The sequence below is a fragment of the Pecten maximus genome, chromosome 16 (genome assembly GCF_902652985.1).
Source record: "Pecten maximus chromosome 16, xPecMax1.1, whole genome shotgun sequence".
NCBI lineage: Eukaryota > Metazoa > Mollusca > Bivalvia > Pectinida > Pectinidae > Pecten > Pecten maximus.
The window spans coordinates 27,980,854-28,125,032 of NC_047030.1; positions in this window are offsets into that span (position 1 = coordinate 27,980,854).

The following is a 144,179-nucleotide window of genomic DNA, read 5'->3' on the forward strand; positions in this document are numbered from 1 at the left end:
CAGTATCAGCTACTGACATCAACAGATCCCCCGTAGTATGTACGGCTACATACAGTATCAGCTACTGACATCAACAGATCCCCCGTAGTATGTACGGCTACATACAGTATCAGACAACTACTTACATCAACAGATCCCCCGTAGTATGTACGGCTACATACAGTATCAGCTGCTGACATCAACAGATCCCCCGTAGTATGTACGGCTACATACAGTATCAGCTACTGACATCAACAGATCCTCCGTAGTATGTACGTCTACATACAGTATCAGACAGCTACTGACATCAACAGATCCCCCGTAGTATGTACGGCTACATACAGTATCAGCTACTGACATCAACAGATCCCCCGTAGTATGTACGGCTACATAAAGTATCAGCTACTGACATCAACAGATCCCCCGTAGTATGTACGGCTACATACAGTATCAGCTACTGACATCAACAGATACTCCGTAGTATGTACGGCCACATACAGTATCAGCTACTGACATCAACAGATCCCCCGTAGTATATACGGCTTCAAACAGTATCAGACAGCTACTGACATCAACAGATCCCCCGTAGTATGTACGGCCACATACAATATCAGCTACTGACATCAACAGATTCCCCGTAGTATGTACGGCTACATACAGTATCAGCTACTGACATCAACAGATCCCCCGTAGTATGTACGGCTACATACAGTATCAGCTAATGACATCAACAGATCCCCCGTAGTATGTACGGCTACATACAGTATCAGACAACTACTGACAAAGAACCTCCGTAGTATATACAGCTACATACAGTATCAGCTACTGACATCAACAGATCCCCCGTAGTATGTACGGCTACATACAGTATCAGCTACTGACATCAACAGATCCCCCGTAGTATGTACGGCTACATACAGTATCAGCTACTGGCATCAACAGATCCCCCGTAGTATGTACGGCTACATACAGTATCAGCTACTGACATCAACAGATCCCCCGTAGTATGTACGGCTACATACAGTATCAGCTACTGGCATCAACAGATCCCCCGTAGTATGTACGGCTACATACAGTATCAGCTACTGACATCAACAGATCCCCCGTAGTATGTACGGCAACATACAGTATCAGCTACTGACATCAACAGATCCCCCGTAGTATGTACGGCTACATACATTATCAGCTACTGACATCAACAGATCCCCCGTAATATGTACGGCTACATACAGTATCAGACAACTACTGACATCAACAGATCCCCCGTAGTATGTACGGCTACATACAGTATCAGACAGCTACTGACTTCAACAGATCCCCCGTAGTATGTACGACTACATACAGTATCAGCTACTGACATCAACAGATACTCCGTAGTATGTACGGCTACATACAGTATCAGACAGCTACTGACATCAACAGATCCCCCGTAGTATGTACGGCTACATACAGTATCAGACAACTACTTACATCAACAGATCCCCCGTAGTATGTACGGCTACATACAGTATCACACAGCTACTGACATCAACAGATCCCCCGTAGTATGTACGGCTACATACAGTATCAGCTACTGACATCAACAGATCCCCCGTAGTATGTACGGCTACATACAGTATCAGCTACTGACATCAACAGATACTCCGTAGTATGTACGGCTACATACAGTATCAGACAGCTACTGACTTCAACAGATCCCCCGTAGTATGTACGACTACATACAGTATCAGCTACTGACATCAACAGATACTCCGTAGTATGTACGGCCACATACAGTATCAGCTACTGACATCAACAGATCCTCCGTAGTATGTACGGCCACATACAGTATCAGCTACTGACATCAACAGATCCCCCGTAGTATGTACGGCTACATACAGTATCAGACAACTACTGACTTCAACAGATCCCCCGTAGTATGTACGACTACATACAGTATCAGCTACTGACATCAACAGATACTCCGTAGTATGTACGGCTACATACAGTATCAGCTACTGACATCAACAGATCCTCCGTAGTATGTACGGCTACATACAGTATCAGCTACTGACATCAACAGATACTCCGTAGTATGTACGACTACATACAGTATCAGCTACTGACATCAACAGATACTCCGTAGTATGTACGGCTACATACAGTATCAGCTACTGACATCAACAGATCCTCCGTAGTATGTACGGCTACATACAGTATCAGCTACTGACATCAACAGATCCCCCGTAGTATGTACGGCTACATACAGTATCAGCTACTGACATCAACAGATCCTCCGTAGTATGTACGGCTACATACAGTATCAACTACTGACATCAACAGATCCCCCGTAGTATGTACGGCTACATACAGTATCAGCTACTGACATCAACAGATCCCCCGTAGTATGTACGGCTACATACAGTATCAGCTACTGACATCAACAGATCCCCCGTAGTATATACGGCTACAAATAGTATCAGACAGCTACTGACATCAACAGATCCCCCGTAGTATGTACGGCTACATACAGTATCAGCTACTGTCATCAACAGATTCCCCGTAGTATGTACGGCTACATACAGTATCAGCTACTGACATCAACAGATCCCCCGTAGTATGTACGGCTACATACAGTATCAGACAGCTACTGACATCAACAGATCCCCCGTAGTATGTACGGCTACATACAGTATCAGCTACTGACATCAACAGATCCCCCGTAGTATGTACGACTATATACAGTATCAGCTACTGACATCAACAGATCCCCCGTAGTATGTACGGCTACATACAGTATCAGCTACTGACATCAACAGATCCCCCGTAGTATGTACGGCTACATACAGTATCAGACAGCTACTGACATCAACAGATCCCCCGTAGTATGTACGGCTACATACAGTATCAGCTACTGACATCAACAGATCCTCCGTAGTATGTACGTCTACATACAGTATCAGACAGCTACTGACATCAACAGATCCCCCGTAGTATGTACGGCTACATACAGTATCAGCTACTGACATCAACAGATCCCCCGTAGTATGTACGGCTACATACAGTATCAGCTACTGACATCAACAGATCCCCCGTAGTATGTACGGCCACATACAGTATCAGCTACTGACATCAACAGATACTCCGTAGTATGTACGGCCACATACAGTATCAGCTACTGACATCAACAGATCCCCCGTAGTATATACGGCTACAAACAGTATCAGACAGCTACTGACATCAACAGATCCCCCGTAGTATGTACGGCCACATACAATATCAGCTACTGACATCAACAGATTCCCCGTAGTATGTACGGCTACATACAGTATCAGCTACTGACATCAACAGATCCCCCGTAGTATGTACGGCTACATACAGTATCAGCTACTGACATCAACAGATCCCCCGTAGTATGTACGGCTACATACAGTATCAGACAACTACTGACATCAACAGGTCCTCCGTAGTATATACAGCTACATACAGTATCAGCTACTGACATCAACAGATCCCCCGTAGTATGTACGGCTACATACAGTATCAGCTACTGACATCAACAGATCCCCCGTAGTATGTACGGCTACATACAGTATCAACTACTGGCATCAACAGATCCCCCGTAGTATGTACGGCTACATACAGTATCAGCTACTGACATCAACAGATCCCCCGTAGTATGTACGGCAACATACAGTATCAGCTACTGACATCAACAGATCCCCCGTAGTATATACGGCTACAAACAGTATCAGACAGCTACTGACATCAACAGATCCCCCGTAGTATGTACGGCTACATACAGTATCAGCTACTGACATCAACAGATTCCCCGTAGTATGTACGGCTACATACAGTATCAGCTACTGACATCAACAGATCCCCCGTAGTATGTACGGCTACATACAGTATCAGACAGCTACTGACATCAACAGATCCCCCGTAGTATGTACGGCTACATACAGTATCAGCTACTGACATCAACAGATCCTCCGTAGTATGTACGTCTACATACGGTATCAGACAGCTACTGACATCAACAGATCCCCCGTAGTATGTACGGCTACATACAGTATCAGCTACTGACATCAACAGATCCCCCGTAGTATGTACGGCTACATACAGTATCAGCTACTGACATCAACAGATCCCCCGTAGTATGTACGGCCACATACAGTATCAGCTACTGACATCAACAGATACTCCGTAGTATGTACGGCCACATACAGTATCAGCTACTGACATCAACAGATCCCCCGTAGTATATACGGCTACAAACAGTATCAGACAGCTACTGACATCAACAGATCCCCCGTAGTATGTACGGCCACATACAATATCAGCTACTGACATCAACAGATTCCCCGTAGTATGTACGGCTATATACAGTATCAGCTACTGACATCAACAGATCCCCCGTAGTATGTACGGCTACATACAGTATCAGCTACTGACATCAACAGATCCCCCGTAGTATGTACGGCTACATACAGTATCAGACAACTACTGACATCAACAGATCCTCCGTAGTATATACAGCTACATACAGTATCAGCTACTGACATCAACAGATCCCCCGTAGTATGTACGGCTACATACAGTATCAGCTACTGACATCAACAGATCCCCCGTAGTATGTACGGCTACATAAAGTATCAGCTACTGGCATCAACAGATCCCCCGTAGTATGTACGGCTACATACAGTATCAGCTACTGACATCAACAGATCCCCCGTAGTATGTACGGCAACATACAGTATCAGCTACTGACATCAACAGATCCCCCGTAGTATATACGGCTACAAACAGTATCAGACAGCTACTGACATCAACACATCCCCCGTAGTATGTACGGCTACATACAGTATCAGCTACTGACATCAACAGATTCCCCGTAGTATGTACGGCTACATACAGTATCAGCTACTGACATCAACAGATCCCCCGTAGTATGTACGGCTACATACAGTATCAGACAGCTACTGACATCAACAGATCCCCCGTAGTATGTACGGCTACATACAGTATCAGCTACTGACATCAACAGATCCTCCGTAGTATGTACGTCTACATACGGTATCAGACAGCTACTGACATCAACAGATCCCCCGTAGTATGTACGGCTACATACAGTATCAGCTACTGACATCAACAGATCCCCCGTAGCATGTACGGCTACATACAGTATCAGCTACTGACATCAACAGATCCCCCGTAGTATGTACGGCCACATACAGTATCAGCTACTGACATCAACAGATACTCCGTAGTATGTACGGCCACATACAGTATCAGCTACTGACATCAACAGATCCCCCGTAGTATATACGGCTACAAACAGTATCAGACAGCTACTGACATCAACAGATCCCCCGTAGTATGTACGGCCACATACAATATCAGCTACTGACATCAACAGATTCCCCGTAGTATGTACGGCTACATACAGTATCAGCTACTGACATCAACAGATCCCCCGTAGTATGTACGGCTACATACAGTATCAGCTACTGACATCAACAGATCCCCCGTAGTATGTACGGCTACATACAGTATCAGACAACTACTGACATCAACAGATCCTCCGTAGTATATACAGCTACATACAGTATCAGCTACTGACATCAACAGATCCCCCGTAGTATGTACGGCTACATACAGTATCAGCTACTGACATCAACAGATCCCCCGTAGTATGTACGGCTACATAAAGTATCAGCTACTGGCATCAACAGATCCCCCGTAGTATGTACGGCTACATACAGTATCAGCTACTGACATCAACAGATCCCCCGTAGTATGTACGGCAACATACAGTATCAGCTACTGACATCAACAGATCCCCCGTAGTATATACGGCTACAAACAGTATCAGACAGCTACTGACATCAACACATCCCCCGTAGTATGTACGGCTACATACAGTATCAGCTACTGACATCAACAGATTCCCCGTAGTATGTACGGCTACATACAGTATCAGCTACTGACATCAACAGATCCCCCGTAGTATGTACGGCTACATACAGTATCAGACAGCTACTGACATCAACAGATCCCCCGTAGTATGTACGGCTACATACAGTATCAGACAACTACCGATAGATGACTGGTATAACGAAAAGTACTATAATTAATATGTGACCGATATTCTCTGCATGACTAGTATCCGTTGGTCTGATACATTCGGAACTACTGAAATCCTGTAAAATGCTGTAAAATTACTGACGACAGCCATGTCCCATAATATATCACAAGTATGCTATAGGGGCATTATGTCATTGACTTTAATTACAGATAACAGAAGTACATACTGTACTTTGTGTCAAGGCTTCGTTTAATGTACCGACCTCTTATTGAGTGTAGTTGGCAACAACAAATTGATTAAAGAAATTAAATGATTAATATTCTTTTAAGTTTAATTTATTTCTTAATTCCATGAATAAGTTCTTTTCACATTTATTCAGTTTCAATAAGTGGAAACAATGTCAATAAAACACTATCAATGAGTGTAAACGATGTCAACAAAACACTATCAATGGGTGTAAACAATGTCAACAAAACACTATTAACGAGTGTAAACAATGTCAACAAAACACTATCGATGGGTGTAAACGATGTCAACAAAACAATATCAATGAGTGTAAACAATGTCAACAAAACACTATCAATGGGTGTAAACAATGACAACAAAACACTATCAATGAGTGCAAACAATATTAACAAAACACTATCAATGGGTGTTAACAATGTCAACAAAACACTATCAATGGGTGTAAACAATGTCAACAAAACACTATCAATGGGTGTAAACAATGTCAACAAAACACTATCAATGAGTGTAAACAATGACAACAAAACACTATCAATGGGTGTAAACAATGTCAACAAAACACTATCAATGAGTGTAAACAATGTCAACAAAACACTATTAACGAGTGTAAACAATGTCAACAAAACACTATCAATGAGTGTAAACAATGTCAACAAAACACTATTAACGAGTGTAAACAATGTCAACAAAACACTATCAATTGGTGTAAACAATGTCAATAAAACACTATTAACGAGTGTAAACAATGTCAACAAAACACTATCAATGAGTGTAAACAATGTCAATAAAACGCTATCAATGAGTGTAAACAATGACAACAAAACACTATCAATGAGTGTAAACAATGTCAACAAAACACTATCAATGAGTGTAAACAATGTCAATAAAACACTATCAATGGGGGTAAACAATGTCAACAAAACACTATCAATGAGTGTAAACAATGTCAACAAAACACTATCAATGGGTGTAAACAATGTCAACAAAACACTATCAATGAGTGTAAACAATGTCAACAAAACACTATCAATGAGTGTAAACAATGTCAACAAAACACTATCAATGAGTGTAAACAATGTCAATAAAACGCTATTAACGAGTGTAAACAATGTCAACAAAACACTATCAATGAGTGTAAACAATGTCAACAAAACACTATCAATGGGTGTAAACAATGTCAACAAAACAATATCAATGGGTGTTAACAATGTCAACAAAACAATATCAATTGTTGTAAACAATGTCAACAAAACACTATCAATTGTTGTAAACAATGTCAACAAAACAAAATCAATTGTTGTAAACAATGTCAACAAAACACTATCAATGAGTGTAAACAATGTCAACAAAACACTATCAATGAGTGTAAACAATGTCAACAAAACACTATCAATGAGTGTAAACAATGTCAATAAAACGCTATTAACGAGTGTAAACAATGTCAACAAAACACTATCAATGAGTGTAAACAATGTCAACAAAACACTATCAATGGGTGTAAACAATGTCAACAAAACACTATCAATGAGTGTAAACAATGTCAACAAAACACTATCAATGGGTGTAAACAATGTCAACAAAACAATATCAATGGGTGTAAACAATGTCAACAAAACAATATCAATGGGTGTAAACAATGTCAACAAAACAATATCAATGGGTGTAAACAATGTCAACAAAACACTATCAATGAGTGTAAACAATGTCAACAAAACACTATCAATGGGTGTAAACAATGTCAACAAAACAATATCAATTGTTGTAAACAATGTCAACAAAACACTATCAACGAGTGTAAACAATGTCAACAAAACACTATCAATGGGTGTAAACAATGTCAATAAAACACTATTAACGAGTGTAAACAATGTCAACAAAACACTATCAAAGAGTGTAAACAATGTCAACAAAACACTATCAATGAGTGTAAACAATGACAACAAAACAATATCAATGGGTGTAAACAATGTCAACAAAACAATATCAATGAGTGTAAACAATGTCAACAAAACACTATCAATGAGTGTAAAGAATGACAACAAAACAATATCAATGGGTGTAAACAATGTCAACGAAACACTATCAATGAGTGTAAACAATGTCAACAAAACAATATCAATGGGTGTAAACAATATCAACAAAACACCATCAATGAGTGTAACAATGTCAACAAAACACTATCAATGAGTGTAAACAATGTCAACAAAACACTATCAATGGGTGTAAAGAATGTCAACAAAACACTATCAATGAGTGTAAACAATATCAACAAAACACTATCAATGAGTGCAAACAATATCAATAAAGCACCATCAATGAGTGTAACAATGTCAATAAAACACTATCAATGGGTGTAAACAATGTCAACAAAACACTATCAATTGTTGTAAACAATGTCAACAAAACACTATCAATGAGTGTAAACAATGTCAACAAAACACTATCAATGAGTGTAAACAATGTCAACAAAACACTATCAATGAGTGTAAACAATGACAACAAAACAATATCAATTGTTGTAAACAATGTCAACAAAACACTATCAATGAGTGTAAACAATGTCAACAAAACAATATCAATTGTTGTAAACAATGTCAACAAAACACTATCAATGAGTGTAAACAATGTCAACAAAACACTATCAATGAGTGTAAACAATGTCAACAAAACACTATCAATGAGTGTAAACAATGTCAATAAAACGCTATTAACGAGTGTAAACAATGTCAACAAAACACTATCAATGAGTGTAAACAATGTCAGCAAAACACTATCAATGGGTGTAAACAATGTCAACAAAACACTATCAATGAGTGTAAACAATGTCAACAAAACACTATCAATGAGTGTAAACAATGACAACAAAACAATATCAATGATTGTAAACAATGACAAAAAAGCACTATCAATGAGTGTAAACAATGTCAACAAAACAATATCAATGATTGTAAACAATGTCAACAAAACACTATCAATGAGTGTAAACAATGTCAACAAAACAATATCAATGAGTGTAAACAATGTCAACAAAACACTATTAACGAGTGTAAACAATGTCAACAAAACACTATCAATGGGTGTAAACAATGTCAATAAAACGCTATTAACGAGTGTAAACAATGTCAACAAAACACTATCAATGGGTGTAAACAATGTCAACAAAACAATATCAATGGGTGTAAAGAATGTCAACAAAACAATATCAATTGTTGTAAACAATGTCAACAAAACACTATCAATGAGTGTAAACAATGTCAACAAAACAATATCAATTGTTGTAAACAATGTCAACAAAACACTATCAATGAGTGTAAACAATGTCAATAAAACACTATCAATGGGTGTAAACAATGTCAACAAAACACTATCAATGGGTGTAAACAATGTCAATAAAACACTATCAATGAGTGTAAACAATGTCAACAAAACACTATCAATGAGTGTAAACAATGTCAACAAAACAATATCAATGGGTGTAAACAATGTCAACAAAACACTATCAATGAGTGTAAACAATGTCAACAAAACACTATCAATGGGTGTAAACAATGTCAACAAAACAATATCAATGAGTGTAAACAATGTTAAACAAGCACTATCAATACGTGTAAACAATGTCAACAAAACACTATTAATGAGTGTAAACAATGTCAACAAAACAATATCAATGGGTGTAAACAATGTCAACAAAACAATATCAATTGTTGTAAACAATGTCAACAAAACACTATCAATGAGTGTAAACAATGTCAACAAAACACTATCAATGAGTGTAAACAATGACAACAAAACAATATCAATGGGTGTAAACAATGTCAACAAAACAATATCAATGAGTGTAAACAATGTCAACAAAACACTTTCAGTGAGTGTAAACAATGACAACAAAACAATATCAATGGGTGTAAACAATGTCAACGAAACACTATCAATGAGTGTAAACAATGTCAACAAAACAATATCAATGGGTGTAAACATTGTCAACAAAACACTATCAATGAGTGTAAACAATGTCAACAAAACACTATCAATGAGTGTAAACAATGTCAACAAAACACTATCAATGAGTGTAAACAATGACAACAAAACAATATCAATGGGTGTAAACAATGTCAACAAAACAATATCAATGAGTGTAAACAATGTCAACAAAACACTTTCAGTGAGTGTAAACAATGACAACAAAACAATATCAATGGGTGTAAACAATGTCAACGAAACACTATCAATGAGTGTAAACGATGTCAACAAAACACTATCAATGGGTGTAAACAATGTCAACAAAACACTATTAACGAGTGTAAACAATGTCAACAAAACACTATCAATGGGTGTAAACGATGTCAACAAAACAATATCAATGAGTGTAAACAATGTCAACAAAACACTATCAATGGGTGTAAACAATGACAACAAAACACTATCAATGGGTGTAAACAATTTCAACAAAACACTATCAATGAGTGTAAACAATGACAACAAAACAATATCAATGAGTGTAAACAATGTCAACAAAACACTATCAATGAGTGTAAACAATGTCAACAAAACAATATCAATGAGTGTAAACAATGTCAACAAAACACTATCAATGAGTGTAAACAATGTCAACAAAACACTATCAATGAGTGTAAACAATGTCAATAAAACAATATCAATCAGTGTAAACAATGTCAACAAAATACCATCAATGAGTGTAACAATGTCAACAAAACACTATCAATGAGTGTAAATAATGTGAACAAAACAATATCAATGAGTGTAAACAATATCAACAAAACACTATCAATGAGTGTAAATAATGTGAACAAAACAATATCAATGAGTGTAAACAATGTCAACAAAACACTATCAATGAGTGTAAACAATGTCAATAAAACACTATCAATGAGTGTAAACAATGTCAACAAAACACTATCAATGAGTGTAAACAATGTTAAACAAGCACTATCAATACGTGTAAACAATGTCAACAAAACACTATTAATGAGTGTAAACAATGTCAACAAAACACTATCAATAATTGTAAACTATGTCAACAAAACACTATCAATGGGTGTGAACAATGTCACAAAACACTATCAATGGGTGTAAACAATGTCAACAAAACACTATCAATTATTGTAAACAATGTCAACAAAAGAATATCAATGGGAGTAAACAATGACAACAAAACACTATCAATGAGTGTAAACAATGTCAACAAAACACTATCAATGAGTGTAAACAATGTCAACAAAACACTATCAATAGGTGTAAACAATGTCAACAAAACACTATCAATGAGTGTAAACAATGTCAATAAAACGCTATTAACGAGTGTAAACAATGTCAACAAAACAATATCAATGAGTGTAAACAATGTCAACAAAACACTATCAATGAGTGTAAACAATGACAACAAAACAATATCAATGATTGTAAACAATGACAAAAAAGCACTATCAATGAGTGTAAACAATGTCAACAAAACAATATCAATGATTGTAAACAATGTCAACAAAACACTATCAATGAGTGTAAACAATGTCAACAAAACACTATCAATGAGTGTAAACAATGTCAACAAAACAATATCAATGAGTGTAAACAATGTCAACAAAACACTATTAACGGGTGTAAACAATGTCAACAAAACACTATCAATGGGTGTAAACAATGTCAATAAAACGCTATTAACGAGTGTAAACAATGTCAACAAAACACTATCAATGAGTGTAAACAATGTCAACAAAACACTATCAATGAGTGTAAACAATGACAACAAAACAATATCAATGGGTGTAAACAATGTCAACAAAACAATATCAATGAGTGTAAACAATATCAACAAAACACCATCAATGAGTGTAACAATGTCAACAAAACACTATCAATGGGTGTAAACAATGTCAACAAAACACTATCAATGAGTGTAAACAATGTCAACAAAACACTATCAATGAGTGTAAACAATGACAACAAAACACTATCAATGAGTGTAAACAATGTCAATAAAACACTATCAATGAGTGTAAACAATGTCAACAAAACACTATCAATGGGTGTAAACAATGTCAACAAAACACTATGAACGAGTGTAAACAATGTCAACAAAACACTATGAATGAGTGTAAACAATGTCAATAAAACACTATCAATGAGTGTAAACAATGTCAACAAAACACTATCAATGAGTGTAAACAATGTCAACAAAACACTATCAATGAGTGTAAACAATGTCAATAAAACACTATTAACGAGTGTAAACAATGTCAACAAAACACTATCAATGAGTGTAAACAATGTCAACAAAACACTATCAATGAGTGTAAACAATGACAACAAAACAATATCAATGGGTGTAAACAATGTCAACAAAACAATATCAATGAGTGTAAACAATGTCAACAAAACACTATCAATGAGTGTAAACAATGTCAACAAAACAATATCAATGGGTGTAAACAATATCAACAAAACACCATCAATGAGTGTAACAATGTCAACAAAACACTATCAATGGGTGTAAACAATGTCAACAAAACACTATCAATGAGTGTAAACAATGTCAACAAAACACTATGAACGAGTTAAACAATGTCAACAAAACACTATCAATGAGTGTAAACAATGTCAACAAAACACTATGAACGAGTGTAAACAATGTCAACAAAACACTATGAACGAGTGTAAACAATGTCAACAAAACAATATCAATGAGTGTAAACAATGTCAACAAAACACTATCAATGAGTGCAAACAATATCAATAAAGCACCATCAATGGGTGTAAACAATGTCAACAAAACAATATCAATGGGTGTAAACAATATCAACAAAACACCATCAATGAGTGTAACAATGTCAACAAAACACTATCAATGGGTGTAAACAATGTCAACAAAACACTATCAATGAGTGTAAACAATGTCAACAAAACACTATGAACGAGTTAAACAATGTCAACAAAACACTATCAATGAGTGTAAACAATGTCAACAAAACACTATGAACGAGTGTAAACAATGTCAACAAAACACTATCAATGAGTGTAAACAATGTCAACAAAACAATATCAATGGGTGTAAACAATATCAACAAAACACCATCAATGAGTGTAACAATGTCAACAAAACACTATCAATGGGTGTAAACAATGTCAACAAAACACTATCAATGAGTGTAAACAATGTCAACAAAACACTATGAACGAGTGTAAACAATGTCAACAAAACACTATCAATGAGTGTAAACAATGTCAACAAAACACTATCAATGAGTGTAAACAATGTCAACAAAACACTATCAATGGGTGTAAACAATGTCAACAAAACACTATCAATGAGTGTAAACAATGTCAACAAAACACTATGAACGAGTGTAAACAATGTCAACAAAACACTATCAATGAGTGTAAACAATATCAACAAAACACCATCAATGAGTGTAAACAATGTCAACAAAACACTATCAATGAGTGTAAACAATATCAACAAAACACCATCAATGAGTGTAACAATGTCAACAAAACACTATCAATGGGTGTAAACAATGTCAACAAAACACTATCAATGAGTGTAAACAATGTCAACAAAACACTATGAACGAGTGTAAACAATGTCAACAAAACACTATCAATGAGTGTAAACAATGTCAACAAAACACTATCAATGAGTGTAAACAATGTCAACAAAACACTATCAATGGGTGTAAACAATGTCAACAAAACACTATCAATGAGTGTAAACAATGTCAACAAAACACTATGAACGAGTGTAAACAATGTCAACAAAACACTATCAATGAGTGTAAACAATATCAACAAAACACCATCAATGAGTGTAACAATGTCAACAAAACACTATCAATGGGTGTAAACAATGTCAACAAAACACTATCAATGAGTGTAAACAATGTCAACAAAACACTATGAACGAGTGTAAACAATGTCAACAAAACACTATCAATGAGTGTAAACAATGTCAACAAAACACTATCAATGAGTGTAAACAATGTCAACAAAACACTATCAATGAGTGTAAACAATGTCAACAAAACACTATCAATGGGTGTAAACAATGTCAACAAAACACTATCAATGAGTGCAAACAATATCAATAAAGCACCATCAATGAGTGTAACAATGTCAATAAAACACTATGAATGAGTGTAAACAATGTCAACAAAACACTATCAATGAGTGCAAACAATATCAATAAAGCACCATCAATGAGTGTAAACAATGTCAACAAAACACTATCAATGAGTGCAAACAATATCAATACAGCACCATCAATGAGTGTAAACAATGTCAATAAAACACTATGAATGAGTGTAAACAATGTCAATAAAGCACCATCAATGAGTTTAAACAATGTCAATAAAACACTATCAATGAGTGTAAACAATGTCAATAAAGCACCATCAATGAGTGTAAACAATGTCAATAAAACACTATGAATGAGTGTAAACAATGTCAATAAAGCACTATCAATGAGTGTAAACAATGTCAATAAAACACTATGAATGAGTGTAAACAATGTCAATAAAACACTATGAATGAGTGTAAACAATGTCAATAAAACACTATGAATGAGTGTAAACAATGTCAATAAAACACTATCAATGAGTGTAACAATGTCAACAAAACACTATCAATGGGTGTAAACAATGTCAACAAAACACTATCAATGAGTGTAAACAATATCAACAAAACACTATGAATGAGTGTAAACAATGTCAATAAAACACTATGAATGAGTGTAAACAATGTCAATAAAACACTATCAATGAGTGTAACAATGTCAACAAAACACTATCAATGGGTGTAAACAATGTCAACAAAACACTATCAATGAGTGTAAACAATATCAACAAAACACTATGAATGAGTGTAAACAATGTCAATAAAACACTATGAATGAGTGTAAACAATGTCAATAAAACACTATGAATGAGTGTAAACAATGTCAATAAAACACTATGAATGAGTGTAAACAATGTCAATAAAACACTATCAATGAGTGTAAACAATGTCAATAAAACACTATCAATGAGTGTAAACAATGTCAATAAAACACTATCAATGAGTGTAACAATGTCAATAAAACACTATGAATGAGTGTAAACAATGTCAATAAAACACTATGAATGAGTGTAAACAATGTCAATAAAACACTATGAATGAGTGTAAACAATGTCAATAAAACACTATCAATGAGTGTAAACAATGTCAATAAAACACTATGAATGAGTGTAAACAATGTCAACAAAACACTATGAATGAGTGTAAACAATGTCAATAAAACACTATGAATGAGTGTAAACAATGTCAATAAAACACTATGAATGAGTGTAAACAATGTCAATAAAACACTATCAATGAGTGTAAACAATGTCAATAAAACACTATCAATGAGTGTAAACAATGTCAATAAAACACTATCAATGAGTGTAAACAATGTCAATAAAACACTATCAATGAGTGTAAACAATGTCAATAAAACACTATCAATGAGTGTAACAATGTCAATAAAACACTATGAATGAGTGTAAACAATGTCAATAAAACACTATGAATGAGTGTAAACAATGTCAATAAAACACTATGAATGAGTGTAAACAATGTCAATAAAACACTATGAATGAGTGTAAACAATGTCAATAAAACACTATGAATGAGTGTAAACAATGTCAATAAAACACTATGAATGAGTGTAAACAATGTCAATAAAACACTATGAATGAGTGTAAACAATGTCAATAAAACACTATCAATGAGTGTAACAATGTCAATAAAACACTATGAATGAGTGTAAACAATGTCAATAAAACACTATGAATGAGTGTAAACAATGTCAATAAAACACTATCAATGAGTGTAAACAATGTCAATAAAACACTATCAATGAGTGTAAACAATGTCAATAAAACACTATCAATGAGTGTAAACAATGTCAATAAAACACTATCAATGAGTGTAACAATGTCAATAAAACACTATGAATGAGTGTAAACAATGTCAATAAAACACTATGAATGAGTGTAAACAATGTCAATAAAACACTATGAATGAGTGTAAACAATGTCAATAAAACACTATGAATGAGTGTAAACAATGTCAATAAAACACTATCAATGAGTGTAAACAATGTCAATAAAACACTATCAATGAGTGTAAACAATGTCAATAAAACACTATCAATGAGTGTAAACAATGTCAATAAAACACTATCAATGAGTGTAAACAATGTCAATAAAACACTATCAATGAGTGTAAACAATGTCAATAAAACACTATCAATGAGTGTAACAATGTCAATAAAACACTATGAATGAGTGTAAACAATGTCAATAAAACACTATGAATGAGTGTAAACAATGTCAATAAAACACTATCAATGAGTGTAACAATGTCAATAAAACACTATGAATGAGTGTAAACAATGTCAATAAAACACTATGAATGAGTGTAAACAATGTCAATAAAACACTATGAATGAGTGTAAACAATGTCAATAAAACACTATGAATGAGTGTAAACAATGTCAATAAAACACTATGAATGAGTGTAAACAATGTCAATAAAACACTATCAATGAGTGTAAACAATGTCAATAAAACACTATCAATGAGTGTAACAATGTCAATAAAACACTATCAATGAGTGTAAACAATGTCAATAAAACACTATCAATGAGTGTAAACAATGTCAATAAAACACTATCAATGAGTGTAACAATGTCAATAAAACACTATGAATGAGTGTAAACAATGTCAATAAAACACTATCAATGAGTGTAAACAATGTCAATAAAACACTATCAATGAGTGTAAACAATGTCAATAAAACACTATCAATGAGTGTAAACAATGTCAATAAAACACTATCAATGAGTGTAAACAATGTCAATAAAACACTATCAATGAGTGTAAACAATGTCAATAAAACACTATCAATGAGTGTAACAATGTCAATAAAACACTATGAATGAGTGTAAACAATGTCAATAAAACACTATGAATGAGTGTAAACAATGTCAATAAAACACTATGAATGAGTGTAAACAATGTCAATAAAACACTATGAATGAGTGTAAACAATGTCAATAAAACACTATCAATGAGTGTAAACAATGTCAATAAAACACTATCAATGAGTGTAAACAATGTCAATAAAACACTATCAATGAGTGTAAACAATGTCAATAAAACACTATCAATGAGTGTAACAATGTCAATAAAACACTATGAATGAGTGTAAACAATGTCAATAAAACACTATGAATGAGTGTAAACAATGTCAATAAAACACTATGAATGAGTGTAAACAATGTCAATAAAACACTATCAATGAGTGTAACAATGTCAACAAAACACTATCAATGGGTGTAAACAATATCAATAAAACGCTATTAACGAGTGTAAACAATGTCAACAAAACACTATCAATGAGTGTAAACAATGTCAACAAAACACTATCAATGAGTGTAAACAATATCAACAAAACACTATCAATGAGTGTAAACAATGTCAATAAAACACTATGAATGAGTGTAAACAATGTCAATAAAACACTATCAATGAGTGTAAACAATGTCAATAAAACACTATCAATGAGTGTAAACAATGTCAATAAAGCACCATCAATGAGTGTAACAATGTCAATAAAACACTATGAATGAGTGTAACAATGTCAATAAAACACTATCAATGAGTGTAAACAATGTTAACAGAGTATCTAAAGACTGCATTCCGAGCATTTTCATACATTGACCTGGTGTTTCTAGAAACTGATGAATTAATTAGAGAATTGAATTCAGTTCTAAAATTCGTCAAAACTCCTGTGGAATTATGTAATAATATGTCTACATGTGGCGCCGAAACCGTGATAAGGCATCAGAAATAGAATTATGTAATCCTTGAACATGCATAGATTTAAACTGAATATTTGTTTCTTAAAGGATGTTAAAAAATAATGTACGAATTATTGTCATCACCTGAACCGACTACTGATGCTTGATTATCACCCTCAAATGTCTAAACTGTTCCCCCGAATAGCCATTGCCAGTGCAATTGGCACGAGCTCTAAAAAGGAAATATCCAAAATCAAATCTAGTTTCCTCCATACAAAATGCCACGGTAAACAAACCCGCTGATTATGAAACATCAACACACAACCAAGTCTGGGTTATCTGAGCTATCAGTATACAACTCTTATGGTGTATTAGTTGCATGTCCAGTGTTTATAAAGCATGAAGAAGACCGGATTAAATGTAGAGAAAAACTACAATAAAACATCTTAGTCATATTTGAAAGTCTTTGTAAGCCTAATAAAGTAAAATGGCTCGGATGCAGATGATATGTCCACATACAGCCACCTACAGAGAGCTGGATCACCTGGAATTGGTCTCTTTCAAAATGCCACTTTTCCTGTCAAAAACTGCAACTCTTTAACGTAACTTTGGACTTCTCAAAATTCCAGTGATTAGATGGACTACTTTTCCCAATGGTACCTTGATTTATATTCCCACTGTATCCATCCCCAAGCCTACAACTGTTAAACAAGTTGTAGGGCCCTCACATGTTTCTGTTGGTAATGGAAGACCTAAGTAGATAAACACTTGATTCATTATTGCCGAACAATCTGTTGTGTCCATTTTCTTAGCAAACAAAAAATAATCTAGATGGTGTTCTATACATTTTGAATTCCCTTTTTCAAGCACTTACCATTCCATAAATGACGAACACTTTTCGAATAGGGAGCAAGATATGTTTCAACCCATAGGCAAGCATTTATCTACATGATATTGCTCAGTAAAACCGAACACCGAAAAGATCAAAATCTACTGGGTGAATTGGCAGCAACCTAAATGCAGACTAGCTTTGTCCGAATCTATGAAGTCATATACATACTCTTTTGCTCTAGAAAAGAAAACCGGGTTATGCCTCGCTTGATAAAATTTTCTGTTTGTGGTAAAGTTAAAGAAAGTACACACTGCCAGAAATGGGTCGTAATAAATACCATGATATACCCCCTCCCTCCACCACCACGTTTACAATAACAATGACACCCCTAACAACATGAGTGTGTCACTTTAATAAATGGTACAATAGATCTTATTATACCATACAAATAAAGTAAACGGGAACTTCCTATTTTTTTCTTAAATCTTAAAAGTTATCATCTTACCCTAACTACGACGCTCCAAGTCCATTTTCCCCCTTTGTTTCGAAAATGTTACTTCGATACGACGTACGAAAATTATTCGCTGCCAAGGATTATCAATACGAACATTCGCAGACGCTGTTCAAGAATAGAAAAACAACTACGTCGATCATCGTGTTAAGTGATCAAGTAAAGGATCACTGGAAACAGCGAGAAAATGGGCACATGACAAGACAGTGAACGGCATAAAAGATATACATATTGGCAACCAGATGGCAAGATAGTGGAGAGCGAAAGAAGACGCCTTGGTCGAGTCAAACGAGGAGTGCGCCTTGCTCAACATTTAACAATCTGACAGGTTTGTAATGATCTTTTGTGCAAAGCTACACTTACTTGCATGCTGATTTTAAAACTAAATTTTACCTCATCGAACCGAAAGAAATTATTCCTACGAGTATATTGTGTATTTGTCTTATCTTGATATCAAAGGAGATATTTCAATTTGGGAAATTCTGGAGCCCCACAGTGATAAGCACACTTTTTTCGTAAGAAGATACTTAAAGGTAAGCTGCATGTGGTATGCTATTCGAAACATCTGCGCTCCTGAGAAATGACAGGCGCCTATTGTCACATTGTAAATTTTGCTGTCCGAGCTGAGAAATGTGTCTACGATCACCTAGGAATAAAAACCAGTTTTAATCGACCATGGTCATCACAGTTGAGTCGTATCCTTGCAATAAAACGAAAATGATACACGTCGGTTGGTATCTAGGAAATGACTGTAAACTATGATTTAATCAAATACGATTATTTTAGGATTACATGACAAGCTAAATATTTCCTTTACTAGCGCCTGATCTTTATTGGAGCCATTATTACAATTATTTAGAAAATGTACATATCGATTCTATGGCTAAACTTGGAAGCTACATACTTTAAAGGCCTTACCCTATTTCATTTGACACATTTCATATAACATATATTTCATGATGATGACGGAATATCGGTAGTTATTTCAACTATTAAAAAGAAAACTAAAATACTGAAAACTCGCGGGAATCAGTAGCGTTGTGACGTCGTGTTTTTCGCAACAATCAGAAAAAGCTGCGTTCTGCATACCACGAAGTGAATTTAATTATAAGGATCTTAACCGAAAAATCGAGGATTTCAGTGTGGTGAAGAGGAAGCACTATTTTGATTTGTCAAAAACAAAATGTTCCATGGGGTAACGGGATGAGCTAATTCTCACAAAAGAAATAATTTATATTATATATGATTTATATACGTAACACAAAGTATGTACAAACCGATAATTAGAATAAATATAATTTTACATAGTGCATTATTTACAATATTGCACTATTTAAGCATGACCAAACACAATTGCATCAGTAAGGTAGGACTTTACTTCACCATTGTTAGTTATTTAAGTAAACATTCTACCCAAACATATTACAATAACCAAAGTCAATGTGTATTCACTACGATACTAACTATCACACCATGAACCGACTACATCGCCTACCATATAGACCAGGCCATCATTAGTCCTTCGGTGGCCTGGTGAAGGTACCCAACCTTCAGCATGGCAAAATTTTTGGACCAATTTTGGAGTGACGTCACAGGACAAACACTATTATATCTTTGTCAAGATATTATATGGATATGATCTGAATATAGAGGTAATTATTCCTGCATTAAGAATACACTAAGCTAAGTTATACTAAGGCTCACCATGGACAATATACGTGTCCGTCTCTGCCATACATAAAAGCAAGGACACCATCTTATGTGTAAGTTTAGTTTGAGTTGAGCGCGCGAAATACGAACGACTTTAAAATTTCTCTAGTGATATTGATACTAATAAAAATATAATAAAACTTATCACGTAGCCATCAATGGGAATTCGGGAAAATTAATAAGATATTCTTTTTTATTTCATAATAAAAGTATTCAATGCTCACATACTGTTATAGTAGAACATTCTGAGGTCTTATATGTAACCAAATATGGCAACCAAAAGAGCTTCAGACGAAAACCTCTAAACAACAGTGTTTTTTTTTAAGAAAGTTTACTTAAACAGACTAAAATTAAATGCCACTTCTCATGATAAAAAAGAAAAAAGAAATCACAGTGTAAACAGGCACAGTAAGTGTCTGTTGTGTGATATACAATCTCCATATGTATATAGATACTTAATATGTCTTCGTGCGATGACTAGGAATATTCGTTCATTTGGTAACAATGACAGCCGTTCTACACAATTATATTGTACAGTGATATAAACAAATATTATAGATAGATATATTGTTAAGATAAGACGTCCAGCCAGAGTAGCATTAGCAGGTATTTCAATTTCAAAACACACTCATATTTACCCTCGAATGTTGTATGTGTTGCAGCGAATGCCAAAATGTCATCCTTTTAAATCTAGCTTTCAAACCCTATGTCTGGGAGAGAAAATGAGTTATATGTACTAGACTTAGTCCACTGAATGTCAAAGATAAAGATAAAACTAAATTTTAACTCAAGGTTATTGAAAGAAAAAAAGTTTTCAAATCCATTCCCTGATATATTATCAAAGCCGTCAAAATAAACTAATATGAATGGGCCTTACGATCACGGTATAGGAAATGTGATTATGATCAATAGGATGTTGCCGCAGTTACATGTCTCTATAACGTCTAGCCATCAGGTCATCTCTACCTGATTTATGAGATATAAACACAGATTCTCAGGATTACACTAGCCACCAGCCACTATCTTTTATGGAATTGATCAGCTAAATTGTAGTCCTAGATTATCTCCCTTAGTTTGAAAATCTAGAATCAGACATATCCTAGAGACCAGAATCACAGTTCAATTTTATTTATCATTTTGATATTCTAGAGAGAGATGAGAAGGTGCTAGTTTACTATATATGGCTACATAGCAGCTGATTTACTTATTATTATAGCGTTATTTAAAATATTCCAGGAAACAGGGCTTAATGTAAGGATACTAAGCCGACTCTTCTGTTTTAGCCATACTAACACCTGCAAGATGCTTGTCCGTTGCTAGACAACACAATGACAGAATTAAATTGTTCGCTTAACATTTTCCATAAAAGCCATATGAAGAAATGCCAAGGTAGAGTTCATAATGCACTTTTTCCTTTCTTGTTTAAATAGCATAAGAATGATATTGTTTTCAGGTCCCGTGTTGTAAAATTAAAAACTTTTCATTAAATATCATTAAGATAAATCCTGAAACTATTTTGAACCTGGTTCTGGTAATAAAACGATGTATCAAAAACCGATAAGGTTGTTAAATTCAAATCCGACCATGACAGCGTTCGTATCGATGGACACCTAATTGAAGTGCATATTACTCCAAGTACAAGATAGGACCCAATACGACACAGAAAGCAGAAAATGTATTTGTACTACGATGTAAATGGAACAACTCTACACCATCTACCATTAATGTATTATTGGTACTACGATATAAATGGAACAGCTCTATAACATTTACCATTAATGTATTTGTACTACGATATAAATGGAACAGCTGTATAACATTTACCATTAATGTATTTGTACTACGATATAAAAGGAACAGCTCTATAACATTTACCATTAATCTATTATTGGTATAACGATATAAAAGGAAGAGCTCTATAACATTTACCATTAATGTATTTGTACTACCATATAAATGGAACAGCTCTTACATTTACCATTAATATATTTGGACTACAATATAAATGGAACAGCTCTAATATTTGCCATTAATGTATTTGTAGAACGATATAAATGGGAACAGCTCTATTACATTTAACATTAATCTATTATTGGTAAAGGTTGAGAGGTAGCACAGTTAGTGCTGAGGTATCATTTCTAATCATACACCTGTGTGATCTGCCATGCTGTCTCAGCATAACACTGTCTAGACATGACGTCAAAGTCCACCTGACTAGCCGCTCAAGTGACCTCGACCTCTTTACCCACGAGTGCTAAATAACCACGTTTTAGTTCCCTTCAAACTGTTTTGGAAACTGTCGTGATAAGACTTAAAGCCTTTCCTGCTGAGTACCCCCTCCCTACAATTAATGTTGTTAAATCAATTGCTTCTCAATTACTCCTCTGTTGTCTGTTTCAGTTATTACAAATATTTCAATGTCGTTCGACTAAATGTTCAACATGTCTGTAGGGGAGGACCTGTATTTATTGGTAGGTGTCCTTTAGCAAGTCAAATACTCGAGGTTAGATTGATATTTCAATTCTTGGTAGAAATCAGTACCTATCATAGATTATACACCATAAGTACCTATCATAGATTATACACCATCAGTACCTATCATAGATTATACACCATCAGTACCTATCATAGATTATACACCATCAGTACCTATCATAGATTATACACCGTCAGTACCTATCATAGATTATACACCATCAGTATCTATCATAGATTATACACCGTCAGTATTTATCATAGATTATACACCATCAGTACCTATCATAGATTATACACCATCAGTACCTATCATAGATTATACACCATCAGTATCTATCATAGATTATACACCATCAGTACCTATCATAGATTATACACCATCAGTACCTATCATAGATTATACACCATCAGTACCTATCATAGATTATACACCATCAGTACCTATCATAGATTATACACCATCAGTACCTATCATAGATTATACACCATCAGTACCTATCATAGATTATACACCATCAGTACCTATCATAGATTATACACCATCAGTACCTATCATAGATTATACACCATCAGTATCTATCATAGATTATACACCATCAGTACCTATCATAGATTATACACCATCAGTACCTATCATAGATTATACACCATCAGTACCTATCATAGTGGTATTTACACAGCTTGCCATACAAAAATAACATTGTATAAGAATCACCCCGTAAACAGATTCAATAGATAATGCTTGATAACCACTTTTATATGCATGTACATGCTTTTGGGATTTCAGCTAAAATTACAAGATACAAATTATACCTAAAGTTCAAATTCATATAATGAATACAATTGAGTAGCTCCCTTGCTGCTCATACTTATGCCACCAGTTACTTTGTTAGGAAGAAATAATTATGTATGAAAATGAATAAACATTTGACCAATAACCTTACAGCATTTACACATCTATTATGACGAAAGATAAACATTTGATCAATAACCTTACAGCATTTACACATCTATAATGATAAAAGATAAATATTTGACCGATAACCTAACACCATATACAGATCTTTAATGGCAAAAGATAAATGTTTGACCGATAACACATTTTCACATCTTTAATGGCATAAGATAAACATTGAACAGATATCTAACCGAACACCATGTATAAGTCTTTGATAAAGAACATGACCAGTTACACGTAACGATAAGATCTATTGAAGTCATTCAACAGCAACAACTATAAAACAGAGAAGGCAGATTTTGGTTTTATCTGAAGTTTAATCTGATTGGGTTTTATCTGAAGTTTAATCTGGACTTATGATAATGCTAAACTGCTTTATATAGTTACAAAATGTAACAACATTGACTGGTATGTTGACGGGTATGGAATAGAGGATGAATGGTGTATAAGGGAAAATCCAATAAGGTTTATAATCAAAATCAGATCTTGGTCTGTCGGTCATCACATTTATCCCCAACACCGTTAGTATCTCCAGCTAATATGTGAGGTGTTCATAGTGAACCTTGTTTTATAGCATTAGCGATGGTTATCGCATTCTGTTGAAGGAAACAAGATCAAGTGGAATAGTATATAAAAAAATCCATCTTTATCCTTTCCTGAAACGATCAATATTAAAATCGGCTTTTCCATCACTACATATATATGTACTTTCGATTTACTGTGCTAATGTTATGAAAGAGACCTTGGAAAATCAAAATAATACCGACATCTCAGCGAAACACGGCGACTCAAACCTGAAATCGATAAAAACAAAAGAAAAAAAAAAGAAAAAAAGAAAAACAAACAAATTAAAAATCAAAATAATACCGACATCTCAACAAAACAGGGCAACTGAAATAGAAATAAAAACAAATTAAAATCAAAGGCACCAAATGCAAATTTACAAAAAACAAATAAACTGTGGTAATAGCACCAGGGGCAGCAGTCTCGTCGATAATGTCATGTCAATAGAATGAGAACAATGGTGGCGACAAAAGTTCCGCCAGATAAATCACCAAACATCAAACACCTTTAACTTCGTACTGCAGTAGAGAATAGTACTTTACGACATTTGCGGTAAATGTGTTAAGTAATTGTAAACAGCTATATGAATGTGTTTTCGGTATCCTAACTGTTGATTCGTGAACACTGTAAGGTGAGTGCCGTCTAAGAGTGGGGCCTAACCCCACTTAACACAGCTTTCTGTTGTTTAGATATGAATACTGCTTTATTACAATGACTGATTTTTTTACTTGCTAACTAAGAATAGAGTCGAGACCACGAATTTTACTAACAATTTTGTGTACATATATTTTGGCAGCATGACTCGTGTGTTACCAGACAGGGACACAGTAAATTAATGGTAATCTAACCTATTAATGATCTGGTATTGGTATACATGAGGCTGCCGATCTATAGCATAATACCCAAACCTTCGAAAACAAAACAACGTCAACTAATACTGTTCCAGGTCGTTATAATACTGACAAAACTGTGTCCTCACCGTTGACATAACAACTGATCCCGACTAAGATCACAAACATATATACAGATGGGTTTTTGAAAAGTTGTATACGTAGTTTGCCGTTTTTTTAAACATAAATCCATAACATTAATTGCTCGATGCTGTTTTTTACCAAATCTCATCCATTTAAACGAAAAAAAAAATTAACAAAAATCACTAAAAGGACAATGATGCCATCCTATTGTGTGAGGCAGTGCATAACACAATGAACGACACGTAAACAATGAAGTGCAAATGTAGATATTCATACACGGACCGTCATGTGTTGTGTATATATGTTTGAGAACCTTTCTAAACTGATACATAGTCTATAGAACGGCCCACACCTTTTATGCTGTCTATTAACACAGGAATTTGAGCAATCGTATTCGTCCGTGCGGCTCCAAAATGCATGTAACCTACAGCTTCTATCGAAAAATATATATCACAATATATTTTCTTCTATGACATTATTAAGTTTTTAAAATCAGCAAACATGCCTCTGCAGGGTGACGTATTCCTGGCGTGTTTTACAACACTTTCATAAAGAAAAGTGAGAAAAAGAAAAAAATTAACAAGTAAAATGATCCACGGACAGGCTCCGTTCCAGGATGAAGCGTGTAAAATATATCGCGGAAACGGGGACACATGCTACAGGCTGTTCCGCAAATTCAATATTTGAGAGACACTTGGGGAAATGCTTTTCAATTTCTTGTTGTAATTACTTTTTTGTATATGAATAGGGGTAAAAATTTTAATATAAGTATTAGATTCAATTTCATTTCGGGATAAGCTTATGAATACTGCATTACAGGGAATAACATGAACCGCGATGTATGTTTTATTATCCTGTTATACGGTTAAATACAGCTTAAAGCTTCAGCTTCCTCACAGCTAGATATGTCACTAACTAAGACAAATCAACAATGCATGTTAACAAGAACAGGTCTATTAAGAGATCGACCTTCTTTGTTACTGGCATGCAACAGTTTTATGGAAGACCTTGTCACCAAAATCTACAAAGATGTCAACCAGAAATTCGATCATTTCTTCTTTTTCTTTTTCTTTTCTTTTTATCCTCGGTATATTTCATTTTGGACTAAATGGTGTTTTTCACGAAATATGCACAACTGCAGTCCACAAATATGTACCGATATCGCAGTTCGGCTTTTATTTGAACTGGATTCTGTCCTTCACTTAAACCGAAATTGGTCAGCAGGAGACAACTCAAATGTTTTAAGAGAAGAGACATTTCTCAATAGCAGGTCAAAATTCACATCTCATTTATTTTACTTCATAACTAGAAAAAATCACGATACCACTGCAGCCTTTGTTATGATACTATGAACTATAAACTATGTAAATGGTAGGGAGTGTTCTTAGCAAATAGCCAGCTAGCAATAAAACACGAATATGATAGGAATACGAGGTCATATCAAACAATAAGTTGTAGACAGGGAGAGTAGGCAGGATCAGAACGGGTATGGAGATCATAAACATCTGAAGATGAGATAGAGTGAGCAAATGGCATCATTGATCATGAGCAATGAAATTACAGGTGGGATGGGGATAAATTCTCAGATAAATATACATGTATATATGAGTGTTTTATGAATGGGACAGAGCTCTATGAAATGTCACAACCACGTTCTGATACCATTGATTACCTGTGTATTCGGATAATCCTGTGCAAACTCATAGTAGTATACAACACATAAACGTCACACTCATATTAGTATACAACACATAAACGTCACACTCCTATTAGTATACAACACATAAACGTCACACTCCTATTAGTGTACAACACATAAACGTCACACTCCTATTAGTATACAACACACAAACGTCACACTCATATTAGTATACAACACATAAACGTCACACTCCTATTAGTATACAACACATAAACGTCACACTCCTATTAGTATACAACACACAAACGTCACACTCATATTAGTATACAACACACAAACGTCACACTCCTATTTGTATACAACACACAAACGTCGCACAAATCGCATTGGCACAATATTCACAATATCATGTGGCCTCGCAAATAATTAAACTGATATTGATGCATCGAATATGTATCAATTTTCAACGTTGAATTTCTTATAGCAATATATCAAAATAAACACATTCACTAAAACTGTAGTAAATCATTATTGATGCCATTGCACTCTTTCACGTTGTCCCGTTCAGCATATTTTGTTTCGCTATTGTCTTTGCCAATCGTTCTTGACCGTTCTCGTCTCTGCTTGACTCATAGCTGTCATCTCTGTTGTCCTCCGAATGAACCTCCAGGGGTATAATTTGACAATTGGTCGATTTGTGACACCGGAACTTGCGTGCATTACTGTTCGTCGCACAAAATGTTTCCATCGTATACTTAATCCTCCACCACAGCAATTGTCCACGACGTCTTTGAAGAATCATTGTGAACCAGAGCAATATTGGTCAATAATAAAATGTACATTACTGCCCGAAAGAAAGAAAAAAAGGTAAGAAAGATGGGTACCCCTGGCCTCATCATTCCTAAAATTAATCTCTTAGCTGGAAAATTGTGCCGATCTCCTTATTTAGAGTTTTGTGGGTAGACATATCGTGATGGTCGTTGTGGTCCTTCTCCGTATTATCAGCGGGCAGTCGTTAAGTATAGTTTCGATAACCGTTATTACTGTCACTAGCAAATCTTTATTCACATATGCACGTCCGATGACATTTCGCTAACAACTTTTATTCAGGCTATACCAAAATCTGTTGTACCACAATGTTTTTGTTTTTAATGAATGTTCGTGTTGTTCATTACTAGTGTGTGTTCGACTTAACACTTTCGAAAATGTAGCGATAGTTTGCTTTGTACGATTCTACTCCAAATGATCGACGCTTCGTCCAATTTATCTAGAGATAAAACCCCGGTTTTTCTCCTACAGTTCGCTAGAAATCTCTAGTCGTAGACAGTAAGACATAAGCGCTTTGAGTAGAAGTTGAAGCAGCTATATCGATAACACTTAAACCGGTGTTTGTACAGTCTGTTGGGATATCGTCAATGTTGTTTCTTATGGAGACATTAGAATCCACCTTAGCGATGACGACGGATTCGTTCCCGTTCCAACTCAAGTTCAAGTTCTTTATTTACCAAAAGCCCTAAGGCCTATAGGTATACAATATATATAACATTAAACAATTACAGGAGAGTGTTTCATACATGTACATGACAATTGTTCAATATAAAATTATCTACACTAATCAATTTTGTCTTTTGGTAGCCAAGTATAGATATTTACCTAAATTTGACAACTCTCTAACATTATTAATAGATAATAGTTGGATTAATTTAAAAACAGATGGTCTTTTGTAGTAATACTGTTTTATATATTTTACCCTCAGATCTGTATATAATGGACATATCAAAATAAAATGAAACTCATCCTCGATGTCACCCAAATCACAATTGTTACAGCTTCTATTTCTTCCAGTAATATTACTATGTCTACCTATTTCTATATTTAATTTGTGTGAGGATGTTCTAAACTTAGTTAACATACATTTATATTTAGTTTCTATAGGTTTACGTAGATAAAACTGTACACGGTGGCTATCTATCAGATATCGATATAATCTACCTTTCGACGAACCAGATATGTACAGATGTTAACATGTTTTGTTTTGTAACATCGGTCAATCTCTGCTCTATGATTTTAAAAGCATAGTGTACTGGTAAATTAGAATCAAACATATACTCGATGCCTAAAGCGGCTAATTCATTCTTAATGTTACATATCCACACGTCATTCTCATTTACCATTTCATCAAGACATGTTTTCAATACCTTATCCGATTGTTTCAACTTTAACCAATATTTGAACACTCTTAATTTTCTAATAATAATTAATGGTAATCTACCCAATTCACAGTAAACAAAGTCATTGCAAGTTGATTTAGGCACCTTAAGTATTTTTTTACAGAATTTCAAATGTACGCTTTCGACATCCGGTGCTTTTTGAAATCCCCATATTTCCGATGCATAACATAAAATACTATCTACATACAAATCAAAAATAGAACAATAAGTTTCTACATTCAAGCAATGATTTCTAAGAGAAGTTGTCAGAGAAAATAAAGCTTTTCTGCCTTGTTCTGCAAAATGTTTTTGTGTTTTGTAAAACTTCCCATTGTAGTTGAACAACATACCCAAGTATTTAAAACTGTCAACAATTTCTATATTGTCATTATTATATTTCCATGACTCATTATTTCTTATTTGTCTTATTTTGCATTTCTAAACACCATGATTTTAGTTTTATCAACATTGACCTCCAGATTCCATTTTCTGGTATATTCATATAAAGAATCCAACATACTTTGTAAATCATCTGGGCGGTTAGCAAATAAAGCCATGTCGTCGGCATACATTAGCAAGAAAAGAGTAAGCATCTGTAATCAAATACTTGGACAATTGTCATTAATAAAGTTAATTTCAAAATCATTTACATACAAAGAAAATAAAACAGGTGATGATATTTCCCCCTGTAAGAGTCCGGTATAATTAGGGAAGCACTGACTTAATTGGCCATTGTATTTTACACATGATTTGACATTTTCGTATAAAGAAGATAGAATCTTTAGAAAATTTTCACGTATTCCCTGGTTTATCAATTTACCCCACAATTTGCTTCCATTTATAAAATCAAAAGCTTTTTTGAAATCTACAAAACAACAATAAAGTCTTTCCCTTTTCCGTAACTTATTAATGAGGGTTTGTAAAACAAATATGGCATCAATAGTTGAACTGCCTTTTCTAAAACCAAATTGCGTATCAGTTAGAATACTATTTTCTTTTTCCCATTCCATAATTCTACTATTAAAAACGGATGTAAACAGTTTACAAAAACAACTCACAAGTGATATACCCCGATAATTATTTGTATCGTTGACACAGCCTTTCTTAAATACTGGCACTATACATGCTTGTGACCAGGATTCAGGGGGAAACCCAGATCTAAAAATAGCATTGAACAGCTGTTCCAAATATGGCAATAAAATTTCCTTTCCTCGCACAAACACTTCGTTAATTATCAAGTCTTCACCACAGCTTTTATCAAATTTCAATGCATCTATTCCTTTACTTATTTCTTCTGCTGTGATATAGCTATCAAGATCGTCACACACAGGTTCTATATCAACATCAGGTACACCGGCAGCATACTCACTAGTATTATCCGTAAGATCACTAATTTATTCATAAAAGTCATCTATCTAACTTGGAGTGTCTTTGGGCAACTTTTTTTTTTTTTTTTTTATTCGGGAACAATGTAACACACGTTCTTGTACATTTTGCCCAATCACATGGAACGTGACCGGATCACAAGTATTGCGTCTGCAAATATAACTGGACAGTGTAAGTAAAACTCAATGCAATGACTATGTATGTCAATTGTCAATACTTATCTCTTATCGGCTAATCTTTGCAGACAAGGGTACCGTTTCAGAAAGCTTCGTAACTTACGAATTTTGCGTAAGTCAGATTTATGAATTACTAAGCGTTTCACAAAAACTTCGTAACTTACGAACGTTCGTAAATTACGCAAACAACTTGCGTAGCTTACGCCATATCCACCCTGTCGTAACTTACGAAAACAATTTTAATTGGAAGCAATCATTCCCTTTTGAATAGAAAATACTCATTGTCATGCAACCAATTGTACGTATATTCGCAAACTGTGTCAACAGTGTGTCTATTTTAAAAGTATTAGGTATATCTGTGAGCAGTGAGCAAAATCTGTGAAAATTGCGTTGTTACTGTTTGTATAACCGCATGATAAACAGTGTGATATTGGAATTTTTCAGAAAATTAGATCTTATCTCAAAAATACGGTTATTTTGATAGAGCAAATTAAAGTTTATAGTCTGTGTAAAGGACTCGGAAATAGGAGTGGCGTACAATTTGTACCTCAAAAGTGTCCTTCTATTTTACCTCCAAGTTAGAGAGTGATATATTTTTACCGGTAGAAAGTACGTTTATGACGTAAGATACGAAAACAGTTACGGTCACGATTGTGAAACGGACTTACGTACTCCGTAAGTTTTGCGTATTTTTTTTCATAAATATTTACGAAGCTTTACGTTCGTAAGTTACGAAGCTTTGAGAAACGATACCCAGATATCATTTATGATAACAGTATAAGAATTTCCCAAATCAACGATCTTTACAGAACACAATGTGAATCTTTTAATTGTTCAATTGATACAGCGCCACCATCTTTGTTCTTCCTGTCCTCACTGTGGAGGTGGTGTGTTATGTTCTATGTGCTTGTTGGACAATATCTGCAGGTATATCATCGCGTAAGGTCTTAATTTCCACAACTCTCTTTTCAATAAAAGGTTTCATATTATTCTATGTATCTCGCCAGTTAAAACCTATCTGACTGTAGCTCCATTAGAAAAATATGAACATTTGAGGTTTTTCTGAATATATTCTAGATCCCATCAATGGATGTTACACGTTTTTTTTCGATTTTTCTGCCATTACTAGTTGCGACTGATTCCCGTTGGAAGTGTACGCGCATTCCTGATTGTATCTACAAACACATGGAGCATGGTACCCAAATAGTATCTCGGGTATTTCAGTTCTGGAAACATTCCCCCATATCGCAAAGCAGTTCATCTTCTTTTTCAAACATGTAGATAAGATGATGTCAACGTGTATGTAATCTTTGATGATATTTGTAATGTCATTTGCGTGATCTTGTAAATGTCGTAAAACCATGGCGTCCAATTTGAATGGTGAGCAGGTCGGCCCAACCAATACAGCGTTAAACATGTAAGTATTAACGCCAATGTAAGATCAGTAGGATCTTAGAGACAGAATAATCTTGTTACGTATTTGTCTTCCTTCTCTACCCCTATATCTCTGTATCTACCGAAGTGCCTTAGCGTTGTCTGAGACTGCAAAGGTATTGTGTCGGAATCTCATTAGTATTGACGTAATGTCATTAAGAAATGGCGGGTCGTGCGGTAAACAATCACTAAATTTCTGGCGACTGTCGGAAATCGTTGACTTTCCGTATCGGTGTGGTGGATTAGTCCTTCTTAACAGGGTGAGGTATGCTATGCACCTTACCGCTTGATGTTTGTTCGTAATCTATCTTTTCCACGAAACCTCTCTGTCTTGTTCAGCTATGAGCGAAGTATTATGGTTCGGCATGGCCGAGTCTTTGGCCAATCGTTTTAGCACACTTTTCTTTCTCACGCGAGCACTCCTTTGTTACTAGGAAGTGGCGAAAGGTCATCCTCCAACGGTAATTTCGCAATGTATTTGTGTCTGAGTAGCTATAGACTGAACTGTTTATAGTTTATAGTCTGCAAACTAACTTTTTCATCTTCGGCTTTGTCACCGTTTACTATCATTCGACCTTCCAACGTCTCTCCAAGTCATATTTGTCTTGTCTGTGACTCTCTGACGGTTATCAGCCACGTCCAATCAGAAGTGACACCTCGAAATCAGCATCAGCTGACACGCGGTGCTCTAACCTCAAATATATCAGGTGTGGTAATTTAGCAAAGTGTTTCCTGTCAGAATCAGAGTTTTTGTGTTTTCAATTGAAACAGGCAAAGTTTATCTCAAGGGAAACAGGCGTTACATTTTTGACAAAAACGCATGAGTTGATTAATTATTTTTTTTTCATTTCCCTGTTCCAGTTCCGGTGAAACATCTTGGTGCACGATGGCGTGTCTGTGTAAGCTGTCCTTCCATTATACTGATCTCTCTAAACAAACTTTCTCTAGACTCCCTGAATCCCAAGTTACTCATACAATGCATGCCATGTTCGCGCGCGATATTTTTGTCTAATTTCACCTAGATCATGACACCGAAAATGTTATGGATGTGACAAAGCCTTATGGAACACAACAAACACTTTGGGATAACATTATTTAACCGTGTTTTTGAAGAATCTTTTCGGAACGCCACAGTCGATACAAAATCATCAGTATACAAAAAAGCAGTGCGCCAATTCCGCTATCGTTTATGTAGGCATTTGACATGTAAACAATAGCAATGAAGTAAAATATAAATTATACATTCACTATATGCACTACATATGAAAAAAAATATTATATTATATTTCATGGTCAATCACTAGCAGCGTTGTCCCTTTGTTGTGCACTTCAGGTCAGGTTAATTTTCATAGGAAAGCTTAATGACGTCATAAATGACGACACAATGTACAGGCGTTTATTTCACATACATGAGTTTTAATATTTTTATTGATTTCTCCTCTTTCTTTTTCTGGCAACACAATGTCTTATGAATGTAATTGATATATAGGTAGGAACTTCGTAAGAAAACAGTTCAATTTGTTGTCTATGTAAATTCATGCATATTCTAAAATCATTACTATTTTGACCAATACAAAATCCACTACATTTAGAACATATTATAACATATCTTACACACGTTCATTTATAATTCATATTTGCTTTTACTCTGAAATTTAAGTCATCATTAACACATATGTACTACATTCAATAATCATAGGACATACACCGCACCCGGGTGTCTTACGATGGACAACCCTGGGTAAACACCAGAATCCTCAAACTTAGAACATGTCAACATTTGTTTTATATCATAGTGTTGTTATCAAAAATGTTTCTCAGTCGGCTACTATTTTACTTCAACTCTTCACATTTGTTTTTTATCACGTAATACACATGGAAACATCGTAAGCCTCAAGGTAAGATTAAAGGAAATATTCACTTTAGTATGTTTATTATGATTTGAATAAAAGTTTAAATATTATGTATGTCGTTACCTTTGCAATACAGGTCGTTTGTGATACTTCCATATGCATTTCTAGCTGAATCAAAACTTCTAAACTAGGTATAGACGTCTCACTGCACCCCTTGGTATAAACAATTAATGTAAATAATTTAACATGTGTCAAAATTCTTCTAAATCCTTATAATGAGGCCATATAATAAAACAATCCTCAAGAAATTTTATAAGAAATTAATTGAAAGTTTGTCAAAAATTCTTTTCAAATTTAGAATTAAAAGTTTCCTCTAAGTATCCTTAAACTAGGGTAGAATATGTATCGGGACAACTTTACAATAATTTACTTTTGATCAGATGGGAATAATACCTGATCAAAATGAAATGAATTACGAGTATAAAATCATTACTAAAGTGGCAATAAATGTTTCCGACTTCTTGTTCATCTAATATTTGACAACCTTTATACCCAGATCATTTTGAATGTTAGTATATAGGCTAACGACACCAAAAGACACAAGTGTATAATTAGGTTACACAGGCTAAGGCAAACAGACAAGAAACAAATAAAATCATTTTTGATATAACTATTCACACTTTTGTATAATGGTTTCAGTATGAGGTCTAAAAATGACTTTACATTGTAGCGTTAAGTGGCATTATTTGGTCACATATATAGGATTAAGTAAGTAATAACGACGGTATGGTCAATTATATGTACTGGATCATAATAAACAGATGTTCGCTGGATGAGTATTACTTGAAATAGATAACTGGTCATATCGAGATAACGACAGTACAGAATATTCCTTATTGCCGACAATTTTAGAAAATCCGACTCTTTATCAAGACAAAAATAAATTTCAAACTATTAGATACAGACATAAAACAGGAAACAGCGACATAATTTTAGGTTGATAGACAAAGAAAAATATCGTTATGTTTGTGTTAATGACCCTTTCGGTCGATAATTCATTCGACAGAGGCATGTTGTTATAAGTTTGGTGGTGTAATGATGGATATAGGTAAATAGTCCAATAAAAAGTCTAATAAGTTACAGCGCAAGTTAAAAGGATCGGATGACAGCACGTGTTATGTAGCCACTATTTTTATCAGCCAAGTCTCAGTTTGTATTGAAAGGTCCTAATATCATTTGTGTTTTTGTACAATCCTTGAATCCTTAAATCTGGACTGGGTTTACGTAACAAGTAGATCATATGACTTTATGAATATATCACAGATCCTATGGCTTTATGAATATCACAGATCCTATGGCTTTATGAATATCACAGATCCTATGGCTTTAGGGTAAACCATAACCTTTCAAAAAGTATGGCTAACCATCACTTTTACCATATGGGTCAAGTTATGGTTTACCATCACTTTGTTAGAAGTTATGAATATCCATCTCTTTTAGCTTCCACACATCCAGGGAGCATTTATTATTCATACTTTTAAAGATAAAGTCATGGTTTTTCATAACTTTTCTTAAAAAAGTTACGGTTTTCCATGCCATCACACAAACGTTATGGTTTATAGTAACTTTCACACAAAATTCTGTTGTGCATTGTTCAGGTCAACAGATATGTCGTGTGCCTGCAAATTTATGTCGTGCATTTCGAATGTTGCTGAGGAATAATATAACTTTGTCCAAGAAATATCATGCTTTTACAAAGGAGAAATCAGAAAAAGTCTACATCCCAATGTTCAACAGCGGTACAGGAGAAGCCCAACAGGGGACATGACCAGGCGGGAGGTGGTGCAGATCTGGAATGCATATACTATGTCACCATTAGATCTGCATGTTTTGAGCAGGCTATGCATGTATTGGAGGAACAAATGTTCCACAAATTGAATTGGACACCAGATTATTTGCATAAAAATATGAGGAACTCTATACAGATCACAAGTTAAAACAGATTTATTTTCATACCAACAGTAAGAAGGATATCTATACTGAGATACAGTACCTTGGATATCGAAACAAAAATGTATCCAATTTGAAAGTATTCATACCTGCCAACTATCCAGTTTCTTTCAATAATTTTAGCAATTGCTTTCAGATTTGGTTTGGTTTATTTTGTTAAACGTCCTATTAACAGCTATTGTCATTTAAGGATGGCCTCCTGTGTGTGCGACGTGCATGCGTGTGGTGAGTGCATATGTGTGTTTTGGGAGGCTGCGGTATGTTTGTGTTAAGTCTCCTTGTTATAGGCCGGAACTTTTGCCGATTTAGAGTGCTACCTTAATGAAGCGAACTGCCGAAGACACCAAGCAGGACACCCCACTCGGTCACATTATACTGACAACGGGCGAACCAGTCGTCCCACTCCTTTTTCATTTTAACAAATTTTATTGACATGATGTTAATATCAATTGGATCGAATAAAAGGCAAGCCTATATAAATTCTTCACTCCTTGTATGCTGAGCGCTAAGCAGGAGCAGTAACTACCATTTTTAGAGACTCTGGTATGTCTCGGCCAGGGGACAGAACCCAAAGCCTTCCTCACAGCGGCGAACGCTCAACTAAAGGCCAAATAAGAGGCATTGTCAAGGGAGACATTAGGAAGAAGAAAGTTGTTAAGAAAGAAGAGAAAAAATAAGATCCCAAATTTAGTCTCTTACGATCATGCAATGGGGGCAGCAGGTACAATTCTTACGCCCTACATGCAGGGCAGAATTGAAATACTAAAGGACAGACAATTTTCTTTTTTACTTGTATTCATCTCCTGTTTTTGTTTTTTGTTTTCGTTTTTTGTGTTTTTTTTTTATTATTTTGACAATAAATGTACATGTTCATGTATTTGTTAAGTATAATTACCAAAAATTGTGTTTGTCAAAGACCTGAAAACTGGGGGATCATTTATTTTCAGTGTTAACAATTTACAATTATTTACATGGAAAGATTATTGGAATTGAAAGAAACATCAAGTATACTTATCACAAATTGAACAAAACTGCTATCAGATGAAACTAACACATACATTGTAGATATCATTAATTCGTGTTACTATCTGTATCTCTGAGAAGATCGAGGTTACGAGTCATTTTGATGTTACATAAATTTTACATAAATCTCGATGTTCTTTTCGATGCTGCTGAACAAGGTCAGCCCATTAAAGGCCCTTATTACATGACGAACACACCATGTATTCTTGAATTAGTCTAAACAACATTGTATATGGCAAACCGTCGTAGCAAATGATCAACCATTCACTAGAACTCCCGCCAGGCCTGCTGTTTTACCAATGTGTCGTAGTACAATGATCAACCGTTCATGAGAATTATGATTAACAAAAACAGGTTCCATCACCGACACAGGTATGGGCTTCTTTGGATGATTGCTTACTACATGGTCATATCTTGGAGATATAGTTGCCATATTGCCGCTCTTTGGATTGAATGAGGACATTGATGTACTGTCATTAGGAATGCTGATTTCATCGTCAATGTTGTTCTTAGACGACTCCTTTTTACATAGAGAACATTTGCGTTTTGATTTTGCAAGGAGAATGTTGCAATCAAGACAGATCTTGTAATCCCTAGATTGCTGAATCCTGGCAAGCAACTTATCAATCGTATCTGATGTACCGTCTTTCTCTTCTGTAAGCTGCTCAATGGTTGCAGTCACAAATAACTTAAATTGGTCCATATGGATTTTCTGTAAGTTGTCGTTCATTCTTCCTTCTCCCCCAACAAAACTTTCAACAAAGCTGTGGACGTTTTCCGTTGTGAACCATTTTGCAGGGTGATATATACGATTACATTCAAATTTCATTTCTGTTTCCAACTCCATTACTGCACCTGTATATAGTGATCACAGATGTTTTGATTTTGTTTTGTGGTTTGATACTCCAGGTTTTGCTAATCATTTGTTCATTATCAAAAACAAATAATGCATCTCCTGACGGTGTCAGTGGAATTTCTGATGTTGAAGAATCAAGCCATCTGCTAAGGGTTGAATATTTTCCTCCTGCCCTGGAACATCCAATTATGTCTAAAGCAGATTTTTTATTTTGTCAAGGAAAGTATCGTTAGATTCTGCAGCAAACTTACAGGGCCAATAAAATGGGAATTCCTCAATCTGTATAAAGTTTCCAGTAGGACTGCCTGGCAAAATATTTCATCCATCTCGGGTGTTGATGACCTGGAGATTGTGCATATAAATGTAACAAGTGTCTCATTTTGCTCATCTAAATACTTTGAAATATCCAAATGGGTAAGTTCTGAAATGCTTGAAAATTTCTTTTAATTGGATTCAATATCCTTCTAGATGTTAGTTAATTCATCTTTTATTATTGTTTCCATAACATGGATTTTTATTTTGTTTTGTGAGTCTTCGTATTACACAGTCTAGCTCATCTGTAGACAGGTTTACAAAGATTTCTATCATTGACTCTAAAGTACTTTTTCTTTGTGTATTTTCACAAGCTGGTGTTGGCAAAGTGAACAAATTTCCTCAATTTCCCCTCCCAAGTGCTTGCCATTTTCTTTTCCGGGACTGTTCCTGTGCATGAGTGGAATTTGTACCAGGTTGACAATATAAACAGTCATCTTGGGAGTGTGGCATCAATTCTGTAAGTTTCATTGATGTAGAAAAAGGTTCCTTTCGGTTGGTAGAAACACGGTATCTGTAAAATACTGCTGCATGAGCCCGGCATATATCTGAAGGGTGTTGAAAACCATTGTCAGCTTGCAAATCAACCCCATATATGTTTTTGATATCTGATATGAATTGCAGTTTTGGTACTGTCTTGACAGCAGTTCCTCCACAAATCCTACATAGTTTAGCTAATGCTTCTTTGTGACATTCCATTAAATCAGGTAAATTACATTCTTGACCCAAGACACGATTATCCACCCTGTCTATTAAAACACAAATACACATTATCAGAAAATTATGCCCCTTTAGTTTGGTTTGGTTTGGTTGATTTTGTTTAACGTCCTATTAACAGCTAAGGTCATTTAAGGACGGCCTCCCGTGCGTGCGATATGCATGTTTGTGTTGAGTGCGTATGCGTGTTTTGGGAGGCTGCGGTATGTTCGTGTTAAGTCTCCTTGAGATAGGCTGGAACTTTTGCCGATTTAAAGTGCTACCTCACTGAAGCATACTGCTGAAGACACCCAGCAGCACACCCCACCCGGTCACATTATACTGACAACGGGCGAACCAGTCGTCCCACTCCGTGTATGCTGAGCGCTAAGCAGGAGCAGCAACTACCATTTTTAAAGACTCTGGTATGTCTCGGCCAGGGAACAGAACCCAAAGCCTTCCTCACATGGGCGAACGCTCAACTAAAGGCCAAAAGTGAGGCAGTGTCAAGGAAGACGTTAGGAAAAAGAAAGTTGTTAAAGCTGACAATGCAAGTTAAAAAGCATCCAATTGAGATTAAAAAAATAAATAATACATGACCAGATTTCCAAAAATCGTTTCCGAGACATCCCCCAATTATGGTTGTGTCGTATCTAAGGACGGGCAGACATTTTTGTTTTTTGTTATGCGTAGATACGAGCCGCTATAAAAGCGCGTGCGTTCATTGAGACAAGTATCAGTCTATCGATACATGCGCATAGCGACACATCTCTCCATTATACATAGTATACGTTCTCAATACAAACGCAAATGAGTTTTTGTTCACATTACGGAACTTGAATATGGAATTTGAAGAGGTAACTTTATATATATACATATATATGTTATTTGGCAATAAAAGAAAGAAAAGAAAGTATTGACAACACAAACTATTTGGGCCCCAACAAAACATGTACCTAATGAAATTATAAACAGAGTAAATATGAGTACATAAATGTAAATTCCTACCCGAGTCTTTCCAGTGGGATGTGCAGCAAGAACAACTTTACAACTGTTACATCATTATATCCATAGTTTCCATCGAAATATTTTCCGTGTTTTCGTATTATTTGTGCACGTGCCATAACGCAATTAAAACGTGATAAAACCGCACAACAGCCCTAGTGTAGTGTAGACAATACGAAAACACCCGAGTAGTGCTAGTGTAGGATACGAGTAAAAATTGGAACTCCTCGGACTGTTTACTTGTTATGAAAATGGCTGCACCCACGAAAAACACGTGAGAAGATGGATAGAGTATTTGGGATTAATTCGTTATGCATTTTCAAGCATTTGTTTGGAGACTTTATTTTCAACAAGATTTGAAAGATAATTGAGAGACACTGACCATCTTTCTGCTCAAGTTACAGGTAAGTGCTTCTGTTTGGTGTCGTTCGCGAATACAGTTGTAGGTCAAGTGGTGTACAGATATAGTGTAGAAGATACAGGTGTGTCACCGTGAACACCTGAGGTTAGAGTGAATGCGAGTGTGACGAAGCATGTTCTTTTTATAGCAGCGGCGGCTTGGTTGTATCCACGCATAACAAAAAAGAAAAATGTCTGCCCGTCCTTAGATACGACACTACCATAACTGGGGATTGTCTCGGAAACGATTTTTGGAAATCTGTACATGTATTATTTTTTTTTTAATTTCAATTGGATGCTTTTTAACTTGCACTGTCTGCTTTAAGAAGAGAAACGATAAGATCCCAAATTTAGAAATGGAATGAAAGCTAACCATATATTTAACATCTATAAGACAACATAAGATACGTCATTATAACTGACCGGTAACATCATAAAAGTTATGATATAAACAAATTGGTGTTTATTCTATGGTTTAATTTTCCATTTTCTTATGCATTAACACTCCTGAATGAAGTTCGATATAACAGTAAAAACATTGAAAATAACAATATCATCAATAGATTTAAAAAGAATTCTACAATATTCCAAAATATTATTTATTTATCGAACAAAACTCTACACACATACAAAAAAAGGTGTAAAACAAATAGTTATATATTGACAACACAAACAAAACAGATATTTGTTCAAGCTAACTATACTTCGGCAGTGCATGACCAACTCACTACACACTTGTTAGTCAGAGTTGTTCAGGCTAAAGCCATTAGATTTTTTTTCTTTGTAGTAATGAGGAACAACAATTAATGCTCCCTGATAAGAAAAGTCACGGAAAGCCATAACTTACAAAAGTAAGGTAAAACCATAACTTTTCCAATTTAAAAGTTACGGTAAATCGTATCTTTTAGACAAAATGTAGTTGGATAAGTGAATTTATAAAAACGTACTTTCTCTTAATAAAAACGTAATCATGACATTAAGCACATTTATGGATACATTACAGCATTCTTTATCATCTGATACCAGATATAGACAGCAGACATGGCCTATGCTCATCACAGACAGTCTCAAACTGACCCTCTGAAATAGCACTTTTTCCACCTTCTGAAGCCATTTTCTCAGAGACAGAGGAAAAATCCCAATCATAGAGATGCTTAAATTAAGGGGAGGGGTCATTATTTTCAAATTATACGAAGGGATATGTCATTATTTGATTCAGACAGCAAGGAAACAGTAAAAAGTACCTGCTTACACTTAAATAAGAAAGTAATGGTCAGCCATCACTTTCAATGGTCATGGTTTACCATAAACTCCCAGACTAGATATATGGAGAACTGCCCTAGACTTATTCATATACATGAATGTTATTACGAGCACTTCCACCTTTCGAAAGGATGTAAGATGACATGTCACTCTGTCTGACAATACTGTACCTCAGGACATGTCACTCTGTCTGACAATACTGTACCTCAGGACATGTCACTCTGTCTGACAATACTGTACCTCAGGACATGTCAGTCTGTCCGACAATACTGTACCTCAGGACATGTCAGTATGTCCGACAATACTGTACCTCAGGACATGTCAGTCTGTCCGACAATACTGTACCTCATATGATAGAACGGGAATTATGTAGCATGACATGTCAGTCTGTCCGACAATACTGTACCTCAGGACATGTCAGTCTGTCCGACAATACTGTACCTCAGGACATGTCAGTCTGTCCGACAATACTGTACCTCAGGACATGTCAGTCTGTCCGACAATACTGTACCTCATATGATAGAACGGGAATTATGTAGCATGACATGTCAGTCTGTCCGACACTACTGTACCTCAGGACATGTCAGTCTGTCCGACAATACTGTACCTCAGGACATGTCAGTCTGTCCGACAATACTGTACCTAAGGACCTGTCAGTCTGTCCGACAATACTGTACCTCAGGACATGTCAGTCTGTCCGACAATACTGTACCTCAGGACATGCCAGTCTGTCCGATAATACTGTACCTCAGATGATAGAACGGAAATTATGTAAGAGAACATGTCAGTCTTTTCGTAGTACCTCGTAGCTTTTGGGGTACCCCTTTGACTAGACCTATCCACTCACTGGTATTGTCGCCGAGTCTCACACGCTGCTTCCTGTTCCCCAGATAGCTGCTCAGGAGACTTTCAGCCTCTTTTGTCACACCATATGATGAGAGATTTCTGAAGAACAGGTAATGTGGAAGACAGTCGAAGGAGACATCCATTAAGGTGGCCCCAACATGTCTGTGACGATCTGTCGCCAATCCTCCAACATGCGCAGTAAGGTGGTCTTGCACCATAAACCTGATATATAAGCTACAAAAAAAGAATTCAAAATATTTGTAAAATAAATCGACAACTGGTCATATAAAATTCCTTCAAAAGTCTTTGAAGTGCAAATATATCAACTAATTGACAAATTAGTAGATTCGTAAGAACTGGACTAATGTGTCAGAACTTGACCTCAAAATTCGAGGGGATATTCCGTCGACACATGTGGCTTTCTTTTTTGGAATTTTATTCCATTCTATAAAACAGTACATGTACCTTAGATGATAGAACGGAAATGATGTAGAATAAGATGTCAGTCTATTCTATAATACAGTACATGTACCTTAGATGATAGAACGGAAATGATGTAGGATAAGATGTCAGTCTATTCTATAAAACAGTACATGTACCTTAGATGATATAACGGAAATGATGTAGGATAAGATGTCAGTCTATTCTATAATACAGTATCTTAAATAAAAAAAACGAAATGATATACAGTAGGATAACATGTCCTCCCATTCGATAATACAATCCCTCAGATGATAAGCATGGGCTTGCTTTGTATTTCAGTGTGATATTAAAAGAGTATCCGGATGGAAGGATCAATATTTGCTTTATTAGAACAATAATGTTCTTTATCTGTAGAATTACTGTTTGGCTATAATATGACGTATTTGAGATAAATGATACAATCTAAGCTGATATATCATATATGTAAATGCGACAACACTTAATTACGATCTGTAAGTAAGGACATCTAGGAATGACTGAGTGTCTGGTACAACAGAGACTAGCGGTCCTAAGAACGAATATGTTTTTAAAATAAATAAGTGAAAAAGAAGTATCACACACATCAGAAAATATTCCATTTGAATAGTTACGGTTCTTCAACATGTTTTCCATAGAATTACCAGGAATCAACCTAAATTAGTGCTGTTGTCCCTCCTACTCTAACAGTCAGGGAAATCAGTATTTTATCTGAAAGTGACTGATTGACTTTTACAATCACTATTATATTTGGTATAAACTAATTACATCATATAAAGTTAGGCTAACTGGAAATCATTCCACTGATCAATTCACAATGAAGGCAACCAAATTTGTTTGTGTGTGTTCCTGGTGTATTAGACCATTAGTTTTACTGACAATACCAGGTCAATGGTTGTTTTTTGTCTGTGGCGTTTTTGTCCTGACGTCATTTCATACATATTGAGATACGCACATGAGTGTGTGAACAAACGAGGTTTTAGTATACTGAGTATCCCTGAAGCACAACACCAGACAATCGCCTATGTTTATAAACTACGTCTGATGACGTACAATGTATATCTTCATGTAATTCACTTCTGTGTGTACCATCGTTAGTATCAAATTATATGAAATCTACCCTTATCCAAATAATTGATATGTATATGCTACATTTTTATATATTATACGTTTTATTAGACGGTAATAAGTTCTGGTCAAAACGTCCGATAACAACATCCCGATGATCTGGTGGTACAAAATTTTTTTTAAAAAAAGGTGTGACACGGTAGATACAGATAAGGATTAATATTTATTTGTACTAAGTAAATGTGTACCACGTTACAGAAATAATGGGAAATCCGATCCATTTTGCCGGTTAATATTTGCTGTTGGTATGCATACATATACATTAAGGGTGTTTTTGTAATTTTTGTAATTTTGTGTTTTGATAATCTGTATTGCCATGATGAACTTTTCTGTAGTACTCAATTATGTGAATTTCCATATCTTTGTGTACCATGGTATGCATACGTTTTCATTATTTACATGTCAATATATCTGTTTTGTTGATGTTATAATTATCTGTGATTACAGCGTATCTCTACAGAGTTAGTCTAGAACGTTGTTACACAGCACAAAGCATACGACTTTCTGAAGCTGGCGTCTTTGTTGACTGAACGTTTTTAAGTGAAACGCAAATGCTAGAAAGACACTGGATAAACGGCGGGTACACATGTATAAAGAACCAAGTCCCCGTCGGAAATAATATGAATTCGGTATACGTGTATATATATTAATATGTATTGTTTCCGGCAGTAAATTGCCATACCCAGCATTCTTGTAGTAGCCTGATAGTGCCTTACTCTGGTTTCAGGATTCCTGTAAATTTTTACACTAATGCCTAAGGTTATTCAGAATTAAGTATACATTACGTGTATGTCTTTATATTGGTCCGACAGGGTCTTTATACATCAATATAGGAATTAGATAGATGGAAAACGGCTTCTCCGTATGTTCATAGATCTACTGGGACCTGCTGCGATAATTCCTTTGATGTTACAAATCGTTGACAGGATGATTTACGTTGCGTCTTAGAGAGTTTGAATATCTAAGACATAAACGAGTGATTTGTCTAAGTTTTAAGCAGCTTTAAGTATCATCTTTAAAACGTTTTAGGTGGTTTTTGAAAGCAAATAATCCTAAAATATCGTCTTAATAGTACACGACAACCTACGTCAAGTCAGCGAACAGGGGAGGTTTAACACAAGATCGATGTTTACAGTCCAGAGCATGTGACGGCGTTTCTAAAAGGTCAAATTTTCGAGCATTTTACACGCTTATTTAGAAAATTGATTGTGGTTAACCTGTTGCAATGATGTAATTGAATAGTTTAAACACATTAAAATTCCTCATCGGTTTACTTAATCATGACCGCGAGTCTAAATAGATGTAAGGGATAGGTCACCACAGGAACCAGTCTAAATAGATGTAAGGGATAGGTCACCACAGGAATCAGGCTAAATATATGTAAGGGATAGTTCACCACAGGAACCAGTCTAAATAGATGTAAGGGATAGCTCACCACAGGAACCAGTCTAAATAGATGTAAGGGATAGCTCACCACAGGAACCAGTCTAAATAGATGTAAGGGATAGTTCACCACAGGAACCAGTCTAAATAGATGTAAGGGATAGGTCACCACAGGAACCAGTCTAAATAGATGTAAGGGATAGCTCACCACAGGAACCAGTCTAAATAGATGTAAGGGATAGGTCACCACAGGAACCAGTCTAAATAGATGTAAGGGATAGCTCACCACAGGAACCAGTCTAAATAGATGTAAGGGATAGCTCACCACAGGAACCAGTCTAAATAGATGTAAGGGATAGCTCACCACAGGAACCAGTCTAAATAGATGTAAGGGATAGCTCACCACAGGAACCAGTCTAAATATATGTAAGGGATAGCTCACCACAGGAACCAGTCTAAATAGATGTAAGGGATAGTTCACCACAGGAATCAGGCTAAATCTAATAATACATTCGATACTATAGCTTATGGTGGTAATATAATCTGAAATATGTATTGTATTATCAATATAATCAACGCAATAATAGTCAACTGATTACATGTTACCTATCTACAGGACGATAAAAGTATTTAGGTTGAACAGTGTTATCTCATCAGCCACACCAACTTGTCTGAAGCCTATACCCTCGCGTACAATTGTATACGTATGTGTCCATTTATAACGATATTAGAATTATAGATATATATTAATCAGAACATTGTTTTACCTGTCCATCATGATTGGGTTATTGAGTGTCGCGTTGATGCACAGAATGGACGAAACGTTAGTATTGGCTAACACGATACATGACAAGGTGTAATAACATCTGGGGGAGCTTGAAACATACTTTATGTCTACCTTTTGTTTTATCTATATGACGAAGTGTAAAAACATACTTTATATCTACCTTTTTTATATGACAAGGTGTAATAACATACTTTATGTCTACCTTTTGTTTTTTTCTATATGACGAAGTGTTATAACATACTTTATATCTAACTTTTTTTTATATGACGAAGTGTTATAACATACTTAATATCTACCTTTTGTTTGTTCTATATGACGAAGTGTTATAACATACTTTATTTCTACCTTTTGTTTTTGCTATATGACAAACATACTTTATATCTACCTTTTGTTTTTCTTTATGACAAAGTGTTATAACATACTTTATGTCTACCTTTTGTTTTTATTATATGACGAGGTGTTACAACATACTTTATATCTACCTTTTGTTTGTTCTTTATGACGAAGTGTAATAACATACTTATGTCTACCTTTTGTTTTTTTAATCACATGTGCCAAAAGGATAATTAACACATAGACACATTATCAATCTGGTCCAAGGTGATGTTTCACACTCTAACTATTGCTGGCATAGCAACTAATTGATTAGCTTAGTATGGCATTACCGACAAATGCTGACAGGTTCACAGGGGGAACGTTAAGTGTTGAAGCTTGGAGTACTGTATTATTCACATTGAAATTAACAAATAAATTTGGAAGAAAGTGATGGATTTAAGAGGAATGAGGATAACAAATTAAAGTGATGTATTAATAAGGGCAGGTTAAGGCCACAGTAAATTATGTGAGAAAGTCTAGTTATGATAGTTGGGCTGATAGCATAGATAACACGCTGCGATAACGTATTGTAATGCATTGTTAATACAGACGCCTCCTTTTGTATGGCGATAGAGTGATTAACAGTATCCGCCAGTGATATCAAATTAACTTTGTTTGAACCTTTTGTTTTCCTAAAACATTAGATATTAGGACACACCTTGTACAGGTGGAGTCGACGAGCCGTCAGAATAGGATTATCTAGTATCCTTTATAAAACATTAGATAAAACACCACACCTGGTGGTACACGTGTAGTCGACGGGCCGTCAGAATAGGATTATCTAGTATCCCTAATAAAACATAACCAGGTGATGTACCTTCCTTCCTACATCTTTTTGTTTTTGTTTTTGTTTTGTTGGGGCAATCTCCCTCCATTTCATTTTCGTATTAATGCCTACATACATGTATATTACTATATTCTCATTTAAAAGAAAGTTTGTCCTTGGTTAGGTAAGCATAAAAGTCCTTTTTACAGTCAGTATAAAAGTGATTGGTGACGTCAGTATAAAATTACTTAGTAAGGTCAGTGTAACGGTCCTTGTTACAGTCAGTATAAAAGTGATTGGTGACGTCAGTATAAAATTCCTTAGTAAGGTCAGTGTAAAGGTCCTTGTTACAGTCAGTATAAAAGTGATTGGTGACGTCAGTATAAAATTCCTTAGTAAGGTCAGTATAAAAGTCATTGGTACAGTCAGTATATAAGTCATTTGTACACTCAGTATAAACGTCATTTTTCCAGTTTGTATAAAGGTCATTGGTGCAGTCAGTATAAAAGTCCTTGTTACAGTAAAAAAAAAAAGATTATCTGGTGAAATAAAGGAGTTATTCCTTAGTATGCCTCTAAATGCTATACAAAATGTAATTGTTTTATACAGTGTGAGGCGATGATCAGGTCAGTAAAGTATATAAGAATTTGTACTGGCAATACTCGTTGCGTGTCTAAGTATCTACATATATAGCTGATTTTTTGACGTTGTACGCTGTATGCCTAGAAGTGATTTTAATTGACATTGTACGCTGTATGTCTAGGATAGGAGTTTTATTGACATAGTACGCTGTTTGTCTAGAATGAGAGTTTTATTGATATTGTAAGCTGTTTGTCTAGAATGAGAGTTTTATTGACATTGTACGCTGTATGTCTACAATAAGAGTTTTATTGACATTGTACGCTGTATGTCTGGAAGTGATTTTAATTGACATTGTACGCTGTATGTCTAGAATGAGAGTTTTATTGACATTGTACGCTGTATGTCTAGAATGAGAGTTTTATTGACATTGTACGCTGTATGTCAAGAATATGAGTTTCATTGACATTGTACGCTGTATGTCTAGGATGAGATTGTTATTGACATTGTACGCTGTATGTCTAGAATAAGAGTTTTATTGACATTGTACGCTGTATGTCTAGAATGTGATTTTTATTGACATTTTACGCTGTATGTCTAGAATGAGTTTTATTGACATTGTACGCTGTATGTCTACAATAAGAGTTTTATTGACATTGTACACTGTATGTCTAGAATGTGATTGTTATTGACATTGTACGCTGTATGTCTAGAATGAGTTTTATTGACATTGTACGCTGTTTGTCTAGAATGAGAGTTTTATTGACATTGTACACTGTATGTCTAGAATGTGATTTTTATTGACATTGTACGCTGTATGTCTAGAATGAGTTTTATTGACATTGTACGCTGTTTGTCTAGAATGAGAGTTTTATTGACATTGTACGCTGTATGTCTGGAAGTGATTTTAATTGACATTGTACGCTGTATGTCTAGAATGAGAGTTTTATTGACATTGTACGCTGTATGTCAAGGATAGGAGTTTCATTGACATTGTACGCTGTATGTCTAGAATGAGTTTTATTGACATTGTACGCTGTATGTCTAGAATGTGATTTTTATTGACATTGTACGCTGTATGTCTAGAATGAGTTTTATTGACATTGTACGCTGTATGTCTAAAATGAGAGTTTTATTGACATTGTACGCTGTATGTCTGGAAGTGATTTTAATTGACATTGTACGCTGTATGTCTAGAATGAGAGTTTTATTGACATTGTACGCTGTATGTCTAGAATGAGTTTTATTGACATTGTACGCTGTATGCCTAGAAGTGATTTGTATTGACATTGTACGCTGTATGTCTAGGATAAGAGTTTTATTGACATTGAACGCAGTATGTCTAGAATAAGATTTGTATTGACATTGTACGCTGTATGTCTACAATGAGAGTTTTATTGACATTTTACGCTGTGTGCCTAAAAGTGATTTTTATTGACATTGTACGCTGTTTGTCTAGAATAAGAGTTTTATTGACATTGTACGCTGTATGTCTAGAGTTTTATTAACATTGTACGCTGTATGTCTAAAATGAGAGTTTTATTGACATTGTACGCTGTAAGTATAGAATGAGAGTTTTATTGACATTTTACGCTGTGTGCCTAGAAGTGATTTTTATTGACATTGTACGCTGTTTGTCTAGAATAAGAGTTTTATTGACATTGTACGCTGTATGTCTAGAGTTTTATTGACATTTTACGCTGTATGTCTAGAATGAGAGTTTTATTGACATTGTACGCTGTAAGTATAGAATGAGAGTTTTATTGACATTGTACGCTGTTTGTCTAGAATAAGAGTTTTATTGACATTGTACGCTGTATGTCTAGAGTTTTATTAACATTGTACGCTGTATGTCTAGAATGAGTTTTATTGACATTGTACGCTGTATGTCTAGGATGAGATTGTTATTGACATTGTACGCTGTATGTCTAGAATGTGATTTTTATTGACATTGTACGCTGTATGTCTAGAATGAGTTTTATTGACATTGTACGCTGTATGTCTAAAATGAGAGTTTTATTGACATTGTACGCTGTATGTCTGGAAGTGATTTTAATTGACATTGTACGCTGTATGTCTAGAATGAGTTTTATTGACATTGTACGCTGTATGTCTAGAATGAGTTTTATTGACATTGTACGCTGTATGTCTAGAATTAGAGTTTTATTGACATTGTACGCTGTATGTCTAGAATGAGTTTTATTAACATTTTACGCTGTATGTCTAGAATGAGTTTTATTGACATTGTACGCTGTATGTCTAGAATGAGAGTTTTATTGACATTGTACGCTGTATGTCTAGAATGAGTTTTATTGACATTGTACGCTGTATGCCTAGAAGTGATTTGTATTGACATTGTACGCTGTATGTCTAGAATAAGAGTTTTATTGACATTGTACCTGTAATGTCTAGGAATGTAGATTGTTATTGACATTGTACGCTGTATGTCTAGAATAGAGTTTTATTGACATTGTACGCTGTATGTCTAGAATGTGAGTTTTATTGACATTGTACGCTGTATGTCTAGAAGTGGAGTTTTATTGACATTGTACGCTGTATGTCTAGAATAGAGTTTATTGACATTGTACGCTGTATGTCTAGAATAAGAGTTTTATTGACATGTGTACGCTGTATGTCTAGGAATGAGATTGTTATTGACATTGTACGCTGTAATGTCTAGAATGAGTTTTATTGACATTGTAACGCTGTTATGTCTAGAATGAGAGTTTTATTGACATTGTACACTGTATGTCTAGAATGTGAGTTTATTGACATTGTACGCTGTAATGTCTAGAATGATGTTTATTGACATTGTTACGCTGTTGTCTAGATGAAGTTTTATTGACATTGTACGCTGTATGTCTGGAAGTGATTTTAATTGACATTGTACGCTGTATGTCTAGAATGAGTTTTATTGACATTGTACGCTGTATGTCTAGAATGAGAGTTTTATTGACATTGTACGCTGTATGTCTAGAATGAGATTTTATTGACATTGTACGCTGTATGTCTAGAAGTGAGTTTTATTGACATTGTACGCTGTATGTCTAGAATAGAGTTTTATTGACATTGTACGCTGTATGTCTAGAAGTGATTTTATTGACATTGTACGCTGTATGTCTAGAATGAGAGTTTTATTGACATTGTACGCTGTATGTCTAGAATGAGTTTTATTGACATTGTACGCTGTATGTCTAGAATAAGAGTTTTATTGACATTGTACGCTGTATGTCTAGAATAGAGTTTTAATTGAACATTGTACGCTGTATGTCCTAGAATGAGATTTTTATTGACATTGTACGCTGTATGTCTAGAATGAGTTTTATTGACATTGTACGCTGTATGTCTAGAGTTTTATTAACATTGTACGCTGTATGTCTAAAATGAGAGTTTTATTGACATTGTACGCTGTAAGTATAGAATGAGAGTTTTATTGACATTTTACGCTGTGTGCCTAGAAGTGATTTTTATTGACATTGTACGCTGTTTGTCTAGAATAAGAGTTTTATTGACATTGTACGCTGTATGTCTAGAGTTTTATTGACATTTTACGCTGTATGTCTAGAATGAGAGTTTTATTGACATTGTACGCTGTAAGTATAGAATGAGAGTTTTATTGACATTGTACGCTGTTTGTCTAGAATAAGAGTTTTATTGACATTGTACGCTGTATGTCTAGAGTTTTATTAACATTGTACGCTGTATGCCTAGAATGAGAGTTTTATTAATATTGTACGCTGTATGTCTAGAATGAGAGTTTTATTGACATTGTACGCTGTATGTCTAGAATGAGTTTTATTGGCATTGTACGCTGTATGTCTAGGATAGGAGTTTTATTAACATTGTACGCTGTATGTCTAGGATAGGAGTTTTATTGACATTTTACGCTGTATGTCTAGAATGAGAGTTTTATTGACATTGTACGCTGTATGTCTAGAATAAGAGTTATATTGACATTTTACGTTGTATGTCTAGAATGAGAGTTTTATTGACATTGAACGCTGTATGTCTACAATGAGATTTATATTGACGTTGTACACTGTATGTCAAGAATGAGAGTTTTATTGACATTTTTAACTGAATGTCTAGAAAGAGATTTTTATTGACATTGTACACTGTATAACTAGGATGGGAGTTTGATTGACAATTAAGACTTTAAGTTTGAAAGGAAGTTGTACTGATATTTTTTTATTTATTTATTATAGACCCTTTCTTTCTATGATACACATTTAATTGACAATAAGAAGTGTGCGTTTGGAATGAGAGTTTTATTGACAATGGAAGCTTTGTGTATAGAGATGGCTGGGTGTGTAGATTGAGCGTTTTATTGACAATGGAAGCTTTGTGTATAGAGATGGCTGGGTGTGTAGATTGAGCGTTTTATTGACAATGGAAGCTTTGTGTATAGAGATGGCTGGGTGTGTAGATTGAGTGTTTTATTGACAATGGAAGCTTTGTGTATAGAGATGGCTGGGTGTGTAGATTGAGAGTTTTATTGACAATGGAAGCTTTGTGTATAGAGATGGCTGGGTGTGTAGATTGAGAGTTTTATTGACAATGGAAGCTTTGTGTATAGAGATGGCTGGGTGTGTAGATTGAGAGTTTTATTGACAATGGAAGCTTTGTGTATAGAGATGGCTGGGTGTGTAGATTGAGAGTTTTATTGACAATGGAAGCTTTGTGTATAGAGATGGCTGGGTGTGTAGATTGAGAGTTTTATTGACAATGGAAGCTTTGTGTATAGAGATGGCTGGGTGTGTAGATTGAGCGTTTTATTGACAATGGAAGCTTTGTGTATAGAGATGACTGGGTGTGTAGATTGTGTGTTTTATTGACAATGGAAGCTTTGTGTATAGAGATGGCTGGGTGTGTAGATTGATAGTTTTATTGACAATGGAAGCTGTGTGTATAGAGATGGCTGGGTGTGTAGATTGAGAGTTTTATTGACAATGGAAGCTTTGTGTATAGAGATGGCTGGGTGTGTAGATTGAGAGTTTATTGACAATGGAAGCTTTGTGTATAGAGATGGCTGGGTGTGTAGATTGAGAGTTTTATTGACAATGGAAGCTTTGTGTATAGAGATGGCTGGGTGTGTAGATTGAGAGTTTTATTGACAATGGAAGCTTTGTGTATAGAGATGGCTGGGTGTGTAGATTGAGAGTTTTATTGACAATGGAAGCTTTGTGTATAGAGATGGCTGGGTGTGTAGATTGAGAGTTTTATTGACAATGGAAGCTTTGTGTATAGAGATGGCTGGGTGTGTAGATTGAGCGTTTTATTGACAATGGAAGCTTTGTGTATAGAGATGGCTGGGTGTGTAGATTGAGAGTTTTATTGACAATGGAAGCTTTGTGTATAGAGATGGCTGGGTGTGTAGATTGAGAGTTTTATTGACAATGGAAGCTTTGTGTATAGAGATGGCTGGGTGTGTAGATTGAGAGTTTTATTGACAATGGAAGCTTTGTGTATAGAGATGGCTGGGTGTGTAGATTGAGAGTTTTATTGACAATGGAAGCTTTGTGTATAGAGATGGCTGGGTGTGTAGATTGAGAGTTTTATTGACAATGGAAGCTTTGTGTATAGAGATAGCTGGGTGTGTAGATTGATAGTTTTATTGACAATGGAAGCTGTGTGTATAGAGATGGCTGGGTGTGTAGATTGAGAGTTTTATTGACAATGGAAGCTTTGTGTATAGAGATGGCTGGGTGTGTAGATTGAGAGTTTTATTGACAATGGAAGCTTTGTGTATAGAGATGGCTGGGTGTGTAGATTGAGCGTTTTATTGACAATGGAAGCTTTGTGTATAGAGATGGCTGGGTGTGTAGATTGAGAGTTTTATTGACAATGGAAGCTTTGTGTATAGAGATGGCTGGGTGTGTAGATTGAGAGTTTTATTGACAATGGAAGCTTTGTGTATAGAGATGGCTGGGTGTGTAGATTGAGAGTTTTATTGACAATGGAAGCTTTGTGTATAGAGATGGCTGGGTGTGTAGATTGAGCGTTTTATTGACAATGGAAGCTTTGTGTATAGAGATGGCTGGGTGTGTAGATTGAGAGTTTTATTGACAATGGAAGCTTTGTGTATAGAGATGGCTGGGTGTGTAGATTGAGCGTTTTATTGACAATGGAAGCTTTGTGTATAGAGATGGCTGGGTGTGTAGATTGAGAGTTTTATTGACAATGGAAGCTTTGTGTATAGAGATGGCTGGGTGTGTAGATTGAGAGTTTTATTGACAATGGAAGCTTTGTGTATAGAGATGGCTGGGTGTGTAGATTGAGAGTTTTATTGACAATGGAAGCTGTGTGTATAGAGATGGCTGGGTGTGTAGATTGAGAGTTTTATTGACAATGGAAGCTTTGTGTATAGAGATGGCTGGGTGTGTAGATTGAGAGTTTTATTGACAATGGAAGCTTTGTGTATAGAGATGGCTGGGTGTGTAGATTGAGAGTTTTATTGACAATGGAAGCTTTGTGTATAGAGATGGCTGGGTGTGTAGATTGAGCGTTTTATTGACAATGGAAGCTTTGTGTATAGAGATGGCTGGGTGTGTAGATTGAGAGTTTTATTGACAATGGAAGCTTTGTGTATAGAGATGGCTGGGTGTGTAGATTGAGAGTTTTATTGACAATGGAAGCTTTGTGTATAGAGATGGCTGGGTGTGTAGATTGAGAGTTTATTGACAATGGAAGCTTTGTGTATAGAGATGGCTGGGTGTGTAGATTGAGAGTTTTATTGACAATGGAAGCTTTGTGTATAGAGATGGCTGGGTGTGTAGATTGAGAGTTTTATTGACAATGGAAGCTTTGTGTATAGAGATGGCTGGGTGTGTAGATTGAGAGTTTTATTGACAATGGAAGCTTTGTGTATAGAGATGGCTGGGTGTGTAGATTGAGAGTTTTATTGACAATGGAAGCTTTGTGTATAGAGATGGCTGGGTGTGTAGATTGAGAGTTTTATTGACAATGGAAGCTTTGTGTATAGAGATGGCTGGGTGTGTAGATTGAGAGTTTTATTGACAATGGAAGCTTTGTGTATAGAGATGGCTGGGTGTGTAGATTGAGAGTTTTATTGATAATGGAAGCTTTGTGTATAGAGATGGCTGGGTGTGTAGATTGAGCGTTTTATTGACAATGGAAGCTTTGTGTATAGAGATGACTGGGTGTGTAGATTGAGAGTTTGATTGACAATGGAAGCTTTGTGTATAGACATGGCTGGGTGTGTAGATTGAGTGTTTTATTGACAATGGAAGCTTTGTGTATAGAGATAGCTGGGTGTGTAGATTGATAGTTTTATTGACAATGGAAGCTGTGTGTATAGAGATGGCTGGGTGTGTAGATTGAGAGTTTGATTGACAATGGAAGCTTTGTGTATAGAGATGGCTGGGTGTGTAGATTGAGCGTTTTATTGACAATGGAAGCTTTGTGTATAGAGATGGCTGGGTGTGTAGATTGAGAGTTTTATTGACAATGGAAGCTTTGTGTATAGAGATGGCTGGGTGTGTAGATTGAGAGTTTTATTGACAATGGAAGCTTTGTGTATAGAGATGGCTGGGTGTGTAGATTGAGAGTTTTATTGACAATGGAAGCTTTGTGTATAGAGATGGCTGGGTGTGTAGATTGAGAGTTTTATTGACAATGGAAGCTTTGTGTATAGAGATGGCTGGGTGTGTAGATTGAGAGTTTTATTGACAATGGAAGCTTTGTGTATAGAGATGGCTGGGTGTGTAGATTGAGAGTTTTATTGACAATGGAAGCTTTGTGTATAGAGATGGCTGGGTGTGTAGATTGAGAGTTTTATTGACAATGGAAGCTTTGTGTATAGAGATGGCTGGGTGTGTAGATTGAGAGTTTGATTGACAATGGAAGCTTTGTGTATAGAGATGGCTGGGTGTGTAGATTGAGAGTTTTATTGACAATGGAAGCTTTGTGTATAGAGATGGCTGGGTGTGTAGATTGAGAGTTTTATTGACAATGGAAGCTTTGTGTATAGAGATGGCTGGGTGTGTAGATTGAGAGTTTTATTGACAATGGAAGCTTTGTGTATAGAGATGGCTGGGTGTGTAGATTGAGAGTTTTATTGACAATGGAAGCTTTGTGTATAGAGATGGCTGGGTGTGTAGATTGAGAGTTTTATTGACAATGGAAGCTTTGTGTATAGAGATGGCTGGGTGTGTAGATTGAGAGTTTTATTGACAATGGAAGCTTTGTGTATAGAGATGGCTGGGTGTGTAGATTGAGAGTTTTATTGACAATGGAAGCTTTGTGTATAGAGATGGCTGGGTGTGTAGATTGAGAGTTTTATTGACAATGGAAGCTTTGTGTATAGAGATGGCTGGGTGTGTAGATTGAGCGTTTTATTGACAATGGAAGCTTTGTGTATAGAGATGGCTGGGTGTGTAGATTGAGGTTTTATTGACAATGGAAGCTTTGTGTATAGAGATGGCTGGGTGTGTAGATTGAGAGTTTTATTGACAATGGAAGCTTTGTGTATAGAGATGGCTGGGTGTGTAGATTGAGAGTTTTATTGACAATGGAAGCTTTGTGTATAGAGATGGCTGGTGTGTAGATTGAGAGTTTTATTGACAATGGAAGCTTTGTGTATAGAGATGGCTGGGTGTGTAGATTGAGAGTTTTATTGACAATGGAAGCTTTGTGTATAGAGATGGCTGGGTGTGTAGATTGAGAGTTTTATTGACAATGGAAGCTTTGTGTATAGAGATGGCTGGGTGTGTAGATTGAGAGTTTTATTGACAATGGAAGCTTTGTGTATAGAGATGGCTGGGTGTGTAGATTGAGCGTTTTATTGACAATGGAAGCTTTGTGTATAGAGATGGCTGGGTGTGTAGATTGAGCGTTTTATTGACAATGGAAGCTTTGTGTATAGAGATGGCTGGGTGTGTAGATTGAGAGTTTTATTGACAATGGAAGCTTTGTGTATAGAGATGGCTGAGTGTGTAGATTGAGAGTTTTATTGACAATGGAAGCTTTGTGTATAGAGATGGCTGGGTGTGTAGATTGAGAGTTTTATTGACAATGGGAGCTTTGTGTATAGAGATAGTTGGGTGTGTAGATTGAGAGTTTTATTGACAATGGAAGCTTTGTGTATAGAGATGGCTGGGTGTGTAGATTGAGAGTTTTATTGACAATGGAAGCTTTGTGTATAGAGATGGCTGGGTGTGTAGATTGAGCGTTTTATTGACAATGGAAGCTTTGTGTATAGAGATGACTGGGTGTGTAGATTGAGAGTTTTATTGACAATGGAAGCTTTGTGTATAGAGATGGCTGGGTGTGTAGATTGAGAGTTTTATTGACAATGGAAGCTTTGTGTATAGAGATGGCTGGGTGTGTAGATTGAGAGTTTTATTGACAATGGAAGCTTTGTGTATAGAGATGGCTGGGTGTGTAGATTGAGCGTTTTATTGACAATGGAAGCTTTGTGTATAGAGATGGCTGGGTGTGTAGATTGAGCGTTTTATTGACAATGGAAGCTTTGTGTATAGAGATGGCTGGGTGTGTAGATTGAGCGTTTTATTGACAATATCCATAGTGTATGTAGAGAGTTATTGATGAAATTTGCAGTGAATCTAGATTGAGTGTTTTATTGACGACATCTGCAGTGTATCTTGATTGAGAGCTTTGTTGGCGATATTCGCACTGTGTTTAGATTTAGAATTTCATAAACGCTTTGTGTAAAGAGATAGCTGGATGCGTAGGGTAAGAGTTTCATTTCTAAGATAATCAGCGTGTCTAGACTGAGATTTTTATTGACAGTACTTGCTGTATGTCAAAAATAATAGTTGTATTTCAAGTCCTGTGTGTGTGTGTGTGTGTGTGTGTGTGTGTGTGTGTGTGTGTGTGGTGCTTATCCCAATAGTGTGTATATCACAATAGTGTGTATATCCCTATAATGCGTATATCCCAATATTGTGTATATTTCAATGTTGTGTATATTCCAATAGTGTGTATATCCCAATAGTGTGTATATCCCAATAGTGTGTATATCCCAATATTGTGTATATCCCAATATTGTGTATATCCCAATAGTGTGTATATTCCAATAGTGTGTATATCCCAATAGTGTGCATATTCCTATAATGTGTTTATCCCAATATTGTGTATATCCCAATATTGTGTATATTTCAATGTTGTGTATATTCCAATAGTGTGTTTATCCCAATAGTGTGTATATCCCTATAGTTTGTATATCCCAATAGTTTGAATATCCCAATATTGTGTATATCCCAATAGTGTGTATATCCCAATATTATGTATATTCCAATAGTGTGTATATCCCAAGAGTGTGTATATCCCAATATTGTGCATATCCCAATATTGTGTATATTCCAATAGTGTGTATATTCCAATAGTGTGTATATACCAATATTGTGTATATCCCTATCGTGTGTATATCCCAATATTGTGTATATCCCTATGATGTGTATATTCCTATAGTGTGTATATACCAATATTGTGTATATCCCTATAATAAAAATTATTCCTAGAATATAATTTAATTGATCATAATGAAGACTGCTTGTTAATTTCTTTATTGGTAAGTTGTTGTTAGGTAGCAATATAGTTTGATTTATCCTGTACGGTTACTTCCCTTGGTTTGGTAGTTTATTTCCATATTTGCAATTAGAGTTATCGCCCTTGGCAGTTCCTGATATTTGGTAGCCATTGCTAGCGTGTGAGATACAAATGTCCGATTAATTTCCTTCGGGACAGCTACCAACCATTATTATCAACCAACCTTGAACGCTGCTGTATTCATTGTCATTGATTGAGGGTTTGGATGGGCCTTTTGCTCTCCGATGGTATAATCGGACTCAGATATTTAAAAATTGTGTTACCGATAAGTGTAACTGAAAATAGGCCACGGTAGCCATGCGGGCGCCGATTTATCATTCGGCTACAGTTTGGCTATGTATTCCTTCCGCAATTAAGCGATTCATTGTGTCCTTCTTACACTCTACTGTTCAGTATTTCGAGGTCGTGGAGGCAGTATCTGCCAGAGTTACCCCTCGCCTGGTTGAGGCAGTTCATTCAGCAATAGAGCCAGTTACCGCCACTCAACCAGAAGGTATAGTAGCATGTAATACTGTAAATCCATCCCTGGAGCCCTCTCAGTCTACAATATCGAGCTGTGTTAGTCAGTTTGACCCAAAAGAGTTGCCAGTGTCAATAATGATTTAGGCAGTAACATTTCACAATCCATAAGGCAAAAAATCATGGGCAAGGAATTTATTGACCTTGGTCGTATGTTAGCAAAGCCTTCTCGGATAGATGACGAGAAACGCTTGTCTTTGGTTGGGGGTGAATTTGTTGTAAAAAGTAAAAATAAAACCCCTACAATAGTCGACTTGGATATGCGTTCATCGTGTTCATGTCAATGTACACATCAGTGTATCCAGGAGAGGTATCTAGCATGTTAAAGTACATGCATACAGTAAGGTTAGGGGCAAAAAGGGTTGGAGGTCTTGGATGGAGGAGTTATGATGAGCAGTTCCGCTTAAAAAAGGCCCAAAACCATGCTATTCCTTGGAATACAGTGGACCAGGAGCTGTGGCTCCTTTATATGCATTTTGGGGGCGCAACTTCGTCAGCCATAACAAAACCTCCCAGGATGGTTCAGGGCATAAAGAAATGTTTTGATTTTAATAATGGCAACTGTAACAGGTCTTTTTGTTTTTACAAACATATTTGTTTACATTGCTCAGGAAATCATAGGAAGATTAACTGTTATCAGCTGGGGGCACAGACAAATAATTCTAATATGAATTATTCTTCTATGTCAGGCAACAATCCTTCCACCAGCAAAGCAGGTAGTTGTCAACCTCCAGCCGGGGGTTATAACAAGTTTAATGGATCTCGGGCGAACACCAATTAAACCTGACATTCTCAGCAATTTGTTGCGGTCACATCTAGACAGTATTTTAGTGGATGAGCTAGTGTCTGGTTTTCGTTTTGGTTTTTCATTACATTATCGAGGTCCACGTGTACATTCTAATTGTCGGAATTTACTTTCGGTTAAGGGTAATGAAAATGAGGTTCTCAAGAAGATACAGAAAGAGATAGATGCAGGTAGAGTAGCGGGGCCTTTGTCCACATTGAAACTTTCTCCGATTGGTTTGGTACCCAAGAAAGATTGGTCATGGAGATTGATTCACCATCTTTCATATCCGAAGGATAACAGTGTTAACACGTTCATTGATGAGAATTTTTGTAGGGTGCTTTATACAAATTTTGACCGCATAATTAATATAGTTCAATGTCTTGGACCCAACACTTTGGTGGGAAAAATGGACATAAAGTCTGCATTTCGTTTATTACCTATCAGTCCTTCTGACTTCAATTTGTTGGGGTTTAAACTTGGGGAACAAATTTTTGTTGATAAATGTTTACCTATGGGTTGTGCAATATCCTGTTCATTATTTGAGAAATTTTCAACGGCTCTGGAATGGATTGTTCGGGAGGTGGTAAAGTTGGATAGTTCACAGCACTGTTCAGATCTAGATCACTATTTAGATGATTTTTTCTTTGCTGGTAAGGACGGTACTTCTGAATGCTTCTATTTCATGAACACTTTTGACAGGATCTGTACTGATTTGGGGGTTCCTATTGCCGTAGAAAAAACTGCTTTACCAACCCCTATTTTAACATTTTTAGGTTTGGAAATAGATTCTATAAATATGCAAATTAAAATTACCAGTGATAAGCTGGTGTTGCTAGTTGGGTTACTGAATGAGGTTGCTGTTAAGAAAAAAGTCACACTAAAACAACTTCAGGCCTTGACTGGGTCTCTGAATTTTTGTGTAAGGGCAATTCCAGCTCCCCGTGCATTTATGCGGCGTTTCAACAATGCGATGTCAGGAGTTAACAGGCCACATCACTTTATACGAGTTTCCCAAGGATTGAGGGATGATATCCATACTTGGCTTACTTTTTTAGAGCTTTTTAATGGATATTGTAGTTTTCCTGAGAAAGATTGGGTCAACAACTCAGAGTTACAGCTATTCACAGTGCAGGGGGTGACAGCACAAGGGGGAGGGGGGGGGGGGGGGGGGGGGGGGGGCGGGTGATGGGCTTCTTTTATGGTAAATGGGCATTTTTTCCCTGGCCTGAAGCATGGATAGGTTCACCAATCATTCGGGACATCACCTTTCTGGAACTTATTCCTATTGTCATGGCAATTTTTATTTGGGGCTCTGAACTTGAAAACAAAAAAAATCATTTTGAATACAGATAATGAAGGCCTAATGGCAATTTTGAACAAGAAAACTTCAAAATCGTGTAGAGTCATGGGTTTCATTCGCCCATTTATACTGAGGTGTATGTTGTACAATATTCAGTTTAGGGCAGTTCATATTGATGGGAAGTTAAATTGTATTGCTGATGCTATCTCTCGGCAGCAATGGGACCGCTTCCGCGGATTGGCACCTCTCGCAGAGCTGGTACCATCGGAAATTCCGGCTTCATTCCTAGAGTTGATATCCAACACGAAATTAACCGGCTCCTGAGAGCTTCCATTTCATCAAACTCTAGATAAGTGTATGAGACTGGAATAGTTCGTTTCGAACAGTTTTGTAAAACTTACCTCTCAAACTGTTCTTGGCCACCAACCCAACAGAGTGCAATGGAGTTTATCGCGTATTTGTCGTCACAAGGTATTGCTCCATCTACTGCAAGGGCTTATATTTCTGGTATAGGTTTCAAATGTAAAATGAGTGGGCATTTTTTCCCTGGCCTGAAGCATGGATAGGTTCACCAATCATTCGGGACATCACCTTTCTGGAACTTATTCCTATTGTCATGGCAATTTTTATTTGGGGCTCTGAACTTGAAAACAAAAAAATCATTTTGAATACAGATAATGAAGGCCTAATGGCAATTTTGAACAAGAAAACTTCAAAATCGTGTAGAGTCATGGGTTTCATTCGCCCATTTATACTGAGGTGTATGTTGTACAATATTCAGTTTAGGGCAGTTCATATTGATGGGAAGTTAAATTGTATTGCTGATGCTATCTCTCGGCAGCAATGGGACCGCTTCCGCGGATTGGCACCTCTCGCAGAGCTGGTACCATCGGAAATTCCGGCTTCATTCCTAGAGTTGATATCCAACACGAAATTAACCGGCTCCTGAGAGCTTCCATTTCATCAAACTCTAGATAAGTGTATGAGACTGGAATAGTTCGTTTCGAACAGTTTTGTAAAACTTACCTCTCAAACTGTTCTTGGCCACCAACCCAACAGAGTGCAATGGAGTTTATCGCGTATTTGTCGTCACAAGGTATTGCTCCATCTACTGCAAGGGCTTATATTTCTGGTATAGGTTTCAAATGTAAAATGAGTGGGCATTTTTTCCCTGGCCTGAAGCATGGATAGGTTCACCAATCATTCGGGACATCACCTTTCTGGAACTTATTCCTATTGTCATGGCAATTTTTATTTGGGGCTCTGAACTTGAAAACAAAAAAATCATTTTGAATACAGATAATGAAGGCCTAGTGGCAATTTTGAACAAGAAAACTTCAAAATCGTGTAGAGTCATGGGTTTCATTCGCCCATTTATACTGAGGTGTATGTTGTACAATATTCAGTTTAGGGCAGTTCATATTGATGGGAAGTTAAATTGTATTGCTGATGCTATCTCTCGGCAGCAATGGGACCGCTTCCGCGGATTGGCACCTCTCGCAGAGCTGGTACCATCAGAAATTCTGGCTTCATTCCTAGAGTTGATATCCAACACGAAATTAACCGGCTCCTGAGAGCTTCCATTTCATCAAACTCTAGATAAGTGTATGAGACTGGAATAGTTTGTTTCGAACAGTTTTGTAAAACTTACCTCTCAAACTGTTCTTGGCCACCAACCCAACAGAGTGCAATGGAGTTTATCGCGTATTTGTCGTCACAAGGTATTGCTCCATCTACTGCAAGGGCTTATATTTCTGGTATAGGTTTCAAATGTAAAATGAGTGGGCATTTTTTCCCTGGCCTGAAGCATGGATAGGTTCACCAATCATTCGGGACATCACCTTTCTGGAACTTATTCCTATTGTCATGGCAATTTTTATTTGGGGCTCTGAACTTGAAAACAAAAAAATCATTTTGAATACAGATAATGAAGGCCTAGTGGCAATTTTGAACAAGAAAACTTCAAAATTGTGTAGAGTCATGGGTTTCATTCGCCCATTTATACTGAGGTGTATGTTGTACAATATTCAGTTTAGGGCAGTTCATATTGATGGGAAGTTAAATCGTATTGCTGATGCTATCTCTCGGCAGCAATGGGACCGCTTCCGCGGATTGGCACCTCTCGCAGAGCTGGTACCATCAGAAATTCTGGCTTCATTCCTAGAGTTGATATCCAACACGAAATTAACCGGCTCCTGAGAGCTTCCATTTCATCAAACTCTAGATAAGTGTATGAGACTGGAATAGTTTGTTTCGAACAGTTTTGTAAAACTTACCTCTCAAACTGTTCTTGGCCACCAACCCAACAGAGTGCAATGGAGTTTATCGCGTATTTGTCGTCACAAGGTATTGCTCCATCTACTGCAAGGGCTTATATTTCTGGTATAGGTTTCAAATGTAAAATGAGTGGAGTTGTGGGTGTGACTCAATTTTTCATTATCAAAAACATGCTTCTTGGTATGGCAAGACTAGATGCTAGATGTGATTCCCGTCTACCCGTTACTCCAGAGCTCCTCACCAAGATTATCAACATTCTACCTTATGTTTGTATTTCACCTTATGAAGCAAATATGTTCGCGCCCCCCTTTTTTCAGTAGCATTTTTTGCATTTTTGCGTGTTGGGGAATTGGTAGCAGCTAAGCAGGGGGAGTATGGACATGCGTTATTGGCGCATAATGTCTCAGTTTCTACAATAGAGCGCCTGGTTCAGCTAAAGCTTCCTCATTCAAAAACAGATCAGTGTGGATCTGGGGTTGTCATAACATTACAGGAGAACAAGGAAACCGTTTGCCCTTTTAGGTTAGTTAAGAATTTTATAGCCTCCCGTGGCCATGCCCCTGGGGTGTTTTTCTGTCACTGTAACAATGTTCCGGTGACTCGCTATCAGTTTTCAGCAGTTTTGAAAAAGGCTTTGAATGTAATTGGCATTCATTCAAGTGGCTACAAGTCTCACTCCTTTAGGGTGGGGGCAGCTACCGTCGCTTCGTTGAAGGGTTTCTCTGATGAAAAAAATTAAGGAAATGGGTCGTTGGGAGTCAAGAGCATATAAAAAATACATTCGAATTTCAACTGTATCCTTATTGTAGATCAATTGAATTCATTTGTAGTCAGAATACCAGGTTTTTTTCCCATCAATGTAGCAAACAAAAGAATTTCATATGCAGGGTAGCTTTCTGTTCATCATCAAAAATTGGCTCAATTGCAGTAACTTATTGTAAGTTTAGGTCTTCACAGAGTACCACAAAAGAATTTGGATAGTTTGTTCATCCATTATAAGAAGAGCTTTCTGTCATGCAAGGCCTCCAAGGAAGGATCATGCCTTGACCTGGGTCGTTATGGTGCCTCCATCTTATGGCATGCCAAAGGAGGTTTAAGGTGGAACAGTGTTATCCGTCATATTAAACTTCTACTCCCCATTGGGAATCCTCCAGACATTTTAGTCATCCATTGTGGAGGCAATGATGTTGGTAAAGTGAATTCAGGATCATTGTGGTATAAAATGCTTTCAGATCTGGAAACCTTACAAACTATGTTCCCAAACACGAGAATTGTGTGGTAAGCAATTTTACCGCGTTTACAGTGGAGGGGAGGGGAGGGGGGTTACAACATCAGTCAGTTCGTAAGATACCTGTACGTATTAACAGTCAAATAAGTTCTTACCTAATTAGGAATGGGGGCGGGTATATAAGATACCCAGAGATTACAGGTGAGAACACAAGTCTATTCTTGGATGGGGCTTCATCTAAGTAACTTGGGAAACGATATTTTCCTATACAGGTTACAGCAGGGTCTTCAGGCATTATTGGGCAATAATACTAGTATGGCCCCTGTTTTTGGGGAAAGGGGGCCATGGTTATGGTGCTAATTCTGGGTGCTATTTTGTTCAGCAAACATTTAACTTTTAAAGATGTGTGAGAGCATTGCCTGGTCATTTGATATAGTATCTTAAAATTTGTTTTGGATCTTTATTTAATTGTCTTGCTTTTACGTGACTGTTTTTTACTTTGGTGTGGTGTATTTGCTGAAATCTTGGAGGATGCCAAATCGCCCATAACCTTGTTTGGGTCGGCTCCTTAATCTTGATATACTGCAATTGGAATGCAGTATTTTTGTACATTGGCGTACATTTTTTTTCAGCCGGGCACTTGGGGCTCCCCACCATCGTTTTCAGTTTTTGCTGAATATATTTTTGAAATTGATTTTTGCGTCACGGTTGCACCGATTTTGTGGTGTTCTTTGTTTACTTGCTATTCAGTTGCTGCTGAATATTTTGTTTTTGAAAATTGGTCGCCTTTTAACAACAAATTTTTGATTGTTTAAAACATCAAAATTTAACAAACCAGGCTTTTCTCTCGCACTCTGTTGTGGCGGTGGCAAGCACTCGCATTCTGCTTATGTTGTCATTTGGCTGAGTTTCTCCTGCACAACAGATTGCTGCTAAATGTTTTTTGAACTTTGACTTAAAATATGATTTCAAAAGATATCAAATGGTATTGGTTAGTATCTGCTATGATTTTGAGGGGGAGCGGGGGGGGGGGGGGGGGGGGGGGGGGGGGACCTATCGGTCTCGAGTTCAAACCAAATTTCATGTTCTAATCGCCAGTATAGCCACGAAAAACAACTTACTATCCCCTAAATAATGTGTATAATCCAATAGTGTGTATATTCCAATAGTTTGTATACATATCCCAATATTGTGTATATTCCAATATTTCGTATATCTCAATAGAATGTATATTCCAATAGTGTGTATATCCCAATAGTGTGTATATCCCAATAGTGTGTATATCCCAATAGTGTGTATATTCACAATAGTGTGTATATCCCAATATTGTGTATATTCCAATAGTGTGTATATCCCAATAGTGTGTATATCCCAATATTGTGTATATCCCAATAGTGTGTATATCCAATAGTGTGTATATCCCAATACTGTGTATATCCCAATATTGTGTATATTCAATAGTGTGTATATCCCAATAGTGTGTATATCCCAATAGTGTGTATATCCCAATAGTGTGTATATCCCAATATGTGTATATTCCAATAGTGTGTATATCCCAATATTGTGTATATCCCAATAGTGTGTATATCCCAATAGTGTGTATATTCCAATAGTGTGTATATCCCAATAGTGTGTATATCCCAATAGTGTGTATATTCCAATAGTGTGTATATTCCAATAGTGTGTATATCCCAATAGTGTGTATATCCCAATATTGTGTATATCCCAATATTGCGTATATCCCAATAGTGTGTATATCCCAATAGTGTGTATATCCCAATAGTGTGTATATCCCAATAGTGTGTATATTCCAATAGTGTGTATATCCCAATATTCTGTTTATCCCTATAATGTGTATATTCCAATAGTGTGTATATCTCAACATTGTGTATATCCCAATAGTGTGTATATCCCAATATTGTGTATATCCCAATAGTGTGTATATTCCAATAGTGTGTATATCCCAATAGTGTGTATATCCCAATAGTGTGTATATCCCAATATTGTGTATATCCCTATAGTGTGTATATCACAATAGTGTGTATATCCCAATATTGTATATATCCCAATATTGTGTATATCCCAATAGTGTGTATATCCCAATATTGTTTATATCCCTATAATGTGTATATTCCAATAGTGTGTATATCCCAATAGTGTGTATATCCCAATATTGTTTATATCCCTATAATGTGTATATTCCAATAGTGTGTATATCTCAACATTGTGTATATCCCAATAGTGTGTATATCCAAATATTGTGTATATCCCAATAGTGTGTATATTCCAATACTGTATATATCTCAATATTGTGTATATCCCAATATTGTGTATATCCCAATAGTGTGTATATCCCTATAATGTGTATATTCCAATATTTTGTATATCCCTATAGTGTGTATATTCCAATAGTGTGTATATCCCAATAGTGTGTATATCCCAATAGTGTGTATATCCCAATAGTGTGTATATTCCAATAGTGTGTATATTCCTACATGGGGGCCTAATGTTTACAGCATTACTTGTATAACCGTTACATCCCTCGGTATAGCTTGTTAATGTTGACTCAGTGTAACTAGGGAAACAAAGACAACATGGATAGCAGAGGACAGATGTGTCCTTCTGTCACGTGACCCGACACTGTCACTTTTCTCGCACCAGGGTCCGACATGTTCTGACATCGTACCACTGATATCTGGTATTCCGATACGTTATCAATCTGAGATGGTATTACTAAGAGGTCATTCTATTTGTCCGAACCCTGGCGGAGCGTATGACGTCATAACAAAGTTACCGTAATCAATACTCTGACAGATAGTCGACGTGATGTGTATGACAAAAATCCCACATTTAAAAATAAAGCTGTGATATAATGTCTCTAAGTATATCAGAGCATACCATTATGTCCATTGACAGCTAAAATGTTCATATGGAATTTCTCTCCAAAATGATGGTATATTTTCAGTTCTAATAAAAGCTGTTCGTCAGCTCTCACAGAACTCGTAAGAAAACATATTACAGTACACGATACAATATTTCATTACAGTTGATTTCGATCAGCTTCAAAATAATATGGTTCTTCAGAAAATGGCACGTTCGGTACAGCATATTCTAAGATGGCTGTTAGTGTTGGACTCAACTACAATCTAGGTCGCGATGAAGCTTTACAAATATCTGAGACAAAAACAGTTTTCTTCAAACTCAGAAGAAGCGACTTAGGTGACTGTCAAACACTGTTTTATATGTATCGAGGTGTAAATCAATATTGTGTGACAGGGCGTTAACAGGGTGAGTGTAGCAGTATATGTTCATCGTAAATCTAACCTAAAATGCAATACATGAACTGGGTATTAATCATCATGAAGACTCGGCAACGGGCATATCGGTAAAAATCATCCAAACATTTGTTCCGTCGAATGTCTGATATGAATGCAAATACCGAGTAGGATACGACGTCACAGTAGAAATTGTTTTTAGCGGTTTTAAAAGGGACTTTATTGTCACAAGTTTCTTGTACCTTCTAACTACAAGGTAATTAAATATAATCATAACAAAGATTGTGTAATTAGAGACGGATTCTGTGTAATCTTCCTCCCTGTTCTTGTTTGTGTTATATTATTAAATGTCTGGATTAGATACCCTGTTGTGTGGAGACAGGCTTACTCACATCCCGGGACCCTTTAACAGCACACCGGGCCTCACTCGGCAAAATACACTCCACATATATATCCTTCTTATTTATCGATAGCCCGTTTCGCCTATTACACAGATATGGCGACATTGGCATCACGGGGTTTAGTGCTACTTGGATTCCAGGCGACACAGCCAGTATCCGAACACTTGGCTGTACAGTATGCCTATCGCTGACTTACGATTCTTTCCAGCAGCAACAGCAGCCGATGTTGATTCCGAGTCTGTGATTGGCTATCATAGAATCGTTTCCTTTCTGACGGTATGTCTTGACAAAGTTTCGCAAACAACGCTCACTGCTTAGTCTGGCCAACCGGTGCTCTGCTAAGACAGTTGATTTGGAGACACGCCGCCACTGTTAACACCAGTGGCTTGCTCCTATAAACATTCCTTCGCCCTGTTTGGTTACCAGATCGTGTTTGAGGTCGCATCATTGCCTCTTTCTTGACATCTTGGAACGTTTATTCTGTTGATGAGAACGTTTTGTGATTTATAAAGGCTGTTTGATTTTCATTAATATTGGGTTTACAATCACTTACACGCGTGTTGCGGAACTTTATTGCCATCTGTTTGATAAGTACACGGACTTATTTGGAGTACTGGAGTCATTATCTGTTTTATAGGGAAGGTCCTTTACGGATGTTTTGAGAATTGGCTATCGATATATTAGTCTCCTGTTTGGAAACAGAGATATTTTTGAAGTGAAACCCTGTGTGAAAATTGTCAAGGTAAGTCAAAGGAGACATAAAACATGTTTTACTTATACCTCTTCTTGTTTCTTTAAGTATTTAATATTATAAATAAATGTGAAATATTTCTTGAAAATGAGTAAATAAAATTGTTGATTTACTCTCTAGATTCTTCATACCTCGATAATCATTCGCCTCTTCGAAGGAATCATCATATCTATATAATGATGCTAACCTACAGAATCATCATATCTATATAATGATGTTACCTACAGAATCATCATATCTATATAATAATGTTAACCTACAGAATCATCATATCTACATCATGATGTTAACCTACAGAATCATCATATCTATATAATGATGTTAACCTACAGAATCATCATATCTATATAATGATGTTACCTACAGAATCATCATATCTATATAATAATGTTAACCTACAGAATCATCATATCTATATAATGATGTTACCTACAGAATCATCATATCTATATAATGATGTTAACCTACAGAATCATCATATCTACATCATGATGTTAACCTACAGAATCATCATATCTATATAATGATGTTACCTACAGAATCATCATATCTATATAATGATGTTACCTACAGAATCATCATATCTATATAATGATGTTAACCTACAGAATCATCATATCTATATAATGATGTTAACCTACAGAATCATCATATCTATATAATGATGTTAACCTACAGAATCATCATATCTATATAATGATGTTAACCTACAGAATCATCATATCTATATAATGATGTTAACCTACAGAATCATCATATCTATATAATGATGTTAACCTACAGAATCATCATATCTATATAATGATGTTAACCTACAGAATCATCATATCTATATAATGATGTTGCCGTTTTTACTATTGTTACCCGAGGAAAATTAACATGTGATTGATGAACTTTGGTCAGCTGCTTCATTTTGAAAACATTAGTTCGCATCGATAAAGGAATCTAAGAAATTTTTACGAACAATATTTTCAAGTGGATAATTCGACTGTGATTTAATTTTCGAAGCAGAACCTTTAAGGGTACTGTGAAAACGAACATCTAAATATATATTATAGTTCTATAAAAGGGCGAGGATATGTCAAAATATACATTTTTGGGGAACAAAGAAACGCGATGGATTTGTTTACATTGATACAAAACCATCAAAGTTTCTTACTTATCACTAGTAGCAACAGGTAAATAAACGGGTAAAAACTGGTAAATAAACGGGTAAAAACAGGTAAATAAACGGGTAAAAACAAGTAATTATACAGGTAAAAAACAGGTAAATAACCGGGTAAAAACAGGTAAACAAACGGGTAAAAACTGGTAAATAAACGGGTAAAAACAGGTAAACAAACGGGTAAAAACAGGTAAATAAACGGGTAAAAACAGGTAAATAAACGGGTAAAAACAGGTAAATATACAGGTAAAAACAGGTAAATAAACGGGTAGAAACTGGTAAATATACAGGTAAAACAGGTAAATAAACGGGTAAAAACTGGTAAATATACAGGTAAACATACACGGAAACATCCAGGTAAAACAGGTAAACGTACAGGTAAACATTCAGGTAAACATTCAGGTAAACATACAAGAAAACATACAGGTAAACATACAGGTAAACATACAAGTAAACATACAAGTAAACATACAAGTAAACATACAGGTAAACATACAAGTAAACATACAGGTAAACATACAGGTAAACATACAGGTATACTGTACGCAATCCTTGTAACAGAATGATCGCAGAATCAACCAATTCAATGATATGCTATCACTTACTTATTGAGGGGATATTCGGTATGACTTATTGGTGCAACATCCGACATTTCACGCCTCGATGGCAAGTTATGATAAATAAGGTGTTAGGCCGGTTACCAGTTAGATCACAAGCCGCTGATATTATTATACAATATGTAGTTGAAATAAAAAAATATTAAATGTTATTTTATTTTCTGAAATTGAATCCAGCATGGATAAGCTGACACACATAACTCCATTTAGGATATTATAGAGATAATGTATGTACAGTGTATAATATCATCATCAAACAAAATCGTTCCGAACATTTTAACATTATTCGTAATAAATTTCTAAATATACAATGCTATGTATATGGTCTATTTTGGTTTGTTTTTGTTTAACGTCCTATTAACAGCTAGGGTCATTATGGTCTAGTAAGTATTAAAGACGGTATGGTCCAATATAGGTACTGGATCCTAACAAACAAATGGTCGCTGGATGCGTATTACTAGAAATAGATAATTGGTCATGTAGTAGTAACGACAGTAAATTGCCGAATTTTCGAGGCAATCTACGCCTTTATCAAAAAAGCAAGTGAATTACAAACGATCACATATAGACATAAAACATGGAAGAGTTTACAAGTTTAGTAGATATCAACGAAAAATATCGTTACGTTTGTATTATTGATCACCTCGGGCGATAGTTAGTTCGTCGAAAGGCAAAGGCCTATTGTAATTAATTAGAAAACATATTAGGTGGTGTTCAGATGGTATAAATATATCGTCAAAATAGGAGGTTTTGAAAAACAACACAAGTTAAATCGATGTGATGACAGAGCGTGCTATGAAGCAAATATTGTAGTTTCTGTTTATCTCTCCAGTTAGTTGATTGCGTCCCACAAAACTCAACCAAACTGGAATTGGGGGCCGAGATATAAAGATTAGCGCACGCACTTCTTTTTCGATCGCACATTTGCCTGCACAATACAATCGCACATTTATTCTATCATGTATACACATCTTACAGAATTCGTGCAAACATCGTGAGCTTATCGCACAAAGTGTAACCTTGTACAAATATATATCATATATACACTAAACGGGTGGACCATGTTAAACAAATATATATCATATATACACTAAACGGGTGGACCATGTTAAACAAATATATATCATATATACACTAAACGGGTGGACCATGTCAAAATATACATCAAATTGTATAAACGAACAGAACATGTACAAATACACACTACATTGTATAAACGGTCGGACCATGTCAAGATATCTACTTATCTTTTAAACGGGTGGAACTTGTCAAAATATACATCAAGTTGTATAAACGGGCGAAACATGTCAAAATATACACTTTACTGTATAAACGGACGGAACATATCAAAATATACACTTTACTGTATAAACGGACGGAACATATCAAAATATACACTGTATTTTATAAACGGTCGGACCATGTCAACATATACACTGTATTTTATAAACGGGCGGACCATGTCACAATATGCATCAAATTGTATAAATGGTCAGCACATGTAAAAATGTACACTATATTGTATAAACGGGCGAAACATGTCAACGATACACTGAATGTACAAACGGGCGAAAACTACCGATTTCTTACTGTATGCTATGTGTTAGCCCGAATCTATGCTGGATCCAATGTCGTTTCAGTGTCGTCCTGAATAACAAAGTTATTGTTACAATGTTGACACTAGGAGGAAAACGATAAGTCATCATATTTAAAATAGAAATAACCGCCGATATAATATGTGCATCCGGGTTCTCCAATGACCAAATTCAAGTACAATCAGAGGACGAAGATATGCAGTGTTTGCATGTTTTCAATTTCGACCCGATCACACAATTTAGAAGCATTTGTTGTACGGCATCGAAAGATACATTTTTACCCTATTGTCTGAGCCTGTCAAAATGACATACGCGTCTTTTGACGAGATGGAAGAAACGGTCATTTTTCAACAGGAATCCGTATAAGGATTAAACTGTCTTTTTTTTGGTGTCTAATTTTTTTTTATTATTTGTGTAAAAATATTGTATAAACTGTCTTTTTGATACTTTTTTATTAACATAAAAAACGATTTACGTTAGTTACAATTAAGTAGTTCCGGTGGGTGAATATATTCATGCGCGGCATGGATTGATGTCACGTTTTGGGTGTCAAATATGGTCACATAGACTGCAAATCTTTTTACTTAGTTTATATCGTGGCTCTGCCACCAAAATGTAAATATATCGTTATTAAAGTCATGACAAGACCATATTGGCAAATAACAATAAATACAGTGAACTCGTCCTAAACAGTGGACTCGGACTAAACAGTGGACTCGGCCTAAACAGTGGACTCACCTTACATGAATGTAAACGCGTATTTGTGAACGTTGTTTGACACGACGATCTATGTGACCATGTGATGACGTAGACAGCATGTGACGATTACGTAACAACGATAAAAGCTTGTATTCCATACAGTTGTGTGACCGCAAAAAGTTAAACGATGTCCAATGTGCGTACAATGTATGCACGGTAGAATAAACATGCCCACGATTGGCGATCGAAACATCCCAAGAGAAAATAGAATCTGTAGTCTGTGTAACCTGATTGAAATAGGAGACGAATTCCATTATCTATTTAATTGTAGCGATCATCAAATAGCATTAAACAGAAAAAATATATATCTAGATACTATTATGAAAGACCAAATACATTCAAATTTAATACACTTTTTAATTTTGTAGTAGACGATGAATTGAAATCACTTGTGAAATTAATTAAAGAAATAAGTATACGACTCAACAATATTTAAGATAATCTCTTGCTTAACAAATGTATCGATGTAGTATATCATATGTCCTGTACAAATTTTGTATGTATATAATTCTCTACACTTTATATGTTTATGAGAATAAAATATTGTCATTGTCATTGTCATTGAAGGACGTGTATGCGACAGCTGTCGCGGTTAAAATAAATCGAGGTTAATGATCGAAATGTTCTCCTTGGATTTGATAAAAATCGGTTATACCCTATATTGGATAAGATATGTCAGTTTATCTATCTTGGATTAGTATTAGATGTAGTATTTTTTATGTTGTAATGATATACAATTAAATGATATTACAACATTCAATTTGTTAATTGCGATCATTCCCTGACCTGCTTCAGGCTGTTTATAGACTGGATGGGGTGCTGTTACAGGAATGACTGTCTGTTTCCAATGAATGTAATTTACCTAAATGTTTACTTTTGCAACATGGCTGGAGTGTTTCCTTAATTTTCATTGGCCAATTTCCTATTTTTCTCACAAGAACCTATCAGTGAATAGACTTGTTTGTGCTAAAATAGCTCAGGTGTGAAATTCCCCAGGCATTGCGGACCTGTTCGTGCTATTGTTTGGCATCACTTTGTTTACAATATGGCAGACGAGATACCCAACAACGTTTCGATGCAATAAACGAAGAGAAATTATAAGATATTTTGAAAAAAAAAGAACACAAAAAAAAATAAAAAATACTTCAGATGCAACAAAACTATTCCGGCCATATTTAAGTGTCAAATGTAAGTCTGCATGTCTACTTTGAAAACTTTAATCACCATGATTTAGACAGAAGCCTTTGGATATTTTTATTCATCTGTTTTAGTTGAACAAACTCTTGATCAGGTCCGTATAGTCTCGTGTTCCCCTCCACAAAAGACAATAATTGTATCATATAGACTGTACAGTACAAATCTACAGAAGTCAGTAGTACGATCAAATACGTATGTCCATTCTCAACCAGTACCACTAACAATGGAGATGTAGCAACTTAGAGATAGATGGTGCCGGATAATATATATAAAATTGTAGCTGTTCCAATCCAGAATTTAGGAGATCGAAATGATACGGAAAAGTCGAAAACAAATGTGACTATTCCGTGTTTGTGTCATGAAAAGGGCGTACAGATTGATACTGTTCAATCCCACCAACCGTCTGATGTATACTTCAGGTTGAAGCTGACTTACTGTGGTAATTATAGCCGATATAAATGCCAAGCATCAACCAGTTTATCGCGTGACTATTGTCATAGATATTGTCACTTCGTTTTATCGTTTTTGTTTGGTCTTTTCACTTTTTGTTCACCGTTGAATCAAAGATAAACGGATAATACACCGGTAATTGATGAGACAATGGAGAGAGTTTAAAAACTACCAACCGAGCCAACAACAGGGCACATCAAGGTTCCTAAAAGACGCCGAGACGAAAACTAATGTATCATAAAGGTAATTGTATGATGCCTTATGGCGAGTCTTAAGGCACCCAGAATGCACGTTGTTTTATTAGAGGAAACAGCACGAAAGCCTTACCCAGCGTCATATCATCCAGTATCGGCATGGCGTATAAATCTATTAAACCTTTATACAAGGGCAGGCTGTGAACTGACAAATCAACTTTGTAGACTACAAAGGAGAAGTTATGATGTTCCGACTTTGATATCAATAATACAGATTTATGTATCCAATAATCAGTTTAAGTGTATATACTTGTGGACATAAATACTGAGCTGTTGAATTATAGAGCGTGCTTGGATGGCACTTTCTGTTATATAACTTTGACATAACAGTTAAGTTTTACCCAAAGGTACTATCAACAATGAATTGTGGATGAAACCAGATCCTATAAATTATCTCGTATACTTAATGCAACTAACTGGACGCACGAATCATAGCATGTCGATATTGTAGATGTCTACTATATACTTGGACGTTGTACTATAGCATAATGTTGGTATCTGGGTGTCAGTGGCGACCTCTAGATGGTCGTTAATGGCGATCTCTATCTACACGTACTAACGCGTCAGTGGCAACCATTCTTGGACTGGGCGTATTTGCGACATGGAGTTTTGAAAAAGTAGAAAGCTGTTTATAAATAATTTATTATCTAAAACAGCAGTCGTCTATAACTTGCCGACAATACAATACACGCTGATGTTTACTGACATATTCTTCACTCTTCCGTGCAGCACTTTTCATTGGGTTACATAAATGAATTGGCTACATAAATGATTTTTCATTATATCACATTGGGACGACATATAATGCAAATTTTGGGATACATACCGTAACTTGGGCCAATAAAAATAATGTATTTCCGTCATCTAGTGTTTTAATTATATTCCTTAGAGATAATTTTATGTAGAAACAGCCTGTCTAATTGCCGCACCTTGTAACTGATCCGTACAAACTTTGTTAATGCATGATTCATGTCGTCAGCCCATCCTAAGAGCAAATTGTGGACCAGTTTCACGTGACGCGCGTCTTAATTAAACTAATTGTTAAAGAGTGGTATACTTCGTGTGAGGAGGAATGTCACACATGCGTTTAGAGATGGTATCGGGTCTGTGTTGGCCTACCTTGATTGTGAATCAAATTATCTGCTGTAATCAAAGTACAAAATTCAATATTGCTCTTCTCTGAAAAAACCCCCCAAAACTAATCACTTTCATCTGAAACATTTGCAAATACAAAACAAAATTAAACAAAAATGTTCTAGAATGTGGGAAAATGTAAAGACGTGTCTTCAGAGAACCGGCATTGTAAAGGCACTCGGCACTGTACAAGAGAGAAAATCAGCGACAAGGCGAGGTGTATAGTAATATAATGACATTTAGTCGTTATGAGAATATTACAATCGTATGTCATGTCATAAATATACCGACATATTCTGTCATAATAATCCACATAATTTATAATGTCATGTCACCAATTTACCGACATAAACTGTTACAATAATCCACATAATAAGAATGTCATGTCATAAATGTACCGACATAAACTATTACAATAATCCACATAATAAGAATGTCATGTCATAAATGTACCGACATCTAATCCAGGTATAGTGGTGGTCAGTCATATACTCCAAACTATAGTTTAGTGGTGGTCAGTCATATACTCCAAACTATAGTGTAGTGGTGGTCAGTCATATACTCCAAACTATAGTGTAGTGGTGGTCAGTCATATACTCCAAACTATAGTGAAGTGGTGGTCAGTCACATACTCCAAGGTATAGTGTAGTGGTGGTCAGTCATATACTCCAAACAATAGTGTAGTGGTGGTCAGTCATATACTCCAAACTATAGTGTAGTGGTGGTCAGTCATATACTCCAAACTATAGTGTAGTGGTGGTCAGTAATATACTCCAAACTATAGTGTAGTGGTGGTCAGTCATATACTCCAAGATATAGTGTAGTGGTGGTCAGTCATATACTCCAAACTATAGTGTAGTGGTGGTCAGTCATATACTCCAAACTATAGTGTAGTGGTGGTCAGTCATATACTCCAAACTATAGTGTAGTGGTGGTCAGTCATATACTCCAAACTATAGTGTAGTGGTGGTCAGTCATATACTCCAAACTATAGTGTAGTGGTGGTCAGTCATATACTCCAAACTATAGTGTAGTGGTGTTCAGTCACATACTCCAAGGTATAGTGTAGTGGTGGTCAGTCATATACTCCAAACAATAGTGTAGTGGTGGTCAGTCATATACTCCAAACTATAGTGTAGTGGTGGTCAGTAATATACTCCAAACTATAGTGTAGTGGTGGTCAGTCATATACTCCAAGGTATAGTGTAGTGGTGGTCAGTCATATACTCCAAACTATAGTGTAGTGGTGGTCAGTCATATACTCCAAACTATAGTGTAGTGGTGGTCAGTCATATACTCCAAACTATAGTGTAGTGGTGGTCAGTCATATACTCCAAACTATAGTGAAGTGGTGGTCAGTCATATACTCCAAACTATAGTGTAGTGGTGGTCAGTAATATACTCCAAACTATAGTGTAGTGGTGGTCAGTCATATACTCCAAGGTATAGTGTAGTGGTGGTCAGTCATATACTCCAAACTATAGTGTAGTGGTGGTCAGTCATATACTCCAAACTATAGTGTAGTGGTGGTCAGTCATATACTCCAAACTATAGTGTAGTGGTGGTCAGTCACATACTCCAAGGTATAGTGTAGTGGTGGTCAGTCATATACTCCAAACAATAGTGTAGTGGTGGTCAGTCATATACTCCAAACTATAGTGTAGTGGTGGTCAGTAATATACTCCAAACTATAGTGTAGTGGTGGTCAGTCATATACTCCAAGGTATAGTGTAGTGGTGGTCAGTCATATACTCCAAACTATAGTGTAGTGGTGGTCAGTCTTATACTCCAAACTATAATGTAGTGGTGGTCAGTCATATACTGCAAACTATAGTGTAGTGGTGGTCAGTCTTATACTCCAAACTATAGTGTAGTGGTGGTCAGTCATATACTCCAAACTATAGTGTAGTGGTGGTCAGTCTTATACTCCAAACTATAATGTAGTGGTGGTCAGTCATATACTGCAAACTATAGTGTAGTGGCGGTCAGTCATATACTCCAAACTATAGTGTAGTGGTGGTCAGTCATATACTCCAAACTATAGTGTAGTGGTGGTCAGTCATATACTCCAAAATATAGTGTAGTGGTGGTCAGTCATATACTGCAAACTATAGTGTAGTTGTGGTCAGTCATCTACTCCAAACTATAGTGTAGTGGTGGTCAGTCACATACTCCAAACTATAGTGCAGTGGTGGTCAGTCATATACTCCAAACTATAGTGTAGTGGTGGTCAGTCATATACTCCAAGGTATAGTGTAGTGGTTAGTCATATACTCCAAACTATAGTGTAGTGGTGGTCAGTCTTATACTCCAAACTATAGTGTAGTGGTGGTCAGTCATATACTCCAAACTATAATGTAGTGGTGGTCAGTCATATACTCCAAACTATAGTGTAGTGGTGGTCAGTCACATACTCCAATGTATAGTATAGTGGTGGTCAGTCATATACTCCAAACTATAGTGTAGTGGTGGTCAGTCATATACTCCAAACTATAGTGTAGTGGTGGTCAGTCACATACTCCAAACTATAGTGTTGTGGTGGTCAGTCACATACTCCAAGGTATAGTGTAGTGGTGGTCAGTCATATATTCCAAACAATAGTGTAGTGGTGGTCAGTCATATACTCCAAACTATAGTGTAGTGGTGGTCAGTAATATACTCCAAACTGTAGTGTAGTGGTGGTCAGTCATATACTCCAAACTATAGTGTAGTGGTGGTCAGTCCTATACTCCAAACTATAGTGTAGTGGTGGCCAGTCATATACTCCTAACTATAGTGTAGTGGTGGTCAGTCATATACTCCAAACTATAGTGTACTGGTGGTCAGTCACATACTCCAAACTATAGTGTATTTGTGGTCAGTCATATACTCCAAACTATAATACAGTGGTGGTCAGTCATATACTGCAAACTATAGTGTAGTGGTGGTCAGTCATATACTGCAAACTATAGTGTAGTGGTGGTCAGTCATATACTCCAAACTATAGTGTAGTGGTTGTCAGTCATATACTCCAAACTATAGTGTACTGGTGGTCAGTCATATATTCCAAACTGTAGTGTATTGGTGGTCAGTCACATACTCCAAACTATCAAGTAGTGCTGGTCAGTCACATACTCCAAACTATTGTGTAGTGGTGGTCAGTCATATAAACCAAACTATAGGGTAGTGGTGGTCAGTCATATACTCCAAACTGTAGTGTAGTGGTGGTCAGACATATACTCCTAACTATAGTGTAGTGGTGGTCAGTCATATACTCCAAACTATAGTGTACTGGTGGTCAGTCACATACTCCAAACTATAGTGTATTTGTGGTCAGTCATATACTCCAAACTATAATACAGTGGTGGTCAGTCATATACTGCAAACTATAGTGTAGTGGTGGTCAGTCATATACTGCAAACTATAGTGTAGTGGTGGTCAGTCATATACTCCAAACTATAGTGTAGTGGTTGTCAGTCATATACTCCAAACTATAGTGTAGTGGTGGTCAGTCATATACTCCAAACTATAGTGTAGTGGTTGTCAGTCATATACTCCAAACTATAGTGTACTGGTGGTCAGTCATATATTCCAAACTGTAGTGTATTGGTGGTCAGTCACATACTCCAAACTATCAAGTAGTGCTGGTCAGTCACATACTCCAAACTATTGTGTAGTGGTGGTCAGTCATATACTCCAAACTATAGGGTAGTGGTGGTCAGTCATATACTCCAAACTATAGTGTAGTGGTGGTCAGTCATATACTCCTAACTATAGTGTAGTGGTGGTCAGTCACATACTCCAAACTATAGTGTATTTGTGGTCAGTCATATACTGCATACTGCAAACTATAGTGTACTGGTGGTCAGTCATATACTGCAAACTATAGTGTAGTGGTGGTCAGTCATATACTGCAAACTATAGTGTACTGGTGGTCAGTCATATACTCCAAACTATCAAGTAGTGTTGGTCAGTCACATACTCCAAACTATAGTGTAGTGGTGGTCAGTCATATACTGCAAACTATAGTGTAGTGGTTGTCAGTCATATACTCCAAACTATAGTGTACTGGTGGTCAGTCATATACTCCAAACTATCAAGTAGTGTTGGTCAGTCACATACTCCAAACTATAGTGTAGTGGTGGTCAGTCATATACTCCAAACTATAGTGTAGTGGTGGTCAGTCACATACTCCAAACTATAGTGTAGTGGTGGTCAGTCATATACTCCAAACTATAGTGTAGTGGTGGTCAGTCACATACTCCAAACTATAATGTAGTGGTGGTCAGTCATATACTCCAAACTATAGCGTATTGGTGGTCAGTCATATACTCCAAACTATAGTGTAGTGGTGGTCAGTCATATACTCCAAACTATAGTGTACTGGTGGTCAGTAATATACTCCAAACTATAGTGTAGTTGTGGTCAGTCATATACTCCAAACTATAGTGTAGTGGTGGTCAGTCACATACTCCAAACTATAATGTAGTGGTGGTCAGTTATATACTCCAAACTATAGTGTAGTGGCGGTCAGTCATATACTCCAAACTATAGTGTAGTGGTAGTCAGTCATATACTCCAAATTATAGTGTAGTGGTGGTCAGTCATATACTCCAAACTATAATGTACTGGTGGTCAGTCATATACTCCAAACTATAGTGTAGTGGTGGTCAGTCACATACTCCAAACTATAGTGTACTGGTGGTCAGTCATATACTCCAAACTATAGCGTAGTGGTGGTCAGTCATATACTCCAAACTATGGTGTAGTGGTGGTCAGTCATATACTCCAAACTATAGTGTAGTGGTGGTCAGTCACATACTCCAAGGTATAGTGTAGTGGTGGTCAGTCATATACTCCAAACTATAGTGTAGTGGTGGTCAGTCATATACTCCAAACTATAGTGTAGTGGTGGTCAGTCATATACTCCAAATTATAGTGTAGTGGTGGTCAGTCATATACTCCAAACTATAGTGTAGTGGTGGTCAGTCACATACTCCAAACTATAGTGTATTTGTGGTCAGTCATATACTCCAAACTATAATACAGTGGTGGTCAGTCATATACTGCAAACTATAGTGTAGTGGTGGTCAGTCATATACTGCAAACTATAGTGTAGTGGTGGTCAGTCATATACTGCAAACTATAGTGTAGTGGTTGTCAGTCATATACTCCAAACTATAGTGTACTGGTGGTCAGTCATATACTCCAAACTATCAAGTAGTGCTGGTCAGTCACATACTCCAAACTATAGTGTAGTGGTGGTCAGTCATATACTCCAAACTATAGTGTAGTGGTGGTCAGTCACATACTCCAAACTATAGTGTAGTGGTGGTCAGTCATATACTCCAAACTATAGGGTAGTGGTGGTCAGTCATATACTCCAAACTATAGTGTACTGGTGGTCAGTAATATACTCCAAACTATAGTGTAGTTGTGGTCAGTCACATACTCCAAGGTATAGTGTAGTGGTGGTCAGTCATCTACTCCAAACTATATTGTAGTGGTGGTCAGTCACATACTCCAAGGTATAGTGTACTGGTGGTCAGTTATATACTCCAAACTATAATGTAGTGGTGGTCAGTCACACTCCAAACTATAATGTAGTGGTGGTCAGTCACACTCCAACTTATGGTGTAGTGGTGGTCAGTCATATACTCCAAACTATGGTGTAGTGGTGGTCAGACATATACTCCAAACTATAATGTAGTGGTGGTCAGTCATATACTCCAAACTATAGTGTAGTGGTGGTCAGTCATATACTCCAAACTATAGTGTAGTGGTGGTCAGTCACATACTCCAAGGTATAGTGTAGTGGTGGTCAGTCATATACTCCAAGGTATAGTGTAGTGGTGGTCAGTCATATACTCCAAACTATAGTGTAGTGGTGGTCAGTCATATACTCCAAACTATTTTGTAGTGGTGGTCAGTCACATACTCCAAGGTATAGTGTAGTGGTGGTCAGTCATATACTATAAGGTATAGTGTAGTGGTGGTCAGTCATATACTCCAAACTATAGTGTAGTGGTGGTCAGTCATATACTCCAAACTATAGTGTAGTGGTGGTCAGTCATATACTCCAAACTATAGTGTAGTGGTGGTCAGTCATATACTCCAAACTATAGTGTAGTGGTGGTCAGTCACATACTCCAAACTATAGTGTAGTGGTGGTCAGTCATATACTCCAAACTATAGTGTAGTGGTGGTCAGTCACATACTCCAAACTATAATGTAGTGGTGGTCAGTCATATACTCCAAACTATAGCGTATTGGTGGTCAGTCATATACTCCAAACTATAGTGTAGTGGTGGTCAGTCATATACTCCAAACTATAGTGTACTGGTGGTCAGTAATATACTCCAAACTATAGTGTAGTTGTGGTCAGTCATATACTCCAAACTATAGTGTAGTGGTGGTCAGTCACATACTCCAAACTATAATGTAGTGGTGGTCAGTTATATACTCCAAACTATAGTGTAGTGGCGGTCAGTCATATACTCCAAACTATAGTGTAGTGGTAGTCAGTCATATACTCCAAATTATAGTGTAGTGGTGGTCAGTCATATACTCCAAACTATAATGTACTGGTGGTCAGTCATATACTCCAAACTATAGTGTAGTGGTGGTCAGTCACATACTCCAAACTATAGTGTACTGGTGGTCAGTCATATACTCCAAACTATAGCGTAGTGGTGGTCAGTCATATACTCCAAACTATGGTGTAGTGGTGGTCAGTCATATACTCCAAACTATAGTGTAGTGGTGGTCAGTCACATACTCCAAGGTATAGTGTAGTGGTGGTCAGTCATCTACTCCAAACTATAGTGTAGTGGTGGTCAGTCATATACTCCAAACTATAGTGTAGTGGTGGTCAGTCATATACTCCAAATTATAGTGTAGTGGTGGTCAGTCATATACTCCAAACTATAGTGTAGTGGTGGTCAGTCACATACTCCAAACTATAGTGTATTTGTGGTCAGTCATATACTCCAAACTATAATACAGTGGTGGTCAGTCATATACTGCAAACTATAGTGTAGTGGTGGTCAGTCATATACTGCAAACTATAGTGTAGTGGTGGTCAGTCATATACTGCAAACTATAGTGTAGTGGTTGTCAGTCATATACTCCAAACTATAGTGTACTGGTGGTCAGTCATATACTCCAAACTATCAAGTAGTGCTGGTCAGTCACATACTCCAAACTATAGTGTAGTGGTGGTCAGTCATATACTCCAAACTATAGTGTAGTGGTGGTCAGTCACATACTCCAAACTATAGTGTAGTGGTGGTCAGTCATATACTCCAAACTATAGGGTAGTGGTGGTCAGTCATATACTCCAAACTATAGTGTACTGGTGGTCAGTAATATACTCCAAACTATAGTGTAGTTGTGGTCAGTCACATACTCCAAGGTATAGTGTAGTGGTGGTCAGTCATCTACTCCAAACTATATTGTAGTGGTGGTCAGTCACATACTCCAAGGTATAGTGTACTGGTGGTCAGTTATATACTCCAAACTATAATGTAGTGGTGGTCAGTCACACTCCAAACTATAATGTAGTGGTGGTCAGTCACACTCCAACTTATGGTGTAGTGGTGGTCAGTCATATACTCCAAACTATGGTGTAGTGGTGGTCAGTCATATACTCCAAACTATAATGTAGTGGTGGTCAGTCATATACTCCAAACTATAGTGTAGTGGTGGTCAGTCATATACTCCAAACTATAGTGTAGTGGTGGTCAGTCACATACTCCAAGGTATAGTGTAGTGGTGGTCAGTCATATACTCCAAGGTATAGTGTAGTGGTGGTCAGTCATATACTCCAAACTATAGTGTAGTGGTGGTCAGTCATATACTCCAAACTATTTTGTAGTGGTGGTCAGTCACATACTCCAAGGTATAGTGTAGTGGTGGTCAGTCATATACTACAAGGTATAGTGTAGTGGTGGTCAGTCATATACTCCAAACTATAGTGTAGTGGTGGTCAGTCATATACTCCAAACTATAGTGTAGTGGTGGTCAGTCATATACTCCAAACTATAGTGTAGTGGTGGTCAGTCATATACTCCAAACTATAGTGTAGTGGTGGTCAGTCACATACTCCAAGGTATAGTGTAGTGGTGGTCAGTCATATACTCCAAGGTATAGTGTAGTGGTGGTCAGTCACATACTCCAAGGTATAGTGTAGTGGTGGTCAGTCATATACTCCAAACTATAGTGTAGTGGTGGTCAGTCATATACTCCAAACTATTTTGTAGTGGTGGTCAGTCACATACTCCAAGGTATAGTGTAGTGGTGGTCAGTCATATACTCCAAATTATAGTGTAGTGGTGGTCAGTCATATACTCCAAACTATAGTGTAGTGGTGGTCAGTCACATACTCCAAACTATCGTGTATTGGTGGTCAGTCATATACTCCAAACTATAGTACAGTGGTGGTCAGTCATATACTCCAAAACTATAATGTAGTGTTGGTCAGTCATATACTCCAAACTATAGGGAAGTGGTAGTCAGTCATATACTCCAAATTATAGTGTAGTGGTGGTCAGTTATATACTCCAAACTATAATGTAGTGGTGGTCAGTCATATACTTCAAACTATAGTGTACTGGTGGTTAGTTATATACTCTAAACTATAATGTAGTGGTGGTCAGTCATATACTCCAAACTATAATGGAGTGGTGGTCAGTCATATACTCCAAACTAAAGGGTAGTGGTGGTCAGTCATATACTCCAAACTATAATGTAGTGGTGGTCAGTCATATACTCCAAAATATAGTGTACTGGTGGTCAGTTATATACTTCAAACTGTAGTGTATTGGTGGTCAGTCACATACTCGAAACTATAATGTAGTGCTGGTCAGTCACATACTCCAAACTATAGTGTAGTGGTGGTCAGTCATATACTCCAAACTATAGTGTAGTGGTGGTCAGTCATATACTCCAAACTATAGGGTAGTGGTGGTCAGTCATATACTCCAAACTATAGTGTAGTGGTGGTCAGTCATATACTCCAAACTATAGGGTAGTGGTGGTCAGTTATATACTCCAAACTATAATGTAGTGGTGGTCAGTCATATACTCCAAACTATAGTGTAGTGGTGGTCAGTCCTATACTCCAAACTATAGTGTACTGGTGGTCAGTTATATACTCCAAACTATAATGTAGTGGTGGTCAGTCACACTCCAACTTATGGTGTAGTGGTGGTCAGTCATATACTCCAAACTATGGTGTAGTGGTGGTCAGTCATATACTCCAAACTATAGTGTAGTGGTGGTCAGTCATATACTCCAAACTATGGTGTAGTGGTGGTCAGTCATATACTCCAAACTATGGTGTAGTGGTGGTCAGTCACACTCCAAACTATAATGTAGTGGTGGTCAGTCACACTCCAACTTATGGTGTACTGGTGGTCAGTCATATACTCCAAACTATGGTGTAGTGGTGGTCAGTCATATACTCCAAACTATAGTGTAGTGGTGGTCAGTCATATACTCCAAACTATGGTGTAGTGGTGGTCAGTCATATACTTCAAACTATGGTGTAGTGGTGGTCAGTCATATACTGCAAACTATAGTGTAGTGGTGGTCAGTTATATACTCAAAACTATAATGTAGTGGTGGTCAGTCATATACTCCAAACTATAGTGTACTGGTGGTCAGTTATATACTCTAAACTATAATGTAGTGGTGGTCAGTCATATACTCCAAACTATAATGGAGTGGTGGTCAGTCATATACTCCAAACTAAACGGTAGTGGTGGTCAGTCATATACTCCAAACTATAGTGTAGTGGTGGTCAGTCATATACTCCAAACTATAATGGAGTGGTGGTCAGTCATATACTCGAAACTAAAGGGTAGTGGTGGTCAGTCATATACTCCAAACTATAGTGTAGTGGTGGACAGTCATATACTCCAAACTATAGTGTACTGGTGGTCAGTTATATACTTCAAACTGTAGTGTATTGGTGGTCAGTCACATACTCGAAACTATAATGTAGTGCTGGTCAGTCACATACTCCAAACTATAGTGTAGTGGTGGTCAGTCATATACTCGAAACTATAGTGAAGTGGTGGTCAGTCATATACTCCAAACTATAGTGTGCTGGTGGTCAGTTATATACTCCAAAATATAATGTAGTGGTGGTCAGTCATATACTCCAAACTATAATGTAGTGGTGGTCAGTCACATACTCCAAACTATAGTGTAGTGGTGGTCAATCATATACTCCAAACTATAATGTAGTGGTGGTCAGTCATATACTGCAAACTACAGTGTAGTGGTGGTCAGTCATATACTCCAAACTATAATGTAGTGGTGGTCAGTCATATACTCCAAACTATAGTGAAGTGGTGGTCAGTCATTTCTTCCAAACTATAGTGAAGTGGTTGGTCAGTTATTTACCCCAAACAATAGTGTAGTGGTGGTCAGTTATATACTCCAAACTATAATGTTGTGGCGGTCAGTTATATACTCCAAACTATAATGTTGTGGTGGTCAGTCATATACTCCAAACTATAGTGTAGTGGTGTTCAGTCATATACTCCAAACTATAGTGTAGTGGTGGTCAGTCACATACTCCAAGGTATAGTGCAGTGGTGGTCAGTCATATACATTGTACTCCAAACTATAGTGTAGTGGTGGTCAGTCACATACTCCAAGGTATAGTGTAGTGGTGGTCAGTCATATACTCCAAACTATAGTGTAGTGGTGGTCAGTCACATACTCCAAGGTATAGTGTAGTGGTGGTCAGTCATATACTCCAAACTATAGTGTAGTGGTGGTCAGTCACATACTCCAAACTATAGTGTATTTGTGGTCAGTCACATACTCCAAGGTATAGTGTAGTGGTGGTCAGTAATATACTCCAAACTATAGTGTAGTGGCGGTCAGTCATATACTCCAAACTATAGTGTAGTGGTAGTCAGTCACATACTCCAAGGTGTAGTGTAGTGGTGGTCAGTCATATACTCCAAACTATAGTGTAGTGGTGGTCAGTCACATACTCCAAACTATAGTGTATTTGTGGTCAGTCACATACTCCAAGGTATAGTGTAGTGGTGGTCAGTCACATACTCCAAACTATAGTGTATTTGTGGTCAGTCACATACTCCAAGGTATAGTGTAGTGGTGGTCAGTCATATACTCCAAACTATAGTGTAGTGGTGGTCAGTCATATACTCCAAACTATAGTGTAGTGGTGGTCAGTCACATACTCCAAGGTATAGTGTAGTGGTGGTCAGTCATATACTCCAAACTATAGTGTAGTGGTGGTCAGTCACATACTCCAAGGTATAGTGTAGTGGTGGTCAGTCATATACTCCAAACTATAGTGTAGTGGTGGTCAGTCACATACTCCAAGGTATAGTGTAGTGGTGGTCAGTCATATACTCCAAATTATAGTGTAGTGGTGGTCAGTCATATACTCCAAACTATAGTGTAGTGGTTGTCAGTCATATACTCCAAACTATAGTGTAGTGGTGGTCAGTCACATACTCCAAGGTATAGTGTAGTGGTGGTCAGTCATATACTCCAAACTATAGTGTAGTGGTGGTCAGTCACATACTCCAAGGTATAGTGTAGTGGTGGTCAGTCATATACTCCAAATTATAGTGTAGTGGTGGTCAGTCATATACTCCAAACTATAGTGTAGTGGTGGTCAGTCATATACTCCAAACTATAATACAGTGGTGGTCAGTCATATACTGCAAACTATAGTGTAGTGGTGGTCAGTCATATACTGCAAACTATAGTGTAGTGGTGGTCAGTCATATACTCCAAACTATAGTGTAGTGGTTGTCAGTCATATACTCCAAACTATAGTGTACTGGTGGTCAGTCATATATTCCAAACTGTAGTGTATTGGTGGTCAGTCACATACTCCAAACTATCAAGTAGTGCTGGTCAGTCACATACTCCAAACTATTGTGTAGTGGTGGTCAGTCATATAAACCAAACTATAGGGTAGTGGTGGTCAGTCATATACTCCAAACTGTAGTGTAGTGGTGGTCAGACATATACTCCTAACTATAGTGTAGTGGTGGTCAGTCACATATTCCAAACTATAGTGTATTTGTGGTCAGTCATATACTCCAAACTATAGTGTAGTGGTGGTCAGTCACATACTCCAAGGTATAGTGTAGTGGTGGTCAGTCATATACTCCAAACTATAGTGTAGTGGTGGTCAGTCATATACTCCAAACTATAGTGTAGTGGTGGTCAGTCATATACTCCAAATTATAGTGTAGTGGTGGTCAGTCATATACTCCAAACTATAGTGTAGTGGTGGTCAGTCACATACTCCAAACTATAGTGTAGTGGTGGTCAGTCATATACTCCAAACTATTTTGTAGTGGTGGTCAGTCACATACTCCAAGGTATAGTGTAGTGGTGGTCAGTCATATACTCCAAGGTATAGTGTAGTGGTGGTCAGTCATATACTCCAAACTATAGTGTAGTGGTGGTCAGTCATATACTCCAAACTATAGTGTAGTGGTGGTCAGTCATATACTCCAAACTATAGTGTAGTGGTGGTCAGTCATATACTCCAAACTATAGTGTAGTGGTGGTCAGTCATATACTGCAAACTATAGTGTAGTGGTGGTCAGTCATATACTGCAAACTATAGTGTAGTGGTGGTCAGTCATATACTCCAAACTATAGTGTAGTGGTTGTCAGTCATATACTCCAAACTATAGTGTACTGGTGGTCAGTCATATATTCCAAACTGTAGTGTATTGGTGGTCAGTCACATACTCCAAACTATCAAGTAGTGCTGGTCAGTCACATACTCCAAACTATTGTGTAGTGGTGGTCAGTCATATAAACCAAACTATAGGGTAGTGGTGGTCAGTCATATACTCCAAACTGTAGTGTAGTGGTGGTCAGACATATACTCCTAACTATAGTGTAGTGGTGGTCAGTCATATACTCCAAACTATAGTGTACTGGTGGTCAGTCACATACTCCAAACTATAGTGTATTTGTGGTCAGTCATATACTCCAAACTATAATACAGTGGTGGTCAGTCATATACTGCAAACTATAGTGTAGTGGTGGTCAGTCATATACTGCAAACTATAGTGTAGTGGTGGTCAGTCATATACTCCAAACTATAGTGTAGTGGTTGTCAGTCATATACTCCAAACTATAGTGTAGTGGTGGTCAGTCATCTACTCCAAACTATAGTGTAGTGGTTGTCAGTCATATACTCCAAACTATAGTGTACTGGTGGTCAGTCATATATTCCAAACTGTAGTGTATTGGTGGTCAGTCACATACTCCAAACTATCAAGTAGTGCTGGTAAGTCACATACTCCAAACTATTGTGTAGTGGTGGTCAGTCATATACTCCAAACTATAGGGTAGTGGTGGTCAGTCATATACTCCAAACTATAGTGTAGTGGTGGTCAGTCATATACTCCTAACTATAGTGTAGTGGTGGTCAGTCACATACTCCAAACTATAGTGTATTTGTGGTCAGTCATATACTGCATACTGCAAACTATAATACAGTGGTGGTCAGTCATATACTGCAAACTATAGTGTAGTGATGGTCAGTCATATACTGCAAACTATAGTGTACTGGTGGTCAGTCATATACTCCAAACTATCAAGTAGTGTTGGTCAGTCACATACTCCAAACTATAGTGTAGTGGTGGTCAGTCATATACTCCAAACTATAGTGTACTGGTGGTCAGTCACATACTCCAAACTATAGTGTATTTGTGGTCAGTCATATACTCCAAACTATAATACAGTGGTGGTCAGTCATATACTGCAAACTATAGTGTAGTGGTGGTCAGTCATATACTGCAAACTATAGTGTAGTGGTGGTCAGTCATATACTCCAAACTATAGTGTAGTGGTTGTCAGTCATATACTCCAAACTATAGTGTAGTGGTGGTCAGTCATCTACTCCAAACTATAGTGTAGTGGTTGTCAGTCATATACTCCAAACTATAGTGTACTGGTGGTCAGTCATATATTCCAAACTGTAGTGTATTGGTGGTCAGTCACATACTCCAAACTATCAAGTAGTGCTGGTAAGTCACATACTCCAAACTATTGTGTAGTGGTGGTCAGTCATATACTCCAAACTATAGGGTAGTGGTGGTCAGTCATATACTCCAAACTATAGTGTAGTGGTGGTCAGTCATATACTCCTAACTATAGTGAAGTGGTGGTCAGTCACATACTCCAAACTATAGTGTATTTGTGGTCAGTCATATACTGCATACTGCAAACTATAATACAGTGGTGGTCAGTCATATACTGCAAACTATAGTGTAGTGATGGTCAGTCATATACTGCAAACTATAGTGTACTGGTGGTCAGTCATATACTCCAAACTATCAAGTAGTGTTGGTCAGTCACATACTCCAAACTATAGTGTAGTGGTGGTCAGTCATATACTCCAAACTATAGTGTAGTGGTTGTCAGTCATATACTCCAAACTATAGTTTACTGGTGGTCAGTCATATACTCCAAACTATCAAGTAGTGTTGGTCAGTCACATACTCCAAACTATAGTGTAGTGGTGGTCAGTCATATACTCCAAACTATAGTGTAGTGGTGGTCAGTCACATACTCCAAACTATAGTGTAGTGGTGGTCAGTCATATACTCCAAACTATAGTGTAGTGGTGGTCAGTCACATACTCCAAACTATAATGTAGTGGTGGTCAGTCATATACTCCAAACTATAGCGTATTGGTGGTCAGTCATATACTCCAAACTATAGTGTAGTGGTGGTCAGTCATATACTCCAAACTATAGTGTAGTGGTGGTCAGTCATATACTCCAAACTATAGTGTACTGGTGGTCAGTAATATACTCCAAACTATAGTGTAGTTGTGGTCAGTCATATACTCCAAACTATAGTGTAGTGGTGGTCAGTCACATACTCCAAACTATAATGTAGTGGTGGTCAGTTATATACTCCAAACTATAGTGTAGTGGCGGTCAGTCATATACTCCAAACTATAGTGTAGTGGTAGTCAGTCATATACTCCAAATTATAGTGTAGTGGTGGTCAGTCATATACTCCAAACTATAATGTACTGGTGGTCAGTCATATACTCCAAACTATAGTGTAGTGGTGGTCAGTCATATACTCCAAACTATAGCGTAGTGGTGGTCAGTCATATACTCCAAGGTATAGTGTAGTGGTGGTCAGTCATATACTCCAAACTATAGTGTAGTGGTGGTCAGTCATATACTCCAAACTATAGTGTAGTGGTGGTCAGTCATATACTCCAAATTATAGTGTAGTGGTGGTCAGTCATATACTCCAAACTAAAGTGTAGTGGTGGTCAGTCATATACTCCAAACTATAATACAGTGGTGGTCAGTCATATACTGCAAACTATAGTGTAGTGGTGGTCAGTCATATACTGCAAACTATAGTGTAGTGGTGGTCAGTCATATACTGCAAACTATAGTGTAGTGGTTGTCAGTCATATACTCCAAACTATAGTGTACTGGTGGTCAGTCATATACTCCAAACTATCAAGTAGTGCTGGTCAGTCACATACTCCAAACTATAGTGTAGTGGTGGTCAGTCATATACTCCAAACTATAGTGTAGTGGTGGTCAGTCACATACTCCAAACTATAGTGTAGTGGTGGTCAGTCATATACTCCAAACTATAGGGTAGTGGTGGTCAGTCATATACTCCAAACTATAGTGTAGTGGTGGTCAGTCATCTACTCCAAACTATATTGTAGTGGTGGTCAGTCACATACTCCAAGGTATAGTGTACTGGTGGTCAGTTATATACTCCAAACTATAATGTAGTGGTGGTCAGTCACACTCCAAACTATAATGTAGTGGTGGTCAGTCACACTCCAACTTATGGTGTAGTGGTGGTCAGTCATATACTCCAAACTATGGTGTAGTGGTGGTCAGACATATACTCCAAACTATAATGTAGTGGTGGTCAGTCATATACTCCAAACTATAGTGTAGTGGTGGTCAGTCATATACTCCAAACTATAGTGTAGTGGTGGTCAGTCACATACTCCAAGGTATAGTGTAGTGGTGGTCAGTCATATACTCCAAGGTATAGTGTAGTGGTGGTCAGTCATATACTCCAAACTATAGTGTAGTGGTGGTCAGTCATATACTCCAAACTATTTTGTAGTGGTGGTCAGTCACATACTCCAAGGTATAGTGTAGTGGTGGTCAGTCATATACTCCAAGGTATAGTGTAGTGGTGGTCAGTCATATACTCCAAACTATAGTGTAGTGGTGGTCAGTCATATACTCCAAACTATAGTGTAGTGGTGGTCAGTCATATACTCCAAACTATAGTGTAGTGGTGGTCAGTCATATACTCCAAACTATAGTGTAGTGGTGGTCAGTCATATACTCCAAACTATAGTGTAGTGGTGGTCAGTCACATACTCCAAGGTATAGTGTAGTGGTGGTCAGTCATATACTCCAAGGTATAGTGTAGTGGTGGTCAGTCACATACTCCAAGGTATAGTGTAGTGGTGGTCAGTCATATACTCCAAACTATAGTGTAGTGGTGGTCAGTCATATACTCCAAACTATTTTGTAGTGGTGGTCAGTCACATACTCCAAGGTATAGTGTAGTGGTGGTCAGTCATATACTCCAAATTATAGTGTAGTGGTGGTCAGTCATATACTCCAAACTATAGTGTAGTGGTGGTCAATCACATACTCCAAACTATCGTGTATTGGTGGTCAGTCATATACTCCAAACTATAGTACAGTGGTGGTCAGTCATATACTCCAAAACTATAATGTAGTGTTGGTCAGTCATATACTCCAAACTATAGGGAAGTGGTAGTCAGTCATATACTCCAAACTATAGTGTAGTGGTGGTCAGTTATATACTCCAAACTATAATGTAGTGGTGGTCAGTCATATACTCCAAACTATAGTGTACTGGTGGTTAGTTATATACTCTAAACTATAATGTAGTGGTGGTCAGTCATATACTCCAAACTATAGTGTAGTGGTGGTCAGTCACATACTCCAAACTATAGTGTAGTGGTGGTCAGTCATATACTCCAAACTATAGGGTAGTGGTGGTCAGTCATATACTCCAAACTATAGTGTAGTGGTGGTCAGTCATCTACTCCAAACTATATTGTAGTGGTGGTCAGTCACATACTCCAAGGTATAGTGTACTGGTGGTCAGTTATATACTCCAAACTATAATGTAGTGGTGGTCAGTCACACTCCAAACTATAATGTAGTGGTGGTCAGTCACACTCCAACTTATGGTGTAGTGGTGGTCAGTCATATACTCCAAACTATGGTGTAGTGGTGGTCAGACATATACTCCAAACTATAATGTAGTGGTGGTCAGTCATATACTCCAAACTATAGTGTAGTGGTGGTCAGTCATATACTCCAAACTATAGTGTAGTGGTGGTCAGTCACATACTCCAAGGTATAGTGTAGTGGTGGTCAGTCATATACTCCAAGGTATAGTGTAGTGGTGGTCAGTCATATACTCCAAACTATAGTGTAGTGGTGGTCAGTCATATACTCCAAACTATTTTGTAGTGGTGGTCAGTCACATACTCCAAGGTATAGTGTAGTGGTGGTCAGTCATATACTCCAAGGTATAGTGTAGTGGTGGTCAGTCATATACTCCAAACTATAGTGTAGTGGTGGTCAGTCATATACTCCAAACTATAGTGTAGTGGTGGTCAGTCATATACTCCAAACTATAGTGTAGTGGTGGTCAGTCATATACTCCAAACTATAGTGTAGTGGTGGTCAGTCATATACTCCAAACTATAGTGTAGTGGTGGTCAGTCACATACTCCAAGGTATAGTGTAGTGGTGGTCAGTCATATACTCCAAGGTATAGTGTAGTGGTGGTCAGTCACATACTCCAAGGTATAGTGTAGTGGTGGTCAGTCATATACTCCAAACTATAGTGTAGTGGTGGTCAGTCATATACTCCAAACTATTTTGTAGTGGTGGTCAGTCACATACTCCAAGGTATAGTGTAGTGGTGGTCAGTCATATACTCCAAATTATAGTGTAGTGGTGGTCAGTCATATACTCCAAACTATAGTGTAGTGGTGGTCAGTCACATACTCCAAACTATCGTGTATTGGTGGTCAGTCATATACTCCAAACTATAGTACAGTGGTGGTCAGTCATATACTCCAAAACTATAATGTAGTGTTGGTCAGTCATATACTCCAAACTATAGGGAAGTGGTAGTCAGTCATATACTCCAAACTATAGTGTAGTGGTGGTCAGTTATATACTCCAAACTATAGTGTACTGGTGGTTAGTTATATACTCTAAACTATAATGTAGTGGTGGTCAGTCATATACTCCAAACTATAATGGAGTGGTGGTCAGTCATATACTCCAAACTAAAGGGTAGTGGTGGTCAGTCATATACTCCAAACTATAATGTAGTGGTGGTCAGTCATATACTCCAAAATATAGTGTACTGGTGGTCAGTTATATACTTCAAACTGTAGTGTATTGGTGGTCAGTCACATACTCGAAACTATAATGTAGTGCTGGTCAGTCACATACTCCAAACTATAGTGTAGTGGTGTCAGTCATATACTCCAAACTATAGTGTAGTGGTGGTCAGTCATATACTCCAAACTATAGGGTAGTGGTGGTCAGTCATATACTCCAAACTATAGTGTAGTGGTGGTCAGTCATATACTCCAAACTATAGGGTAGTGGTGGTCAGTTATATACTCCAAACTATAGGGTAGTGGTGGTCAGTCATATACTCCAAACTATAGTGTAGTGGTGGTCAGTCCTATACTCCAAACTATAGTGTACTGGTGGTCAGTTATATACTCCAAACTATAATGTAGTGGTGGTCAGTCACACTCCAACTTATGGTGTAGTGGTGGTCAGTCATATACTCCAAACTATGGTGTAGTGGTGGTCAGTCATATACTCCAAACTATAGTGTAGTGGTGGTCAGTCATATACTCTAAACTATGGTGTAGTGGTGGTCAGTCATATACTCCAAACTATGGTGTAGTGGTGGTCAGTCTCACTCCAAACTATAATGTAGTGGTGGTCAGTCACACTCCAACTTATGGTGTAGTGGTGGTCAGTCATATACTCCAAACTATGGTGTAGTGGTGGTCAGTCATATACTCCAAACTGTAGTGTAGTGGTGGTCAGTCATATACTCCAAACTATGGTGTAGTGGTGGTCAGTCATATACTTCAAACTATGGTGTAGTGGTGGTCAGTCATATACTGCAAACTATAGTGTAGTGGTGGTCAGTTATATACTCAAAACTATAATGTAGTGGTGGTCAGTCATATACTCCAAACTATAGTGTACTGGTGGTCAGTTATATACTCTAAACTATAATGTAGTGGTGGTCAGTCATATACTCCAAACTATAATGGAGTGGTGGTCAGTCATATACTCCAAACTAAACGGTAGTGGTGGTCAGTCATATACTCCAAACTATAGTGTAGTGGTGGTCAGTCATATACTCCAAACTATAATGGAGTGGTGGTCAGTCATATACTCGAAACTAAAGGGTAGTGGTGGTCAGTCATATACTCCAAACTATAGTGTAGTGGTGGTCAGTCATATACTCCAAACTATAGTGTACTGGTGGTCAGTTATATACTTCAAACTGTAGTGTATTGGTGGTCAGTCACATACTCGAAACTATAATGTAGTGCTGGTCAGTCACATACTCCAAACTATAGTGTAGTGGTGGTCAGTCATATACTCCAAACTATAGGGTAGTGGTGGTCAGTCCTATACTCCAAACTATAGTGTAGTGGTGGTCAGTCCTATACTCCAAACTATAGTGTAGTGGTGGTCAGTCCCACTCCAAACTATAATGTAGTGGTGGTCAGTCACACTCCAACTTATGGTGTAGTGGTGGTCAGTCATATACTCCAAACTATAGTGTAGTGGTGGTCAGTCATATACTCCAAACTATAGTGTAGTGGTGGTCAGTCATATACTCCAAACTATGGTGTAGTGGTGGTCAGTCATATACTCCAAACTATAGTGTAGTGGTGGTCAGTCATATACTCCAAACTATAGTGTAGTGGTGGTCAGTCATATACTCCAAACTATAGTGTAGTGGTGGTCAGTCATATACTGCAAACTATAGTGTAGTGGTGGTCAGTTATATACTCAAAACTATAATGTAGTGGTGGTCAGTCATATACTCCAAACTATAGTGTACTGGTGGTCAGTTATATACTCTAAACTATAATGTAGTGGTGGTCAGTCATATACTCCAAACTATAATGGAGTGGTGGTCAGTCATATACTCCAAACTAAACGGTAGTGGTGGTCAGTCATATACTCCAAACTATAGTGTAGTGGTGGTCAGTCATATACTCCAAACTATAATGGAGTGGTGGTCAGTCATATACTCGAAACTAAAGGGTAGTGGTGGTCAGTCATATACTCCAAACTATAGTGTAGTGGTGGTCAGTCATATACTCCAAACTATAGTGTACTGGTGGTCAGTTATATACTTCAAACTGTAGTGTATTGGTGGTCAGTCACATACTCGAAACTATAATGTAGTGCTGGTCAGTCACATACTCCAAACTATAGTGTAGTGGTGGTCAGTCATATACTCCAAACTATAGGGTAGTGGTGGTCAGTCCTATACTCCAAACTATAGGGTAGTGGTGGTCAGTCCTATACTCCAAACTATAGTGTAGTGGTGGTCAGTCCTATACTCCAAACTATAGTGTAGTGGTGGTCAGTCACACTCCAACTTATGGTGTAGTGGTGGTCAGTCATATACTCCAAACTATAGTGTAGTGGTGGTCAGTCATATACTCCAAACTATAGTGTAGTGGTGGTCAGTCATATACTCCAAACTATGGTGTAGTGGTGGTCAGTCATATACTCCAAACTATAGTGTAGTGGTGGTCAGTCATATACTCCAAACTATAGTGTAGTGGTGGTCAGTCATATACTCCAAACTATAGTGTAGTGGTGGTCAGTCACACTCCAAACTATAATGTAGTGGTGGTCAGTCACACTCCAACTTATGGTGTAGTGGTGGTCAGTCATATACTCCAAACTATAGTGTACTGGTGGTCAGTCATATACTTCAAACTATGGTGTAGTGGTGGTCAGTCATATACTGCAAACTATAGTGTAGTGGTGGTCAGTCATATACTCCAAACTATAGTGTAGTGGTGGTCAGTCATATACTCCAAACTATAGTGTAGTGGTGGTCAGTCATATACTCCCAAGATATAAAGCTCTGGTATTCAGTTATTCGATCCAAACTAACAGGTTTATAGTGTATTGTTTTCAACCATATTCTCAAAAATATGAATACACAATACGTTCAGATGTTAATGTCATGGAAGTAGGTGTCATTTGTCTACATCACTATATGTGTGACGTGGGCGGTTAGGAAATGAACATCACCAAACAGCTTCCGGCGGCTAACACGCATGTCAGTGATCAATCAGATGCGATACCCTGTTATGGTCTGACAACGAAAACCAATTCCAGAAAATATGATTCCGGATACGTTAGTGATTTTTCTAGGATTAAGAATGTCATATATGTTATCCAGCATTTGATACGAATATTCCTCTTAGAAAGAAAGTGTTCAACACAACACCAAGTACGACGCACGTGAGTTCTGTGTACCGAAATCCTCAAACAGCATGCTTTATAACAAGATACTCGCCCACCATACCAGTACAAACTTCATGTCTGATGTGAAACCATATTTAAACATCACGAGATAGCTATCCCCAAACTGTCTTCAATCTGTGGGTTTAGGATTCATTTTCTTGTATACGATGTCTAGAAGCGTGAAAACTATCAGTACAAATTAAAAACACATTTTAAAAAGTCGGCCATACAAGTTAGCAATTCTAGGTTTCATTGGAATGCTCGCCAGGTCGACATTGGATAAGATCGGATTTAGTTAGTCATTACAAAAATCAGTATCACTGTCTTCACGTAGACCTCGTTATAGCACTATGTAAATCTATACAATACCATTTATTTCAATCAAGACATTTAGATTTATCCAAGAACCAATACTTAAATGAACAAGGCTGCCCGCCGTTCACCAGAAACCATCTATCAGTGCATTCCAATGCTAAATTCTATCGAAAATCATTGTGAATTTGTCAATGTTTTAAACCTACACCAATGTACACAAATAGGTAACTATTGAGCTCCCGGTAATCATACAGTTCAATGTGAAAAATAGTCTACAGCACAATCCAGTTGATAAGTAAGATATCAAAATAATGACATTTGAGATCAGAAAAAATAAAGGTAAGAATTGGATTAAATCAGACCTCGAAAAACCTTAAAGACGATAAATGGATTAAGTAGACCAAGAAAACGTTAAAAACAGGAACTGGAGTAAAGTAGACCACGGAAACATTAAAACTGGTAAACACCAAATTGTTTGCATCAGGCGAAACCAAATAACAAACCATTGTCAATGCGCGAGGAACAATTTAACAAATAAAATATCAGACTAGCAGCAAAGCATACCTCAAAATAATAAATACCACAGCAGCATTTCAGAATTTCTTAAAATAACAAATACCAGACCAGTAGTAACTTAATATTATAGATAACAGACAAACAGTAAAGCATTCTTTAATATACATAAAGGATATCTAACAGTGTCTTCAGTAATACCAAATATATTTCACGAGTGGGGCTAATATTTTGATATTTTTCATTCGTGCTGCGCACTCGTGAAAAATATCAAAATATTAGCCACACGAGTGAAATATATTTGGTATTACTGAAGACACTGTTAGATATTCTGCTTATTACATTTTTTATCAACGAAAAACCTACCCCGTATGCTAACTAGGCCTAATATAAACAAAAAAGGTAGTTCCCCCTGTCCAGGTGCTGATATATATGCCGGGCTCTTTGATTGGTCGATTGGTCAATTATTTTGGTATTTTCTAATCACTAATTTTTGATATGGTCAAATAATTTTTGATATTTCACTGGTAAAAATGTAATAAAAAATATTAGTCGAACAGCAAATCCTCACCTTTCTATGTAGCACTATACATGTAAACACGCTATATAGCCTACACCACCAAGGGAAATAACTCGAGACAGAGGGAGATTTTCCATTAACAATGTTTTGTTTTGTCATATAGAATAGAATGGAATTGGATTGATTAGAATCAAATACACAATTTACTTCGGGCGTTTGTGTTCTGATTATGCAAGTGAGAAGATACACTTTTATTCATTTTTGACGTGTATTTCCCTGTCTTGTCCTTTTGACTACATTAGTTTCTTTATTAATTTTGGCCTAATGGCCAATCAGATACAAACATGATACAGCAGTACATCATCATCATCATCATCATCATCATCATCATCAATACTACATCGGGTGCTCCGTTTACCTTGGCGGTAGTAGAGTCCAGTGGTGATTATTGTCGGGAGTAGAGTATAGAGGTACTGACTTGGCCAGGTATTAGTAACTATACTGGGGAGGGGTGAACTGTACTTAGTCTACCTGAGGAGACAAATCAAGAGTTACCTCCTGTAACATACCTGGGAATAAATTAAGATTTAATCTATCTCAGTACTTTACTTTAAACTTTTGAAACAAAACTAATATGTAAATGTTGAGAAATCTACGAAACGTTTCCAACCAATTTTGTTGAACATGAAATGCTTGTAGCGATCTATGGATATGTGAAGAAGATATGTACACTTGGGAAAATCGCTAAACTTTAGTATAAAGTGGTAGGGAGATACGTTATTATTATCAAACACAGGTGCGATTGAGTACCACCGTGTAATTAAAGGTCCCCTAAACCCCCAATTGGCCTTCCTATATGTTGCCAGTGCGAATAGAGGTTTTTAAAGTGTACTAACACTACACTTTAAGCTACATTTGCAAATGCTCTTTTTAAATGAGCACTACTGCTGCAGCAATTGTATTTCATCAACGGATGCTGCTACGTAGGTAGTAATGCACCCTTTGTTTGGATATGTCCCAAGAGATATGATGAGGGAGAGACAGGATGAGGGAGAGACAGGATGAGGGAGAGACGGGATGAGGGAGAGACGGGATGAGGGAGAGACGGGATGAGGGATGTATATTGTTTGGGACGCGCTTTGTAGCGTACGTAGATTAACATTTCATATCAAAATATTTCACTACGTGTTACCGTAGCCCGCGGTAAAACAACTGCACACTAATTAAAAAAAAAGATAAAAATGTTGATTTATGATGAAACAGTACATATATATGTTTACTACTGACATTTCAATTACTATATATCATATTCTAAATATCGTTACAAATTAATTGTTTCACTTTTACATTACAACCTTATGTGTAATTAGTGACATGAATTGCTAATGAGTTTAATTAATATTCGTTAATTATGTGATATATATGATCTGTCGTCTACTACATCACTGTACTGTTACTCTGGTGACTGCCTAACCGGGGTCAATAATGTGTATCAGGGGTCAAGCTCCCGGTGTGGAAAACCAGATATACAGTTTAACTAAGAGTAGGAACAATTAGGAGTTGAAACCTGGGTTGAAGTCCACTCCGGAACTTGTTTACGTCCTACAAAGATGATGCCCTCATGAAAGTGTGGTGACACCCTGGTTGTGTTGTGTTTTCTGTGGGATTAATCGTGGTGACGCCCTGGTTGTGGGGTGTTTTCTGTACGGTCCAACGTTGTGACACCCTGACGGTGTTGTTTTTTTTCTGTAGAATCAATCGTGGTGACACCATGGTTGTGTGGGATGTTTTCTGTAGGGTCAACCGTGGTGACACCCTGGTTGTGTGCTGTTTACTGTAGGATCAACCGTGGTGACAACCTGGTTGTGTGATGTTTGCTGTAGGATCAATCGTGGTAACATCCTGGTTGTGTGGTGTTTTCTGTAGGATCAACCATAGTGACACCCTGGTTGTGTGGTGTTTACTGTAGGATCAACCATGGTGACACCATGGTTGTGTGGTGTTTTCTGTAATATCAATCGTGGTGACACCATGGTTGTGTGGTGTTTACTGTAGGATCAATCGTGGTGACATCCTGGTTGTGTGGTGTTTTCTGTAGGATCAACCGCGGTGACACCATGGTTGTGTGGTGTTTACTGTAGGATCAATCATATTGACATCCTGGTTGTGTGCTGTTTAGTGTAGGATCAATCGTGGTGACATCCTGGTTGTGTGGTGTTTACTGTGGGATCAATCGTGGTGACACCCTGGTTGTGTGGTGTTTTCTGTAGTATCAACCGTGTTGACACCCTGGTCATGTGCTGTTTTCTGTAGGATTAACCGTGATGTCATCCTGGTTGTGTGGTGTTTACTGTAGGATCAATCATGGTGACATCCTGGTTGTGTGCTGTTTTCTGTAGGATCAACCATGTGACACCCTTGTTGTGTGGTGTTTACTGTGGGATCAATCGTGGTGACACCCTGGTTGTGTGGTTTTTTCTGTAGGATCAATCGTGGTGACACCATGGTTGTGTGGTGTTTACTGTAGGATCAACCATGGTCATACCATGGTTGTGTGATGTTTACTGTAGGATCTACCATGTGACACCATGGTTGTGTGGTGTTTACTGTAGGATCAACCGTGGTGACACCCTGGTTGTGTGGTGTTTACTGTAGGATCAATCGTGGTGACACCCTGGTTGTGTGGTGTTTACTGTGGGATCAATGGTGGTGACACCCTGGTTGTGTGGTGTTTTCTGTAGTATCAACCGTGGTGACATCCTGGTTGTGTGGTGTTTTCTGTAGTATCAACTATGGTGACACCATGGTTGTGTGGTGTTTACTGTAGGATTAACCGTGATGTCATCCTGGTTGTGTGGTGTTTTCTGTAGGATCAACCATGTGACACCATGGTTGTGTGGTGTTTACTGTAGGATCACCCGTGGTGACACCCTGGATGTGTGGTGTTTACTGTAGGATCAATCGCGGTGACACCCTGGTTGTGTGCTTTTTTCTGTAGGATCAACCGTGGTGACACCCTGGTTGTGTTGTGTTTTCTGTAGTATCAACCGTGGTGACACCCTGGTTGTGTGGTGTTTACTGTGGGATCAACCGCGGTGACACCCTGGTTGTGTGGTGTTTTCTGTAGTATCAACCATGTGACACTCTGGTTGTGTGGTGTTTTCTGTAGGATCGACCGCGGTGACACCCTGGTTGTGTGGTGTTTTCTGTAGGATTAACCGTGATGTCATCCTGGTTGTGTGGTGTTTACTGTGGGATCAATCGTGGTGACACCCTGGTTGTGTGGTGTTTTCTGTAGGATCAACCGTGGTGACACCCTGGTTGTTTGCTGTTTTTTGTAGGATCAACCATTGTGATGTTTTCTGTAGGATCAACCGAGATGTCACCCTGGTTGTGTGTTTTTTCTATAGAGATTACCGTTGTGACACCCTGTATCCGCAACTTTCATTCATTGTAAAATATTGTTCTGCCTGACCTCCTTTCCGATGATCAATAAGGGCATTCGGCCTTAAACTTGTATGCAAACATCCTGTCATGTATGTGTACAATTGGATGATAATCAGTATTTTATTAGTATGCCTGTTAGCTATGGAAATCAATTTGTCATAGAAAGAGAAAGGTATGAAAAGTGCGTCTAGAAGAATGTCAAAGTTGTGTGAAAACAAACCTCCATAGCTCTCGACATGCCCAAAAATTAAAAAGTTTTGTTTCTTCGTCTTGATTGTAAAGTGAACAAAGATGAATATTCACTAACATTACTTTATACATCATTGGATTAAAATACGGTGGACTAGTCTGTATTAAAACCATGGCAGTTTGGTATTATTGACTTAGAAATATCTTTTATAAATCATTACCTATATTAAATTACTTAATTATAATATGCTTTCTTTGTTTTTACACCAGTGGATTTCGTCGCATTTTACATCATGATATTGGAGAAAATGAGTATTTACTCACTGTATTTGATTTAATTCTTAGAATTTGTAGAATGTTTGTGTATTGAAATCTTTAACAAAATAATCTACTATTGTTATCCCGACATTGTATCAGGGTTTGTGCAAAAATACTTCTTTTCCAAATGTTTACTCTTTGTTATGCCATGATCGGGTTTCCAGATATTTTTCTTATTACTTTTTCTTTACCCTGTCAAGCTCTAAAGATATCCATTCTAAAATATATTTCCCCATTTCTTTTGAAATTCCAGAATATGCTCATTCCCAGAAGTAGGTAGTGTATGATGATTAAGAATGAGCTAACATTTAGTTGATTTCTGAAAAAAACGTATAACCCATCGATTTTTCAAATAATCAATAAATGAAATTATATCAATCATCTTGGGTCCTACTAATTAGAAGTTCTGTGTTTAAACATCCATCTTCATTTCACCCCTTTTCTTTTCCTCAAAAACTGAAATCGTCAGGATTTGGCAATGACATCAATAAAAGAATAAATTGAGATAACAGTAAAGATTTGATGAAATGAAATAAACATATTATATATCAGTAATCTCCTGTTCATTGTCTTAATATACTCTAGTTTTCAGTTGTTGTTTTTTTCTTATTCTTATTATTTTGTTTTTCTCTCAATGTTTGATTTTGGAATTACGTAGAGATTAACACTTAATCTGTAGAAGTGTAAATTTTACCATTCCCCATTGCAATTTCGTACATTCAGTTTATATTATTGTGCGGTGTTCAAACCAGATAGTTTTGCAAAGGTATTCAATTTAACAATGGGCTCGTTTAAAGATTAACCATCTAATATACGAAAGGTGAGATCAACATACTGCGAAATAAAGGCTTGACTTTACTTACATTTATACCACTATTGTTTTTTTCAGTCTCATACCAACACTTTCTAAACATGAATTAAAAATATATGAGGCCTCCAGATCTCCTTGCCGACAGCCTCTTTAAGTTTCTAGGAATGGAGAACAATGCCGCCTTGAGCAGTAGCACTTACATTAGTGTACAGTATGTCATCCGGTCTTGTATATCAGGAACAAAATTGAAAAAAAAAATGAAAAGCTTCTTAGAAATCTTTTATCAACAGAATTCACAGAATAAGTTTGTTTTCTTCAATATACTGCATGATATAAACTATCTGTTTTCCTCAAGATATCGGCCAGAAAGAAACCCTGTTGGATCACCGATAATCAGTTGATCTTAAACTTTTCTACTTCTATTTATAACAGATCCAGAGACAATTTATACAGTAATGTTGTGGGTTGCCAATTTAATAAGAACTGTTCGGGTACAATAAAAAAAATTCAAAGGCACTTTGACACCCTTATCAACAGTAAAGCCATGTATACCAAGATTGTGTTTTTGGTAGTTTGGGTTGCCTCATCAATAGAAATGATACCTTCTAGTTCTTCTTGATTCCAGTATCACATTGATCGAGTTTTCTAAAACTGTATGTTTATATAGAAATTCCATCAAATTAACATATTCAATATCTTCATTGTCTTCCTGCATTGTTTCATAAAATGACCGAACTTTCTCATTCTGCTCTGTATTACTACATTATTCCCTTTCTCTAATTTTGGTACAATGTATTACTTAAGATATAAAATTCGTATTTTCTAAAACAAACAAATAATAACAGGGTTTTTTCTTCCTACCATCCTGCCCTATACTTTACACGGCTGTCTTTAATCTGATTTAGTCTAATGTTTTTTTTTTTTAAAGTTATCTTCCAACTCTTATATATAAATTTGTGTGAAATATATATTTAATATGACCATCAAATGTCTTTGTTTCAGATAATTCCAGCCTATTGTTTATATGATGGTTCCGACAACAAGTTTCTATGTCAAGTCGTTCTTTTCTTTTCCCGCCCTAATTTTTAAATTGTTATATATGCTGTACGAATGCTTAACACTTTTCAGTATTTCTTAGATCCTCTGTGCTAAGCCCCCTAGCGTATTTTCCCTCTTCTCCTTCAGTTCCCTCTATGGTAAGTCCTCCAACACAACCCCCTCTTCTCCTTCAGTTCCCTCTATGGTAAGTCCTCCAACACAACCCCCTCTTCTCCTTCAGTTCCCTCTATGGTAAGTCCTCCAACACAACCCCCTCTTCTCCTTCAGTTCCCTCTGTGTTAAGTCCTCCAACACAACCCCCTCTTCTCCTTCAGTTCCCTCTATGGTAAGTCCTCCAACACAACCCCCTCTTCTCCTTCAGTTCCCTCTGTGTTAAGTCCTCCAACACAACCCCCTCTTCTCCTTCAGTTCCCTCTATGGTAAGTCCTCCAACACAACCCCCTCTTCTCCTTCAGTTCCCTCTATGGTAAGTCCTCCAACACAACCCCCTCTTCTCCTTCAGTTCCCTCTATGGTAAGTCCTCCAACACAACCCCCTCTTCTCCTTCAGTTCCCTCTATGGTAAGTCCTCCAACACAACCCCCTCTTCTCCTTCAGTTCCCTCTATGGTAAGTCCTCCAACACAACCCCCTCTTCTCCTTCAGTTCCCTCTATGGTAAGTCCTCTAACACAACCCCCTCTTCTCCTTCAGTTCCCTCTGTGTTAAGTCCCCCAACACAACCCCCTCTTCTCCTTCAGTTCCCTCTATGGTAAGTCCTCCAACACAACCCCCTCTTCTCCTTCAGTTCCCTCTATGGTAAGTCCTCCAACACAACCCCCTCTTCTCCTTCAGTTCCCTCTGTGTTAAGTCCTCCAACACAACCCCCTCTTCTCCTTCAGTTCCCTCTATGGTAAGTCCTCCAACACAACCCCCTCTTCTCCTTCAGTTCCCTCTATGGTAAGTCCTCCAACACAACCCCCTCTTCTCCTTCAGTTCCCTCTATGGTAAGTCCTCCAACACAACCCCCTCTTCTCCTTCAGTTCCCTCTATGGTAAGTCCTCCAACACAACCCCCTCTTCTCCTTCAGTTCCCTCTGTGTTAAGCCCCCTAGCGTATTTCCCCTCTTCTCCTGCAGTTTCCTCTGTGGTAAGTCCTCCAACACAACCCCCTCTTCTCCTTCAGTTCCCTCTATGGTAAGTCCTCCAACACAACCCCCTCTTCTCCTTCAGTTCCCTCTATGGTAAGTCCTCCAACACAACCCCCTCTTCTCCTTCAGTTCCCTCTGTGTTAAGTCCTCCAACACAACCCCCTCTTCTCCTTCAGTTCCCTCTATGGTAAGTCCTCCAACACAACCCCCTCTTCTCCTTCAGTTCCCTCTGTGTTAAGCCCCCTAGCGTATTTTCCCTCTTCTCCTCTGTGGTAAGTTCCCTTCCACTCACTTATCTTTGTGTTAAGTCCTAGAATAACTTCCCTCTTCTCCCTCAGTTCCGTCTGTGTTCATTTATCGAACACAAACAATCTCCCTCTTTCCCCTCAGCCCTTGTTTTCAAGACTGGTGTTTACTTCCGCCGGCTCACTAATATGACTTAAATTCTCGTACAGTACATGATGTCATTTCCCCCCGGGTCGATTATTTCCCCTCTAACTGGTCAACAATATCTCTATCCTTCTGTCTGATACCATCTCTCAATCTCCCTCATGTTTGTCCATTGTTGTGACCATATGTGACTCTGTTACACGTGTGGATATCATGTTGGAAAAACACACCAATACGGTCCTTCCCTGATTAACTGGGAACATCAGATGATATGGTTTCCGCATCAGACTTTCAAACACTTGGTCCACCTTGATATGATTTAGAGATAAATACCCATTAAAATAATATTACCTTTGTAGGTAAATCACACATACACTTGGCGCGCTAACAGTTGCCACGTGTCGTGAGCATCGGTCCATTGTTGTAAATGTTGATATCTAATAGAATATCTTTCTCAAAACCTATCTCAACATACCGACAAAACGTATAGGAATATATAACTATAGTCATCCAGGGTAGGAAAGGCCAAATGTAAGCACCATGTTTCCCTTAAAAAGTGGAAAAGTCCGATTGACCCCGTCTTGGTGACCTTGGCCATTACGTCAAATCGTTTTTAACAGAAACAAATGTCAGACCTGTCGCTTAACGTTTTTTATTTAAAGAATATCTGACCAGCTGATTAATACAAATGTCAGACCTGTCGCAAAACGTTCTTCGTTCAAACAAATACACGACCAGCGCAAAACTTCCTTAAATACAACTAATATTTGACCCACAGCAATCTACAACAAGAGGACCAGTTGGTTCACGGATGAAAGGCAAACAGGGGATCAATGACTTCTGCAATGGAACTAAAACAAACATAACGCATGCGTTGAGCGCAGAGAACGGATATTGGTTAGCAAGCATTCACATTGACGGGCATTGTAACTTGACCCCAAGTAGATCAGGAACATCATTAGCTGGTAAGGATATGTATAAATCTCGTTGCCAAGTACTATATGACAATCGTTTTTTTTTTTTTTTTTCTATTTTTGTTAATAATAAACCATCGAGACTTTCTCCAAAATGAAATCAAAACCGTGGTTTTCACTTGAAATACAATGGTAAGGCTTATTGTGATGTGACGGCTGATCTACTCGTAACAGTGATGGACAAATCGGGAGTCGGACTATAACTTATCTGTCATTCAAACATCAATCAATGATGGGTTGGTTCCAGAAGGCTCTCAATAAATCTAGTCTTCTTCTAGTCCTTCGAAACAGCCCCGTGGTCTTGTTGTTATCGTTTACAAAAATACGTGTATTTATGTTAGACGAATCCATCAACAATGGCGGTATCCGCGTGTACTTCCTATGACGCTGTCTTACCGCGGGTATCCTCGTTAAATGTCCGCCCACAAAGAAACATGGTGTAGGCAAGGGGATATTCAATAAAGCATATGTAATAGCATTGACAATAAGATTGTCGCATGCATATAGCAGGGCTGGAGGGATGATGGATATTGATAGGAAAAGCCGTCAATGAGGAGTATGGAGATAATTAAGCGGCTGTTGGAGAGTCGTTAACGTAGCGGACAAACATTTCCTCAGACAGTACTGGTCATTATCAGAGCCATGGAGGACAGCGGTAGGGCTCATCATACCATAGTACCCAGCTATACAGGTAACACTAATTTGTTGTTCGATTTCAAGGCACTGGACATGTCATATCTCACTATGGAATTCCTACTGGCACTTCATCGTAAAAGTTTACTTAATCTGCGTGTGGAATACATCCTCTGACTACATGTGTATACTGATATAAAAGTATGGGCTACACTCAGTACCACTAAGGATTTCACAGCAATGGTCAGGAAAGTATTATATAGACCTTAATCACATTGGCTAAACTTTATCTAAAGCCCCGTTATGAATCTGCAGCAGGGATCAAAATGCAAAACATAAACACCATCAGAAATGATGATACACAAAAAGTAGCAATTTGTATGTGATAATTAATTTTCTAAGTAGATTTCTAAAAATGTATTGCTATGGAAATGAAAAACTTTCTATTTTTAGGTAATATGCCTTACACTATATGCTTTTTTCAAAACCTGGCACGTCCTTAAATGACCCTGGCTGTTAATAGGACGTTAAACAAAAACAAACCATAGCTTTAGGTTATATGCTTTAGGTTAGGTCAATTCGTTTTCATGATAACATTTCTGTTGTGATAGAAGCAGGTCAGAAAAATATCGTGGTAGTTGTACATGTATATGATATTTACACACTAGTAACTTAATTGTCAATAAAAACACAAGCTAGGAGAGGAATGTACAAGCACGAGTTGTGTTGCTTATACAGAATGATCAGAAGGGGTCCTTTATGACTTAAAATGATATAAATGGAATGATTTTGATGATAGATGTCGCTGAAGCATTCGATAGATTACTGTGAGAGACATTTTGACATTTACTACAACAATCATATGATGTTAATAGTGAAAATCTCCAAATTTAGTGTTAGAAACCTTATTCATCAAAATAACTGGTAGATCACGGCTAGTTTTAAGATGATGATTTAAAAGACCAACCAATACCAAAAATAATCTAAAAGAAAGCATAAACCATTTAAAATAAACACTGTGACCGCTTTTCTTCACGCTGTATTGAATTCATATGAGCAGTTAATAAATAGTTTACAGCATACATAGCGATCCCATTACCTCGCTAATTAGATATGGACGTGGTGGTTCGTATACAGCTTTACGAGGGAAACCTCATTTCAATTTTGGAAACAGGCGATACGTTATACTGCGGGGCACTGATGTGCATTACTAACAATTATTTTCAAATTTAGATGGATCTAAAGATTTTAACTTCCCACAATGACATTCCTATACTTAGACGGCTGATTCAACATTAAGCCAAACATAATCTTGTCGGCAGAAATCTTCATCATGTGAATATGAACTTTAAAAACTAACCCATTAACTTTGTGCGGAGAAACGTAATTTACTTATAGATTGTTAGAATTGCTCCCAGCCAACTCCCAGTGGTCGTAGATTTTAGCTTATGGAAGCTATATTTATTAGAAATACAATTTGTTCGGCATTTTCTTGTACTTAAACACGCCGTGATATTATTGAAGAAGAATGGAGGAGAATAAAATTAGGAAAACAGTTAATTAAGGGCGGGGAAAAATATATGGATAACAAACGTATATTGGATAGAGGAGAGATTGGTAACGAATATTGTGCTTGAGGAAAGGTGGTAACGAATATTGTGCTTGAGGAGAGGTGGTAACGAATGTTGGCTTGAGAAAAGGTGGGTAAGGAAAAGGAATATTTGATTTCTGAAAGAAGGATAACGAATATCGGATTTTAGGAAAGAAGGATAAGGAATGTTGGATTTAGGAAAGAAGGATAACGAATATTGGATTGAGGAAAAAAGGATAACGAATATTAGCTTGATGAAAGAAGGATAACGAATATTGGATTGAGGAAAAAAGGATAACGAATATTAGCTTGATAAAAGAAGGATAATGAATATTGGATTGAGGAAAAAAGGATAACGAATATTAGCTTGATGAAAGAAGGATAACGAATATTAGCTTGATGAAAGAAGGATAACGAAAATTTGATTGAGGATTCAGGATAAGAATATTTGATTTAGGAAAGAAGGATAACGAATATTTGCTTAAGGAAAAGCAGAGGACAAATACTATCTAAGAGAGAAACGAGTGCTTGCTACGGAAAAGGACGGATGGCGAATACTGCCTAAGAAAAGAACAGATGGCTAATACTGGCTAAAGAAAAGGACTAATGGCGAATGCTGGTTAAGAAAAGGACGGACGGCGAATATTGGCTAAGAAAAGACGGATGGCTAATGTTGGGTAAAAAAGGGACGGACGGACGGCAAATACTGGCTTAGCAAAGGACGGATGGCGAATACTGGCTAAGAAAAGGACGGACGGCAAATACAGTACGAATAAGTTGAAAACCAACAAAATTGATTAATGCAGGTGTAAACAGAAATGTATAGTTTTATACCATGATATACTATATACTTGTGTGCAGGTAACCATTTTATTGAAACATGTATACCCTTGCCGCATTCTTGAACATCTTTGTAACGATAATTACATCTTCATCGTGTTTTTTTAGCAAGTAGCATGTCTTTTAATTTGAAGAAAACTTAAATATCCTGGGTATCATTCTAGCTGTAGTCGGCCAGCACCGTGTCCGTTATATATCGCTGCATAAACTATTCATAAAAATAACAAAGAAAAAAAGAAGAAAATTAAATAGCTTATCTTCATCAAGTGTTAATGTTATTGTGTATGATGTGTGGTAATAAATAGTATATCTCGGCAGCGAAAAATCAATGGTTCAAATAAATTTTAAAATATAAAGGTATTCGTAATTTAAAAAGTAAACCTTTTATAAGTTGGTCTGTGTTGATGCGGGTACAAGTAGCTTAATAAGGAGACAATTTAACACATGATGTATTTCACTTGGATTTCTGGTGTTTACAGTACACCTCGGCGACTTATGTCCTTGACCTCTTGTTGACCCCGACACTATTCTCACCTGCCTAACCATAAACTATCATCTCCATTCAACATTGACCTCTAAACTGGACCACTGACACTACTCCTTTGATTCGACCTTGACCTTAATGTCGGTATAAAGGGCGTCATATGACATTATAGTGTCCCCTATATTTATATGTATAACTTTTCTTATTTTGAAAAGTATATAAGAAAAATATATACACTGTATATTTAGAAAGATTATGAAAATGTTGGAATTTGTCTGAATGATGTATTTAAGTCAAAACATTGGTCCTTGATCTTTTTCGGGTATGGTACCAGATCGCATTGATTTCTTGATGAATAAACCGAAAGTGAAGGTGTAACTGCCCGAGTGAGTGACCTGAGTCGGATACCTTACTCAGTCGAGCATGTGTTGGTACTGTCGCCACTGAATTTATACCTAAACCCTGTCCACTTTGCGACACAACAGTAAGTACAGATGCTCAAAAATGAAATGATTTCTGTCGTGCCTTTTGTCACATTTGTCGGCATTTTTTCTTCCATACATCACAGGTGAATCTCCGTTTTTTGGAAGGGAAAATATAAGACAGCTCACTCGCGCTATGACACCACTCACAATAGCGTAACGTCCTCATGTTATGTAGCGTAACCACATCGCAAATTGATAACGTCATCTCACAATAGTGATGCTAGTGGGATGAAACGGTTTTACAACACATAACAATTTGTTACTCTTTTAAAGTACATGTATGCGAGAAAAATAACCAAACATGGTCCTGTATCGCGGACAGGGATAATCTGCCTCCGTGTAAGTAAGTCTCATGCTGATTAGATCAACTCTTACACTCGGGTTGAGATATCCATGGAACAGTCCCACGTAATATTCTATCAATTTATGTGCCCCAGGTGTAATTCCTTGGAATCCCAATTTACAGACCACTTACTTTACCGACATCCTGTAAAATCTGAAAAATATCTACCATAACGGTGACACGCGCCACTATTGTTATCGACACCCATACTGTATACATGTATCGGATACAAAGTCTCTCCCATACCGTAAAGTCAGGTTTTCACTGTATACATCGGGGCGTTTTACTTTGACTGCGCCTGTAAGAAATGAAGTGTGATATCATAATATGGACTATAACGTCACGTTATAAACATGGCACAACAAAATGTCGGCTTCCATTTGATATTGCTGTCAATATTTTGACTTTAATACTTTCATTTCGTTTTGATTTTTTTAAACCCGTCTCCAAGTTTCAATTTTGTTCACTAAGACTCGCAAAATAAAAACCTCTCAGACTAGTTTCATAAAATCTCATTTGAAAAAAACAACAACATTCATTTAAGACTCTATATGCATGTTTTCATGACATATATATCTGAAACTATCTCCCGAGCCCTATAACGACATTAGGATCAGAGGTGTCTTGCTGTAGGTGTCGTAAAAATGATGATTAGTTCTCCTTTCTCCCACTTTTTGGGGATCAAAAGAATTACATAGATACTAGAGAACCATGGCATGGCTCATCAATTCTAGTCTGGTATGGAAACTGCACATTTTCTCAGTCATACTACATGTACTATATATATCACAATATATTCAATGATTGTTTTTGTAATAAGAATTAACATTCTCCAGATTCTATATACCCAGTTCAATTAATAGCACAACAAAATTTACAATTTTAAAGCTTTTTTTTTTTACTTATTATTTTTGACAATTAACCTTATTATATTGATATATTTCATGGCATAATATCAAACATTTGAATTGATATTGTATATTGTAATACATGTATACAGAGAATACACTAGCACGGAAATTTACATCAATCAGTAAATTACATTGTACGTGATATGTGCCTGAAATGACTAAAGTAAAAAAGCATACTTAGAATATTCAGCACAAGACATGGACTTATTAAAAATTCAACGAAAGACGAACATTTAAACGAAATTAGTAGTTATTTAGGCATTAAACTGTTTGTGTTTGGTATCTATGTTCTATTTGAACGTCAAAGCTTTGCAAGCAAACAACATTATCGCGCATTAGGATTTGTTTTAGATAGTCCGGAGTGCGGTGCGAGTGATTCACCATCTTCTTCAGTTTATTGTGCCATCCTTCGATGTGGTTGGTTGTCTTAGGGTCCTGGTCTCATCCTGGTTCCAGATTTGTTGGTTGTCTTAGGGCCCCTGGTCTCATCCTGGTTCCAGATTTGTTGGTTGTCTTAGGGCCCTGGTCTCATCCGGGTTCCAGATTTGTTGGTTGTCTTATGGTCCTGGTCTCATCCGGGTTCCAGATTTGTTGGTTGTCTTATGGTCCTGGTCTCATCCGGGTTCCAGATTTGTTGGTTGTCTTATGGTCCTGGTCTCATCCGGGTTCCAGATTTGTTGGTTGTCTTAGGGCCCCTGGTCTCATCCTGGTTCCAGATTTGTTGGTTGTCTTAGGGCCCCTGGTCTCATCCTGGTTCCAGATTTGTTGGTTGTCTTAGGGCCCCTGGTCTCATCCTGGTTCCAGATTTGTTGGTTGTCTTAGGGCCCCTGGTCTCATCCGGGTTCCAGATTTGTTGGTTGTCTTAGGGCCCTGGTCTCATCCGGGTTCCAGATTTGTTTGTTGCGATCAACTTGTTATCTTCTATGTCTTCCAGTGCGTTGAACAAGGGGCAGTACAGTGGCTCGTTGTACCAGTAACATGACGTCGTCACTGTTAATTAGTATCTAGAGAAATACCAGCGATATTTATGATAATTCAGTAGTTATTATTTAATCATATCTACTAAATTTGTTCCTCCAAAATAATGGCTGTTTTGATTTTAGTTAACAGTATCTAATCATTCAAACCAATGAAACATCTTAAATATATATACTTGTTTGTACCACTGTGACAGTTGTTCTGCTAATCTAGCTGATAAAAATGGTATATGGTTTGTAAAAATTGATTAAATAGTGACAAAATGAGATGAATTCAAAGTTTGTGTCAAATACCGGTAATAAACAGGAGATGTAGAAGAATAAAGATAAAACCCAGGTAATGTGGGAGAACACAGGTAAAATCCAGGTAATGTGGGAGAACACGGGTAAAATCCAGGTAATGTGGGAGAACACGGGTAAAATCCAGGTAATGTGGGAGAACACGGGTAAAATCCAGGTAATGTGGGAGAACACAGGTAAAATCCAGGTAATGTGGGAGAACACGGGTAAAATCCAGGTAATGTGGGAGAACACGGGTAAAATCCAGGTAATGTGGGAGAACACGTGTAAAATCCAGGTAAGAATAGATGAAGAGCTATAATGACGGTCACAGCATACCTGTCCCTATGTTATTTTTGAAAAAGTAGGAGAAAGCAGTACACACCAAAATGATTTCTATAACGCGTCCGCCATTATTTATGTCAACTGTCTTTCTTTAGTTATTTTCCTTTAACACAACACAACTGTTATATTACACAATGTGGCATATCTGAGTACTTTGGAGATAATGACATATAACGTACTTCTGTAGAATGATTACAGCTATAAACACACGGCTGGTTGGCATCAGATCCGTCATTACTACTGGTAAAAGGGTCAGTTTGACCTAGATATGACCATGGCTGTTATACTGCATCCAAGTAAGCGTATTGATGACACGGACTATCAGTGATGGACGAATTCCCTGGTGACAGGAGTGACATATGAGGTCTGGATGGGGGCGATAATGTCGTGCCGATATATCTCCGTTATAGAGGACATTGGTTTACAATGAATACATCAATCAGTTTCCATCCTTCTGTGGTTTTACTACAGACATTTATAATCACATGGATAATATTTGGTATTCTACATACTTAACTTTCTTTCTCCTTTGCGTTCTCAAATAAGTCGGAAGAGAAAGTTTAACCACTGGAACATTTCCGCCAATATGTTACATTATCCACTCGGATATTTCGGAAGATATGTGAGTCTATCCATTCGGATATTTCGGAAGATATGTGAGTCTATCCACTCGGATATTCCCGTCAATATGTCAGTTTATCCACTAGAATGCTTCCGTTTGTGTCAATCGACCAATGGAGTCATCCAATCAACATGTGTGGTTTATTGGGAAAGTGATACAAAACCGTTTGACTATTTATTTGAATGCAGTTATTATCTTTTTACCAGGCAATACTTTAGGTTAGACCTGTGAACTATTTTCGAATACGAATATCACTTTGGGATTTCACTCAGAAACAAGTCTACATGGCGTGATGTCTAACATATGATAGTAACTACCACAATATGATGGATATGAAGTTAGTAAGAAGGAATCAGTTCTATAAAAAGGCCTTTACCAGATCATCCCTCAAAGATGCCATTTTGTCTGAGGTGATGGTCAAGTTGGTGGCCACTGAAATGACATCTTTCTGCAAGTTCTTATAAGACACATTACGATCAATATTTATAACATCTACAGAAAGATGTGATGATTTCCTCAACTTGAAACTTCCCTGTGTTGTCGTGTTCGTTTTATTGACCGGATCATGGTACTGACTAGATTATAGTACTGACCAGATTATAGTACTGACCATATTTTAGTACTGACCAGGTTGTAGTGCTGACTGTTTGTATACAATGGTTTTGAACCTTAAACACGTTTGTGTGCGGTTTCACACTTTAAACTACATCTGTAGATTATGTATAGTTTCACACTATTTGCCACTTTAAAACCGATATATATGTATCAATCGAAATAATGAAATATTGACAAACTAATTTCATGCGTGTTAAGATAAAATAAATATTTCATTTTTTGAATTCTCTCTCGCACTGTCTGAGATGACCTAGTTGCTGCCAGACAGATGCAATTCCATATCTAATTCAAACCCTCGTTGTACGCCGCTGTAGACTAAATATCAGGCTTCATTTTGTAGAATTTTACAGCGTGCCCTAGGTCAATAAATAAGCTCTCCCTTTTCTTTTTCTGATGTAACCGAGCGCGTGATTGATTAAATTCAAATCACTGCCTCCGCTAGGGATCGAACCAGGGAGCTCTGGATTACAAGTCTTATTTTGCGGGGTTGTTTGCCCATGTAGGTTTCACAAAAGGTAACTGGTAAGGAATACTTGGAAGAATTCCAATAGAGTATTACACGATTTGATGTGGCGCAGAAAAGGATGACTAAACAGCCTCGCAAAATGTCTATTCCGAGTGACTCTATACATTTAAGATTATTATGAAAAATGATTGATCAAAATTGCAAAATAATGAATTCTCGTTTCATTGGAAGTTACATCGAGTCCCATTACTTTAGTAATGTAGTGAAATATTTTGTTTATGTCATCGGGGTTTGTAACAAACACGGATAAAAGCAAAAAACAAAAGACAAGACAAACATTGATACAACATGTTCAAACTCAACAAGCAGCGAACGATACACTCCATCACACACGTGCCATTGTACGTCCAGCAACTGATGGACTTGGGGAACTCTGAAGGTGTTGACGTGGACAGGTGTGCTAAGGCAAACATGCAATACGGGTACTTATTTGTTGCGTTCATGTCAATGTTACGTCGGACTGGTTTGGCCATATTCCATAGGACATCATCATCAGATAGCTACTCCTCTCATCACCCGTTAGTCATCCGTGAGTCAGTTCGGTAAAAACAGGCTATTTGATTGGCTCCGTCACATTTTCCTATTGGAATTTCAGCCAATCAGATTGAATATAATTTAAAATTCGCTTTTAGAAGCCGCATATCAACAACAGTCGCTGCGAGTGTCCTCGAAAGCGTGTCTCAAATTGAACATCAAAGGGTTTAACCATTTCACCAGAACACCACCTATGCCCTTTTGTCTTACAGAGATATCTTCCTATCTATCAAAAAACAGGCCTGGGTGGTGAAAAAAACCCATTGTCAGATCATGGCTCGATTTCGATGCCAAGTTAGCTTATTGAAGCACAGATTACCTGTTACCCATACCATGGTTGTTCCTAGGCATCACTAAAACATTGACAAATTAGGTTATACTCTTTTAAAATACTAAAGACCTGTCAGACTTTTTGTCCACTTTAATATCTCTCATGATCTGCACGCCTTAATAGACGCAGCCATATTATTATGTGAACTTGTCTCCCTCTTAACTGAAGAGTTCTTATTCTGAAAGGGTTTTGTTGATTGATTTCTATTTAGAACGTAACAACATTAAATAGAAGATTTGCCACTGAGCTGACCCACGGGTGAAAAGCGTAGTGCAATCAACTGTCGTATCCGACGATTTCAGGACATGTACACTTAAACGTAAACAACACGTCACACACGTCATTACACAACACATATATATCATATCTATACCCTTTACTAACAAAGTATGTCATCTGAGTTGTGATATTTAGTGAATTTGTGTGACGTGTGCTAAGGAAGAATTCTGACAGCATTAATTTGAATGATTAATTCAGGGGTTGGGATGTAAAAGTGTCTGCTCCCTTTTCCATAACGTTGTGTGATATTTTTATGTCAGCACACTCTGGATTGTAAACTTCCAGGTCGCATTTCCTAGATAAAATCTATGACATGTTCTTGAATCAACCCACGAGCCTTATTGTAAACTTTTCCCCGATTAGTCTCCCACCGACCTTTTAGAATTCTTTGGTTTCCTCTGAATAATGCTTTTCCCACTATATTAAAAAGAGAAATGGAAAGAACCGTAATTTACCATCCTAAACCAATATGCCTTCCTCCATGTTCTGGTCTGTCAGCTTCAGAAGCAAGGAGGATTGCCAAAAGTCTTCTCTTCTCGACGACTTAGCAAACCGTATTTCTTTTGAAAGAACATGAATTAATTCGTTTATTAGGCCGGATTACTACATTTAAAAGTGCAGTACCATTTTCGCAAATTGCGTCTCATGTTCGCGATAGATTTCAGAATTGGTGTGTGTGTGTGTGCATGTAACTTTCTTTTGTTGCTTTTCTGCACATGTAGTGGACTGCGATTTTTTCCCGTGTCATACTGAACCATCCCAGAAAGAGGACAGAACATTTGTAGCATAATTGCAATTTAAAATGCCATTTTGTATGTGGTGTAACCTAATAGTTTTTCGAGTGTGGATAGGAACAGTTTCTTTTAAAGCCGTCAAATGATCGTACATTGCCAGATGACTGAAAAAAATAAATATCTGTAAATATGTAGTTCATGACAACAATGTTATAAAATGTGGGTTGACACTTCACCCGCATCCTATTTTAACAAATCTGATGACAGTCCGTAGCTGGACTTAAGTGGGTGTGTAACTATTGTATAAAACTGATTTGTCCCAAGGGTTTGAGAAACCACTTATAATGTAGAAACTCGATTGTTTGGTCAAAAAATAATGGAGATAAGGCGGGTACTTTGAACCTTTAATATTTCAAATCATTTCAGGAGTTAAAACCAGTCTGACAAACCTGCTGCTCAAAATGTTTGTAACTACATTATAAAGAACAGTAATTCCCCTTGGTATCTCGTGAGAGCTAATCTGCATACAAATGTATACATTGTATTAATATATAAGATATATGGTGCATTTGACACTGCAATTTATGCAAAAGAGAGTAGATAACATTTTGTAATAGTTCCTACTATATACTTCGGTCTAATATTTTGATAAGCAGGCCTCACAAGGACGAAATAAAATCCGTCCTCATTATGAAGATCTCAAAATGTACATATTCCTCGTTATACTTTGTCTACCCGATACAGAATCGAGAGTTACCGACTCCGTAAATATAAAATAATATATAATCTAATTGCTTAACTCAATGCTTTATCGTTTGAAATTAAATCAAGACGTATCTATATTCAGAAAACACTCAAACATATTCAATAAAGTAGGTTAAACATTGTACAATATATAACTGTAGATTTGCTGATAAAAATGTTATCATTTCAAAAACACGGGTTATCGACATGTGGTTAGAGACAGATATTGGTGACTGAGTGTAGTAGCACAGTTCTTCCATCTATTTTTACAATGTCTCCTCTGGTCGGAATCTTCTTCTGTTATAGTAAATGTATTGTAGTGTTGAAGGTTTGTTTTTGGAGAACACCTGGAATTGGAATTTCTCCGTATCTGCGATTCGGATATCTTGGTCTTGCTTAAACGGTGCTGCTCATAATATTGAAACTACCATATTTCGTATGACCTCGCCGCTGCCAGACATGTCATGCATATATTTGAGAACCTCTTGACATTTTGCTTGGAACCTTTCCAACAATACATACGCATGTATGATAAATGCAGAAATCCATATATGTTACTCGCCACCTGTTTTGACGGGGATTTTTAATGACAATGGTTTCCGTCTTTTAGAACCCCTATCGACTCATTGTCAGATTCCTTTTCTCTCAGATAGGTTAAAAGCACATCCATGTTGATAAGTGAACAGTTTATGTTCTCCTTTCATTTCAAAGAAATATGATTTCCGACAGTATTAACGAGTGATGAAGGTGTAGTATAAACTCCCCGTCGTCAAATTATATTCTGGGTCGGTTTGATATTTTTTTCTTGACTGAGTCGACCTAGCTTATAGCTCTAGGGATATCGACCACATCAAGGAAGTACCACATGACTTCCGGTAGTTCCGGGCCATATCTACCTCTTGCGGTCAGCCATCTTATTATAGATTATCAACCGTGTCATTCTTGAACAGCTTTCTGCCGTTGCCACTAACCGACCTGTAGCTGTGCTGTTGTGGTTTTATCAACAAAATTAGAGTTTGTATAACACATACACGTCAAAGGGGATAGTTGTAGTTACCAACAATCAGATGAACAATACCCCACCTGATGTACCGACGATCAGCGGTACAATACCCCAGCTGATGTACCGACGATCAGCGGTACAATACCCCACCTGATGTACCGACGATCAGCGGTACAATACCCCAGCTGATGTACCGACGATCAGCGGTACAATATCCCAGCTGATGTACCGACGATCAGCGGTACAATACCCCACCTGATGTACCGACGATCAGCGGTACAATATCCCAGCTGATGTACCGACGATCAGCGGTACAATACCCCACCTGATGTACCGACGATCAGCGGTACAATATCCCAGCTGATGTACCGACGATCAGCGGTACAATATCCCAGCTGATGTACCGACGATCAGCGGTACAATATCCCAGCTGATGTACCGACGATCAGCGGTACAATACCCCACCTGATGTACCGACGATCAGCGGTACAATACCCCACCTGATGTACCGACAACAATAGGAACACTATTCAGAGTATGTATCGGTAATCAGAGGAAAAGTTAATGCTAAGATAATTCCTGACAAAAAAAGCACATTTGAAATTGGTGAATTTTGTGGTTCGTTTGACTAAAGATTATTTGGAGGAGTTCGATAACTACTTTACGTCAGTTATCACATAAACAAGATCTATATGCCTGGTTAAATCGCCGAACACATGGTGTCGTTCTCCTTGAAACTCTTAAGGGATATCCGTATATATTATCTTCGTGTTTTATTCTTGATATACCGATTTTGTCCTCGTTATACAAATTTTGTCTTCGTTATACCGATTATGTTCTCATTATATCGAAACTAATCGATCGTATTCCAAATCAGACATGAAAGTATCGCTATACACTGTATACCACCTTTATGCCCACCTACCAAAGTGCTATATTTCGACATGGACACAATTCTCCTGCTCTGTGGTGTAGTCCATGTTAGCATTTGTGTCTCACCAGATGGTAAGTTATATTTGACACGATGACGTTATGAGACGTCATCGTAAATGCTATCATTATAAGAAAGGCAGGTGCTGCGAGCAGCAGTAAGATTATATATAGGTAGCTGAAACATATATAACAATATACATCACTGGGTAACTGAATTAGGGGTAGACACTAAACTGATTTGAATGAATTAAAACTACAAAGCATTCATAGCTGTACGAAAAAGGTATAGAGAGATTAAATTTTGACGGCGAGACACGTGGTCTGAGGTCAATCACGCACTAGCAGAGTCCCAGGGGGAAACCAACACACTCTGAGCAGAGACTTGTCGCCAAATTATATTTTCAGCGAGACAGGAAATCAAACAGCACGCGACCAGTTAATGTGTAACGAGGAGAATACTTGAGCGTTAGGCAGACGGCTTGATCAATTATTTAAGAGAACGGCTTTATAATAAGCAGAAACTGTATAGTAATTGAGCGTATCTCCGATATACACATATTTATCACAGCTAGTAGTTGCAGTGCGGTGTTGAACTATCACAAAATCGATCCTATGGATCACATTCCTACACCTGATTGAAGGACTCGGCTGAATTTGTCTGACGATCTATCTAACTGAATAATAACACGTCAGTCTAAATAATAACACGTCAGTCTAAATAATAACAGGTCAGTCTAAATAACAACACGTCAGTCTAAATAATAACACGTCAGTCTAAATAACAACACGTCAGTCTACATAATAACACGTCAGTCTAAATAACAACACGTCAGTCTAAATAATAACAGGTCAGTCTAAATAATAACAGGTCAGTCTAAATAATAACAGGTCAGTCTAAATAATAACACGTCAGTCTAAATAATAACAGGTCAGTCTAAATAATAACACGTCAGTCTAAATAATAACAGGTCAGTCTAAATAATAACACGTCAGTCTAAATAATAACACGTCAGTCTAAATAAAACACGTCAGTCTAAATAATAACAGGTCAGTCTAAATAATAACACGTCAGTCTAAATAATAACACGTCAGTCTAAATAATAACACGTCAGTCTAAATAATAACAGGTCAGTCTAAATAATAACAGGTCAGTCTAAATAATAACAGGTCAGTCTAAATAATAACACGTCAGTCTAAATAATAACACGTCAGTCTAAATAATAACACGTCAGTCTAAATAATAACACGTCAGTCTAAACGTAGATGTCCAGATCGTCTGTTTTACTTCCAATTTTGAAGGGAAAAAAAAACGGAACACAAGTAGATTTTGGTTTCAACCTGGGCAAGACTGATTTTGTTTTCCAGCAAAAATCGTTAGATTCTGAGTTAAACTGACGATTCTATTCAATTGATTATCATAACGCAAAATAAACTGGTGTTAATATTAGATGTGTAAACATTACCTAACAGAAACTATGGATGTGGATATGTTATCATTACGTACCATAAACTGGTGTTTATATTGGATATGTTATCATTACGTACCATAAACTGGTGTTTATATTGGATATATATTATCATTACGTAACATAAACTGGTGTTTATATTAGATATGTTATTATTAAGTAACATAAACTGGTGTTTATATTGGATATATATTATCATTACGTAACATAAACTGGTGTTTATATTGGATATATTATCATTACGTAACATAAACTGGTGTTTATATTGGATATGTTATCATTACGTACCATAAACTGGTGTTTATATTAGATATGTTATCATTACGTAACATAAACTGGTGTTTATATTGGATATGTTATCATTACGTAACACAAACTGGTGTTTATATTAGATATGTTATCATTACGTAACATAAACTGGTGTTTATATTGGATATGTTATCATTACGTAACACAAACTGGTGTTTATATTCGATATGTTATTATTACGTAACACAAACTGGTGTTTATATTGGATATGTTATCATTACGTAACACAAACTGGTGTTTATATTGGATATGTTATCATTACGTAACACAAACTGGTGTTTATATTAGATATGTTATCATTACGTAACATAAACTGGTGTTTATATTGGATATGTTATCATTACGTAACATAAACTGGTGTTTATATTGGATATGTTATTATTAAGTAACATAAACTGGTGTTTATATTGGATATATATTATCATTACGTAACATAAACTGGTGTTTATATTGGATATATATTATCATTACGTAACATAAACTGGTGTTTATATTGGATATGTTATCATTACGTAACACAAACTGGTGTTTATATTCGATATGTTATCATTACGTAACATAAACTGGTGTTTATATTGGATATGTTATCATTACGTAACATAAACTGGTGTTTATATTGGATATATATTATCATAACGTAACATAAACTGGTGTTTATATTGGATATATATTATCATTACGTAACACAAACTGGTGTTTATATTGGATATGTTATCATTACGTAACATAAACTGGTGTTTATATTAGATATGTTATTATTAAGTAACATAAACTGGTGTTTATATTGGATATGTTATTATTAAGTAACATAAACTGGTGTCTATATTCGATGTGTTATCATTACGTAACATAAACTGGTGTTTATATTCGATATGTTATCATTACGTACCATAAACTGGTGTTTATATTGGATATGTTATCATTACGTAACATAAACTGGTGTTTATATTAGATATGTTATTATTAAGTAACATAAACTGGTGTTTATATTGGATATGTTATCATTACGTAACATAAACTGGTGTTTATATTAGATATGTTATCATTACGTACCATAAACTGGTGTTTATATTATATATGTTATCATTACGTAACATAAACTGGTGTTTATATTGGATATGTTATCATTACGTAACATAAACTGGTGTTTATATTCGATATGTTATCATTACGTAACACAAACTGGTGTTTATATTGGATATGTTATCATTACGTAACATAAACTGGTGTTTATATTCGATATGTTATCATTACGTAACACAAACTGGTGTTTATATTCGATATGTTATCATTACGTAACACAAACTGGTGTTTATATTCGATATGTTATCATTACGTAACATAAACTGGTGTTTATATTGGATATGTTATCATTACGTACCATAAACTGGTGTTTATATTATATATGTTATCATTACGTAACATAAACTGGTGTTTATATTGGATATGTTATCATTACGTAACATAAACTGGTGTTTATATTGGATATATATTATCATAACGTAACATAAACTGGTGTTTATATTAGATATGTTATCATTACGTAACATAAACTGGTGTTTATATTGGATATATTATCATTACGTAACATAAACTGGTGTTTATATTCGATATGTTATCATTACGTACCATAAACTGGTGTTTATATTCGATATGTTATCATTACGTAACACAAACTGGTGTTTATATTAGATATGTTATTATTACGTAACATAAACTGGTGTTTATATTCGATATGTTATCATTACGTAACACAAACTGGTGTTTATATTCGATATGTTATCATTACGTAACATAAACTGGTGTTTATATTCGATGTGTTATCATTACGTAACATAAACTGGTGTTTATATTCGATATGTTATCATTACGTAACATAAACTGGTGTTTATATTCGATATGTTATCATTACGTACCATAAACTGGTGTTTATATTCGATATGTTATCATTACGTAACACAAACTGGTGTTTATATTGGATATGTTATCATTACGTAACATAAACTGGTGTCTATATTAGATATGTTATCATTACGTAACATAAACTGGTGTTTACATTGGATATATTATCATTACGTAACATAAACTGGTGTTTATTTTAGATATATTATCACAGTATCTTGAAAATTTTGCCCCATCGAACTGTAACGTTTTCAGAACGCAATAATGAAATATATCATTTAAACCGAATGACGTTGACAAATGGTAGACACTTTTTCCAATGGTTGAATCTATACCAGGTGAAAAGTCTTGCAAACAAGAGTAAGCAATATTAAGAAATGTTTTAGGATCGTCGTAAAAATATTCGGAAAGAAATGTTTCAAACGGCCCATCCCTGTTTGAGGGGCAAAGTATGGATGTTGTTATAAGTTGAACAATCAATTAATATATACAGACATTAAAAGTACAATACATCAATAACTTTGTTAACCTCTACAGATTGTTCTGGCCCCTAGAGACCTACAAAATATACATCTGCACGACATTGCAGAGGCTTAGACAAATCAATCGAGAGCATTATGGAGGGCTCTAAGCCAATCTGCAATGTTTTGCAGGAAAAAACTTCTGGATTTCCCCAGGGTCCAACAATCTACGACATTGAGCGTGGCCCTTAAGAGTTCAAGAGAAACTATTAAATGTAGCAATCGAAAATGTATCAAACATTAGATACACAATAAGTTTTATTATGTTGTATGGCCTTTAAATGTCGCCAGGATTCTCAGGGTTTTAAGAATCTTTGGTTTCTTGCAGAGGCTTCAGCAATATAATACGTACACAAAAATAAGACGAAAACTAAAATAATGAGATTAAATCAATATGGAGTAACCTGGAGGGTCCTAAAATATATACTGGTGGCTCATTAAACAGTTTGAATAGCATTCAGATAATGAAACTTTGATATCGACATACGTATACGTTGACGAGGTATCTGTACAGCTCATTTACGTTTATATACCAGGGTGTAGTTTTTATGTGTATGCTTTGATAAAGAGACAGCCTCGGGAATTTGACAAATTACTGTGTCCGCACCGTCGCTACTTTACCGAACATATATACATGTACATATGAGTTATCTCTTATTAGGTACCCAGCGAACTTCGGTTTGTTTGGATCCAGTACCAATATTGGACCGTCTGGACAGACTTTATACAATGAGATAACACGGAAGCGTGACGAAGGTAGGCAATTTGAGAGTCGCTTGAAAGATAGATTATCTTCTAATACATTAAGTATATATGAAAATGAAAATTCACCTAAAAGTAATCGGCTCCCATACGCATGCACTTAAAATCAACTCGTCAATCGACCGTCGTTTGTCGTTCGTCCGCTAACTTTTCCTAAAAAAATGATACTAGTCAGAAACGAGTCAGGGGATTTTTACCAGATTTTGTCTGAAGCATCCTTGGGTGAAGGGAAACCCATTTTGCATAAACGGTGGGTATGGCCTCTCAGGGACTTGAAAGATTGGCCCTCTATGGGGTATGTAGTAACTATAACAGCTACATTAACTACATATACAGCAGTTGTTGATCCTTTTCTTCTATGATGATATATGTTCTCTTCGTCATACTTAGGCCACGGGAAATTTCACCTTCAATGTAAAATTAATATTTAAATGCATCTAAATATGGTGCTAACGGCGTCATTTTGTTATTTTAATATTACCTACAACAGTGTGACGAAATACATGTATCACCTTTAAACATGGAGTATATAAATAAAGAGCACCAGAAAAATATTTGTCTTCGTTGGTTGCATGCATTTGGTAAAACATCCTGCCTTTCAGAAATGTTAGATATTTGATTTGTTTACTAAAACACACAGGAATTTGTTAACGACATAAGGCACTATTTTGACATTGTTCTTGAGTGTTTGAAGAAACGGAGAGGCAAATGTGACATTTGCTGCAACAACATGGACATAGCCGGGTTACGGTGCACGGCGTATATAAGTGACGTAATCGTAATATTAATGCGTCATCATTGATGTACCTACCTCGGCCATTTTTATTGCAACTGCATTGATTTGTGTGATGTAGGTTATCTGCCGGGAATAGGTTTTGTAGTATGCCACAGTTTGGCGCTTAATTCATCCTACACGAGAACTGATTCTTGTGACGTCATGATGAGATGCGTGTATTATGTCACAGCCTTTACCACGCAGGCGAAAAGCTTGTGAGAAGCTCGTGAGAAGCTCGTGAGAAGTTCGTGTGTAATGATCGACTCACTACATACTTATCACCTCGAGTAATCAGAAAGAATGAGTGAAAACCCACCTTGTCAGTCCTCATACATGTATATCCTCGCCTCTTCATTGCTTTCGGTATAACAAACATGTACCTGAATCAGTGGATGACAAGGTAGCGGGCGACCATGGTTCAATACTTGGAGTACAGACTGTCATTATGTGGACACATGGAGATTCCAAGATTCGGGAAAATTCTACAATATAAAACTTTTGGATTACTTTCCAGCTACCGTTACGCAAGGAGTACTTATTCAACAGTTACAACACAATACAGGATACAAAACCATTCTGGATTTGGCAAATGTACATTATATAGGAAACCATTTTCAAACATAAGGAATTATCAATTCCTCCACTATTTCCATCTGTATTTTACAAGAAATTTTATATAATGTGTCAATCTGTGAATTAAGAAATGGCACCTGAGGTTTTAACAGGACAGAAATTCATATCCTCTTATGTGATAAGGAAACGCTAATCAATTAAACTATCTATGTTAAGAAAAAAAAAGCCATGTAATCATGATTGGCCATAAAAAGGGATTATGTGTGCAGTAGACTGTGGTAGCAAGTAATCTATCACCACAATTGTCCATTGTAATAGATGTTAAGTATGTTGTACAGCCCGTTAAAGTGTATGCTGCATCGTAAACACCCTGTCTGTTGACGGGAGATTAATATGAGGTAATTATTTGTTTTAGGAGCACGCGCAATCTGTAGATTTTATCTGAAGTATTATCCCCGAATCGCGTGATCACGTGCGCCCTTTACGTGGTAATGAACATGTAATTGACACGTCGCTGTACTGTTAGAGGTGTGATGTACAGACTATCGACATATGACACGGGTTCTGACGTTTACTAATTAACGGACACTGTTCTGTATCGATGTCGCTACCACGTGCATCATTTCTAATTAAGTACAAAACAAGAAATATCATCTGTAAGGACTCGCCACTCTTGGAAATATACGCCTTTCCGATGGTATTGCGTTCTGCCTGTATCATATGTCATGTATCTCGGTGAGACAGAGCCGTATCACTAAAAACAACGGAGAACACCGACATAATAATGAAACCGTGATTCTACCTAAAAATCGATAAACGAGGGCAAATCTTGAAAAGATAAATATAGATTTGAATAGAGAGCCAGCTGTTCCGGTACAGATGACGTCACATTATCATAATAAGAACTAAAGTTTTGACAACAAACTTACTTTCAGCAATCATGTAACTCGTCTGACATTGTATTGTAAAGTTAAACAGAATATATCCAAATGAGATCAGGATGTCGCCCGTAGATCGTCTAATGGTCTTCATCAACCTACATCTCTCGAAACCTTGTGATATTACTCGTGATCATGGGAACTGGCCCTTGAATATCGAATCAACTGGGACACGTAAGCACTGTAGGTAGGGTAAGCATGGATGTTACTATCTATAAATGGAACATTGAAGTCATCACGCTAATTATATATAGCTTAGTTGTAAGCTGTCCCTGCTGATTACATTCTTAGAAAAGGTAAGCGGCTTGTGTTGAAGAGTTTGTAGTGTCATTGATTTAGAGCTCTACACAGTATATCCTTTCGACATTGTCATTAACGTTTATTGTTATTTAAAGGTAATACATCTCCGATATACTTTAAGGTACAAATGTATGCCAATGTCAATGAACACTGCGGAAAATGAAAATATCACAACGAAAAGAGTGCATATCCAAGTTCAGTATCGATGAAAGAATATTTGCATATTTTGTTAATTATGTAAACAGAATGCAACATCGCATTATCACAACAATCTTTCTTGAAACATGTACATGTTATGTTCTCGTTGTATTCATATACACAATATATGGCTATGTTATCTTTACAACTGGTCAGACTATATTACCTGATATGTTTGTCGAAGACCTTTCGATAATTCGTCAACAGAACACGGACGTCTATAGTGTCGTATTACTCTATAACATACAGTTGGACCATTGTCATGTTTAAAGTGAGTGTTTTAGAGTCGCGTTGATGCCAAGTTAAACATGTTAACACTTTCACTGTATTCGAACTCGGATTACTTGGCTATATCCGATAAAAACAGCAAATACCAGCCGACATCGTGTGCATCTGTGTCTTGCTTTGACATCATGTTATTTCATCCACATGTAATGTATAATTACATAAAGAATTAGTGCTTTCAAGAATAACGTAATGCTTCAGCAAAATGTTGATTCACAATAAAAACAAACATATTCACAATTCACAATTGAGAATTAGACTTGCAGGTTGGAGTGCCTAGGCTTTCCAAAGCGAGAAGTGGATGGACACTGTATCTTCGCCAGGTCAACCTATCCATCAAGTCTACTGGCATGTTTTGGTTTCCGCTGACATTGTCAAGGTCGCGATCAGGTCCGACAAGACACTGTCCTCGAAGGAAAAACACCCGTTTCTGTAGACTCCTGGCTCCCAGCAATTGTTATCCATTCAGTGCCACTCGTATGTTTCGTCAAAGTCGCCAGCACAATGTCCAATATTGATCAGTCTTGGGGGCTTTTTTCTGTTCACATTTCGACAACCGGCATGACTTAAGGTGATCGTGGTGTATGACTTTGCTTGTTCTTTGATTTTCATTTCCGTGCAAGACAAGTCCGTGGCGCCAATGACATATGGGCCGCTCCATCTAGGCTGCAACCCTGGACCCCTACCTTTTATTCGAGCTTTGATGAGCAGGTAAATGCCATCCCCTAGATCGTATTAGAAGTTATATTCCTTCGTAAATCATGTCTCTTCTTCTAAGGTCAGACTGAATCTCTTAATGCTTTCCGCACCATCTAGTTACAGGCTTGAAGGAATTGTTCAAAGTTTCTCACAGAATCCCCCAATTCAGATTACCCACATATTCTGTCAAGTCTTTATCACTCGCCAACGCACCAATCTGTTAGATGCCAGTCAGATGCCAATATGGGAAAGACCCTATCTACTCCTGTAAAAGAGGCTGTTGTTCGTCGTTGGTTCGGTTTGTTTCTACAAAGCATCTTACCATCCATCTGGAGCAATTGCCGATTAAACCTCTCGACTAATACGGAGGAGGATGATTGGTATGAAGATATTTACTCCGTTCTGTTTCCGTTAGCTCAGCTGTAAATACGTACGTAGAAGGGCAGTGTAAGCGATGTCGTGTGAAAACTGTTAGCGCCTAAATGACAGCTCCAGGTGTATATAAAACTTCAAATTATTATTAATTATCATCCAATGTTAATTACTTATTAGGCAAGTATGGATGGAGACAGGAGGCTCGATTTTAGAGACTCAACTGATAAATGTCAATCTTGAACCCAGACGAATTCAGTGTCTTTTTGTCACCAGCCAGTAAATCAAGTGTTTCGCAACATCGGTGTACATGTATCTAGAAATGAGCGTTTTATATTAGTGTTAGTGAGTCCTTAAACGTGTTAACATCCTTGCGCGATGAATTGGATTTTTGATTTCGGATGGTTAATGTCAATTCATGATTTTGTCCAACGCCGTTCTCACTCACCAAATGAGTAAAACTCTATCCTGTAGCAGGACGGCACAACGGCTTGAGTCTCAGATTGACTGTCTGAAATCTGGAAAAGTTTGAACCGTATCCAGGTTTTGAGTAGACTCGGCAATTAACTGTTAGACAAGTTACGGAATAATTGTGAAAATCTTTAGTTCCGCAATGGCTCCATAAACATCCTCGTTGAAAACTGCGTCGGCTCCAACAGATTCATCCACTTCTATGAGATTCATTAGGTGTGTCGACTGTTATTATGGCTTCATCTCTGAGAGGAAGGCTGATTGTTGTATCGATACAAACTCGAGATTACATATGTAAATGTGTATTTGTAAGCTACGAAATGTACGGTCAATATGGTATCTTATATGTTAACTCATTGTGTATTTATTAAAACGTTGGTACAACATCATCTTTTACTGTTGTAATTTTCATGATTCGTTATACTGCCATAATTGACACGGACGAAATGTGGCGATATAACGAGGGTAGACTGTATATGGTTACGGTATATCTGGTCTTACGTGCCTCGAGAAGACAGTCCCTTAGACAAATAGACCATCAAGACCATCCCATCCAAAGCCTCCAGAAACTCCAATCCAAAGAGATCATCTCAGATTGGAGCTACACAAACCAGTCAGATAACTTCGACTTTTACAATTTCGATATCTGGCTATTTAAAGCTGCTTCCACAACTTGGCCATCTTATGCATTTAGCAACTCAGGTTAACATATTGCGTAATCCTGTATAACATAAATTCTAATTCAGGTCACCATATCACAAAATGTAGTAATACAAACTCCTATTCATGTCAAAATATCATGACATGTAGTATAATACAAATTCCAATTCAGGTCAACATATCACGTAACGCAGTATATAATAAACCCCAATTTATCAAACTTCACATATTTGTTCATGAATTTGACTTTACATTAATCTTATCGATTTCCGACCAGGATATATATGTTTATATTGGCGTTCCTGGATTTGAGGACAATTTGTATAGCGTATCAAGCAATTATATTGAATTGTATAAAGACTCTTTCACTAAGTGTACGACAAACCATTCGTCAATAACGTCAGTAAAACAGATTTATACCTACAAACGGCTAATAAATCGCCTCACCCTTATAAAAATGTCATTGTAATATGCTGATAATTGGTAAATGTGTGTGCTGGTATTATGTTGTAAATTCTAACGCCCCGCTTACGAGTTTTCCTTCAAATTGATAAGACATGCTAGGAACTGTAAACCATTTGCCATAATTAAGTCTTGGTGTCCTTGAGATGCCAGGAAATCAATGTTTACATGTCAACATGGCATCAGCAGTAGTTGAGTTAGGATGGGTGGTAAGATGTCTTGTGGGGATACTGCTGGACTGATGGCGGTATTTTAGAGACGTGGTGTCATTATCAAGGGTGGATGCCGTGACGTCACTATAACGTGACTATTGCGTGATGTCACTAAGCTGGTGTCATTATTATGTGACGTCACTACGGGTTAATAAAAACGTGGGGTTACTATAACGTGACGTCACTACCACGTTATATCACTATAACATGGTGTCATTATTACGTGACATCACTCAACGTCACAATAACGTGGTGTTTCTAAAAAATGGTGTCATTATGATGACGTATCATCATAACGTGCTGTCAGTTTAACGTGGTAATAAAATGGTATCTTCATAACATGACAATTAATAGGCGTTGGTATACCGTGACTATATCGTGGGGGTAATAGAGCGTCGCGTCACTATAATGTCATGTCACTAGAACGTCGTGTCACTCTAACATGATGTCACTATAACGTCGTGTCACTCTAACATGATGTCACTATAACGTCGTATCACTATAACGTCGTGTCACTCTAACATGATGTCACTATAACGTCGTGTCACTATAACATGCTGTCACTATAACGTCGTGACACTATAACGTCGTGTCACTATAACGTCGTGTCACTATAAAGTCGTGTCACTATAACGTCGTGTCACTCTAACATGATGTCACTATAACGTCGTGTCACTATAACGTCGTGTCACTCTAACATGCTGTCACTATAACGTCGTGTCACTATAAAATGCTGTCACTATAACGTCGTGTCACTATAACATGCTGTCACTATAACGTCGTGTCACTCTAACATGATGTCACTATAACGTCGTGTCACTATAACATGCTGTCACTATAACGTCGTGTCACTATAACGTCGTGTCACTAAAACGTCGTGTCACTATAACATGCTGTCACTATAACCTCGTGTCACTATAACATGCTGTCACTATAACGTCGTGTCACTCTAACATGCTGTCACTATAACGTCGTGTCACTATAACGTCGTGTCACTCTAACATGATGTCACTATAACGTCGTGTCACTCTAACATGCTGTCACTATAACGTCGTGTCACGATAACGTCATGTCACTATAACGTCGTGTCACTCTAACATGATGTCACTATAACGTCGTGTCACTATAACGTCGTGTCACTCTAACATGATGTCACTATAACGTCGTGTCACTATAACGTCGTGTCACTCTTACATGATGTCACTATAACGTCGTGTCACTATAACGTCGTGTCACTATAACATGCTGTCACTATAACGTCGTGTCACTCTAACATGATGTCACTATAACGTCGTGTCACTATAACATGCTGTCACTATAACGTCATGTCACTATAACGTCGTGTCACTATAACGTCGTGTCACTATAACATGATGTCACTATAACGTCGTGTCACTATAACATGCTGTCACTATAACGTCGTGTAACTCTAACATGCTGTCACTATAACGTCGTGTCACTATAACACGATGTCACTATAACGTCGTGTCACTATAACATGCTGTCACTATAACGTGGTGTCATTCTAACATGCTGTCATTATAACGTCGTGTCACTATAACATGCTGTCACTATAACGTCGTGTCACTATAACGTCATGTCACTATAACATGCTGTCACTATAACGTCGTGTCACTTTAACATGCTGTCACTATAACGTCGCGTCATTCTAACATGCTGTCACTATAACGTCGTGTCACTATAACGTCGTGTCACTATAACATGCTGTCACTATAACGTCGTGACACTATAACATGCTGTCACTATAACGTCGTGTCACAATAACATGATGTCACTATAACGTCGTGTCACTTTAATATGATGTCACTATAACGTCGTGTCACTATAACGTCGTGTCACTATAACATGCTGTCACTATAACGTCGTGTCACTATAACACGATGTCACTATAACGTCGTGTCACTATAACATGCTGTCACTATAACGTGGTGTCATTCTAACATGCTGTCATTATAACGTCGTGTCACTATAACATGCTGTCACTATAACGTCGTGTCACTATAACGTCATGTCACTATAACATGCTGTCACTATAACGTCGTGTCACTTTAACATGCTGTCACTATAACGTCGTGTCACTTTAATATGATGTCACTATAACGTCGTGTCACTCTAACATGCTGTCACTATAACGTCGTGTCACTATAACGTCGTGTCACTATAACATGCTGTCACTATAACGTCGTGTCACTATAACATGCTGTCACTATAACGTCGTGTCACTCTAACATGATGTCACTATAACGTCGTGTCACTATGACGTCGTGTCACTATAACGTCGTGTCACTTTAATATGATGTCACTATAACGTCGTGTCACTCTAACATGCTGTCACTATAACGTCGTGTCACTATAACGTCGTGTCACTATAACATGCTGTCACTATAACGTCGTGTCACTATAACATGCTGTCACTATAACGTCGTGTCACTCTAACATGATGTCACTATAACGTCGTGTCACTCTAACATGCTGTCACTATAACGTCGTGACACTATAACATGTTATTATACCTCAGACTTGTATCACAGCTTCTGATTAGTGAAAACCATGTCACGTGATTAAAAACCTTCGTTATGTCAACCACAACTTTCCAAATAATTCATTATTGACTTGCTGTTGCTTTCGAAACATCATGTCACCCTCTGAATATCATAATGTCACCCTCTCGTGAGCCCTCCAAAATCGTTATATCACCCTCTCGTGAGCCCCAACTCGGAACTCTCTTCCGGAACGTCTTCAAAAGTAGTCGAATCAGAGAAGTTCCGAGTATTCTGCTTGACAACAACAATGGCTGCCGGCGGACGCTATCGTCTGCCAACAGAGGAGGAATTGGCGAAATTATTGCAAGAAAAGGATTCTAAAAACACCAAAAGGGTCATCAATGTGGCCGTGGATTCCTTTAGACATTTCCTATCTGCAACAGGTAGGCCTAGACCAAGGATTGTGAAAACTTCGACGTCCATACATTGAAAGTTCAACTGGGAGAATTTTATGCCGGGTCCAGAAAGACGATGGGGTACCTCTTAAAAACTTTTCTTAAAAACTGTTGATAGTAATAAATAAACTTATTGATACCAAAATTAATTCACTTATGTTTTTTTCGGTATAATAAAACAATTACTGCCCTTGTTCCGAGTTGACATGAATATTTGCCCACCCTTGAGGTGTCATGTCACCCTCGAGCTACGCCCTCGGGTGACATGACACCTCTCGGGTGGTCAAATATTCATGTCAACCCGGAACAAGGGCAATAATTGTATACTGTCACTATAACGTCGTGTCACTATAACATGATGTCACTATAACGTGGTGTCACTCTAACATGATGTCACTATAACGTCGTGTCACTTTAACATGATGTCACTATAACGTCGTGTCACTATAACGTCGTGTCACTATAACGTCGTGTCACTATAACGTCGTGTCACTATAACGTCGTGTCACTATAACATGCTGTCACTATAACGTCGTGTCACTATAACATGATGTCACTATAACGTCGTGTCACTCTAACATGCTGTCACTATAACGTCGTGTCACTATAACGTCGTGTCACTATAACATGCTGTCACTATAATGTCGTGTCACTATAACATGCTGTCACTATAACGTCGTGTCACTATAACATGCTGTCACTATAACGTCGTGTCACTATAACATGCTGTCACTATAACGTCGTGTCACTGTAACATGCTGTCACTATAACGTCGTGTCACTGTAACATGCTGTCACTATAACGTCGTGTCACTATAACATGCTGTCACTATAACGTCGTGTCACTATAACATGCTGTCACTATAACGTCTTGTCACTATAACATACTGTCACTATAACGTCGTGTCACTCTAACATACTGTCACTATAACGTCTTGTCACTATAACATGCTGTCACTATAACGTCGTGTCACTCTAACATGCTGTCATTATAACGTCGTGTCACTATAACGTCATGTCACTCTAACATGATGTCACTATAACGTCGTGTCACTCTAACATGCTGTCATTATAACGTCGTGTCACTATAACATGCTGTCACTATAACGTCGTGTCACTATAACGTCGTGTCACTATAACATGCTGTCACTATAACGTCGTGACACTATAACATGCTGACACTATAACGTCGTGTCACTCTAACATACTGTCACTATAACGTCGTGTCACTATAACGTCGTGTCACTATAACATGCTGTCACTCTAACATACTGTCACTATAACGTCGTGTCACTATAACGTCGTGTCACTCTAACATACTGTCACTATAACGTCGTGTCACTATAACGTCGTGTCACTATAACGTCGTGTCACTATAACATGCTGTCACTCTAACATACTGTCACTATAACGTCGTGTCACTATAACGTCGTGTCACTCTAACATGCTGTCGCTATAACGTCGTGTCACTCTAACATGCTGTCACTATGATGTCGTGTCACTCTAACATGCTGTCACTATAACGGCGTGTCACTCTAACACGATGTCACTATAACGGCGTGTCACTCTAACATGATGTCACTATAACGTCGTGTCACTATAACATGCTGTCACTATAACGTCGTGTCACTCTAACATGACGTCACTATAACGTCGTGTCACTCTAACATGCTGTCACTATAACGTCGTGACACTATAACATGCTGTCACTATAACGTCGTGTCACTATAACATCGTGTCACTATAACGTCGTGTCACTATAACGTCGTGTCACTCTAATGTCATGTCACTATAACGTCGTGTCACTATAACATGCTGTCACTATAACGTCGTGTCACTATAACGTCGTGTCACTCTAACATGCTGTCACTATAACGTCGTGACACTATAACATGCTGTCACTATAACGTCGTGTCACTATAACATGCTGTCACTATAACGTCGTGTCACTATAACGTCGTGTCACTATAACGTCGTGTCACTATAACGTCGTGTCACTATAACGTCGTGTCACTATAACGTCGTGTCACTATAACGTCGTGTCACTCTAACATACTGTCACTATAACGTCGTGTCACTATAACATGCTGCCACTATAACGTTGTGTCACTTTAACATACTGTCACCTTAACGTCGTGTCACTATAACATCGTGTCACTATAACATGCTGTCACTCTAACATACTGTCACTATAACGTTGTGTCACTATAACGTCATGTCACTATAACATCGTGTCACTCTAACATGCTGTCACTATAACGTCGTGTCACTCTAACATGCTGTCACTATAACGTCGTGTCACTATAACGTCGTGTCACTCTAACATGCTGTCACTATAACGTCGTGTCACTCTAACATGCTGTCACTATAACGTCGTGTCACTATAACATGCTGTCACTATAACGTCGTGTCACTATAACATGCTGTCACTATAACGTCGTGTCACTATAACGTCGTGTCACTCTAACATGCTGTCACTATAACGTCGTGACACTATAACATGATGTCACTATAACGTCGTGTCACTATAACCTCGTGTCACTCTAACATGCTGTCACTATAACGTCGTGTCACTCTAACATGATGTCACTATAACGTCGTGTCACTCTAACATGATGTCACTATAACGTCGTGTCACTCTAACATGCTGTCACTATAACGTCGTGTCACTATAACATGATGTCACTATAACGTCGTGTCACTATAACGTCGTGTCACTATAACATGCTGTCACTATAACGTCGTGTCACTCTAACATGATGTCACTATAACGTCGTGTCACTCTAACATACTGTCACTATAACGTCGTGTCACTCTAACATGCTGTCACTATAACGTCGTGTCACTATAACATGCTGTCACTATAACGTCGTGACACTATAACGTCGTGTCACTGTAACGTCGTGTCACTATAACGTCGTGTCACTATAACGTCATGTCACTATAACGTCGTGTCACTATAAAATGCTGTCACTATAACGTCGTGTCACTATAACATGCTGTCACTATAACGTCGTGTCACTCTAACATGATGTCACTATAACGTCGTGTCACTCTAACATGCTGTCACTATAACGTCGTGTCACGATAACGTCATGTCACTATAACGTCGTGTCACTCTAACATGACGTCACTATAACGTCGTGTCACTCTGACATGCTGTCACTATGACGTCGTGTCACTCTAACATGCTGTCACTATAACGGCGTGTCACTCTAACACGATGTCACTATAACGGCGTGTCACTCTAACATGCTGTCACTATAACGTCGTGTCACTATAACATACTGTCACTATAACGTCGTGACACTATAACGTCATGTCACTTTAACATGCTGTCACTATAACGTCGTGTCACTATAACATACTGTCACTATAACGTCGTGACACTATAACGTCATGTCACTTTAACATGCTGTCACTATGACGTCGTGTCACTATAACGTCGTGTCACTCTAACATGACGTCACTATAACGTCGTGTCACTATAACGTCGTGTCACTATAACATGCTGTCACTATAACGTCATGTCACTATAACGTCGTGTCACTATAAGGTCGTGTCACTATAACATCCTGTCACTATAACGTCGTGTCACTCTAACATGATGTCACTATAACGTCGTGTCACTCTAACATGATGTCACTATAACGTCGTGTCACTCTAACATGCTGTCACTATAACGTCGTGTCACTATAACGTCGTGTCACTATAACATGCGGTCACTATAACGTCGTGTCACTATAACGTCGTGTCACTATAACGGCGTGTCACTCTAACATGCTGTCACTATAACGTCGTGTCACTCTAACATGCTGTCACTATAACGTCGTGTCACTATAACGTCGTGTCACTATAACGTCGGGTCACTATAACGTCGTGTCACTGTAACATGATGTCACTATAACGTCGTGTCACTATAACGTCGTGTCACTATAACGTCGGGTCACTATAACGTCGTGTCACTATAACGTCGTGTCACTCTAACATGCTGTCACTATAACGTCGTGTCACTATAACATGCTGTCACTATAACGTCGTGTTACTCTAACATGATGTCACTATAACGTCGTGTCACTATAACGTCATGTCACTATAACGTCGTGTCACTATAACATGCTGTCACTATAACGTCGTGTCACTCTAACATGATGTCACTATAACGTCGTGTCACTATAACGTCATGTCACTATAACGTCGTGTCACTATAACATGCTGTCACTATAACGTCGTGTCACTATAACATGCTGTCACTATAACGTCGTGTCACTATATAGGGATTGCTAGCGCCCCATTTAGAATATATTCTTAGAGGAATTGCTCCATAAAAGCATGGTTAACATAAAAGTGAAATCCAATCCCTATATTTACACTTACGGATGTTGTTTCTTTGTGATTACAATATTTTTTCTTTGTTAATAAAAAAAATCATATAAAAGTCGGACACAGTGGGAGGAGTAAATTATCAGAACAGCCAATGGTGACGCTTCACAACAAATTGAGACTTTTTTTCCGCGGTAAAAAATAGTTCTGTTTTTTATTATGATATTAACATAAATAACAAAAACATTTTGATAGATTATCGTATTTAATATTGTCAAAAATGTTATTTGTATACATTTAACAAGGGTAAACAAACTTAAATTGTAAATGTAAATAAACAAAGCCATGTGCTTGGCGAAAGTAGTTCCCGTACCCTGTCATATTTTCATACGCAAGTTCAAAGGTCAATGTTTCCATGCAAGAATGGTAAACAAATCGGTCTGGTATTGTTATATAGTGACAAAACTTTGCAAGTGTAAATATAACGTCGTGTCACTCTAACATGATGTCACTATAACGTCGTGTCACTCTAACATGATGTCACTATAACGTCGTGTCACTCTAACATGATGTCACTATAACGTCGTGTCACTATAACGTCGTGTCACTATAACGTCGTGTCACTATAACATGACGTCACTATAACGTCGTGTCACTATAACATGATGTCACTATAACGTCTTGTCACTATAACATGATGTCACTATAACGTCGTGTCACTATAACGTCGTGTCACTATAACATGCTGTCATTATAACGTCGTGTCACTCTAACATGCTGTCACTATAACGTCGTGTCACTATAACGTCGTGTCACTAACATGCTGTCATTATAACGTCGTGTCACTATAACATGCTGTCACTATAACGTCGTGTCACTATAACGTCGTGTCACTGTAACATGATGTCACTATAACGTCGTGTCACTCTAACACGATGTCACTATAACGTCGTGTCACTATAACGTCGTGTCACTATAACATGATGTCACTATAACGGCGTGTCACTCTAACATGCTGTCACTATAACGTCGTGTCACTATAACGTCGTGTCACTATAACGTCGTGTCACTGTAACATGATGTCACTATAACGTCGTGTCACTCTAACACGATGTCACTATAACGTCGTGTCACTATAACGTCGTGTCACTATAACATGATGTCACTATAACGGCGTGTCACTCTAACATGCTGTCACTATAACGTCGTGTCACTCTTACATGATGTCACTATAACGTCGTGTCACTATAACGTCGTGTCACTCTAACATGCTGTCACTATAACGTCGTGTCACTCTAACATGATGTCACTATAACGTCGTGTCACGATAACGTCATGTCACTATAACGTCGTGTCACTATAACATGCTGTCACTATAACGTCGTGTCACTCTAACATGATGTCACTATAACGTCGTGTCACTCTAACATGATGTCACTATAACGTCGTGTCACTATAACATGCTGTCATTATAACGTCGTGTCACTATAACATGCTGTCACTATAACGTCATGTCACTCTAACATGATGTCACTATAACGTCGTGTCACTCTAACATGATGTCACTATAACGTCGTGTCACTATAACATGCTGTCACTATAACGTCGTGTCACTATAACGTCGTGTCACTATAACATGCTGTCACTATAACGTCGTGTCACTCTAACATGATGTCACTATAACGTCGTGTCACTCTAACATACTGTCACTATAACGTCGTGTCACTCTAACATGCTGTCACTATAACGTCGTGTCACTATAACATGCTGTCACTATAACGTCGTGTCACTATAACATGCTGTCACTATGACGTCGTGTCACTATAACATGCTGTTACTATGACGTCGTGTCACTATAACGTCGTGTCACTATAACATGCTGTCACTATAACGTCGTGTCACTATAACGTCGTGTCACTATAACGTCGTGTCATTCTAACATGCTGTCATTATAACGTCGTGTCACTATAACGTCGTGTCACTATAACATGCTGTCACTATAACGTCGTGTCACTATAACATGCTGTCACTATAACATGCTGTCACTATAACGTCGTGTAGGATGGTTTCCACTGTGACGTTTTGTCGATATGACGACTGAACACGCACTCTTTCCTATAACGAAGTCCAAATGAGTTATTGATCGAGAGTCTGTACTAGCCAGAACTAGTAGAGTTAGATAATTGGTAGGTAAAAGAACATCTTGTTTGTCCCTCCGAACGTGACTTGCCTATCAATAGTCGGCTAGTCTTGTGCTGGGAGAGGTTCATCGACTTTAAAGAATACACCCTCTGTATACATAATCACTGTTGTTTACCTATTGCAAATGAGCTTAAATACACTCATTCTGCCAAGCATCATATATAAGAATACTATAAGACTCTTTCATATGTGTATATGTAGGATAGGGATATTCCACCCGAGGGGTCACAAAATGTGGTGAAACCCGAGGCTTGCCGAGGGTTTTACCACATTTGTGATCCCGAGGGTGGAATATCCCTATCCTACATACACACATAATGAAAGAGTCTTTTTCTCTCATATCATTACCGAATTTCTGGCGAAAGTGTCCCTCAGGCATCCATTTTCTTCAATTTTTTAATTTCTTTATTTGACGTTTTTACTAAATATACTTGTGATATTCTGAAAGATCATACCCTATTTTGCCAAACTATGTTTGAACACAAATTTCATTCATTTTGTGGTTAAGTGATGAACGAATAAACTATTCGCCGATAAAAATTACCGTAACTTGACCGACTTTTACGTGGCCGTGATCAAATTGTCAACATCCGAGAAAAAGAAGTTCTATCAACAATACTGAAAGCCAACGCTGAAATGAGTTTTCTAACTTCACATATAATTTGATTTGCACCTCGACATATTTAATCATTTCACAGAACACACTGTACTTTTAAATGTCAAGTCAATTTTTTTTTTATAAAATACTACGTCACTGCATGACGTCACGACTGTCATTGGAATTCCATTCATAGTTCAAGGATATTGAGAGTGATGTCGATCTCGATCGCCATGATGCGGCGATGTTTCGTGGCTGGTAATTTTAAATTCACTGTGATTTTGGCAACTTCGTGTGTGAACCAGCGAACAGTGACTCTATACGAGTATTCGATCTTTTCTGTGACATAGGATTATATGTGTTTAACCGGTTGTCTTGATGGAATAACGAAGGTAGGTCAGTCGATAGGCTAACGATGATCATATTGAGAGGCTAGGATGGCAGTTAGTTTTCATGGTTACTCTACACAAATATAGACTCTGAGTTACAATTAAAATAAATATTTTTATATGAACATCGAGGGGTGTCATTTTTACCGAATGTTCGTTCATTTAAGAGCCAATTCCCAACTTCCAAATACACAGGTTACTGAGTAGGCCTAACAGTTACTGACAGTACAGTGGAGTAAACAAATTCCAGGGCCCCCTGCTGACCCAAACGGAACCATTTCATAGGTTGTGACGTTTGACATTTTCTTCTTTATATTTTTTTATGTATGGCTTTTATTTTACTTCCTGTCATTGCCAGGTGATTGTGTGTGTTTACATGTTTTTAATGACAAATGACAAATCTGTCGGGTAGGCAAGTCTGTATTGTACTGTAACTGTTACAACAGGCCTGTAGGCGTAGTCTAACTGTTTGTTACAGTAACGGAGTTATATGTTCGCTCAGATGAAATGTCTAATCGTTTAACCGTGTAGCCCTATTGATTTACTGCTGATATGATATATATTTATCTAAGAATGTATGTATTTTTATAGTGAAGTCCAACGTTTCAAAACCGACACCGACGAAAAGGACTGTCGGATGTGAACACAAGCAGACGACGTTGTGAGAGTTGTCCCCCTTGAACGCAGATTAATCCGCGCGCGTGAAATGCTATGTAAGATAGATTTATCTTACATAGCTATCTTACATGGGCAAACTCTATCCAACATGGCGAGATATGAGAGAAAAGGTACTTCTTGTAAATAAACTCAATTCATCGAGCTTGAGACACATTCGTTAAAAAAACGTTTTGACTGGAAAACAACTACGATACAAATACAAGTATGGATTCTATATGTCATATCCGTTGAACTATCAAAAGATTTATGTATTATTTTTTTTTAAATTCCTGGCACTGTTAAGCAAAGCGTTTAAACCAAAAGTAGCAATCAAATATTTGGCATGCATTAATGTCAGTCTGCTTTTTATTGGAAAACCGTCCAAAGTTAGCTCTAAAACACACAAAAAAACCTAGATTGTACTCTCATCGTTCATCTTTTCGGGTTTGTACAAACCTTTTTTGTGTTAAACCTCTTTAACATTAAAACATATTAAGGTTATTCGTAAATGATAACGAAAACAAACTTCTAACTTCGTTCTTTTGTAATTTCGATATCTACGTAGCAACCCACGTTAACTTTTCACTTAATGCAGTATAATACAAACTCCAATTCAGGTCAGCATATCA